The sequence below is a fragment of the Hippocampus zosterae genome, chromosome 4 (assembly GCF_025434085.1).
Source record: "Hippocampus zosterae strain Florida chromosome 4, ASM2543408v3, whole genome shotgun sequence".
NCBI classification, from domain to species: Eukaryota; Metazoa; Chordata; class Actinopteri; order Syngnathiformes; family Syngnathidae; genus Hippocampus; species Hippocampus zosterae.
The window spans coordinates 9,345,049-9,489,227 of record NC_067454.1 but is presented as its reverse complement, the minus strand read 5'-3'; the positions used below and the strand labels follow the sequence as shown (position 1 = coordinate 9,489,227).

The window sequence follows — 144,179 nt, the reverse complement described above, 5'->3', positions numbered from 1 at the left end:
ATGTGTTCTCAATCCTATTTGAGTTTGGCATTTATAGTCTTTATCTGGTGATTGCTTTGATATACTGATGATATGACACTGGAAAATCAAATTCTTTGTTTTATCGTTAGTCGCAAACATTGGTGATGTTCAATTTTTTTTTTCTTCTAACAAGGCATTCTACCTTTTCCGGCGCCTCCCCTCATTTATCCCGCCTCCCTTCTTTAGCCAGACATAGTGATGAATCTGATACGCCAGCGAGTCAGATTACATTATGCAGTTCTCACAGATAAGAGAAGAGCGAAACAACTATTTTCTTTGGCCTTATCTCCTCAGAGAGGCTGTGTTTCTAAAAGGGGAACCAGCCTCCCCGGCCAGATTTCATTAGTCATTCTGATGCGAGACCTTCAGTGCTGATTAGACTTTATGGGCTGAGAGATTTCACACCGCCGTACTTGCACTTTTTTTTTTGCTCCCTTCCCTCTTTACATTCTCTCTCAAGGTTATATATATATATATATATATATATATATATATATATATATATATATATATATATACACACACACACACACACACATGCATGCAGGTCTAGCACATACACAAAGAGCCTGCTAATTGTTTAGTTCAGGTGTCGCACATGTGGAGGTCACACTTTGAAAGGTTCGGATATTTTTGGTCGGGCTGCAAGCGTGAATTTAAGCCTCTTTGGTGCAGACCTTCAGTGCGCTGTGCAGCACGACACTACACTGCATAAGCTGACCCCAAAGGGGTTTCAGACCTTTCATGTTTATGACGACTGCAAAGAAGTCGTATTGCTCCCCAAAAGAGGCCATAATTCAAACTTTCCATGTGTCTGTAGAACATGTGGACTCCATCTGAAAGACCGGAGCTATATGACATGCTGTCTCCTTTTACAGTTACAATGGAACATTATCCTTTCTTGCATTTTATAGCAAAATGTATACAGAATCATGGAGACATCGTCACGTCTAGGCGATTCGCTTCATCAAAACGTTTACCAAAGCCAACTTTGAGGGATACATGTCTTTTGTTTCTGTATTCTTATTTTACTTAGCAGACAGAGCCACTCCTATGTCACAAAAATCTCAATTTATGCTTCTAAGATATCCTTTATTTGTCCCACAATGGGGAAATTTACAGCCTCCAGCAGCAAGAATGTATGTAGAAAGAAGAAGAGAAAAAAAACAACAACAACAAACATCTTTCAATTAAATACAATATGAACACAAATGGATAAATCGCAGTACTATTTACAATTTACCTTCACATCATTTAATTATTATTATTATTATGATTGTTATTTTTTATTCATCAGCCTGACAGCAGTCGGTAGGAACGAGCGTCGGTATCTCTCCTTCTTGCAGCGCGGGTGTAACAGTCTCTGGCTGAAGGAGCTACCAAGTGCTGTCAGGGCGGGCTGGAGGGGGTGGGAGGGACTGGCCATCATAGCTTTTAGCTTAGTTAGCATCCTTCTGTTGCCCAACTCCTCCAGAGTGTCAAGGGAGCAACCCAGGACAGAACTGGCCTTCCTGACCAGTCGCTCCAGTCTCTTTCTGTCCCGGGCTGAGATGCTGCCTGACCAGCAGACAATGCCATAATGGATGGCCGAGGCCACCACTATACGTAGAACGTCTTAAGGAGTGACCCCTGAACCCCAAAAGACCTCAGTTTCCTGAGTAGGAAGAGTCGGCTCTGTCCTTTCCTAATCAGGGTGTCCGTGTTTGTAGACCAGTCCAGTTTGTCGTTGAGAAGAACACCAAGGTACTTGTAGGAGGTCACCCTCTCTATGTCCATACCCTGGATGTTCATCGGTGCTGGTGAGGACTTTTTCCTGCAGAAATCCACAACCAACTCCTTAGTTTTCCTCGGGTTGATCTGGAGGAGATTCTGCTGGCACCAGTCCACAAAGTCCTTTGTCAGTCCCCTGTACTCCCGATCATCCCCTTCTGTAATGAGGCCAACAATCGCAGAGTCATCGGAGAACTTCTGAAGGTGGCAGTTTGGAGTGTCATGTCTGAAGTCCGAGGTGTAGAGGATGAACAGGAATGGAGCCAGAACAGTCCCCTGCGGCGCTCCAGTGCTGCAGAGAAGCCGGTCCGACTCACAGCTCTGCAATCTCACGTACTGCAGCCGATTTGTGAGGTAATCTATGATCCATGCTGTGAGATGGTGGTCCACTCCGGCGTTCTGCAGTTTGCCTCCCAGCAAATTGGGCTGGATGGTGTTGAAGGCACTGGAGAAATCAAAGAACATGATTCTCACAGTGCTCCCAGCCTTCTCCAAGTGTGACAGCACTGAGTGGAGGAGGTAGATAATGGCGTCTTCCACGCCGATGCCAGGCTGATAGGCAAACTGCAGCGGGTCCAGTGACGGGCTCACCAGCGGTCGAAGGTGGGCGAGGATGAGTCTCTATGGTGCCCTGCGGCTGACTGTGTACAGGTATACCGCTTCTCGCCCAAAGACAGCTGGAATAGAATTCAGCTCACCAGCAGCCATATTTTCCCCCAAAATTTGGTTGAACTCCAGAATGTGTCATTTGCTAAATGTATTATTTAATTGTGCGGAGTTGAAATGATCAAATATTATATAAATCATACAAATTATATTAATGTATAAACACACACACCCATATATATATATATATATATATATATATATATATATGAGGGAGAGAGAGAGAGAGAGAGAGAGAGAGAGAGAGAGAGAGAGAGAGAGAGAGAGAGAGGAAAGCCGTTGTAGTGGATGTAGCGGTCCCAAGTGATGGAAACATCAGGAAGAAGGACCATGAGAAACTCAAGAAATACCAAGGGCTCAGAGAGGAGCTGGAGAGAGCCTGGAAGGTAAAGGTGACAGTCGTGCCTGTGGTGGTCGGAGCACTCGGGGCAGTGACCCCCAAACTAGATGAGTGGTTGCAACAGATCCCGGGAACAACATCGGACATCTCAGTCCAGAAATGTGCAGTGCTGGGAACATCAAGGATACTGCGCAGAACCCTCAAGCTTCCTGGCCTCTGGTAGAGGACCCGAGCTGAATGAGGGACGGACACCACCCGAGGGGTGAGATGAGGATTTTTATATATATATATTATATATATAAACACACATTTGCACACGCACACACATTTTTCTCGTATGTGCAGGTTCACGGTCATATAGCATCAACGCTAAACACCTACAGCTGTACTGCAGCTGGAAGCTTCAATGCCTTGCACCAAAAGCACCGCAGTAGTCACGTGTCGTAAAAAACAATAATAAGAAGAAGAAATCCACAGTGCGCTGTCTCTCTGAAAATAATAATGGTGTGTGTTGAGACTGGCATATGCGAAGCTGAATTTCAGGTCCAAATTTTCAACTGAAAACACTAAATCTAAACTGACTGTCAACAAGTTGCTGCCCTCTTGTGGATTAGTGGGTCGACAAACTAGCACCCGACAATATATTACAAGGAGACAGGGATTACAATAATACCCAAACGCATGATTTTTCCTGATAGTGTCAGCTCAACCACTTATTCGGTTATTCAGTTTAAAATACATGCACCATGAATGACAGCCATTTTATGTAGAACTGGCTCTAAAGTGTTTTTGCTTAAAATAACATGTAAACATACTGTGGAGCATTTTAAGACTTTTGAAGGTAGTGAAATGTTGTATTGTTCGCTGGCCACGGCAGTGTCCTGACCTCTGTCCTAAATGCTTTTCATCAAAGATGAAAAGTAAAGGCAGTATGATGTGATCTGTCTTCAATTATTCTGCCTTTAAAAATCTTAATTACACAATAAACACAGCTTTTGTATGAGCATTATTCCAACCACCTTACAAAATCTGGAGTTAATTAAAACAATTTTAGCCTAATTATCCGTATACAATGTTAAAAAACCTCGATTAAAAATATATTGAGGATAAGCGCTACGGAAAATTGATGCGTATCATATATTGACTACATATATTCCGCATTTCATTTGGACTTTTGGGATCTGCTTTGCCAGGTTATTTATCTATTTTTTTCTGTGCCCCCACTTCTCTTCAAAATTCAATTTGGATGAAGGTGAGAATTTAAAAGCATTTTGGAAAGCACTAAAAACTGGGGTTAAACATGACCATATGGCATTTGAAACAGAGGCCTTTTACTGACCCACAGGCACTTCACCTACTTAAATATCGATTCGAGCTGAAAGGTATAAAAAAGCACGTTGACAAATCTTTTGTAGGAGGCTCAGTTTACAAAATGTGGCAATTAAAAGAAATGTTCTTTGAAGCTAAATTACCATTCCACCTGAGTTTCCCCATGTAAGAGACGGGAGATAAAACGTACAGGAATTCAAACTCGAAAAGGAATTCTCTTCCTTGTTTAAACTGTCACCATCACAATTTATTTTTTAAACTGTACGAGCTATATTTTTAAAGTGGATATTATCACACCCACTCAGAAGAGATTATCATGATGATAATCTTTCAGGTGATAGAATTACTGTCATTATTTCCACAATACAGCAAGTTAGTCTGGTGGTTAGCATGACAGTTCATATTGTACTGAGGAGCCAGAAGAGGAATGCATGCGTACTTTTTTGTCAACACACAGTTACAATCACGTTCAAACACGGCTTTATGAAAACAAAACAAAATCATGCTGGTCTATGTTGGTTTTCTGTTGTTGTTTTTTTAAAGTTTATTTTGTTTATGTATTTCAGCTGTGTTGACTTTGGTGAAACCACAGTATTGATGAATCAGGAACAACAGCCTTAATTCAGTATTCTAGTCAGGCATCAAGCACTCCTCACATTCTTTATCAGGGTTTCTCTCGTGCCACTTTCAGCCCCAAGTAGCTGGATTCTCTTTTTTTTCCTCCTGAAAGATAAGCAGACAGCTCTGAGTACTCCCCCACTAAAAATCTAAAAAACAATGAAAAAAAAACAAGGCTTTTCATGCCGATGTTGAAAATGTCACCCTGGCGTTGCAATAAATCACACAGGCTTAGCTTGTGATATGTTTGCTTATTACAGTGTGGCACATCACTGTATCCGTACACTCTTGTACGTACTTCAGTGGTCGCTTGTGCAATTCTTTGGCTGACATTTTCCCTCCCTGGCTTGCTCTCACCAAACATCTCGGAAAGCTGCATAGAATCTTCCCCCCAGTCCAGGCCAAGGATGCACTTTTCTGTCACAGAGGCAGTTGAAATGTCGATAGACTGTGAAGAGTGTGATACATTCACGATATGTATAAATATAATCCGATACAAAATGATTCAGTCTACTGTAGTTAGAGTCCATAAAGTAGCAATGGGACATACTGTGACAAGTCTAAAGCTTATTTAGTGCTAGTTTACTTAAAAAGCACCACGGCTGAATTATTTCTCTCGTATAGCTGTACACCGACTGGTCACACATATACGTTCAGTTGTTTAACTGCTAGGATAAAGCTCCATGTAGCAGTAATCAGATATATTTTTTTTATTTTTTCATTTAAGGCACCCGAAATCCTTGGCCATCATCCGATTCATCTTGCTCCGTGGAGGTACGGCATATCTATCATATCTATCTGGCTATCTAGCTCGATCGGGCTAGCTTGCTATCTAGCTAAGTAGATATATAGCTAGCTAGCGCGCTTTCTACTGATCTTGATTATTTTCTCACCAATTAAGTGAAATTTGATTTTTTTTTCCCACAGCGCACCGTTAGAGCTCTCATGCCACACTCATGTCCCCTGGCACATTGGTTGGTAATCACTGATCTAACTAACTCTGCCGCATGGTTCACAATTTGTTAACATAGCCGCCTCACAGTTCTTTTTCTTTGGATTGGAACTCATTCATTCATTCATCTTCCGTACCGCTTGATCCTCAGTAGGGTCGCGGGGGGTGCCGCAGCCCATCCCAGGCGTCTCCGGGCAGTAGGCGGGGGACACCCTGAATCGGTTGCCAGCCAATCGCAGGGCACACATAGATGAACAAGGATTGGAACTCACGAGACAGAAAATAAACAGACAAATAGGATAGGTATGAATAAATAAATTGTATTGCTAGTTTTTGGGGTTCATGTTTTGCAGATTTGGTGTTTGAAAATTCCAAATCCCATGGGATACATTTGGATTCACTCCGATTAAGATTAAATCAAATTGATGGTTTCAGTTCTTTCCCCAGCACATTTTCCTACAAGGCTAACAAATTAGCAGACGGAATCAAAGACAACACTCATCACTCTTCGCATCACGATTTGGAAATTTCAAATTGTGTAACCGAGACCAAGCGTGCCACAAAACAATATTCACCGCAAAAGAGCGCGTAGATTTTTGTTGCTCGTTGGAGTGTGAAATGATAGAACGTCAGGGGGTTTGTCAGATGTTTCCTGAATCAAAAACTGATCGCTAACTAACTCTGCTGCTGTGCTACACCGTCGGGACTTCTGCCATGATAATAAGTGAGGCAGTAATGTTTGGAAGACACCCCCTCGCCCTCCCTTCAAAAAAACACAGAACTGTTGGCGTGATTGGTGCTTACTCTGTAGAGGTTTCGCGGGCGATACAGTGGGGGGGGGCTGCGACAGGAAGTGACAGCAGTTTGATGAGAGCAACAGCAGGCAATTACAGTTCACCACCTTGGTGGGGATTGGAGCCTGTAACCTTGTTGTAAGGACAGAGCCATCTCAGGGAAAGTGATCGCGAAATTCTCACGCTCGTCTATATGTCGTGGGGTTTTTCCCCCCGTAATTTTGCTTCGGTTGCTGGCTAATTTGTACACTGAAGATATTAAAGCATTCAATTCATTCATTTTTTCAATTACAAGTCATATAGTCATAGCAGATGGATGAAGAAAACATCAGTTTTTCTGGAGCATTTTTTTCTATCCAAATAAATTATATAACTCCATATACTGTATTTGGAGGATTCATAGTGGGATATAACATACTCATCAACAGTACTACCATGCATTTGTGATTTTCAAATTGTTTATTACCATTATTATTATTAATCTTATTAATAATTATTACTATTAACACTGGACAGCTGGGATAGGCTCCAGCACCCCCCGCGACCCTCGTGAGGATCAAGCGGTTACGAAGATGAATGAATGAATGACTATTAACACTGGCCAATAATGTTTTACAATTTCTTTTTCATTTGAGGTACAAATATACTTTCTCAAGGAATTTTTTGCACTGATTCTGAAGCAGTCGTCTTGAACAAGTTTTCCATAATAATAATGATAATAACAAATGTAAATAATTTGTATTTTTTTCTGACATGTCAGATGTAAAAGACAACAAATGGTAAAATGTATATTGCGTAAGGTTAGGTATAAATATGTTTAAAAAAAATAATTTCTCAAAAACCAAATAAACCAGACAAAAAGTTTTTAAAAAAATACATCGGTATCAAAAAGCCGTCTTTGATCAAAATTTGATGTCAACCAGCATTTTAATTAAAATCATTTACATTTAATGTCATTTTATTTCATACATGGGTCACTATTTGATTTTGTTTTGTGCAACCATCATGATATAGATTTGAGTAAATTTAAGAAAACCTTTTTATATGCATATATTTTATTTTTGCATGAATAATATTTTTGTTAAATAGATGCTTATCTTATATTTTGTATTTTAGATTTTTTTGTATTTATTTTGTGCATGCAAGTACTTGTTTTCTACTTTCTTCCCTCCAAATTTTGCTGCTGTAAATTGCGAATTCCTCCATTGTGAGAAAATAAAGGTTTTCTTATCTTATCTTTTTTTTTTAAAGGAGTTTAAACAAATGACGAATCATTTTCCCACCCATTGAATTGATTTTTGTTTCTCTCATTGTTATTTCACAATCCATGGCCTTTATGCGGAGTATATTTCAAACAGTCAGCATTTTCAATTCATGCTCCCCCACGTGGACTCTTTCCACACTTTGAGATAAATGATGATGATATTGCAGGGCATGGATTTTTGCAAATATGCCTGTTGTGTGCTTGAGAGGAGCCTGGAAAAATGACAATAAAACAAAAGGGGGCCAAAGGCATCTTGTATTTGTTTTGCATGATGAATGGTTGCCGCCCGACAGCGGATCACTCACGTCATTATTACTTAAAAATAAGCCCTCAGTGTGACTCTCTGCCCTTGGATGGTCATTAGTAGTGACGCCCTCACCCCCACCAGTAGATGGCGTGGGCGTTCCTACTGCTCCACGCCCAAAGCCGGGGGGACACTCTCCCGCTGTCTTCATAATGATGACTTACATAAGAATGCAGTATCTGCCTCTCAGCAGGCTCTCCATGAGAAATGATGCGTTAGATCTCACAGCCCGCTTATGTCGTTCTTTTTTCCCCTCCTCTTTGGTTCCGGCAAACATTCTCTCCCTGCGATGTCCCGGCTTTGATCCTCGACCTAATTAAGTTGCAAATGATGAATGCAAACAGCACATCAGTTGTAGATTGTATTAGTAGGTTGTGAGGAAACATTGTGTTCGTAATCCGTTCATTACATACGTCAGAAAGTTGGAAATGAGGATGATGGGGTTCAGCTCACTAATCTAACTGATATTTTCGGCAAAAGCTGTTCTATTTTGCCGCAAGGAGAGAGACACATAGTTTTACACGGCCTTGCTTGGTTGTCAGGTAAGTAAATCAGAACATCACTCTATTTTGGTAATACTAATGGTAAAATATGAGGATCATAGAGACATTCCTCAATGTGTCCCACCCCTGTGCAATATTGTACACACCCCACAAAGAAGATAAAATTAGCTATGGTCGAAAGTCAAAATGTCCAGCAGCATTATTCTTTCTATGTGGTACAATTTGTTATATCCAAGTAAAAACCACATTGATTTTGCAGCATACCTGAACATGAGGTAACTGAGGTCAAGGGAGTACATGTTCGTCTTTGCAAACCAACTGTGTCCAGTATCCAGTACTGTTAATTTGAAAGGCCCTCAGACTCTAACTTTAAGGCATGAGGAATTAGCAACAAGTTGAGACAAGTGTACTGCTTTGCCACCTTCTTGTGGCATCTGTTGGCAACCTTACAACTTTTAGGGTTAATGTGTGTGTGTGTGTGTGTGTGTGTGTGTGTATGTGTGTAATGCCAGGGTGCTAATCTTATTGCAAATATACCTCATCATATATCTCATAAATTTGTAAAAATCTCACTCTCGTTTTCGTTTTTAACAGCACCAAAAAATAGCATCACAACTCCAGGTAAAGGTTGCTGCTGGCAACACAAGAACTAGAAGTGAAAAAATGAAAATAAAAAAAGTAGTCCTCCCCAACACATCGTAAAATCTAGGAGTTTCAGTGTTGATGTTTATTACATGTTTAGTACGTGCTTTTACATATGCCTTAAATTTGTGTCAATACCAGCATTAAGAAGTGAATAAAATTTTGAATTTTGTTCTTTTTGGTATGGGGGAGGGAGTACGACACACTCCATACAATCGCCTGTGAGGAAAACTGTCAGAAGATTTGCAACGTGTGACATTCTGAACGGCGCTAAACATTTGCGCCCTCCAAAGTCGTCAGATTACACGCTGTGTGAGCTCGTCGGCCTGATGCCTACTGACACATTCAGGCCGACCAGGTCACCTCTGAGAGAGCATGGAATTTTTGACCTGACACACTCCAAAGCTGAGAAGATTAACGCAAGTTGGCTGCTTCTTGAGGACATGTTGTAGAATGCACACGTTACACCAGCTTGCTTGTGAAGTCAAATGCTCTAAGAAGTTTTTAGCACAATAGTCACAATAACCTTCACTGTTAACACACAATACTGTTCTGATTATCTGAGAAGGTGTTTCATATCTCATCCGAGCAGGCTTCATCAGTACGAGTGCCGATTTAACTAAGCCTTGTTACTTTAGACTTATTGTAAATGAGGCATCAACCCGTCAAGTAAATGTACAAGAATAACTCTTCCTGCAACACCAGAACATCCAGAAATGTTGTGCGTGCTGGTACAAAATGGATCACTACTCAGTGGTTGCTACACAGTTATTACATGTTTATTATACCATACATTTCGTTTAGGTCTTTTCTCTGTACTAATACTCTGGTATGGATAGAATATGTTGTCTATTGATTGGTCAATAGAGAAATGTGACATTGGTGACACTGGAACAAATTGTGCAGGTGAGATCATAAAACCCATATAAGGTTCATAAAATCAATTTTACCTCATTATATGTCTTCATTTAGATTTAGATTTTTCAATTTTTAAAGTAGATTTATAGTTCACTTAAAAATGGATCTGGATCCAGATGATTTTATTTAATGCAACCACTTGACAAAATACAATTGAGCAAATTAAACATGATATTTTTCTGTGTATTAATTTTCAGAATACAAATAATAATAAAATTAAACTTTGTACATTGAGGGCATACAAGAAAAATCTCGGATCAGGCCGTCCTGTGTGGAGCACCACTTTTTTCTGTTGCACATCCCTTTGGCCAAGGGTGTGGCCGGATAGAATCACAATATAACAAGTGTTGGCAGGAATAAAAGCAGTTTGTGATTAAAAGAGTATCACAGTGTTTGGAAGCTGCTGCGAAGCGTGGGTGCTTTGGGATGGGATGGGGTGGCGGAGGTTGAGCATAGTTTCATCCAAGTTCTACAGTATTACCTCCAGCTTCCCTCATTAGTCTTTGTGCTTGTCTTTTTGTGCGTGCAGCGGGAGGCTTCACTTGAACAAAGCTTCCCTCAGCACGACTTGCCTGCAAGACCTTCTCTTGCAGAATTTTTTTTACTGCCCAACAGGCTAATTACTTCTCTGGCACGTGGCCTCCGCTCCGTTATGACCCTGCGAGATACAGAGCTGCGTCTTCGGCCCAAAAAATAAATTAAAATAAAGAATGGTATAAATTAAAAATAAACAACCTCTTAAAATGCGCAGCCAGCGTATATAGGTGGATTGATCACATGTGATCACACCCCCAGTGACCATGGCTGGGGCAGGAGTGGGGTGGTCCTTTAAAAATCCATTTGGTGCGCCTATGTTCAGTGTGAAAGAAGATACACTGGTAGCTGGACTGAACGCTAGCCAAAACAGAGTAGTGCTATTTTTATTGCCTGAAGGGGGATAACATGCAAACGGCACACATTTTGAACCAAGAATCTCAAAAACGTAGGGTACACATGCTAGTGCATATCATATTTTCAGTAAATCATTTTGTCCAGTCTTGGTTTTTGTCCTGCCCTTGTTGCTCAAAGTCAGCCGGGTCAGGCTCCGGCTTTCTGGAGTCAGCGGCATAGAGGATGAATACACGAATGACTGATTATTTAGTACCAAACATAAACCAAGTATGATATAAAGAAGCCTTTATCAACATAGCGCCATCTGTTGGATTGGATTTGCTGTACCTTCTGTCTGACTTCCTTGCAGCGCAGAATTGGGTCCACCGCGTTCCATATCCATGTGAAAATCATTCTCCTCTGCACAGAGGAGCAGAAACCAAGCTCAGACGTGACACGCATGCAGTGGAAGTTTGCAACAGAGAACGTTGTGAATTATTGAAAAGCAAACAAGACCTCGGCGAGGGGCCGGGATAACCGTTCATTTAGGTAATGCATGCCAAGGGCACTGTCAAGTTCCCCGTGAAAAGCGGCCACGGCGCCACCGAAGGAATTGAAATGGTAAAAAGCACATTGCGGCATATTTGTGTGCTTGCCAAGGACTTTTTGATTCGCTTGCATCCTATTAGAGCAAAACAATGGCAGATTTTTTTGACTTGAATTGCATTATGCCGGGATAATCTCATTTACAAGGCAGTGTGAAGTTATGCACTATTCCCCTTTCTTTTTTCCTTCTTCCCCAAAGACTTGCGGGCACCGAAATAGAAAATCTTGATGTCTGTGTAACAGACGATCACAGTTGCGACTAGTGGGCGAGATCATTATCTGTTTGGGGTGGGTGATTATTTGTTCGTTAAACATTTTGGAAGACTATTACACTCTATCAATGGCGTATTACGTTACACACATTTACGTCGAGTAGAAATTATGTTTAAAACTAAGTACAAAAGTGATACTGGCTGGAACTAATACATTTTACTCAGAACATTGTGGCCACAGGTGAGAGTTTCAATGAACTCAAGTTAGCATGAACTCATCTGAGAAAATGTAATATGGCCAGAAAACTTGAATAATTCTGTTGCTCTACATGACGATATATTTATGTTAATCAATTCAATTGAGGTTCAAAGTATGTATAAACAGGTCTCTGGATGTTTGCCACATTTCAAGACCTAGTCCATTTCATAGCGCATGTCTGTTCTTGTTCCTGTCCAGAGTTGTGAGCAGAGTTTTTTCTCTAACCATGTAAAATAAAGTCTCTCGGGATCCTTGTCAGAGCTAAAGGGGAAGTGACTTTGGTCATTTTCTCAGTATGTGTGGGTTTCCTGCCCTTGTCGCGGAATACGAACAGTATTTTGTGGGAGTTTTTCCCTAAAAATGTTCCGAGTGGCAGAACATACACATGACATGACCAGGAACAAGAACACGACAGGAACAACAACATGTGTAATTCTGCATGAGTGTATTTTTACGACGAAAAAGTCTGGTCAACTTCTACCAGTTCTTTTATCTTTATTGCTTGCAATATGAAAGATTAAAAGTAACTGCCGGAAGACTGTATGTATATTCTCAGTTTAAGTATTTTATGTATGCCGGAAGGCTCGAGACGTAGCCCTGAAGTCATTTTCTGCCAGATGCAGTAGAAGGTGTGTCTTCTCCAAAATGATCCCTACTCTTATATCGCCTTAGCCGCACCCACAGAGGAGCACAGCCTAATCGAAGCAACGTGTCGGTCTCTTTCTATGTGTGTTTCCACAGGCTTAACAGATTTAAACCGGTAAATGTGCAAGGGTGCAGATAGATAAGATGATGCAGAACCAGAACAAAGGTCACTGTGACACAGCAACCTAATTCAAGTCACCTTTCTACAGATGTTCCCAAAGAGGCCGAATCCAACACACGTATTGTCATTTAAACTGAGTGCCATTTAGATTTTTTGCCTGCCGCCTCGGCTGCACGAACGCAAAAACTTGCTTTTTATCGCTTCTGGCGCAAATTGGCAAGCATGAGTACTGTTATTTCCTCTCAACTAGCATTTTCCAAGTGTCACCAAACTAAATCAACTCATTAGGCTTTTCGAGTGTTATCAGTTGTTTATGGGATCACAACAAGTCCAATTTTATTGCCCCCCCCCCACCCCCCAGTCATCTTTTATCCGGGTTCTGGTATCTTTGTATTTTGTGTAAAGCTTTTTGTCATCAAGCAGCCCCTTTCTCTTTTCCATCCGCCAGAGTTTTAAGTGTCCCCCCATTAACGCAGTACAGGCGTGGAAAGGACCGGAAGGGGAAAAAAAAAAACACAACCGACAGCCTCTGAACTGATCTTATCGAGGTCATCCCCTGGATAGCAGTGTGGAAAATAAAACAGATAAGCCATCTTCTATAACTTAATTAGCTTTTTATCAGACGATGCAATTACAAAATTGTCAAGCTATTGGGTGTCGAGAGACCGCTGCGAATGCTTTGAAGGAGCGAACAATCACAAAGTGGTCAATGCCACTCAGAGAGTGATGGTTTCCCCAGCGAACGAGGGCTGTAAAGTCTATACTAAAAGGCGATGCCGCAGGGAGCAATGTGTTTATTTAGCATCCTTTGAGCAAAGCTACCTCAATGCAGAACACACAATTCAGGGGCCAAAGACACAGCAGTGATGGCGATAAGGGAGATTAATGGTGTTGTCCAAACCAGTCGCACGTGCACTACGAATGTGTCCACTATCGAAAAAGCGTTGCGGCGGCTGCATGAGGCAAAAGGACAACATGTCGCATGAATAAATAAAACGAGGAGACCAGGAGGGCCTGTTGCAACACATTCTGGTCAATGCACAAAAATGACATTAAGAAGGGAAAACACAGAGATGTCCACATTTATAAATAAATCATAAGGTTAAGAAGAGGAGTTTTTGCAGTCATGGCAAAAAAATAAAGAAATAAAAAAAAATGGATGTGTTGTTGTAAGTGTGCTTCAAAATTTGCATGGATATTACATTGCATTCGGGAAGCCATGATTTGTTTGTGTGTGTATGCATGAGGCCACGGAGCCGCAAGTCTATTATCACCTTTGTAATCTTGACGCCGTGGTGCACAATCACGCTTACGTCTGAATGTTTTTGTCACGGGAAAAGTGTTCATCAGTGTTTGTGTTGTTGTTGCATGGGGCAAACAGTCCCAAGCAATGAATGATCACTAAGGCTGATTTGTAGACAAAAAAAAAAGAACATTTCTCTTTGGTTTAGAATTCCGAAAGCTAGGCTTACACCAAACAATTTTCACAGACTCAGACCAAAAACTGAAAGTCAGAAGGACGTTTTACAGTTTTACTTTTGTCACAAGGCATCTCGATTGTTTAGTATAATGTGCTAGTCTGAGTTGTTTCGTGGATTTACGAAAATATCAAATATTTTTCGTGTTACGTCTTGCAGTCTTTGTGGGAACTTGACACAACCAACAAGCAATAGAGGAGCTCAAACAAAACTAGAAATGGGAAACATTTGTAAAAAAATCACAAGAGCAGAATGGACAAAGGAGATGAAAACACAATGAGAAAAGAATTGCTGCCTCAAGAATCTAGTTGTAGTTTTGTAAACGGAGAACCTAGAAAATTCACAGTCTTTAAAATCTCAATCTGAGACTGAGACACAAACACTATAAATTGTCTTGAAATGTGTGCAGATTTTCCAAGAGTCTTTTCGAAATCTTCGCATAGTTTGCTGATAATTTTGCTCCTTTTTGTTTTCTTCTTCCAATTTGAGTCTGAATTCAGTCCTGGTAACACACCCAAATTGGATACCACCTCTATTAACCACGTCCAAGGGTTAAGACGTTCCGTGCAAATTTATTTGAATGATGTAAGATAGTTTGGAGGTTTATAAGTAACAAGGGCTTGACCTTGTTCACCACAACCCATTCAGTTTTCCCAAAAGTGTTGCTTGTAACCTACAGGGTGTCACAGGTGGCAAACTCCAGTCCTGGAGTGCTTCTCCCCTGCATGTTTTATATGTTTCACTCCTCCGAAAGGCCTCGAGTGCTTCGCAAAACGACCACCATCCACTTTAAAGCAGTTGGACTCAAATACATGACACCCAGCAGTCGCAAAAGAGCCTAATTAGTCGCTCTGTAACAAAAGATGATCAAAAACAAGAGTGCTATCAATAAAATAGTTAAATTTGAATCAGGTGAATGAGCCCCTGCAGTAGTGCTTGTCATGTTTTAAGTTTAATGCAAGCCGTATCCAAGACATCAATCAATAGGGCCATCCACTGAGGAGCCTTGATTAACCCGATGCATAATTCATAGTCAGCGCATGACGGTCTCAGCATGTGCAGGAGCGGCGCTTTTGATTTAAAGGTTCGGCCGATCTTTGAGTGCAGCCTAAGAAAAAGCATGTTGAAATGAAACACCCCCCTCTTTTGTGTGTGTGTGTGTGTAATCTACAAGGCATTTATCAACAGGATTGCTCTAATGGAGATGTCACTGGCGGGTGGGAATGGGGGCTGGAGATTGGTGGGGCATCTCCCTCGGGCTTCAGAGGAGAGGCCATGATGTAGATGGAGAGCCGTGTAAAGATTAGCCATATCTCCAAACAAGACCTTCAGTCATATTAGAGACGCCAAATTGTGCTCCTTAATCTACGTGCTATTTATCACGTTGCAATGATGTCAGCATGCGACCAGTCGTATAGACTGAGCTAGTGCTAGCTTTGCACTGGAAGTGAGTGAGGCTAACATGATGAATGAAGCTTCAAAAAAGGAAGCAAAAATGTTTTTCAGAAAATGGCAGATCATAAAATGGCCCTCTTTCATCCAAAGGCATTGACTAAAAAGTTTCAAAGCATCGTGTGGGTCTTAGAGACTCAAAGCATCCGGAAAGTATTCACTGCACTTTGTTTTTTGTTCTTGTTTTCATGTTACAGTCTTATTTCAAAATAGAATCAATTGCAAAAGCAAGGAGAGCGTTGAACTTCACAGATGCAAATGGAACTTCACAGATGCCTCTGGACTTCAAAACACATCATAAAGGTGTATGCAGTCTACAGACTGACAAACAACCAGTTTCAATAGTGAAAAAGAAACTGAAATGGTATAAAATAGCATCCAATATCTTCATGGAGTAGATGATTTAACTTTTGATGAATTCATTCAGTTTTTGGTAGGTCTTGATGCAAAAAGCAATCGTCCCTTTTAAACCTGACTAAAACAGCTGAACATCCCATTTTCCGCTTGGCTGAGCTGGCTCTAATGATCTCTTGATAATGGAATTGACTCGAATCTCACTGCCGTGACCATGCCTCCTCTTGCCTTTTTTTGTGTTAGGACTTTTTGGTGAAGCGAAATGTTGAAATGTTGCTTCTGTCAAGAGAATTTCCTCACCTTAGATGACAAGTACCACTTAAAAAAATAATAATGTATGGGTTTGTTGGCTCATTTCAAAAACAAGAAAATAAAATTGGCCTTATAACCAAAGAACAATTGTGTACTATACATGGAATACTGTATCTTTTATTGTCTCACATTTTCTCTGTGTTGGGAACAAAATGGTTGGTGTCGATTTACTTTTCGTTTTGGAGTTCTGAGAATATGATTCACATTTAGGATACATCAGGATTTTGTAGTGCTGCACTTGCTCTGTAACCATGACAACACAGATCTAAGCATTATATTCCTTGCCATATTCTGGAACACTGTCCTTAAATTAGGTTTACTGAAGGAAGTAGTGATTTGAAGCCAGCAGTGGTGACGGCCCCTGTGGTCCGTGACATTGCTCGCAATGTTTAATTAAACTGCATCCACTCTTGATGGTGCAACTTGCGAGTCACGAGCCCCCCGAGGACTGGCGAATGGCTGAGTGAAGCACATTCATGTTGTTCTGGAGATTGTTTTCTGCCATTAAAGCAACAGTACAACCCGAAGAAGTTAAGTCAAAGACAGCACTTGTCGCCGTGGAGGATTATACTGCCATGATACTGTCGACGCTAACACAGTAGAAATTAGAGACTCTTGGCGCGGCGCACTCTCTCTCAACTCTTGACTCTTTTGTCTGAAACAAATCCTTCCAGAATTTTCTCTCAGCTCACTTTAGATTTGTGTTGGCTATGTTACTTCAAAACCTTTGTTTTGCCTCTTCATGTTGTTTCACAATTGCATTTGTAATCTGTAGTCCCGATCGGAAATATTAAGAGAAATGACTGTGGCCATTGCATTTTTCATGTTTTGAAGAGTGCTGTGTTTTTTTTTTTCACCCCCTTTATCTGCCATTGAAGCTCTCTCCCCTCTTTGTCTCTCAACGTCTGTCTTGACTTTGCTGAATAGTCATTGTAGGGGTGCAGGTTTAATTGGCTGAATAAGGTGATGTGGGATGTCTTAGCATGAATATATTCATCTGCAGTTTTTCGCCATCAACTAAAGCACTACTGTAAATCCTTCAATGGCAGTGCCGCCTAAATTTGAAGTGCCCGGTCAGTTTGTTTTTTTTCCCTGGACCTATCGTTACAATGTGCATTTACGTCACCGTGCATTGCATCATTCAAGTGTAGCATTAATAAACACAAAACAGCAATGAAAACCCAAATATTTCAGATGGAATAGCTATTCTTATTGATAAACTTCTTTAGGCATTGTATATAGCATTGATGCTTGTCTTTCGGTAAAAGACATGTTCCAAACATGTAGTGAATGTATAACAGACATAACTGAATAGCACCAACTACTGTATCATGAAACTATAGCGGCGAGTGTACATTAAATAACTTGAAAACCAATGTTAAAAGTTCCTTGTCACGTTGCAAGGTGGTGGTGGACCCCAAAAAGCAGGCAGGAGAGAGGAGCAGGGTGTATTTGAAGAATTGTATTTAAAACAAGAAAACTAAATACTAAACAAAGTCCAAAGTAACAAACAAAAACCATGGCAGAAACTACAAACTCTCAATAACAAAAACATGACCAAAATGGGATTGAAGCTAAAACATAACAATGAACTAAACATGACCGAAACAAACATGAAAGTAGCAAGAAGCAACAATGACCCGACACCAAGTGTTCGGGCTGGGAGTCCTTTTAAAGCCATTTAGTTATGACCAACAGGTGTGCAGCTGCCAGGGGAGCCCTACAGTGCCACCTGTTGGTCCCTAAAACGAATCATGACACGCCTACTCTGCACTGAGCATGACAAGGCCCCTCACCACCGCGATGCTAATCTGAAAATTTTGATCCCTTCAATATTTTAAATCGGATTTGTCCTACCTATAAATTAACATACAGCGCCTGGAAAATATTCCGTTGTAGTATAAGCTGGTCTTCAAAAACACTGCCTGTATTAGTGTAAATGACTTTGCGCTAAGATCAAAATACAAAGTCAGACATAAAAAAGTTTGTATGATTAGTTATGTACAAAGTGTTTTTTGATATACGGTCATGCAGAAACTAATAATAGGAACGAGGGATTTGTTTTACGCACTAACTTTTTAATGATTTGTAAGTCTCATATCCTGGTTTACCCTAAAAAATAATAATCACAGTAATATATGATAAAGCCATAAACATGTCTCTCGATCCAATTTTATGACCAATAAGTCATTGCTTGATTACTTTCTGCCAAACAACACACACACACACACACACACACACACACACACACACACACACACACACACACACACACACACACACACACACACACACGCACACACACACACACACTGTAAAGTGTTATGTCTGCAGGAAGCTAAAATAATATATATAATGACTTTCATTTCCTGAAGGGCCAGCATCTCGGCTTTTTCATGAATTATCGTTAAACATTTCAGCTAGCACTCTGTGTGTGCAATATTCGTGGCTCGGAATACTTCTAAAACCCACACATATTCCAACAGTGGCTGGCGCTTCAGGAAATACGACATTTGTAGTCGCATCATTAGTTATCGCCACTGTGAGTATTGAAAACTTTCTCCGTAAATCAATTTTCGATACCGCTTGTCGTCACAGAGGTGACGAGTGAGTTTGGAGCCTATCCCAGCTGATTTTGGGTGAAAAGCTGGGTCACACTCTCGGCTGGTCACCAGCCAAATGTACACACCAGACATGTTGATGGGATTGTTATCTCCATTGGCATCTGCTTAATGCCAGAACACTCTCTCGGATGTGATTGTCTTTTGCTTTATAGAGCCGCAGCCATCACAATCAGTGTAAATATCGTCCGTGAATGTAACCGCTTGACATTAGCAGTTAAAGTCGGCTTTCCATATTATTGCCATTAATGTGACTACTGAATGCGTGATGTGATGCTCTTCTTGGGGTTTAATCCGCTCGTTAAAAAGCGTTTTTAATTCTTTGAAAGTGACACGCCACTTCAAGAATGAATTTGCGATGAGATGTTTTTGTGGGGAGGTTTTTGCTTAAGCTCCTTGGATGGCAGTAATATATAGCGATGTGATGCTAATTTGCCTGGAAAAAAAAGGCAACACTGCAGAATGAGCTGTGAGACATTTAGGGCAACTCACCACCAGGAAACATTAAAAATGAAGCTTATTGACTGCTTCAGGCATGGCGATCGGGAGAGTCATGGATACTGATCAATGATGAATGATCTGCTTTTCTGGGAATACAGTCGTATTTCAAAACATATTCACATTTGCAAAGCAGAACTCGACCACACTCTTTATGATGTTTCTTTCTGCTTGTCGGCTTAGGTTTTATTTTGAGATTTGCCTCCATGTCAGTGACTCCAACTTCAAATTTCTCCAAAACGTCACTCGTGCTATTTTTTAGCTTTTTGTTTCGTCAGAAAATTGAGTTCATTCTGCGTAATACGGCGAATTATATTTGAATTACCTGAAAGCCTTTTTTTTCAATACCTATAAATTTTCCTCAAGGACAAAAAATATGTTTTTTCACTGTTTTCTGACGAACGACTTTATAATAACTCAGAGGACAGCACGCTGAAGGATTCTATGATTTATTCCTCATTGTGAGGACATTGGATGCCTTTATTTATTTATTTTTTCACCCTTACAATGTTAAAAATGAGATGAATGGTTGCATTAAAAGATAAAGCTTTGAGCGCAAGAATAGAATACAAAGGAGAACACAAGCTTAGTTCCACAGATATGAACTATAATTCATTTCATTAGGCAAACGCTGACCTGCGATATCATTCTCTCTCTCTTCTGCTCTCTCGCCATTGTGAAAAAAGGATTGTGGGATTTTTTTCGACGAGATCTCAGACTGCCACACAGTGTAGGAATTGCATGAACGGTGGAAAACACTCCCTCCCATTTCAAGTACATCACGTCCAGACGGTCATTGTTAGGCTGTAGTTTGTGCATCACTGTGTTTTCTTGGTCCCCATCCTCATAAAAAAATACTATGGTGGTGCAATTAGAGCCACAAAATAAAAAAAAGTAAAATAAATGATGCAAGTTTCAGCAATTCTTCTGTGGTTTATTGATATCTTGTGAAGAGGATTATTTAAAAAGACTTTGACTGAATCAGTTGTCAGATCTTTTTAATCTCTGACTCAACATTGTGTCACATCAAGTGCCTTCATTTGGAAATTTGTCATGTGTTGATCACTGCCAGTGACAGGCTCTTTTCTTGCATCGTTGCCATTTTTTTTTTCTTTGTAAAAACGATCCGTATCTTGTCTGCGTCACCCCTGTAATTCCAAAACACCTCAGATTTAATTAGAGTACATGGAAGATAAAGTCACAGATGAGAGGAAGCGGGGCCATTTTAACGTACCGTCATCATTATGTTGTCACTGCGTTGCATTGCGATAATCATCGTTAGAAGATTCACTTATCTTTTTCCCCGTCTTCACGCAGATTAGCAACATTGACTGCTTGATCGCTAGCATCCTCATCACTGCTGATGGGTGTGAAATATAACTCGTGTATGACAGTCATTTCAAGTCTGCATCTGTAAACTCTGCAACCCTCACAATTCTAAACCGATATAGCCAAAAACTATGTCACACTTTCGTGTTTAAAAAAAAAGAAAAATGTCCAAGTCACTTGTATATCCTACCATGCATTTTCTATTGTGCTTGACATTGAATATGCATCGCATGTGAGCTGGACCGATCCTGAGAGCGGTCATTTTGTGACGTGACAGCTGTTAAATGCTTAAATTTCACGCTCGATGGGTTGGCGAGCACTCCACAGAGCTGACTATTTGTATAGGAGCCATTAAAAAGTCAATTTTCTATCATGTGTCCTCTTTATAACATTGCTTGTATTGTTAATTGTGAGTTAATTGTGTTTATGAGGGCAAGTGTTGTGTAATCAATCTCAATCCAAAATTCAGCTTTGAAAGTTTCTGGAAAGTATTGTGGTCAAACGTTGATCTACCACTCCATATGATCCACCCACCGACTTTCTATTTTCTTCATCACGGTTGCAGTCGCAAGTGGCTTTGAGCGAGAGGCTCGTTCCGCCATGGACTGCTCACCAAGAGACAAGCAACCATTCACATTCACATTCACACCTATAGGCAGACTTTAAAAGTCTCTTCAATGAGGCAAAATTTTCGATATCAATCACGCAATAATTATTGCATTGTAAAATTGCTTATTGGCCGAGTATCAATTGATAATATAAAATCGTGAGTCACGCTGCGATTGCTGCCCCATGCAGAGTCCGTACCGTCTCTCGGTTTGTCCACCTTCTCGTTGAGTTCCGTTACAGAGCACCATATTAAACAAATGGCTGTGTGCCCCCATGCTATCAATATGCCTGTATTGATCTTGACAGTACTGTAACTCTTTGCCTTTGTGGCGGCGCCGTCACCTTGAGTCATGCCTGGAGATGGGCCAGGCTACTTGTAGCCAATTTACGTCACACTAACAGCACACAGTGTTTTCTTAATAGGATTGTCACGGCGCTCGAATAAGGTCTGTGGAAACACTGTGCTTTCCCAAACTGCTTATTACTCTTAGAAAGTAGCTCCTAATGTCTTCACTTATCAGCAGTAAAGTAGAAGCCACAGCACGCGGAGCGAAACACGCTCATTAGTCTCCCCGGTTGCCTGCAACACACACCCCTCCGCAACACCAGCGACGGCCATATGACGCAATGAAAAATTCAATGCCTTTGCGTGAGGGGAGACATACTGTAAATTTGAATTTTTTAAAATGTTTTTTTATTTTGGGCAATCTGGGTCATGTGCACGCCTTCCATTCACACTTTCACGCATCACGGTCCATGACCAAGGGGGTTTCCTTTTGTTCCTGCAGCAAGACGTGGATAAACAAACATTATCACTTGCTATGATTTGGGTCATTTTCATAAAGCACATTGAACGCGATTGAAGTGATGTCAGCACAGAATGCAGAGTAGAGAATGGCGTCAGTTCGGAATGAAATTGGGAAAAGGCCCAGGACATATCTGCTCTTATCACAACATTACACAGTGCATAAGAAAATTATGCTGAACATGTGATGAGCGGATGCAGAGATGGGTATGAACACAATAGTTTTCCCCTCTGTTTTTGTTTCAGTTTGTACACAGCAAATTGTTTATTTATACGGCTAGGGAAATCTGTCTCAAAATGCAATTTCTATGCATAGGCTCAACCCAAGCTTTAAATTCCCCATGCACACAAAAGCTGCGTTGGGCATCCGGTGGCATTTTGACTGTGAGTGGAAGCTTGCACGCTTATCTGCACTGTCACCAAAGCGCATCACTTATTTATGCTATGCATGCAAAAACGGGAAATAAGCAGCGGGCTTTCAATCGCAGCCACAAGTTGTCCAGCAGAGTCAAGACCCCAAGTTATCATGTGCACTTATTACTTTTTGTAAAAAGTCAAAGCAATGATCAACAGGACAAAATGAAAGCGAGTGGTTGGGTTATATTGGAACAAAGAACCCCCCCCCCCCGATCCATTATTAGTGAAAGGCGTTATTTATGTTCCATGATGTACTTTGCTCGCGAGTTAAAAGTAGCACCTGGTGTTGCTATGTGTCCCATGTGGTGACGTGGGCTGCCGCACGAACTGTAAAAAGCATTCGCAAGCTAGAATGGTGCCCAGAAGATAGTATACATTAACTTTTTTTTTTTCACAAAACCTAAAAATGTGAAGATTTTACTTTGTTTTTTTTCTTGTTGTTGTTGGTAAAAGACAAAAAGAAAATGTAGTAGTACAGTGAACCCTTACTATAATGCGGTTCCCTTTCCACGGCTTCACTGTTCCACTGACTTTTGTTTTTGTTTTTCTTTTTTTTTTTAAATCAATGCGTTGTGTTCTGCATCCTGATTGGCTATGTCAACAGTTTCCACGCACGCCTTGTCTCTGCTTGCCAAATTTACATTCGCAACAAAAACAGGTTTGGAGCTTTGGTTTCATTCTAGAGTACAGTATTTTATAATAATTTTAAAAAATCAAGCTGACGACTTTTGGATTGGATTTTACTGGATTTTACTCATCGCGAGTTCTTTTTGAAACCTGACCACCGTGATAAATGAGGGTTCACTGTATTCACACCTGTGACCTCACTAGTATTTGGTGTTTCGTAAATACTGTGTAAATGTGCACCAGCTCTCTGTGCTTTGTCTTACCCAAATGTTTTATTGGTCTATGTATTGTATAGGTTTAAAATGTGACATTTACAAATGGTGGACTGCTGACCAGTACAGTATGTTTTTTTTTGTTGTTGTTATTGTTTTTTGCCAAGTAGCTTATATTTGTGGCAGCAAGAGTCCAGAGTATAAAGAATGGAGCGAGTGCCCATCAAAGCGTTGATTGTATTTTCACTCATGGAGGCAGCACTTCACTAATCTGATGAATTACGGTACAATCATCAATGTGTGTGCCGATTCTTGTATGTGGCTCATACAGATGACATAATGTCAACCACAAGTATTTCCCCACCTCCACTGTTCCCTGTCAATTCATTTCCATTGAAATGAAATCTTTCTCTGGTTGTTTGTGCACGAAGGCTGGGGGCGATATTCTAACCACTCGTTCATTGTGCTGCCTACCTGGAATCTATACTTTTTGTAGATTTTTATCCCCCTCTTCATTCAGCACTACACCTGAAAAAATAGCAGAGGTGATAGATAAAGTAACACTTGAACCAAGCATGTAAATGGGTCATTCCGTTTTTATTTTATTTTTTTCAAGAGTGTAATGTTTCGAGATGCGTGGGTGTGCGTCAGCTCACCCTTTTATTGTGGCGTAAGTGATGTGACGAGCTTCACAATGGGGTATGCTGCAAAAGTCCTGTATATACTATAAATGTATAACTGTATCTCCAATCTCATAGTGGAAGCGGGGTACCTGATAAAATCATTTATCACAAAATTCAATTCATTTGGTTGCTCACAGCGCACGCTGTCTTGTTGTTTCATCTCATATTTGGAGCTTCGTGTATAGATGAATTTAGCAAAGCAATAAAGAACCGCGCTCCGTAAATGACGTGTCTATATCCCCTGGAGATCCTGCGTGGACCATCCTTCCTACCCTGTTACATTGGTGACATTTGTAGGAACAACTACTTTTTCGCAAAGTACAGCAGACCATTGGGAGTCCCCGACTCCCGAGGGCCATCAAAACATATCCTACCACTCTTTAATATATGATGAAGCACCCGCAGAATTTGTTTCATGGGCCACCAATTCTCAAGTCATGACCCTATTGTATCAAACAATATGAACCTGTTCCCAGCTAAAACAAATGCTGAGTGTATTTTCAGTATATTACCTCTACCACAGAGGGCATTTTATTAATTTTTTTGGTCCGGTTAACCAGGCATCCACTTTTGTCCCGAAACATCACTTTTTGGGACTCTCAAACTGAGTCTGCACGTCTTCTTTCACAGCACTAGTGTCACTTCTTTCTCATATTCATCATACAGATGTTGGCTACCCATACTGTACATACTGTTACTGTTAACCATTATTGGCTATACCACAGATTGTTGAAGCAATCTGAAAGTCCCTGGTGGGTCAACGTTAAAGGTCACTTGAAGACTAACTTGGAGGGGAAAGTTGGTTATGTGACAGCTTCCAGCCTGAGATTGTATTTGGGGTTGTCACTTTGCATGTCGATCATTTATTTGCAGCACCACATAATGATCGGTTTTGTCTCACAGGCTTTATGCTAGCACTAGCTGGTTCGCCGTCCTCCGGGCGGCTCATCAGCTAGTTCCTGCGGAAGGCTGGTAAGGTGGCCCTTCGGCCAACAAAAGTGTTGTTGCTTGGTTCAACTTTTTGTTCATCTTCATTGCTTATAGCGAAAATAAAGAGATGTTTAGCTCTACTAAATAACTAACAATTTCATTGCAATGCTTGTGGGTAGACAACATTTTTTCGCTAAGATGCCCGCGCGATCGTAGTGAGCCACTGCCTGAGCGGCGCAGTGGCGGCACGCAACGGCGCGGTGAAGTAGGTACGTTTTGAAAAGGGACAGACGGAAGGACAGACCGCGTGCGGGATGACGCGCAATATATATATAGATTAGTTGATCCCATATGTCAAGCATGGCTGTCAGTAACCCTTTTTTCCCCTTCACCCAGTCTTCCTGCGGTCATTGGTTAATCTACATGTCTATCATGATGCATATGGTCAGTGATTCGATTGTAAAAGATGCTAGAAGGTTAGCCTCCCTATCCCAGATCAGGGTTTCCTAAAGTCCCGGGGTTTGGGAACCCTGACCTAGCTTAAAAAGTGCGATCCATTTTGATGTAAGGCTACAAGATGAAAGGGCCAACCTATTAGATAAACATTCATCTCAAAGACAGATCAGTTTTAAGACTCCAGCCACTCTGACATGATGTGTAAAGGGATCTGGGATTTATATTTTCCTCTATCAAGTGACGGTTGGATTTATGTCACGGGGAAGCATAATTCATCGCGCACATAATCAGTTTTGTCGTCCACTGACACGTCCTCTACGACGGCGTCACAACACAAAAGCGGTAGCTCTTCACTCCGCTACTTTGTAAATACTGCGGAAAGGGAGAATGGGACTATCGTGTGCGGGAAAGCGTGATTCCGCTCGGCTGTATTAAAATAATCAATCTCATTACAAGCCTTCCATTCGCACCGACGGAGAGAGAATGAGAGCAGGAGAGGAGGGCAAAAAAAAAAAAAAAAGACACAAACATCAATGGGATTTTGAAAATATATTTACAGAGAGCGAGGCAGGGAGCGTATCGCCAATATTGGATTTAGCAGCGAGCAGAGCAAATGGGTCAGGGCAACACTGAGGGGAAACAATGACACAGTGAGAGCAAAGAAAAACATCTGATAAATAAGAAGTGAAATAAGTCACATGTCGCTGGAGCAAGTAACACGGAGAACACGGCGCATACTGTGCACAAAAATAGGCCATCCTCCAACTTCCTCTCGGCTGCCAGGCTTTGCTCGATGCGCCACAAATGAAAATACTGTCAATTGAACATGTAGTTGCCCTTTATTCAGTCATAATTGACTCAAACCTGAGAGAAAATCTCTAGTTGGCTACGCACACACAGTCAACTGGGCCAAATTGGAGCATTTTCCCTTTCCCTTGTGATCAGTCAGCAAAAGTCCTGATTATCCTGAGCTACTATTGTATTGTCATGTGGGGGCTATTTTTTTCTTCCCAATCACCTGCTGAAAATTGAAAACGTTAAAACCGGTTTTAATGTTTAAAATCATTTTGTGTGCTATTAGCTGAGTATTTGTATCATGTCATTGGCCACAATACCAATGACAAGAAGTGTTTGGACGTAACTACAATGCAATGAAATAAGGTAAAAATTTGCCTATTCTTTGGATTTTTCCGGCGGTTTGGATGTCCCTTCGGCAGGATTTGGTTTCTTATAAATCTTGATTTTCCAAAACAGCCATCTGGTTCGATGGAGGCGACTCTTGATTTTGGGTGTAAACAGTTATGTGAGTCACTTCACACCTATGCCATGAAAACCCATCTGAGGGTTGTTATTTTGCTCAAAACATCCAAACGTGTGAAAAAGCAAATATATTCAAAGAAGAATTGACTACCGATCTGCAATTTATTGAATTGAGAATTGTGGATTTCTGTCAATTCTGCATCCACGTTGATCGCTGCAGCACTTTGAAAGTAGGTCAGTGTAGAAAGCTGTAACATACACAAAAGCATGCCTCGAAACTTGGAAGTAGGACAATAGCAATTAGTGGCACAGCGGCAGGTAAAGGAGTCCTTTCGCCCACAAATTTAAGGCTGTAATTATGTGTAGTTGTACATTTTTTTTAATCGCTTTTGTTGGTGGCCTCCGAGCTGCTCCAAGCACCTTATTCCTCTCAAACGTGTCCTGGGGGACTCGCCTTCATTTTCCCCGCTCAGCGATTTCACACCCTCTGATGGAGCCCTCCGACTCATTATTATCTGGTGTGTGCACTTCATTATTTGCAGACTCCGCTGCTGCTCTCCACGCCGTCACTTCACTTTGATTATTATTTACAAGATGCATGGATACACATACTGCACCTTTCTTTGGCCTTTCTACATGCTTTTTTTCAGCAGGGGGCGGCAAAGTTGACTGACTTTGAACATGGTATCAAAGCCGTAACAGAGGCAGAACAAAACATACTCTATCTGTCAAGATAGGCCTTAATGAGTGTGACATTTTTCTTTCAGTCATCTCCCCGACATCTAGTTATCTGGTTGTAGTACGCCATGCTGGAGATGGTGCAATTCAGAACTTCAATTGCGTGAAAAAGAAATCACAAAAATCTTCCAAAATATTCGGGTTGCAGCCAACGTCATGCGTGATGTTACGAGACATCGTTCTGCAAGCATAAAAAAAAAATATCTGTGTTTTCGGCTTTTTCTTTGGCTTTTCTCGTTAACTAATTGTATTCGAATGAACAATAGAGTATTGGCTTTGCTGTGTTAACGTCTGCGGCCCGTTGGTCCAGTGGTTAGTGTGTCGACCTCAAAATGCAAAGGCTCCGGCCTTCCTGCGTGGAATTTGCATGTTCTCGCTGTGCCTGTGTGGGTTTTCTCTCGGTACTCCAGTTTCCTCCCACATTCCACAAACATGCATGGGTGATTGAACACTCTAAATCACGGGTGTCAAACTCAAGGGCGGGGGCCAGATTTAGCTTGCCACATAATTTTATTTGGCCCACGAAAGCAAATCAAAGATGTCAAATTTCATGATGCTTGCTAAAACCTCTACCAAACTTTAAAAATTGTCATTTGTAATAAATAAGAGTGATAATGTAAGCATTTTCTTGTGAACAAACCCCTCATTTCAGTAATGCAAACAATAGGGGAATAAACCGTTATTCTTGACTTCCGTATATGGTTTCAGTCAAAACGGCCCTCTAAGAAAAACTGCAACTAAAATCTGGCCAGAGACAAATGAATTTGACACCCCTGCTCTAAATTGTCCCTAGGCGTGAGTGTGAGTGCGGATATTCGTGTCTGTGTGCCCTGCGATTAGCTGGCAAGCGGTTCAGGGTGTCCCCCGCCTACTGCCCGAAGACGACTGGGATAATCTCCAGCACCCCGACGACCCTTGTGAGAATAAAGTGGATTGGAACATCGATGGATGGATGGGTAACTTCTATTACATCGATTAATCAAACAAACAAACAAAAAAAATGAAGATTCACCTTTCAATTACACCTTACATGCTACCCGTTCTGTTTTGGAAAGAAGCCGTGATGTCCAAACATGTCATCCTAACAACGCGTTTTAGTCAAAATAGTCTGTGACGCCTAATGAGAGACTGCCACTTGCACTGCACTTCATCCCCCTCTCATGTCGCATACACTCGTGTTTCCGGGTGCTTGCTTCGAGGCAGAGTTACGCACCTGGGACAAGTCGTCTCCACCTAATAGGATTGATATGTCACCTGAGACTTGTAGCAATTTGCTGAGTAAATGCTTTTCCAGATTGTCTATTTGTTGCTTTACTCTCCCATTTCGCTTCCCTGAGGTGATGTCTCACATGCCGAGAAGTTGAATTTCAAATGAGTTTGTTTCCGTGACATACCTGCTGGAGACGAGCAAGCATCCATTTTGCTGAATGTCATGAAACGCCGAGATGGAAAGACTGTCATTTTTCACTCACCGCTGGTACTTTTAAAGAGATTTTCAAAAGCCTTTCTACATGCGCTTTGTAAAACCGCATGTTGCCCATTTGAATTGGAATTATAATTCACCTAACCTCAGAGTATGAGGCAATGGATGCAAAAGAGCTCAAATATCTCATAATTTTCAACATTGTGCACGGTTCCACTGAAAAGGGAACTCAAATAAATTTAGAGGGCAGAACTTCAACCGATCCATCAGGGAACACAACATGTGGTTTGGGATTGGCATGTTCTGCGTGCAACCTTTCCACTAAAAAAAACAGGCTCAACTCACGTTCTGATCGACAAACAACTTTCCACTGACAGTCGAGATCTATCACTTCAACGTACTTCTTTGACACCAATTGCTGCTTTTCTCCAGGCCATTCAAGCCACGTCCACTTTTGTGTTGTGCGCTGGCAACAGACAATGTCATTTCAGATGTTTTCATTGTTTGTTTAGCCGCTCTTTGTAGTAGGGGATTTTAGAAGCGCACATTTCAGCATGGGCATAAAGTTGACTCACAGGAGTTGCCGTAGGCGAGTGACAGCATGCCACTCGATGTCCCTTCCAGCAAAGAAAGTAGAGCAGAGTCTAGTTGATTTGAGAAAGTCCAAAGGCATCCCGGTTGCGGCAGAGCTGGATCCCCGTGGTGTGAACATTGAGTTTGTTCCACATTGCTGCCACCTCGTGAGCCTCGAGGTGGACGCCTCCATTTTTTTTCTCCCTCTCAATGGTTCATGCTTTTTTTTTCATGCCATCTGTGCCTGGATACTGGACATGGCTGTCAAGCAGGGCACAGAGAAGACACGGCGCTGATAGCCGCCTTCAAAAGGATTAAAAGCTTTCTTCTTTTTTTTCCATGAGCAAACCTTGGGCAACAGCACAAACAGATGTGACCTCAGCACCGAGAGTCAAGCTGGTCATGGATTTGCCTTTTTTTGTTGTTGTTGCTATAGCCAGAAAAAAAGTCATAAAACTAAATAAAAAAAGCTGAATATTTCTGGAATCAACTGGCAGCGTTTCTCTAAAGGGTCCAGTGTCTTAATTTGAAATTGCTTCCATTCAACAAATTGATTGTAGTGGTACGCCACTGGTGGATGACAACCGTAAATGTCAGATTTTAATTTTTGTTTTTCTGAAGGGTTAGAAAAAAACATTATCACACAAACTTTGCTACTACTTATGACTACTACTGCATAAGTACAACGTTTTTTTAAAAATACAAAAGTAAATATTCATTCATTCATTCATTCATTCATTCATTCATTCATTCATTCATCTTCCGAGCCGCTTGATCCTCACTAGGGTCGCGGGGGGTGCTGGAGCCTATCCCAGCTGTCTTCGGGCAGTAGGCGGGGGACACCCTGAATCGGTTGCCAGCCAATCGCAGGGCACACAGAAACGAGATGATTAAAAGAACATAAAGCACAAGAAAAATCTTTTTTTTTTTAAATCTACTTAAAAACTGCTTTAAAAGAGTCCAATAAGGCGTATGGGTTAATTTTTTTTCTTCACCTGAACATGAAAGCATTCACACTTCACTTCTCGTGGCACCTTATTTTTTTTACTTACAGCATAACAGCGAAATGCTGCTTTACCATGTTTGCTTTGACCTAAAGAGGGGTCCTCGAATTTCAGTGTCCTATTGAGTTTATATACCATTCGCATTCCTATAACGTATCCTTGACCTGTCATGGTTTAGCTTTCATCAAGGGAACTTGGTTTACTAAAACCAAATAAAGGCAATCTTGTCTTGACCCCCTTGGTCATGCACGCAGACCTTAGAGTGTGACTAAATGCTCTACTGTACGACACCGCTGTGGGAATGTACATTTCTGAAAATAAAGGGAATTTTTAACAAACGGGGGTCATTTAGCTTCAAACCTGTCATGGTACTTCACAGAGATTTCCCTGTGTTAAATATCCAAAACCATGATTGAAGTGGAGATACAAGGTTTTCATCAGAAGACATGTAAATAGAAACCAAAACCAACGCTGTTACAAAAGAAGAGGCAAAATCTCTCCTTTGGCAACGTCATCCACCGCTGTCATTTTCTTTAATCCAACAATAAAAAGTATGCGGCCTCAAGGTTCCTTTTCATCTCGTGTTCAGGCAAAATAGGATGGCCGCCAGCTACGTGTGTTTCTTGCATCCCGAGATCAGCTTGCGTCTCACTAATCTGGAAGAAATCAAAGATTAGCATTTTGGAGAGATTCGCGTTTGCCTCATGAGAGACCGCTGACTCAGATATTCCCCCAGCCCTCCAGAGACAAATCTGTCTGGCACATTTCATATTCCACACTGTAAAGATAAAAAAAATAATTAAAAAAACCCACACAAAAACATTTTAACCGAGTACGGTATGTACATTTGTGCTGACGTATGCCGAAATGGAATTGATGGGGACAGCACCTCGGTAGGAAAAGGGCCATGACAGATGAAACAATTGACTGTGCAGTGACTATTTCAAAGTCATGAAAATCCTTCTTTATGGCAGAGTGTTTCAACAAGACTTACTCAACCAAAACAAATCCTTCTGCGCCCGCTATTTCCGGGGCAAAATAAGATGAATCACGCCTCAATAGATGTTTGAAAAAAAAGTGGTACCTCCAAAGCCACACTTTGGAAAGGATGTCAAATTTGGCGTTCCCAATTATCTGGGAAATTATGTCTAAAATATGTATTTTATTTTTCAAACAGCAATGAGTTAATTGTGAAACACATGCAACTTTATTTAACCGTTTCGGGGACAGCGGTTACTACAGTGGACAGTTTATTATGTTATCAGGTTACAGGATGCACGAAAGGGTTAACCAATCAAATACCGGGAGCATATTGCTTGAAAGCATAATTGTTTATCCTGGCATTGTTTTTCACAGGAGAGCGGCAATATTTTTCTTTCCATATTGGCCTTTCTTGCACAAAACAATGTCTTTTTTCGCATTATAAACTGCGATTTTGGAAAATCTGCATCCACACATGGTGAACCCTTTGAGTGCCAATATCGCAAATTTGCACCAAGCGACATTTACAATATCATTTTTTTCTCTAACCATTTTCAAACTACAACCTCAAAATAGTGATACCAGAAATGAATATGTACTGTAGTTGAAAAAAAACTGAGCCTCAAGGATCAAAACAAATCAACTAGCTGGCGTTGGCTCGACCAGTTTAAGTCATAGCCTCCTTTGACCCATATTGCAATATTTCCAAATTCTCCTGATTTCCTAACATTATGTAATTAAGTAGGATTCTCCCACCTCGCTCATCAGCCCTCCCTAAGGGTTCCAAAATGGTTGCTGAGTCCGATTGGGGTGGCCCTGGACGGCTAGTGAACATCGAGCAGCACAATTTCGGCGCCGCCATTTTCAGTGGATGTGCCAGTTTCCTGCCAGAGGCTCGACCTCGTTAGCCGTATTACTGAGATCAAACAGAGAGGCCGAGCAGTGGGAGAAAGCGAATCTCCTGTCCCCTTTCCAAGAGGAAGTGATGAAAGGGAGAACTTTAACGAAGTGGGGGTGGCAGAAGACATTGTGCAACAGTTTTGAGTTTGAAGGACATATGCTTTGATACTGTGTCTATTTAAAAAACAAAAAGAAACGTGTAGCGCTTTGATGGAACTCATGAGGCCCCGTCAAGCACAACCCCGCCCCCAAAAACAAAACAATACAAAAAAAAAAAAAAAAAGACAACACGGTTCATCAAGTTTCCGCACCTCCTGTGAGGTCGGTTATTTGGGTTGGGTGCATCGTCACAAGGCCAGGCGGTGGCGGGTGACTTTGGACTGCTGAGCCCTGGGATGGCAAATTGGTTGTCAGGATGTGGAACCCCACCTTGTTGTTGGCAACAGGAAGTGTGGAAAGATGGAACGGCAGCAGCGTGATTGAACTGGACTCACCTCTATGCGCATCAATGAGTACAATTCTCAGGAGCAACTTTGCGGGGTAAAAGGCAGTGGGCAGACAGGGGAGGACCATCGTGATGAGTTTCCACCTTGAAATTACATGTTACTCGGAGGACCCTCTGACTGTGTAAAAATGCCAAACAATATTAAAGGTCTCATTTGGCTATTAACCGGCTTAAAAAAAAGTATATATATATATATATATTCTGCTAACAATTCAGGCTAAATGTACATCTTCCCAGTCATAGAAAGATGTGAGAATAGTCCAGGTGTATCACTTTAGCACCCTCCCCTCTGATGGCACCTGCCCCTTTGGGCCCCACACTATGCACGCCCCTGTGAAAGTGTTTCTCGATTTTTATTTATATATATATATATATATATATATATATATATATAAAAAAACACTGATGTCTTATTTGCCTTCATGGGTGCTTGCATTTTTCTCAATACTTTGGGCTTATAAGAATCACGCGTAGGTATGGATGATATATCAATTTTATTGATTATCCAGCCATTATCTTCCACTTACACTACAGTCAATTTCTCAGCACATTTTAATTTTTTTTATTAGACTTGTTTTGCTGCTTCTGTAGTTCAAAACATGTGACCACTGATGTGCACTGCTTGTCACAACAACATGGGTGCAAACATAGAGGAGTTTACAAAAGCAAAGTTTGTGCTGCCAAATTAGCGTTAGGTTCTGACCAAACCGAATAATGTTTTAGGTTTCCAAAAATGCAGGCTGAGACAAAGTGAGATGACAACAATTTTTATTCAAGAAAATTGCACCAGCAAATTTTGAACTGAAATCACTGGTCACAAGGAGCCAGGAAAAACCAATGCATGAAACCTAAAGTGCTTGTAAAAGGGAAAGTTCAATAAAACACTGAGAATACTCAAACAAAATATCCCAAAGTCCAATAACATAAAAACAAAGAGCAAAACAAGAATAACAAAAACACTTATGAATCAACGAACAAAACAAGAGCAACTATGAATGGTATCAAGAGGTATAGACTTGTGGCACACTGACAAGCTGAAGTCGGAGTCCTTAAATACAAGGCGAGGCTTGATGGGGAGAAGAGGCACAGGTGCGCCTGCTGCAGGGAAACGCCCTTCATCCCAGCTGGAGCTGGAACACAATCAAGACAATGAGTGGCTTTGTTTTGGGCAGTGGTTCTAAACTCAACTTACAGGTAGGTGGCAGCCGCTTGAGAGTCTGGGTGTGTCTGGGCTTTTGGGGATTCAAAAAAAAGCACATCAAATCCAATCTCCTGAATCTTAATTCATAACACTCGGGAACATTAATGGTTCTTCAGAACGTGAACAAGATTGGTGACCCCTTCCTTTCTCCTGGTACTTTGCATACCCCTTAGCATGTCCAGGTTGAATAATCATGTCTGATTTGTTGAGCACTGCAGATTTCCCTGTTTTGTGTGTTTTCCGATCTGTGTAGCGATTATTTATCAAAGTAGCGACTTGTGACTTTAATTCCCGCTCAGGAACAGATGACATGAGCACAATCATTTATATGCTGTGTTACATACGACACTTTAAACGATAAAGGATCGTGTTTACATTCATGTTTTGACAAAGGAGACATTTCTTTCAAGTCATTTTTGCATTCTCTGTAAGGAATTCATACAAAAGAAAGAACATTGTGTGTGTGGGCGGGAGGGGTGTGTGTGTGTTTTCAAGCTTGGTTTTATCCAGAAAAATCATGTAAAAGCTTTTCATACTGGTCAATGCTTTGTCACGGCACTGCATATTTTTATTGTTTCATTTATCAGCTTTTATGTCGGCATGTTATCCCAAATGTTGTTTTTCAACATTGTGTTTCATATCTGTAAAGCATTCACCATGTGTATGAATGGTGCTGCACATGCAACAGGCTTTCCCTTCCCACACTCTTTTATCAGTACACAAGAAAGTGGCCTCAGAAAGTTTTCAGACCACGATTTTGCTTAACAATCTTTCACAACTTTTTAGGGGTTATATCACATATTTTGATCAATATCTTGCCCAAATATCCATGCTTGCTGTGACACATGGGTGCGTCTGAAGTGATACTGTATTTCATCCATTCGCTAACTAGTTTGGATTTCTCAGCCTTGCAGTGAGCCTGGACACTCCCTCTAAGCTCGCAGCAAAAGTCCAGTTGAAAAATTGTGAAAAGATTTCCAGAGCATCATCAGCATTGATAGAGGGGCTTTGGTTGAGCAGCGGGGTGGACAGCAGTGGTTTTGAAGTAGGATTTCATTAGGGCAATATGGTGACGCAGACCTCTGGGATGGGGTTGAAGAGCACATTGGACAGCATCATCACTTGTAGCCGTGACAGCTTTGGACTAGAGCATCTTACCATTATAGACACTCGTTTAATTTAGTCCTGCCTTGCTTTCAGAAACTCAATTGATGAGATAATTGGCTAGTAGATGAGGTCTCTGGGCTAAATGACTCCTTTTTAAATCCAACCCCCGCACCCCAACAGAATGTTTGAAACGATAGCAATTATGGAGTCTGTGATGCGTATAAACCATAAAATCAATTCACACGTGTTTTCAAGGGGAATGTGCAAACTCATCATAGTGAAACGGAACCAAAGTGGCTTTGCAGAAATGCCCATTAAAACGCAGCATTAAGGAAATGTGCAGAGTCGTCGATGGAGCTGAAGTTTATGACTCACCTTTTTTATGTAGATAACATTGAAATAACGATTATTTTCAGCCTTAATTGCAATATCGATAGTCGATTTTCCTTCTGCTTGCTGAAGTGAAGTACTGTCCCGTATCTGGACTTATTGAGACAATTCTCACGTTGTGCTAATAAGTAAAGTGCAAACCTCGACAAATCAAAGTATTGTCAGAGCAAACATTTAACCTAAAACATGTACCGGTATCCTTGTCTCAAACTACCTCTACGATCAATTTGCACTGAAGTCAAGAAGAGGTCAAAGATGTTGAAGACAAGAGCAATTGAAGTTAATGATTTTGATGTGAACTATAAATCCAATATCAATCAGTCGTTCTGAAACTGGGGTCCCCAAACCTTCGAGGGTCCACAACTCACTCATCGAGTTGAAAATAATTGAGCATGTCCTATCATTTAAAAACATGCAAATAGTGAGGGGAAAATGAAGCTTTAAATTTGCTTTATGAACCAGTCGTATTTTCATTTTTTTTAATCCTGTAGATGGCAATCTGTTCAACACTGGGATTAAAGTAAACTGACTTGCAATTTCTTAAACATTTATTTAAATCAACAATGTTACGGACCTTTACAATAATAATAATACTGATTAAGTATTATTATTGAGAATAAAGGTATCATTTCTCGAATAAACACAGCAACATTACAAGAAGAATTTTAATCGCAACATGACAACTTTTTGTTGCTTGAAGTGTGGTAGTGAACTAGTTTGATTGGCGATTGTCTTATGTGGTGGTCCTTTCAACCCTGTAAGGCAGTGGTACCTAAGTCCGGTCGTCGGGAGCCCCTTTCCAGCATGTTTTAGATATCTCCCGAACCCAACGCATCTGATTTCAATGATCTGCATCACTCTCGAGCTTCTGCAAAGCTTGCTGATGAGCTGATCAAGCTTGATAGTGATGTTGACGATTTGATCAGGTGGTTTTAGAGACATCAAAAACTGGCTAGATAAGGCCTTTGAGGACCGGTCTTGGGCACCCCTGCTGCAAGGGGTCCCTGGACGAAAAACAGTTTGAGGACCCCTCCAATAAGCAATTGTTTGATGATGTTGTGAGCTTTTCTGCTTCTGTGAAAACTTTCAGCAGGCATGTATGAGTATTTATGCCCTTGCCCACTTTCCTACTGTAGGTCTTTATTTGGCTCCAGTTCAATTGCTTGCTCCGATCATTGTGTTAGGCTGAGCAAAATTTCCCACTTTGCCGCTTTTGTTTAAGAACTATGAATTAGTAATATGCTTGTCATTTAATAGAAACTTCTGTGGATCTTCAGCTTTAGTTTCGTTCATAGTTAAACAATATTAATATCAGAGCATATTCATTTCTTTGTTTCTTATATTGGCAAATAGTGATACGACAAAGACCTTTTGTGTGATGAGCAGCGCTCTTGTCTCGTGTGTTTCAGGTCCTCACATTAAGATGAGTTAAAGAAGCTCTTAGAGGAGAGACGGACGGTCTTTCTGAAAAATCCAGATCTCATGAGCTGAAAAAGGCAGCAAAATGTAGTTGTGGAGTGTCAAATTGTAAATCCTGCGCAGCCCTGCTCGTGACTGTAAATCCAGATGAATTTCACACATAACTAGGTCACGCATCAGAGCTGCAAACTCGGCGCACTGAGTCAGCATCCCTTAAAATTGCCTGAAACTTCCCAACCGATCACTGCGTAGCAAATCAATCGAGACATACACGGAGCAAAAATTATATACAGTATAGTATATACTGTATATTCAGTCTCTATTCATCTTACAGCGAGATTCTTATGACTGTTATTAAGCCTAGCACACAATTTTAATACAGGCTTTTAACCCCACTCTGATTACTCAAACACGCCTTTTGCTTATTTCAAAGAGCCATGCATAGTTATTCGAAGGCAGATACTCTGGGAACGGAAACGCACCACCATGCTTCTGCATCTAAGGTGACAAAGCCTTACTCTGTTTCAACAAAGCAGAACGGTTCTAGCGCCCTTGTATATGATTGCAGCAGTGGAAATGTACAAAGATCCAAATACTATAATACACAACACAGCATGGCGACAATAGTGTTTGTCGCTTTGCTGTTGACACTGCGTTAGCTTTCCATCACAAATGGAAAAATATTTGAATGAAAAACGTATAGCTCGTATGGATTATCGGTAGGTACAATATATATAGAGTCCTTTTAACCGTTTCATGCACAAATAATGATAACTCGTAACCTGATAACCTGAGGAGCTGTCCACTGTAGTAACCACTGTCCCTGGAAAGGTTAAAACAAATCATTTAAAAAAAAAAAAAGATTTGATCGTATAAGTGTTGTGCTGGTGTAGTGGTACACTCGCCTGACTTGTGATGGTATGAATGTGGGTGTGTGTGGTTGTTCGTCTCTATATGTGCCCTGTGGCTGATTGGCGACCAGTTCAGGGGTTGTTTCACCCAAAAGTCAGCTAGATCAGGCTCCAGCAATTCCCGCGACTCTCTTTAGGATAAGCAGTGTTGAAAATGGATGGATGCCAGTGTTTGCCAGGCTCATGGGCAAAATTGTTGGTGGCTCTTTTCAATGATGATTGAAATGAGGATTGTGCAACTGTCAATGTAGATTTGGTTGGGTGAGAATATAGAGAAACTTGTGAATGTGCATTTTAGCAAATTCCAATGTCATCAAATTTTATTTTAGTGGCCTTTATGGATTTTTCTTTCTTTTGCAAATCAAACATGAAATGCTGCGCTGCATATGAAGCACTTTTACTGTGTATTTATACAACAATAGTTAATGAATTTCTTCATTTTGCACCAGTGGATTGTGCTGTTTCTGCATTTTCACAAAAAGAGCCAATCACGTTCTTGCATTGGGAAATGAGCCCACTTTAAACATCAGACCAGTATTTAATTTTTTTTCCCCCTCAACTCACCAACCCTTCTTTTCAGACTTCACTGATTTAATAAGTCGTCTAACTTACTTGTCACCAGAAATTCCCCTTTTCCATGTCAATGCTGACCTTTTTGCTGAGCATTTGCCATTCACGGAGGGAATCTCATCAGCGCCCACAAATGCATCTCCCCCTGAGAGGTTCTTCTGACTGGAAATATAAAAAAGCTTGACTTTTTAATTATTTAAAATAAATCAATAAATATACAAATAGAATTTCACCTTGCAATAAAAGACGAGCAGTAAGACATACAGGCACATACACAAATGAGAAATGAGCATACATATGGTAAAGCATACACTACTGAGCCATAATGTCAACAATATGAAAATGCCAAATGAACAATGTACAGGGTGCGAAGAGATGTTAGCTGCTAAACCGAAGACTGACAGCATGAATGATCACCACCATTATGCTCCTCAAGTAAGGTTTGGGTATATTAGTATGACTTGTCTTAACTGTCATATACTTATTTATGTGCTTATTTATGTGCTTTTTTTATCATGGACTTAAATTATGCTTGGAAGAGGATAGTTCGAGCGTGGTTTTTTTTCCCCTCTCCCTACCCAGCGTTTTCCTTTCTGAATTCTGATTGTAATTTCCCCATTGTGGGACAAATAAAGGATATCTTAATCTTAATTAGTAAAGGGCCTCAAACAGCTGCAGCTCTTTCAGAAAGCAGCAGCTCGTGTTCTGAAGAAACACACACACAAAGAAAAAAAAAGAGATCAGAACATATTACTAGGCTTAAAGGTTTTATGCTGGCTCCAAATTAGCTGTAGAGTGGATTTAAAAATTCTGTCATTGGTCAATAAATCACTGATTTGTTTGGGTCCTGAATACATGAAAATGTTGATTGAATATAAAAACAACAATGCTGGCGACTTGTTGATTGAATATAAAAACAACAAGGCTGGCGACTTGCGTTGGTTGGTGGAGCTCAGAGTTGAAACCAAAAATGGTGAAGCTCCATTTAGTTGTTCTGCAGCACAAAAATGAAATAAGCTGCCAACAGAAGTGCGGCCAGCCCCGAGTGAAAAAAAGCTTTTAAACCCAGGTGTAAAACCTTACAAATAATAAACCTGTATTCTATTTTGAGATTAGGGTCTGCAATGATTTTTTTTAAAATATCATCTTTGTACTGTGAAAAACAGGTATGTCCATTCTTGTCATTTAAAAAAAAAAAGTTTAATGTTCATTGTATTAATGTTAAATGAAAAATGGACATATGTGGTTTTCACAGGACATCGATGATATTTGAGTGATGGCAAACTAAAACAAGAAGGGAAACTATTGGATTTCTTTCTGAAACACAAAAGAGTTGACTGTTGCATATACATCTAGATTTCTTTCATTTACCGTATATAGGTGCTATCTTATGTTCCATTTATTTATTTATTTGAAGTCTGACCCTCCAATACTAAATAAATGTTGACCACCAAAGATGGGACAGATGAAGCAGTTCCGATTTACAAGCCTTGATGGCACCGCTCAGGAATATGTAAATATCATTTCCTGTGCTTGGTGAAATGTATGCATGGTTCAATGACTGTGGAAAACATGATTAATGGTATCCTCCCTAGAACATTTCCATCCCAGCTGAGATTGTATCTTGCCATGAATTATTATTGTTTTTTTTAAACCTGCATTTGTACGTTACATACTAATCAGGTGGCGTTCAGTGTATGCCATAGCACCATATTTTTACTTTGTATTGACTTCAACAATGGAGGATAGAGCAGAATGCAGATTATTCGACATAGCTTTATTAAAATGAAAAATGAACCTATATGTAAAATAGGTTATTGATCATTGCGCCAAGGAAAGCGACAAGGTATCATTTGTAATAAAACGAGCACAGTTCCAAAGTTACCAACTTGCAACAAAACAATCAACAAACAGTCAAATGAATTCTGGCTTCGCCATTGTTTTGTAACATTTCTCCCCTATACAACAGATGTGGCATGGCTCAACTTTGGACAGTCTTGTATTCATTGCTACTTTCGCGTACATGGTCAGCTGTGGGTTCAAGAATGCTGAATCGATACTGTGAATGATTGCTGGTCACTCATTTTTCGAGCATACTCGTTCTCATTTTCGTAACTTTGAAGACTGTAAACGAGCAGCAACATTGCCAAGTGAAAGGTATAAGTTATATTTTGTACCATATTTTCTGCACTATAAGTCCTTTTGGAATATAAGGTGCACCTTCAATGAATAGCCCACTTTAAAACTGTTTTTATTTGTAGGGTGCATCGAATAGAAGCTACATTAATGGCTGCAGTTGCATTATGCATCCACCAAATGGAGCTACGCTAAAGTAATACAATACAATTTAGGTTTTGAGAAAATTAAATGCTTTTGGGTGCGGTTTATAGTGCGGAAAATACGGTATTTGATTGTTTATTTTCTCACTTGATTAACTGGCAGGCATTACAGAGACCCATCTATTTCTAAACAAACAATTAAAAAGTCAACTTTCCATAATACGTCCCCTGGAGCTGTTTTCTTGAAAGCATTTGTGGTTTGCGTTGCTATTGTAACATTCCTGCATTTGATCTTTTTAATATGGCATATAGTAGCATAGCTAAAAAACACAACGATTCCTCAATATAATGTATTTAGCTTTAAGTCAATCTGTCTGTTGCCATCATCAGCATTCAGTACAGTGTCTGGCGTACATGTGTGTTATTTGCTGTATTAGAGCCCAGGTAGAGCAGAGCAATTGCTGTCCTTTCAGACTTAATCCTTTTGATCCGGGGAAGGAGAGTTGATGGGATGTCAGGGGGGATGAACAGAGCTGTGACAGGTGAAAGAGAAAAGAGGGAGGGGCAAGAGAGAATGAGCTGCTCTGCCAATCAAAGTTAGTCGGAGCAAAACTCATTCTCTGCGTTTTATTGAACGACCCGGTGTCCCAATTTAGAGGACGAGCGTGTGAACCGCACTTGGCATTTGTCTGGTTGCACGAAAGTGAGACGAGTGTAAGTAGAAGATGGAGAGGGAATGTTTGTCCCTGCGTTTCATTGTCGGGGGGCCTGTGTGCCCTGGTCCAAATCCAAGAAAGGTGATGAAATAATGAATAACGTTGCTTCAGATAATCATGTTCCTTTTGGTGACGAAACACTGTGTTGCCATTAACATTTGCAAAGCAGCTTTAAAATAACATGACTATTGGTGATGTTACAGCATTTACATAAGATTCGTAGACTGTCTTCGGAGTCTTTTTGAAGTAGTTTTAAATTCTCCTGGTGTGTTACCTGGCAATTTGAGGTGCTTTTGGGAGCTCATTTCAGGCCAAAGAACCAGCATAGCTAAATACCCTTTTTCTCTAATTCTCAATCTGGGGACAATCAGTTGAAGGGTGTCTTGGGATCGAAGGGCATGATGGTTGCGGCTCATGCACAAAACTATGCTTCAATTAAATTGGAGCAGCCCAATCAGAGCTTTGTGCGAGAGAGTGGGAATCTGCGCTATGGGAAGAGATGAACAACGGTAACGGGCAGAATTATTCTGCCATGATTACTGCCGTGTGGAATTTACATATTCTTTGCATGCTTGTGTGTGTGTGTGTTTTTTTATATTAGAAATTTTAAAAAAACAACAGCAAAAAAACACCTCTTCCCGAAACTCAACTGGGATAAGCTCCAGTTGACCCGTGCTCCTAATTTGGACAACCAGAATGGATGGATAAGATCAAATAAGATGTCAAAATTGATGTGCCAATACTCAGGATTTTCCATACGGACCATAAATGCTGTGTGAATATCATGTTCAGGGTCTGGCCTGCATTGCGTTGTAACACTGATGTCCATGTAAGAGCCATCACCTTTATGTGGAAACATTGCTTTAAGCGTTGAGCTGTTCGGATGATCCTAATATGTCATTGGCAGAGTCAAGTCACTTCCATAATGTGGGTCCTTTATGACTGTATCTCACTCGCCATACATGCTATGTTCTGAAAGTGCCCGTGGTGATCGATCATCTGACCATCCTCCAGGGCCTTTCCCGCAAAGGGATTAGAGTGAGCTTCACTTCTAGATAATGAACAGAGGCCACAGCTTGATGGTTCAGCCTGGCTTCACTCCGTCACCTTTCCCCTTAAACTGCAAAAGTCACTTCCCGTGGGCACCGCAGCGCTCCGCTGATTGTGCCTTTAAAACTTTTGCCTTTTTGCCAAAATGAGCACGTGGACAGGAGGATGGGATGGATACACATTCGACTGGTGCACGTTAGTCATGTAATATTACACCCGATTTGCCATGGGGCAAGGAATAATAAATGACACCATTTGAATAGCGTATGGCGACCAGAGGCACGTCAAATTTTCAATCTCCTCTAGTGGGAGGATAAATCGCCTGAGAGGTTGGATTAGGCTTGTGAGTCACATCTGGATAAAAAAAAATTAAAAAAAAATCCTGTTGTTGCTTTTGTAATTGTCTCAGCAATATTTACATGAAAAAAAATGGAAATCTTTTGTTGGGTTTTGGCGCCAGTGTTGCACTCCTTTGAGTCAGTGCAAGTGTTAAATATTCATGATTTTTTATTATTTTTTTGGCACGGGGAGAACTGCATCTAGGTCCAATAGGAAGTAAACAAAAAGACACGGATTAGCAGAGGTGACAGGCTTGATGAATACAAACATTTAGGAGATTATGTTTCTGATTGGAAGAATGCTTTGCAGGCAGATTTATTCAATTCATCTCCACCCCCACCTCATCATCCACATGGAATTCTGACTTGTGCCTTATGCACCGGCTCCCTAGAGTAGGAGTCTCGCTCAGTTTTTCTATGGCCGAGAGGGAATTGATCCACCCAGTGTAAGGACTATCAATAGAAGGTCAGGCTCTTTCAGAGTGTACGCTCAGGCTCCAGTATCCCCATGCTACGTCGATCAATCTCATATGAGAAGGTTGTCAACATTGGGATGAACCCCCTCCCCTGCCCACGTCGCTGCTTTCCCATCCATCCATCCATTTTCCGATCCGCTTCATCCTCATAAGGGTTCACTGTTTTCCCATTTCTCAAAAACAACACCCACAAAGCACGAGTTGTTTGTTGACTGTTTGGGGAAAAAAATAGACAGTGATACGTAGAAAGCCCTAATGCGATATCTTGTGTGTATTTTTTTTTTAAATTCAGCGAGTTTTAATTTGTAGAGCAGGTTTTTTTCATTTTAGTTTTTTTTTCCAAAATGCTCATTTTTGTTTTTTTATTATTAGTTTTAACGTTTGAAATATATGGGATAATTGTCTCGTGCAGGACTTAAAAAAAACAACAAAAAAAGTCACAAAGTAATGTCTAATAAAGTCAGGCAAACTACCCTTCTCAGACTCAAGATAGAAAAGTAGAAATGCATTTCAAATGAAACTCATGATATTAATGTACAAAAAAAAAGAAAACAAAGAACCTTCGCTAGAGTAAATGCTATTTGTTTTTTTAACATAAGATGGCTTTGCACTTGGATTTTTTTTTTAAAGCAATTTTGTTTTGATTTTATTTTGTTAAGGAAACAGGTTTTTTCAATTGAAGTTGCAGATATTAGTTTTTGTTGACTGTAATAACGTTGCAGTGGGCAAGTCAAATGTTAATTTTAACAACAAACTAGTTGTACCTTTACTTAAGAAATTTTAATGTCTTGTTATTGCTCCTGACAAGTGCTTTTTTTTTGGTATTTTTGTTTGGTCCACGTAAAAGACTGACTCTGCATGCAAATATTTTCTGGCATTGCTTGTAACTTGACAAATTCATCCACTGGGGTATTCCGAAGACAATGTACCTCTGTAGATCTTTTGTTTCCTTTCTGAAAATATGTTTTCAACCATTCAGCGTTTCCCCGCCACCGTGCCAAAGGTTTGCTACAGTATAATATTTAGTGACTGAGCTCTATGAATTGTCACTCCTGGACTAATTGCCAGTCAATCGCACATAACCCCTCCACCCCACCCAAATGTAATTAATCTCGAATCAGAACTGTTGTTTTGGAAATCACCCAAATGTTATCCTGACTAGAAAAGAGGTTAACGCTTTCATGTGACAGGAATATCTTCTAGAAATAACTTCAGTTCTGCCTCTGACAAGGAAATGTGACAAAGAAACACACATCGGTACACAGACGGGTGATACACACCCGCCTGCCGACAGAAAGGGAAAAACTTCAAGAGATGGATTTCTGTTCTTAGTGTTTAACTTTGATCTGCCTTATTTGATGTGCACTTCAGAAGGAATATGTTGCTTCACTTTCCATCACTTTTTCTTATTCTTCATCTGCTTCCTTTTACCTGACATCAAATGCATCCTGTTGTGTCGAGCAGAATGAAAGTTCGACAAGTTCTATGAGGTCGCAATTCTCGTAAAATACCCTGCGTCTGTTTCGAGAATAGACAAATTCGGGCTTGTGCTGAATTTGTTTTGGTAACGTGGAAGGCAATATGAATTTCTTGATTAGGATGTGAATAAAACCATTGAGACGTAAGGTAACTTGGTGTTGCCCCGCATTTGAGGCAAACTGGAAAAGAGGAAACCTGCCACTTTCAAAAGTGGTTTAAATGCATGAGATGGGGTTGCCACATGAACGCAACTGAGATCAGCGGGGCTGAAAAGAGGGCGCGCTCAAAATACCTTTAGCCACATTATCTAGAATATTCAAGTACACTTTACAGCCTCTTTATTTTGGTTAGAGACATCTGAGAATGTCTTCAGCACCATTTTTCGAGAACAACCCTGGATCGACATCAGGTGGTTCAGGTGTGGTATCTGCATGCCAACTCGGGGGGGTTCTTTTTGGAGTTTTTCCCAATCAGAGCTGGAGTCTGGTTTCCTCCTGAGATGTGGTTAAAGGTCGGAAAATCCTGAGAGAGCTCCTTCCTGACTTCAATTGTTGTGTCGGCGTTTGACATCCTTGGAGATTGCTGAGGCCTTTGTCTTCTCAGCTTGGCTCACAACTTCTCGTCGGATGTTGGGAGGGTCAAGATCAACAAGGATATGCAAATTGTTTGTGTTGGTGGGATTATTGCTTTGGGTGGAAGTTGTATATGTGGAGAAATTTTGAAAGCTTTGGGGTAAGAGAACCGTTCAGACGTACTGTGTGGTGTTGGTACGAGTATACTGGAGAAAGTAGTATTTTTTGCTTGTGGTAGTAATATTGACATCCTTAAATATGGGGCAGGTGTTAAATTTAGCCTTGGTTGATGGAGGAAGTTAGGCGAGTTTGCTTTCGGTGCATTTTGCAAAATAAAATCATCTGTAGGCTTACTGTTTTCGGACTAATGATATAAGATGAATTTGAAATGATACTTGACTGTTATGGGATCAGAAATGGTGTTATGTTTGTGGTTAGAACTATTCGCAGGGGCAGTTATAATCAAGCCATGCGATTGGCTGGCAACCAAAGACGGCTGGGATAGGCTGCAGCACCCCCCGCCCTCCTTGAGAGGATTAAGCGGTTTGGAGAATGAATGAATGAATGAATGATGAATAAAAAATACTCTTTGTAAATAGGACTAAATAATAGCGTCATGGGGTGGTAATTTTATGTCACAGTATCTTGACGTGGAACAAGTACTTGTTTGTCATGAGATTGGTTCACAATCCGTACTGAAATACATTATACAGGCATCTTATCGAAATCAAGATTTGGATCTGGTAACAACACTAATCCAAAGTCTGAATCCTTAGTAATATTCTTCAGAGCTTGACGTACAAACGGAGAGCTGAAACAAACGCAAACTCATCCGGATGCTCGTTTTCCCGGAGATAGAGTGATGGCCTCTCATACAAATGGCATGTGACAGTCTCCGGACCTCTCGCGCCACCAATAAGACGGCGGCAGTGACGGAGATGAGCACATAATCACATTCAGCCGGCCCCGTTGCCCAAAGTTGCATCTCCTTTCCGTGTCAAAGCTGCGACTTTGTCGCGGATGAAGTGGAAGAATCCTTCTGGTCATTAACTCCTCCAACTTGGATGCCAGCAAATAATGTCATCCACTCTGTTGGGTCAGCTATGACTACACTAGTTATTATTTCTTGGGACACTGAGACATTTCATCGCTGTTTTATCACTTTGTTTTGGTGTCTTGTCACACAATTTAAATGTCAGTGAGTCCTCGCCGTGATTAAACAACAGCAAACTAATAACGCATGCAGTTATTGTCACGATTATTTGTCATTGGCAGCATCACTGTTTTGTATTTGTATAGGTCAGCGAAAGGGACCGTTTATACCTTTATTGTCTTTGCTCTTGTATTATTTAGAACCCCGAGGAGCTTCTTTGCCCTTTTTATATAGCTCACCTAATGAAATTACTTTGACACTCTTTGCCCCGTGAGCGGCTTTTGATGTAGTGCAAATATATATATACAGTATATATATTTTTATTTTGACGTGAGCATCGCCCCACCGATTGGTGAAGTGCTCGTTAATTGGTTTAATCTTTGCTCTCATCGCTCGGGGATCAGCATGCTTAATTTCGGCGAAAGGTCAGTATCAATATAAATCCGATGGCTCGCTTAGGTGAGCGAGGCAAAGGGGTGGAAATAAAAACGGCGGGTAGTGACCACCGGGAGGGAGGATGGCGGTGACCTTGCCAACACCGAAGCAAGGGAGAAGATTCGATATTGAAGCCGGGCCTCTTGTCAGGTGTTTATTGCATGTGATCTCTGCTAGATGAGGTCAGATTTTCATATTATGGCAAAGCAACTGCTTAACCACAAATGATTGCTGTACATTAAACAAGAGATCAATGAAATGACCATAAGGGAAAACATGGTTAAGGATCTCCGAGCGTACTTTCATACTTTAAGTAACCTTCTGAGTTTCTACTTTGTTTCCTTGTTGCTTCAGTTTCAACGTGCAATTACTGTCTTGCGGTTTGGTATCAGCGAATGACGGGCATAATACCTGATTATTCGAGCATTTTTAAATCTGATGATTATGGGGAGTCAATTGTTGGTTAATTGTATGTTGAAACAATTCACGGCACCACCTGTCCACAGCAGAGGTGCTGTAGACAGGTCAAGACAGGCTTGACTCCGTGATAGTGTCTCGAGACAGCGGTTCATCAATTGCGTTTTTTGCCAACATCCTGTATCAGCGTATGTGAATGAAATCCCCACCATATTGCAAACATCCCTGGCTTACAGTGATGGTAGTTTTGAGGTGTTTACAGCGCATTTACTGTAATGTGGAAACGGAAAGCAATAGTCACAGATGCACTTTTAAGCAGCTTTTGTAACACCAGGAGAAGAGCAAGGCATAAAGACAATGAGCTGCTGTTAGCCATGGCTCACGCATCGATCGACCCATGACATAACACGTTGCCCTACAAGGACCAGCCTCGAAAAGGCACCAGCGATCAAGAAAACATTATAATATCAGGATAGTGAAAAATGTAACCAAATACAATACAAATGGTGAGACTCACAGGGCAGTAATTGCTGATTCCAGACATGAAAAAAAAAGGCAAAGGGATGAATTTGTGACAAGCAAATGTCAAAGGGGCAGCGGTTCAATGTATTTTAATACACAGAATTTAAAACACTGTTTTCCATCGCACATCCCATTTCAGAACAGGAAACCATCGAAAAACATGGAATTTCCATCTGAAAGTGATGATGTGGAAAATCATGCATCATGCACCAAATAATTGTTGAGAAAATGAGTGTACTACCTGATTTGTTTGTTTTCTAATGGGATCAGCTCGAGGTCAGATCACTTTTCTTTTTTTTTTTCATTGATTCGATCCACAGACAAGTTGAACAACCGTGTTCGCTCCTGACTAAAAGGAACCAGGAAACTGAAAAGAGTTCAATCAAAACAGGGTAAAAAGTGCTTGTGCAAAAGCAGCCGTTAAGTGAAGAGAGCACTGGAGCAAAGTGGAAGAGACTGCGGAAGATTGCAGTCCGGAGCGCATGCGGTGAGGAGACATTTGACAGAGACTCTCCTCTGTGGGGGGACGTCCTTATTTCATCAGACGCTCTTTCTTTTTCTGGCACAAGCGTTATTCGGCTCTGCACAAGCTGGCATGAGAGGCTTTGGTACTCTGGACCCTCGGGGGGTCATCCGCAGCCCACACTTGCCCCAGGGGACTTCACTCACTCAAATGGAGATATGAACAGCATCACTGATTACATGTCTAATACGTTCTATGGCTCATCACTCTCTCATGTCCACATGGAGTACTCAGACACATAGACGCTGACGCACAAGCTTGCAGTCATTCTGTCTCTCTCTCGCTCTCTCTCTCTCTCTCTCTCTCTCTCTCACACACACACACACACACGGCATAGTGACCCAGAAGCGTTGGATCCATCAAGGGATTATGATGACTGTCAATCAGATTTGAGAGTGACGCTCAATGAGACGGTGTGTGGATCTGAAATTAGAATACATCACTAAAAATTACGATTGTGCATTATTCCTCCCGTGAATTTTATGACTGGATATAATTTAGGCAACGTACAATACGTATGATTATTTATTCCTCTGAATTGTTCTCCCAGTACCGGCCCGGTAGTCCAGTGGTTAGCACAGTGCAGAGGTACCGGGTTCAATTCCAGCTCCGGCCTCCCTGTGTGGAGTTTGCATGTTCTCCCCGTGCCTGCGTGGGTTTTCTCCGGGTACTCCGGTTTCCTCCCACATTCCAAAAACATGCATGGCAGGCTGATTGAACAATCTAAATTGTCCCTGAGTGTGAATGTGGGCGTTGATGGTTGTTCGTCTCTGCGTGCCCTGCAATTGGCTGGCAACCGATTCAGGGTGTCCCTCGCCTACTGCCCGAAGACAGCTAGGGATAAAGCGGTTGGGAAAATGGATGGATGAATGTTCTCCCAGTTAGGATATACATGGTAGTGTCAACCCCATGAAGTGAACATCCTTACATAGTGAAAGTGCATGTAAAACAGTCATCAGCACGATGCACAGTGCAGAGGTACGGTGTGTGTTTTCTCCGGGTACTCCGGTTTCCTCCCGCATTCCAAAATCATGCATGGCAGGCTGATTGAACATAGATTGTCGCTAGGTGTGAGTGTGATCGCTGCGTGCGCTGCGATTGGCTGGCAATCGGTTCAGGGTGTCCCCCGCCTAATGCTTGAAGACAGCTGGGATGGGCTCCAGGATAAAGCGGTTCAGAAAATGGATGGATGGTTAATCAAATTTCAAAAAGATGACTGGAGAAGCCATGCAACCACAACCACAAATCCACAAACAGCATCAGTCTCCGCTATTTATAAAAAGTTTTCAACACAAAATTTGATGCGGGATTGCCTCAGACATCTCCCGAATCTACTTTGCATTACTCCGTGCTTGAAGAAGCTCACTGTAAACGTGTCCTTTGCCTGATTATAATTGCTTTGTCGATTATCCAAGCTAGGGATCTCCGATAACTTTTGCTAGGTTTCAGATGTTACAAATTTTAAACACAAGGTATATTGTTGCTGCCCGATAATAACGCTGAATGTTTGAGTCATGACCAAGAGATCTGAAGGTGATAAAATTATGCACAGAAAAAGGCCGGTTTTCTCCCGTCATGTATTTAGCGAGTTAGTCCACTGGGGAAACAAGGAAAGACTCAAAGCCACAAAAGAGTCGAATCCTGTCACTGTGTTACTTTTGTTTTTCATTCAACAACTAGAATTTTGAGCAATTTTAAGTTAGAAGTGAGTCTGATTCATTGGTCAATATATTGATGAGAGGAGTACAAATTGAGCCAGTTGCATAATGGCTTTCTTCATGGAATTCAATGATATTGTCTTGTCATGTATTTTCCTCTCCATTTCATGGCATGGTTAACTGTTGGCTGTTCTGCCATTGTGTTCAATGAATGACGCATTTTAAAGACAAACAATCAATATTTTCATAATGAGGGACGGATCATAAAGGTACACCGTGTCATTCTAGTCAGGCACTTAGTGCTGGGTATTTAGCAATGGTGACTGTAGATTAGACCGTGTTTGTTGCAGTGGTTATTTTAACCATTTGAAATGCCATAAAGTCATTTGTGCTCTTTTGTCGTCTACACTTGGAACACAAATTTTCTTTGTCGAGATGGATAACCATAATAATCCGGTACTATGGTCGCCACATTTCTGGCTGAATCTCCTTGTGATATACCGCACAGCAGAGTGATTTTTAGTTTTCTATGTTTTGTAAAAGGCTCTTCTTTGTTTCTCGTCTTCTTCTTTTTTTCTTTTTTTTTTTGTAGTTTTAAATAATTAACAGACACTGATCTCATTTCAGCCCTGAGCATCTTTTGTCATTTTAATGAGCCTTGCCACGCAAAATGAAGTGTCGAGGCCAATGCTGTACTTTTGTTGCCTTTTTGGGATGAAATTGTATCTGAGGCTAATGATTTTGTAATGTTTCTGCAATAACAAGCTCGGAGCAGAAAATATTGCCATTATTCTCTTCGGACCGCCTGCTGCGTTTATTTAGTTCACAGCTCTCAATGAACAGGCCCTGTGTGCGTGTGTGTGTGGTGTGTGTGTGCGTGTGCGTGTGCGTGTGTGTGTGCGTGTGTGTGTGCGCGCATGAGTCCAAACCCCAGAGAGTTGAAATATGAAAAAAAAAAACTGTGCTGCACGCCACCAAGCTGTTTTTTTTTTTTGTGTGTTTTTACTGTGAATAAATGTTCGACAACAAGAAAAATGCAGCACTGGTCTTAAGAAATATTGAATCAAATCTAGTTGACCTTACAGAAAAATAGGCCCATTTAACATCCTATCTGTGGGATAAAATTGTGGATGAGATCATTTTTATTTGTTCAATGAGTGAATAAAGAAAGTAGAGAGGGGCACTCGATGAATCCACTTTTTCACCTGGAGTGCCAACTTGAAAATGTTGGTCTCCTAAAACCAAACTAAAATATCATATTATGACCATAACCCATACAGATCATAAAAGAATGGGAAGGAAAATAACTGGGATATGAATTTACATGAAACTATTTGAATCAAAAGCCCCATTGACAAAAACGTAAACCTGATTGATGATCTATAGAATAAATGACAACTCTGATGATGAACGGCCCATGTATTGATCATTTTAATTATCTTAAATGTGTAAAACTGAATTAATCAGTTAATGGAACGTACCAAATTTGGTCACGTGTTATTGATTGTTGACTCTTTGAGCCTTTGAGGCAAACTGGCTAGCGGCTAGCGGCATGCTTTTGGCAGTACGTCAAACTTATTTAATCAAACGTTTTAAGCAGAACCACATTCACATGAATATTACTCAAATGACATAATGCCATGTTATTGTCAGGAATTCCTGTTCATTTCAAGGAAGAGGGTCTGTGGCAACACGTCACACTGTGCCCTGAAATGAAAACCATTCTTGGAATACTGTTACCACGCGAGTCACAACCAGCTTACTGTCTAAAAAAGAAACTTGGACTACTGACTATCTAAGCATACCTCTACTACGGCACAACCCTTCTGATCTTAATCCTGCTTCATATTAGACGCGTGTTAAAAAGGAGTTCAAAACATCAGAGGGTGAGTCATTTAAGAAACAACGTCAACTCTCACCATACGACCTCTGAATTTACCACTATAAGTGCAGCATTATAAAACATCTGGGCACAAATGGAATGATTCAAAGCCGGCAAAGACCTACAGAAAAATGTGACCTTTCAACATCCAGGCGTCAAGAATCTTCTTTGAGCAGTCTCGCGCCAACGATTTAATGCAGCCGGTCAGCCCGTGAGACAGCTGCGTTATGTTCCGTTTTCTCCAGCTGCCTGGACGTTAGCCTTCAACTATCAGCAGCAGTTATTCCAAACTAATGGACGCAGAAGAAATTAGCCTATCACCCAGCACTTGCCTCTTGGTACATCACTTGATGAGCGCTTCATGAAGGCATGAAGGAGACTCGGGGGGGGGGGGGGGGGGAGAGTGGTGGGGTATGATGTCAAGAGAGGCGAGAGTAGCGACTTTTGTAGAAAGCTTGCTCATAAACAGAGTGGTGCACAGACCCGTTTGCATAAGCGGGAAGGATTTGGCATCAAGCTGGTAATCCGCATTTACCTTTTCAATATCTATTCAAAAGCCATTTCATTTACGTTAGCCGTTCAATTAGGTTAGTTGATACTGCTGAAAGCTCAGGGTTAAAACCTCCGGCATTTGGAGGCATATATGCTGCTGCACTTTATTTACTCCCAGTGCACCACTTGGCAGCGACCACAAGTGTCACTGTTCAGTTCCGTCAAGAGTCTGACTGTACTCATTTATATTCTACTGTTGAATAAACCTCTGCAAAGTGCATCTGTGACTGTAGCTCTCCTTTACCACATACAAAGCATTACAAAAAGTAAAATTGAAAAATAAATAATAGCTGTAAACCACAGATTTCCGCGATATAGCACAGGTTTGATTTTTAGGGGAACCCCGCCCCCCCCTCCTCAAAAACAATTGTGTTGTTTATTGAGGGGACAAAAAAAACATACATTTTTCCATTTACAGGTAAAAGGGCGATTGTGAAGCCTATTCTATGTTAAGTGTCCTTTTGATGGCGGCGCGGGCACCCGCAGCGGCTCCGCTTGTTGTCTGTTGTTTGTTTCAGAGGGAGGAAATTTCATTTGTGCTGTATGTGCACATTTGACAATAAAGATGTACTTGATACTTGAAGGACGTTTTTCCAAAAAGCCAAATTCAATCTTCTGAAAGCGACTCATCTATAAATCGGTCATCCACAAATGAAAACGCATCCTGAGAATCTAACTAAATATTGAAAATCTGCCCATTTTGTATCATTTTAACAAGTTGAAGATGGAGTCCATATGTAAAATGTTGAACGCTGTGGTAACCCCCGGCAATGGGAACACCCCTAAAAAAGCTTTAACAAAATAGGAGACTTGACCGGTGGGGCGTGACATGCAAATTGTTTTCCTCCAACCGAGAATCTGATTGAAGTCGGCGAGGAGGTGGCCGAGCTGAACGCAGACCTCACAAGCTCATCATCCCGGCCTTGGGCTCCATGGCTCGTAGCGAGATCAACTCCCCGTGTCCAAGCAAACACAGATGTGTCCGTCTCATTTAAATGCCTTCCTCTGGGGCCGCGGAATGCGGCGATGGCCGCGTTCCTCTTCAGCTGGCAATGGAAATCTCCTGAGGAAAGCACTTTTTTTAGTAAGAAGAGAAATTGCCTTACGTACGTTGCTCAACCTGGCTTGACTGACCGGCAAGACATTCAATCTCAGTGGCCTCGGTGCGTAGGAGTGTTTGTTCTTTCTATAAGATTCTGCCAGATGGATTCTTGTGTCAAAGACAATGCGCTGTTCCAAGCTCCAGAGGAACTTCAGCAATGCGTTTTAAACAGCTCGCTGGAGTTGTGCCCCTTTTCTTTTTGTTGACCGTGCACTCCACTCATTATGTGTATTATTTCCCAGGGCTTTAAAACTCCAACCGTAATAAGATGATGGGCATAATGCACCGCTGAATGGGCAATTGGTGGCACCGCAACAAAACACTATTACTCTCACAAAAAGACAACATTTGCTGTTGACAGCTACATCACCTTAAAGGTATCCTACGTGCCTGAATCCTCAACAAGCAGGCGCTACACTGTATCTATCATACATGATTAGTTATCCAAATTCTAAATCATCTAATCAATCATCTTGCCAAAACAAAATTAAAAACAAACCAAAACAGATACATAATCTTAATAGGCCTACTTTTTAACTCTTTCATTCCACAAGACGTCCTTGTACGTCTTTTTACATTTAGGCCCCGCCTACCAAGGACGTACTTGTATGTCTGTCTTTTTTTTGCGTCATAGAGAGGAGAAGGGTCTGTTCCTATTTGTGAACGAGAATAAGCCGTTTGCATTGTAAATCATGTAAAAAAGCCACCAGTAGGTGGTAATTGAAGTGGTGTCTCATGTAATTGAAATGTATGCTTTTACAAAAAGCTCTTTTTCTCCGTTTTTTGCCCAGAAATCGCCATTTTCATGCAACTTAGCCATTTTGTAATGCCAATTGCTGAAGAATGGAAAAAGATAGAAACCAAATTTTCTTTTTCTGCTAAAGGAAGAGAGTCCAAACTTTATTTTGGTAGGCTCCATGTTTCTGTTGGCCTTGCAAGATCAGTCAAAATCCAGTAAAACGCTGGGATTGAGGAGGTTGTTGCTTCAGTGAAAATGGCTGGGATTCAATGAGTTAATAGCTGCAGATTAACAAAATGGTAGAAGGTGACGACTGCTCAAATAAGATTTATTTTAATTCGGTTTGGCCTAAAAATAACAACAACAAAAAAACAACACACCATCCATCCCATGTTGCGAATCACGCACCTGCTGCCTTATGGTCTGCAGCTCATGTGCCGCTTCAGTAGGACCAATCCCTGATGCTGTTTGGAGAGATTTGCATGTAAACACTGTATGACATCAAAACTAATAACTGGGGGCTTATAACGATTCATGTAGCGGTCGCCCAATGAATGCAATACGCAGTGGCTTGAAAAAAAAAGACTGCCAGTGCATCAATGCAAATAGAAACATGACCTGCAGTGCAGCGAAAAAATACACACATCATTAATTATACGGCGGCTGATTGATGGATGGAAATCCCAAATGAAATGCCAAACATTACGGCAACATGTCTCACAAGAAATGAACACATCTGTGTTCTCTGTGCCACAAACTATAAAACAGTACAAGGAATATTTAAGGTGCAATTAAATGGCATGTAGAGGATGCTAGTTTGTTGGAATTGTCTAGGACAATTTAGGGCCTCTGCAAGGGATCAAATATACATCGAAATGAGTTTTACTCAAAAGTGGCTACAACTCTGTCAGGCGAGCGATGTCATTTTTGAGTCCGTATTAGCGTTGACCCTTTCCTCAGCACCTGGCCACTCGACATTTACTGTCACAACTGGTTCTATAGTGGCCGCGCTGAGAACTTATAGACAGCATCTCATCACAGCCTGTGGTTCAAGGGACTGGATGGGCAACATGGCTGGAGGGCATTTATGTCAAGAACAAGCCAAGATTTCTTGGAGGAAAGCACGGCTGTTGAATGGCTTTCACACAGGAGAATTTAATTGACGTGTATTTCACTGCAATATGGAGAGAACCGAGTCCATGACTGTTTTTGCCTTTTTAGAAGCATCTTTTGAAAACATGCAGCTATACAACCAATTATTTTACCTCTTTTTAACATAAGAAGATAATCAAACGCAAATTGGGACACTCGTGCCTTTTTGGATCTCCAAAAAGTTTTTTTTTCTATATTCTATGTTGGATGCACATATGCACCAAGCCTTTTGTCTCCCCACTGCATTTTTTTTGGGGTTTTTTTGTCCAAATATTACAGCGCCAATGAAAATCACAGGGCAAGTCGTAGACATTAGTGGAAGTATTGTAAGAGGCATTTGTCATCATCTGAAGAAAAGAAAAAAAATCACCACAAACGGAGATCAAATTGCTTCTATTTTTGCCTTCTTTTCAAAAAGAATGTTATGGGTATCACTTTTGCCATTGTCGTTTTTATTCTCAACAAATATACGCTTTGCCTTCTTGCTGATTAAGCGCCAAGCGCTCACTCCCACGCAATGGAAGTCGATGCGCAAGGACTTCAGCTATTTTCATTTCGAATAGTGGAGCGTAACTGAGCCACAAGAAGACAAAAATACAAAGGATCTCACGTCCCTCACCTTTTCAAATTTCACTTGGTATTTTCAGATGGCTACTGTACATTGAGCAGACAAATGAGATAAACAAACAGACAGTGAGACAATCAGTTCGACAGATTCGCTCAGCAGAAGCTACAGCCTGGCGGGCAGAATGAACAGGCGGAGAGCATTTGTGGCTATTTCCACATCCGCTTTTGTTTGAGGCATCTGTGAGTGACAGTCGACTTGAGGTGTCAGTGAAAAATCACTCCATCCTACTCAAATATAAAACTAGGCTATTACCTCAGTTGCGATTCTCTTGATTGTGCACATTTGTCATTTTGTCTGACAAGGACTTGAATAACTTTCCGCTTCCTGCTGACAATTTGACCCAAAAACGACACCGCTTGTGCTTTTTGTTGGAACCATTTTTACATGTCAATATATGGACTGATTGATCGAGGCAATAAAGCAACCCCCGCCCCCCCGCCACCGGCCCCTCGAAGGTTAACCGCTCTATACGGCAGCAAAGTTGCCCAATGTGCGCCTGGTGTAATTTTAGCAGCATCGCTCTGAGCTCTGTCACTTTGTGTTTGGAGGCCTGGCTGAGAAAATCTGTCTCCACATGGACAGGGATGATATAGTTAGTCCTCCTAGGCCTACCCGCGTACTCTAATCGGCTTTGAGAATAGCGATGGTTAAAGGACATCATTGTCTCCTGCTTGGTGTTTTAGCCCTGGAGGTCTCAGCGCCTCAACCGAGGCCAAGCATCCCTAGCCCTCATGCTTTTGTTTTGGGTTTTTTTCTTCTTTTTTTGTACCTCGGGGGGCTAGCAACTGCCAGGTGCTCACCAAAGTTTATGAAGTCCTCCCAAACATGCAACATTGTCTGGAAGTATCCCAGCCTCTGAGATATGTCAACAATGAGGCGACTGTGGAGGGTCGCCTGAGGATGCCTCACATTTACTACGGCCCCCCCACTGTACTCCATTCCAACTATTCTATCGCTGCGCAGTTCTATCCTTCTCGCTTTAAATTCCGCATGGCTCCAATTAAGTGTCGCATAAAACGTCCGCTTAAATTGTCCTGAAAGCAAATGCAAATGTTTGCGGATTGAGCCATTTAACTCTGCATCATCAATTCTCCTGCATCCCAGTGAGTGCCGGCTTAAAAGTAACAATCTCACTCTATTGAGCAAGTGCAAATTCAACGCCAAATCCTATTAGGGCACAGGGAAACAAACAAACGTCTGTGTCCTTATCCGTGTAATTTATTGCGTTCTCACTCTCAGATTGTCTGTTATGTCACCTCCGATTGGGCATCCGCATTAAATTGTCTCCGTTTGAGGTCTGATTCTCCCCCTTGATTACATTTGTGACCTGTTGTTTTTCATTTTTAAATCCAAGTGCAAGTTTAATCTTTTCACCAATCCATCATGCTTCTGCATCGGCGGGGTTCTAAATTGAATGAGTGTCACTGGAATGCACGTGCACATTTAACAGCGGCAAACTCAGGCTCCAGCCTTTCACTTGTTTAGAAGTGTTTATTGACTTCGGATGTCAGTTTATAGCAAACAATGCAAATGTGTGCCGTTGGTTGCCACCGTGTTGCCATTCCTTGAGGTGTTTGCGTGGATCGATGCATCCGCTTCATTCACCACATGCACAGATCTGCACAGAAATTAACACATTTAATTCGGCAGCTTGATAATAAAGTGCTGTCTCCACGAGGAAAAGTACAATACCTAATTTTCCGGTGAGGCCGGCTTTTGTTACCATGACTACTAGGAGCAGTACGCTACACAGTGTGTATGTGCCACATGTACACGTCCCACACACAACTAGCCCCCGACCGCTAACACGTCGTATACTTGCCTCAGCAATCAAGTATGTGCTTATTACACTGGGCAACAGGAAATTTTAATCAGAAATTGCTTTATGTGTCCCTAAAGGTATTTTTGACACATATTTTTAAAAATGTCTTAACTTTCAACTAGCACATAATTTTTTGAAAGATATTTTTTTGTTTGTTCATTTTTTTTTTTATTTGACCCATAAATGCTTGCGCTATACAGATTTTACCATACGTCACTAATCGCCATGGTGTTCTCCCCCCCAAAAATTCACCTTTGTGCTGTACCGAATTCAGAAGTATTACTGAATATATGCATATACAAATTGTTAATAATATATAAACTTGATGTATTAGAGCAAAAAAAAAAAACATGAAACAAAAGTTTGTGTCTCTTATTAAAAAAAATGCTGAACATTGACATGTTGATGCTAATCTGTTCTTGACCCACTTCAGCTCTGCTTACCATTTAACTTCGACATGCCAGCGGGGTTGTCGCGCCTGTTGGGTATGTGGGCATTTTTACATGACGGTCCCTCTGCGAGGAGCAGCTTATTCACGGGCATGTTTATTAATCGGCAGATTTTGACTACTTGGTTGTTTAATTTCACACTGGATGGGTCAGCAGGCACTCTTGAAGCTCAACTATTTGTCTGAAAAATGAATTTCCCATATGTCACCTTCTTTTAAATTGTGAAAATTCTTGACTTAGTCTGCTGCTTTTCATGTCACATCTGAAAAGTTGACCGTAACTGAACCAGTCACATTTCCTCTTCATGTTTTTTTTAGCCTGACTCCCTCATTAAATCTAACCATCACAGTGAGGTTTGTGTTCCCATAATACAGAAACTGATTTAGCCCGAAATGCATTTATTGCCACGTGCCTGGGTGTGAGCAGACAGACACTGATGAAGTTGTCCTTTTTCCTTGTGGCTTTGCAGCTACTTTGCATGGTGACTGAATTCCGAGGCTGTTAGAGCACTGGGCCGTCCTTGGCTGTCACATCTCATCATTGGCCGTTCAGTGAGACAGCTGGGCAGGAGGTGTGGGTGGTAGGGAGCCGTTCCAGGGGATCGGGGTGGGAGCAGAGTTTTTTTGCAATGCAACAGGCCTGGACTGATTGACGGATGATGGCGAATATTAGTGTTAGGCTGGAGATTTTACGGAAGGGGAGGGAGGCGGGGGGTGGGGGGTGGAGGGGTGTCCACAAGAGGGTTAATAAAGGGCGAGGTATGAGCTGGGGTTATATGGTATCACGGACGTAGGTGTGTTGGAGTGTACCCATGTGCGATAGGCGTCGGAAATCAACTTCTCCACAACGCATCCACCCACATAAAAACCGGCTGAGACTGTCGAACAATCACCCTGTTGTCTCCCTATTGATATTCCTTGCAGCTGTGGCCTTCATGCACTTCCAAGTCATCACGGGCTGCCTGCAGCAACCATGCATAATGGAACTCTGTACCACTTCTGTCCTCACTCTTTCTTCCTTCCTCCGCTTCTTCATCCCCCACAGAAAAGAAAATGAGTCTTTCTTAATGTTTGGGTTGCACATTTAAAAATACAAAGTTCAGTCCCACAAAGGAAGTTAGGTCTGAGTATTCAACTAAGCAATCCATCTGGATGTGACAGATTTTTTTAAATTTCTTTTAAAATACTGCCTGCCGAAAGAACTCGACCAATGAGTTCAATTTTTTTCATTTTTGTTGTAAATTGAAAGCATATGAGTCTGTCATCAAACGATGACTACAGAGAGGTCTTTGGTTAATGACAGTTCCATCGCTATTCTCACACAGTAGGAAAGTCATACTTGGATCAGTCAGTGTTTCAAGACCATCTATGCGTGACCTTAAATAAATAAAGCCAAGCGATCATAGTTACAATCCAATTCCTGAATTCATTGTCCAATAAAAAACATGCTGTGATTTTTTTTTTAGACGCAGACAAAAAGACACAAAAAAAATGAAAATAATTTAAAAAATCGTTCAACTTCTGAAAATACATTTCTTTTGAAGATGGATAGATAGACAGTTATTTATTGTGGAGAGTGGTCATGGTATGTACTTTATCATACACTGTTAGCACAAGAAATTACATTTGTTCAAATAAAGGCCCCCTCGTGAAATCCTTCTCGTATTAGACCACCATATAAGTTTCCAAAGGAATGCATTTCAGCCATTGTGACCTAGTCAGCAGTTTTCCCCTGACATACTCCTTTGCACTTTTATCATTCTTTGCATTATTTACACTGTCATTAGCACCACGCAGGGAGACCCTCATGTCTACCCCATGCGTTCAGGTAGTGTACACACCTCATCTGAAACGACAACACACCGTGAGGCACTCTTGGCAACCCGCCGAGCTTGTTAGCTTTGTCGACATGTGACGAAGAGCAAGCGAGACGAAGTGGATGTTAGGCTGCCTGCAAAGAATGGCATGAAAGCTATGTTTCATTTTTTAAAAAAATGCCTGCCATGCAGTTCTTCAAAGTGCGTTAAAGGCAAATCCAACAACCTTTCTGTAACTTTGGCGCTATGTAAATGAACTCATGTTTGACCAACCCCACCTCCCCGTCCCCATTTTGCCAATTCCCTTGCTGACTTATCAACCGTAGTCTCTAATGCCGTCGTTTGAGCGACACACTGTAAATGTGCAGTCTGTTTTGTTATGCCTGCCAACGCGGACACTTTGTCACCGCCGCCGCTGCATCAAGCTCGAACAATCACAAAAGCTTGTCCTCCATACTGTCACCAAAGCTAGCAGTGCAAAACAAACACTCGAGGGTAATACTTAGATGTGTTGATCTATTCTTTTTTTTAATTATTATTATTTTTTTTACGAACATGACACACAGGATGAATGGTTCAAAATACAACATGCAACATTTTACCCATTTTTCTCGATTCCTCTGCAGTGAGTTCTCCAATAGACGTGAACAGATTAGATTTTTTTTTAAAACAATCATATCATTGCTACAAGCAGTAGCTCTCTCTTTGCATAAGAGACCAAGTAAGGGCTTACATTGTTGTGGGGAAATGTGTGTGTGTGTGTGGGGGTGGGGGGGGGGGTAGGGGGGGATCCTCAATAATATACATACTGTAACTCAATTATACATAGCAATGTAGTCATATCAGACCAGGCTGATTGAGTAGTCATCAAATGGGGGCGGGGTGATAATACAAGAGGTCCTATTGCACCCCAAAAAAAGGGCGCTCCACTCCATTTTTCCTTTTTCAATATTTGTTTTTGTACTTAGCAGCCAGGACAGATGCACAATTCTGTTACTACTCCACTGCTCTGATGCAATAAGCTCCATTTTCAGTTTCATGGTTGAAAAACATTTGCGTTGTCCGCCATGTCAAATATCCTTTTGTAGAAGGAACATGCAAAACAAGTCTCGTGTTACATCATGCATTGTCTCTGCAGCGTAATCATTGTATGTATTGTCTTGAGGCGTATTTAGATTCCTTGCTATACATGGAAAACGTAATTTATTCATGCTAATGTGCTTATTGCGCCTACATGTGTGATATTTATATGCACATAAAGCATGCAAACACAACTGTGTGCTTGGGGTGTTTTTTTTTTGTTTTTTGTTTTTAATCATACTTGATTAACAAGGCCAACGCGGAGCAGAAATCTAACAAGGTCTTCACCCACACAGCTATGTACTCCATGGTCATATTTCCCGGGAATTTAGATGACTCCCATTCCCCAAATGAAGTCCTCATTTGCAGCTGGAGAGGCCACATGTCATAACGTACTTCGTCCCGAGAATGATTTCATCCCCCCGCTGGACAGGGTTTGACTGGATCTGGTGGGGCAAAAAAAAGAAAAGAAAAAGTTGCAGGCTACTAACTACCTCGACACGGTAAAAGACCATAATGAGTCAATGACAAGCAATGGGCGGAAATAATGTAATTGCCCAAAGCGCTCTCGGCGAAAAATCAACAGGAAAATGTTTGTCTCCTCCAAAGTAAGCAAGGCAATTGTTTTATCCAATAAATAATGCAATGTTTTTGTTCGCTCGTTAATCAGAACACTGTTATGCTACGAGCACAAGGCTTACGCCACAAAGTCAAAGACGTTAAGGGGATTTAATTATTTGTTGTTGGTTTTTTTTACGATTGTTCCATTTCCAAAATTCAGAACTACCTTTAATGAATCCATGCTCCCATTAAAGTCATTTCAAATAGCCCCAGAAGTCGACAGGCACACGCTTGTCTGTTTGTTGATAAGCAATGTGTTATTATGAACTGCAAAATAATACTATGCTGTCCTTAGCTTAAGAAGCACAATGAAAGTGTGATGCCAATGGTGCCAGACGTATTCCACATGGATTTTGTTGAAGTGATTTCTTTCTCTTTTTTTTCAACATTGTTTTTAAATTGTTCTTATGCACGATGCCCCTTTTTCTCTTCAGCATTCACCTTTAATCCTTTCAAATTGCTCTTTTTCTATTCATTCATTCAGTCATTCATTTTCCAAATTGCTTGATCCTCACTAGGGTCGTGGGGGTTGCTGGAGCCTATCCCAGCTGTTTTCGGGCAGTAGGCAAGGACACCCTGAACCGGTTGCCAGCCAATCACAGGGCACACAGAAACGAACAATCATTCACGCTCACACTCACACCTAGTACGCTCAAAATTGTCCCTATCAGCCTGCCATGTATGTTTTCGGAATGTGCGAGGAAACCGGAGGGCCCAGAGAAAACCCACGCAAGCACGGGGAGAACATGCAAACTCCGCACAGGAAGGCTTTTTTTTCTAGTAATCTTTTATTTTCTACGTATAACTGCAGTGAGTCAGAAATTCCAGTGCGTTATCTGTTTCCTCTGCAAATGACAACCATCTTGAATCTTTCAACCAAATTATGGTACAACTCCTTCTTGCATCATTATTCCGCCTAGTAGGACACTGACTTGGGAAGTTTGGCAGTAAATTCTTCCAACCGGTAGCCTTTAACTAAAAATACATCCTCATTAATGATCATTAATACTCCCAATTTTCAAGCAAGGAAAGTTTAGTCGAGAGCATCAAGACACCCACATATCTCCAATCTGGGTGATATAGCCAAAATCTAATGCCCAAAGCAACGAAACGAGTGGCAACTAGGCATCGGGATCAAGTTGAATAATTCAGCCTCAGATCAGAGGACATTTTCAAACTTGCACTGGCACTTTTTATCCAAGCAATCTTCCATCTTTCGCCTTTGCCCGAAATTCAGCCTCCCGTCTCCAGTCCTCCATAAATATCTGAAGCCACTAATGACTTCTCTTGAGGAATTTGACCAAAAACACATCCTCAGACGGAATCTTCTCTCTGTTCGTGGTGTTGAGAATGCATCAGTGTGTTAACAATTCTTTGCGATACCGTTAAATGTGAACAGTTTCCTTTCTTAACGTCTATCGTCTGTATAAGAAATGAAACCAATGTACCATCATTCACTCTTCATAGACATCCATGAGTCATTACGATTCAACGACACGTAAATACACTGAAAGATCCCCCTGTCATGTTTTTTAATTAATTGGCCTGATGTGCTATTTGCATAATGGGCATGAAGATGCAGTCTGCCGCGTGGTCTTTAATGCCAATATCAGGCCTCTTTGCTGGACAGGAATCTGTTGGAAAAAGCCACCGTGAAAGATTTCTCTGGACACTTACGAATTAAGTTGTGAGTCATTCAGTTGTGGTGATGAAATTCTGGGATTCTTATGGAGGAGAAAGCGTGAACACATTTCTCGCAAAGATTCCAATGCCGGCGCCGCAGAAATGTAATTTTTTCTTTGCGAAAATGTATTTTTCCTTTGTTTCTATATGTCTTTTCATCCACTTCTCTCGATCTTTCTAAAAATGGAAGATTCCGACTATTTCTCCAAAGGGTTTTTTGAGGTTCTGCTTCAAAAGAATGTCTGCCCATACCAATTATTTTGTTCCAATTCACGTTGCTTTGAAAGCACAAGTCAAACTCAAGGCCCAGGGGTCCATTCTGGCATTTTATGTGGCCAACGAAAGCAAATGATGTGCATGGACTTTATATTTCTTTGCTAAAATACCCAAAGTTGCATTTTCTTCACTCCCGATCTAACATTTGAACAGTTTTTACCAACGCCTAAATTCCAAAATAGTTATTCGCCACTTTTCTTGTGTGTTTGTAACATGAGGCGATCCTACATTTAATAGCCCTCCGAAGCACACTTTTATGGTGGAAGTCGCTAACAGCATGTATGCTAAGAACAGCGAGCTACGTCATTGCTTTCATCTGTGAATTTCCTATAGTTCCAGTTTGGTGTCGAACCCGGATTGCTTCCTCACCATAAGTGAACTGTGGCAGGTTTCCCTTTAATTTAGCTTTCCCTGTGTTAGTTTGGGTTACAACCAGGCTCCATGACCTTATTTATACATGACCAGAGAAACCACAAACGATTGGGAAATTGAGCTCCCCATTAAAATAGATGAGAGCGTGATACTGTCAGAGCACTTCGACGGGAATCTCATTTTCTCCTCAAATCAACTGTAACCTTTTTTCCCCACGTCCTGAAGTCTCCAAGGTGGCTCGGTAACACACGTGGCCTGTCCAAAATATTAATTTTGTAAAGAAAAGAATTGGAAAGGAGGTGTGTTGAGACACAGCAGAGATGACCCATATCGGTGCGACTCGTTATGAATTCACAAAGACACTGCTGAGCTTGTTAGTGCTCGGCTGAGGGGTGGGGGTGGTGGGGGGGCGCTGGGGGATGCAGCTAGCTGTCGCAGCTCAACCCCTCTGCAATTCTATTAGGCTTGTTTATAGGGCTTGGCAAAGGGCACGCTTAAAGGTACTCTAGCTTCTTAGAGAGGTTGAAGTGGGTGGAGGGCGGGGGGTCGGGGGGGGGGGGGGAGAATTTAGAGGACATCGTGAGCAAAGTGAAGGGGAAGGGGAAGTGAAAAGAGATTGGAAGTTGGAGATTAAACACACATGCGTGTCAAGCTACAAGTGCATGTGAACAGTATGAAAACACCATAGGATTAAATGTTCTGATAGATTCTTTTATAATCTGTCGGAATTTTAACCCTCACACAATTTCACAGAGTGTTTTACACTTTCTGTAAAAGTAACTCGCACGGAGTTGACCTGACGATTTTCTGTCTTTTGACAAAGGTCAAGGAGACGCTTGCGCAGAGGTTTTGAAGTTGAACATGAGACAGTCACTTCTGGGAAGGGTGGGCAAGTCACCAAACAATTTTCTGCTTTCACACATACTGCCTTATCAGTAACCTAACAGACGTGGGACAACATTTGTGTTGATGGGCAATTCCTCAATGCTTCGACAAAAATCAGAAGGGGGGCCAAAGTTGACAAGGCAATTTTCCACCTCCAGTGGTCGTATCGGGGCCGCAACCTGCTGTTGCTGTCTGACACGCATCTCAACAGATTTTGGGGATGTTGCGTTGCTGTGTGAAAGTGCATCTTGTTGTACAAATAAAGGCATGCCCTCTTTGCGGAAAATACGGTCATTATTGGCATCAGAAGTGGTTCCACTTTGAGAGATATGCAACGTGTTGCTGCTAATGTACATTCTGAGCTGGTTACGAGCTCCGATGTGTTTTGCTCAGCAAAGCGGAGAAGATGGCTGCGCTTGTAAATCTCAGTGTGCGCGGGTGTTCGGTTTAAATGCAATTGCTATGGATGTTTTCCGTTTACCTCAACCTTTCTGTTGCAGGATTCACCAAAGATGCCAACTGGTATGCTATATACGCGGGTGTTTATCGCTGATTCTATAACCTGTACAAACAGAACACTGATAACTTCATCACAGAGAGAAAATTGTGTTTACTGCAGGACAAAAACAAAGCTTGCCCAATTTTAATGTTATAGCCACCCGCTGAATAATTGACATACATGAATGACCTTTGAATTCCCTATCTCCTACATCTTTGAATTTCTCGGTGATGCCAACCCCCCGTTCTTTATGTTTCCGATTAAAGCTTTGACATCACACACTGCACATGATCACGGCCTATACTTCAACATGACGCCATCGCCTGCTTTCCACATTTCCTCCGCGGCTCATTGCGGAAGTATAATTAAGGCTAATGACTCAATAAATTCAACAACATAAATCTGCCGCAGAGGGTTTGAATTGAACAGAACACAAACATGGATTTTCAGTGCTTTGAGAAATAAAATAAATGAATGAACAGCACCAGCCAATGAATTAATGGTAATACATTGATGCAGCCGCAATTCCTACTCGCTCTGTTTTTACAGCGCAGCCTCCAAATTTGGAACAGTCCTTGTCAAAATCAGTGCCCACTGTCAAAATGTAACCCGCCACGCCATATAATATGACACACTCTTTGACTTTGGAGAGGCCATTGTATTCATTTGCTACCCAATGAATGACCCTTCACTTGCACTTTGTTGAGATCCAGTAAAATAGCCCACATTAGAAGCCCCGTCACGCAACATGACACTTATCCGTCAAGACGGATGCGCGGCAGCTTCATGGTTGCCCAAGTGCGCCCTAAGTGTTTCCCACATTGGATGTTTTTAATGAGCCACCGCCACGAATTCCAAATGAAAAAGTACAGATGGAGCAATTCAGCAGGGGATTGGTTGCGGCGATATATCACACGAGCGTATAAGACAGGCAGCCTCCAGCCTTTAGTATTGAACAGGGTGTTTGTCATTGAGGCCCGTGGCCATTTCATTACCCTACATTTCCGACCCGTTTTAATGTAAAATGGTGTTATCGCTCGATATTTATGCCAGAATACACTTTCAAAGCATGGGCGACCAACCATTGCACCATGTGTTCATACAAATATACAATTGCTCAGTGCCTAGAAGAGTGGTCTATATTCAGCATGTAGTCATGTTCAAAATTCTTGGACACCCAATTTCTTATCTGTTGCTTCTAGGAAACGCTTTACTCATCATAATTGCAGCTGAATTGGCCAAATGAAACACCCTGAGTTCAAACAACCCGGAGATTGACCAATGCAAACATTTTGAGGATGAACTAACGTCATACTGGACGTCAAAGGGGACCTTTAACATTTCTGTTAATTCATCATTGAGACTCACCACAATCGCGTGGAATGGTAGCTTCATTGTATCTGATTTCCCATCTGTTGTGTCTGCAGTCACAAGTACGACCAAATCTGTAAGGTTGGAAACCCTCGACTCTGAACAAATACAGTAAAACATAAATAAGAATACGAATAAAATACTCTCAAGTCAGATAAAAATTCAAACTTCTGTCGGTTGTTTCATGTCACTCAAGATCTGCGCGTAGCAATCCATGAACGGATTCGGAATTCTCTCAATCACATGGAATTGTCGAAGTTAATGTCCTACGCTACTTGGCGGATGCAATTCCTCCAGGTCAGAACGAAAATAGGAGTTCACAAAATTCAGACAAAGATTTCCCCCGTCCCAATAAATCATTCATGGGTTTTTTTCTCTGTTGAATTTTCAGATGAATATTGTAGAAAGCTAATGTTCGGCTGTACATTATGAAACCAAAAATCATCTTTATTTTGAATGATATCCAACACAAGATCTCAACGGCAAAACCAAAAAAATATCCTCACCGTTATCACTTCATCCTCTTCAGACCTTTAGCGTTTGTTCTTCCTGCGGTCTCCATCTTATTAAAGGTGACCCAAGGTGCTTGAAGGAGTTCGGGTGAAATGTCAATGTAGTCATTGCTTTTTTTTTTTCCGTCCCTGCCAATAAGCAACCGTTGTGCCTAATGGCCGTTTTGCGCTCAGCTCATCAAAAATGCATTGTGTTGTCCATACTTCCAAGTTATCTCAGCGGGTCAATACAAAATGGCCTCATGAAGACTCTCAATGACCTCTCACTGCAATTACAATTGAGGAAGAAACCCCATTAATACCCTTCCGTTAGACACGGTGACATTTTTCCAGTGGAGACGGTGTCATTTGGGTCTCACCCTCTTGACTTTTTCTTCTTACATTTCGTCTCACTCTTTAAACCCAACCCAAGGTCCATCCAATGGCTTGCAAGACATATCATGCAGTTCAATACAATACAATACATGCTGATTTATATAGCGTTTTCACAACAGCGGCAGCTGTAACAAAGCGCTTAACAAAACAGTTCACATAAAGTAAAATAAATAAACACAACACATAACATAAAACACGGACAGTCGTGCAGTCCTAAGGATGTTTTAAATAAAAGATCTTTGTGCACATTATACTACGCACTATTACTTCCATATATGACCTACTGTGTGGAAATATGGGGAAACGCTTGCAAAACAAACACACTCCCTGTTTTAAAACTACAAAAAAAAGCAATCCGAATAATCAATAGATCTAAATATACAGTACCCACGAATCCACTTTTCATCAAATCAAACACAATGAAATTCTATGACCTGGTTGACTTTAAAATCATACAATTAATGTACAAAGTACATAACAACCTCCTTTGCCAGAACATCCAGAAGCATTTTGAAAATATTCAAGAATGCAGTTGATGAAATGGAAGCAAAGGCCAAAAATTCGATTCATTGTCGTACAGCTGTACCGTGACTCACAAGTTTGATTTGTTTGTCTGACCAAGCTTGGAAGTCAATCTCCTATCGTATACACTCAATCTTCCCCATTGAAAAAAAAATCAATTGAAATGCCATTCATCATTTCCAGCTCTCTAAAATACACGAGCATAATTTGTCAAGTTTTTAATCAGTACAAAAAAGCAATGTATTGGTGTAAACATCATAAAACATACAGGAAAAAAGACTCTATAAATAAATAAACCGGTTTCATCCATATCTAGTTGGTGACAAGCTGAGTCATAACAACAACTTTAGTGTTTGATGTGTGCCTTTTAGGGGCGTGGCTTTGTGACGACAGGAACCTAGCTGAATAGACTTCATGTGAGTGTCAGGAAGTGAGTTCCACCCCACTGTCGTTACAAAATGAGTGTTCTCATTTTGTATTTGTGAAGTCTGGCTCTGAGTATCTTTTGTATAATTGGCTGAAAAGTGATCGCTGTGACTATCGCTCTTTGTTTTCAACTTCACTCGACTGGCAGCCGATCTGAAGTTTACTCATCACCATTATTTTGTCTCAAAGCAACAAATCAGTTAAGATGTTAAAAGCCGGTATGTGTGTACCCCATTTAAGACCAATCACTATGGTTGAAACTTTACATACATGGCATTCGAAAGCCAAAATAAATTGCAGAGGCCCATATTGATCCACAATCAGACAAGGAGACTGTGAATTGATCTCAGATGGAAAAATATGACACAAACCCCCACTCGTCATGATAAAGCCGCGAAGCCGTGACACGGATGTTCTCCGGGACCATCATTGGCCGTCGTTGTGGAGAAAAAGTAAATGAGAAATCAATCAAACACTTCAACCGCATTTCATTGTGCAAGAGAGCTGATCCATCACAGGGGGTGTTACAGTTGGAGGCAGTTTGCGGCTCAAGCGTCACTCAAAAAAGGCAAACATGCGGGATTCCGGGTTGAAGTGTTCAAAGGTCAGCAGAAAGGCGGTCACGATCTGCCCATCCCTTCCTTCCTGTTTGACCACATGAGACATTGGCAGCTACATCTGCCCGTGTAACATGGTGATGCCAGCTGCGCCTTAGCCTCGTAAATCACGACTCTCAGCGAGCCAAAATTTGTAAAAAAAAAAAAAAAAAAAGATTACCATGACAATGAGAATAAAAACTGTCATTGTGAGCATGCTCTCAGTGGAAATTAGACACATTTAGTCATGAACTGCATATGCATTCAAAATGGAAATGAATCCTTCTTTGATCATTCATCATGTTATCTTGGGGGTTCCTCAAACAATAATCTTGTCACAATAAACATTTCGGAACCATGCTTGAATACTAAGGAACATCCCTTCATCCATTTTCGTTTGCTCTTAAACGAGAGCAGGGTGCACCCGGGCCTGGTCGCTAGCCGGTCCCAGGTCACTACGCTAATAACGTAACTTCCGTTCACACTTACCGTACATTTATATCTATTTTTTATGTGTGCCATAGAGGACTAGCATGACAAGGCAAAATCTGATATGATTATGGGATTGAAATGATTCATTGAAACTAGTGTACGCACAAGAACTTGGTCGAGAGAGCGGTAATGGACGCTAACAAATCATCTAACATCTAAATAACTGAACTAAAATTTCCATCGATTTTAACCCGGCAATACGACATCCCATTCATTCTTCTAAAGGCACATCCTGAGCTTTTGGGGGGAATTGAAATGCTTTTTTTCCTTTGGGCACATCGACAGAAACCAGTACTGATTTCCACCATTTTGGTTTGTGGCTCTGAAAGCAACCACAATCTGATCCTCAATCACATTCTCATAGACTAAGATACTGAACAGTGATTAACTTATTTTGACACTTGGGTAGTATTGTTAAAAATATCATGTACAGTGAAACCATTTTATGCAACTAATAGGAAAAAGGCACAGTAGCTATGCTGGCACGTTTCAATATTGTTTTCATTCATTCATTCATTCATTCATTCATTCATTCATTCATTCATTCATTCATTCATTCATTCATCTTCCTAACCGCTTGATCCTCACTAGGGTCGCGGGGGGTGCTGGAGCCTATCCCAGCTGTCTCCGGGCAGTAGGCGGGGGACACCCTGAATCGGTTGCCAGCCAATCGCAGCGCACACAGAGACGAACAACCATTCGCACTCACACTCACACCTAGGGACAATTTAGAGTGTTCAATCAGCCAGCCATGCATATTTTTGGAGTGTGGGAGGAAACCGGAGCACCCGGAGAAAACCCACGCAGGCCTGGGGTGAACATGCAAACTCCACACAGGAAGGCTGGATCTGGAACCGAACCCGGTACCTCTGCACTGTGAAGCCGATGTGCTAACCACTGGACTACCGGGCCGCCAATATTGTTTTCCTGATAGCGATTGTTTGACACATGCAGGAAAATTTTCTATTTCCACGATTGCCTTTGTTTTGACATCACTGAAACAAGATCTGGAGCAGATTATGGTCGACTCTGGAGTTTCTGCTGTAATGCAGTTCTACTTAGAAAAACAACAACAAAATAAGAATACATCAAATTATTTTTCATTCTTGATGGAAACTGGAGGCGTAAAGCCTGTCTGTGCATGTAATCAAAGGCTGCATCTTGGATGAAGAACATCAATATTGATTGTTGGCACTCTCTCTCTCTGTCCCCATTATAATACAAAATAAATCCTCTGGACATTTTGTAACAGTGACTGCCAACCCAGTGACTTCAGTGAAGTGAAAGAACAATCATGTGAATATACTGTAGATCCTCGGTTCATTATTTATCCAATTATTGATTTAAAAAGTGGAGATTAGTGCTATTTGAAGTTATCCACTGCAAGCCCGAATGTGTTAAAGAAATGCTAATTGAATATAAAATAAAGCCCAACAGGGCTCAAATGTCTATGGACTTGGGTCTATTAGTGAAATCCAGAGTTCAAAGTAAACATGGTGAAGTGGGTTTTAGGTGTTATGCTGCACACAAGTGGTCAGCTTGGAGTGTCAGTGCTTTTACTTGTAGTTTTGTTTTGTTTTTACTCCCTATACCTTTAAGCAATTAAATTCCATTTCACTGTCAGTAATTTTAGAAAGCTACTTTTAATTTCTTTACTTTGATTATGAATGCCTTTAAATCTTTTGGTTGTAAATGTGTTTAAATGTTGTCGATGTTCTTTGAAACTGAACCTGCGGTGGTCATAAGGAAAAATGGAAAATGTTTATCAAGGAAAACTGCATCCAAACATGTTTTTGGTGACACTGGTTCTATTAAAGCAAGCCTATCGAAGCATATTGAGTCGCCTTGTGAAAACCTTCCTGTGTGATTTGACTTAAGCTACACATTCGACAAAAATGAAATCATTTCCCCCTCTTGAGGTCAATGTCGGCAAAGGCCTGACTCTCGGATGTCCCTGAAAGATTATCCTAAACGTTTATCCTGCGGTGCGAGGTGTGCTAAGACTGAATTGGCTTTTGCTTCAAATGCTTCGACAACTACGGTACCGGTGCTCTTCTTTTCTGTGTACTTTCCAGGACCCTGAATGCCGTGTGGCACCATGCTGCCTCTCAAAGGTCAGTTTTGGCCCAATGACATAAACTGTATGGTTAAATGTTTGGTGTGCTTGTGTTCGTCATCGCCACTTTTACTGAGAGGGTTCGTCAACCCGCCGACAGCAAACCTTACCAAAAAAACGACAACCAAAAAAAACCTCAACTCAACTGTATTTATAGAGCACTTTCAAACGGCCATCGCTGCACACAAAGTGCTGTACATGGAGCGACTAACATATACAACAGTAAAGCAACAAATCAGTAACAAAGACAGTAGAGAGCACCAAACAGAAAACTAAGATCATAGTTTGGGTCTTGCTGAGTTAAATGCCAAAGAATACAAGTGAGTTTTGAGACGGGTTTTAGTGGGAGGGCATTTAAGAGAGAAGGACCAGCAATGGAAAAGGCTCGATCCCCTCTGAGCCTCAATTTAGTTCTTGGTACTTCTAATAATGTCTGTTCCACAGACCTGAGGCGCCGGGCAGGTGTGCAGCGGCGGATGAGTTCAGAGGGGTAAGGTGTCGCGAGGTCATTTAGAAATTTGAAAACAAATAATAGGATCTTGAAAATAACTATAAAATGCCTAGGGAGCCAGTGAAGGGATGCCATAGTAGGAGTTATGTGCTCCCTCTTACGAGTACCAGTCAAGACGCCAGCAGCGGCATTCTGGACCAGCTGGATGCTCTTAATGGAGGATTGGCTGACCCTAAAGTACATTGCAGTCATCGGGCCGGGATGTGACGAAGGCATGAGTGACTGTCTCAAAGTGTTCTTGAGAGAGGAGAGGTTTTATTTTGGCCAGCTGTCTAAGATGAAAGAAGCTCGATTTAACAACGGCACCAATTTACCGGTCAAGTTTAAAATCACTGTCCAGTTTGAGACTGTTGACTTAAGATAAGGAGACAGGGGGATCACTCAAGCATCAATAGCCTGTTAAAATCAATGTTATCCACCGACTGGGTTGCTGAAATGTGGTCCATTGCTCTCCATTGTGTCTTGTCTATCATTCACAACGAAGAGAGAGGAGGACATTATATCCTATTTTTGTATCATCAAGACGAATAACAATGAGGCAGACGTTGAGACCGAGCCAGATGATGGTGTTGAGAGAGCTGAGGAGAGGCGAGTCAATGGCGCCATATAGAGTCAGATGACTTGGTAGACTGCTTTTCAGGGAGAGTCGCAGAGCAGTAAAGAGAAACAGATAATGATCGTTCGAGTGAGATACCAGCGGAGTGTGAGATATTGACAGAAAATATACCGATATGTGGATCCACAAGTAATGCACCAAGATGTTGAGGGGAAAAAATATATATTTGACTGCTTGGCATTTGTGTGCATGCGAGTGTGTGTATTACTTTTTCGATTTAATGACATTGCAATTAACATTATAGTTATGTTTATTGATAGTGATGGCCCGATCACATTTTTTTTTTTGCACTCCGAGTCCGAGTAACTTGACTTTGAATATCTGCTGATTCCAGAGTTCCTCTGCAATGCAATGATGACAGTAAAATGAGAATTCATCCAAATTGTTTCAATTATCTTAGTTTAAAAACAAAAAAAATCTTAATAATGGTATACTAAGTTGATACCCTTTTTATGGCTGAAAATCAGCAGTGGTTGAAATCAAGTGAAGAACTAAAATATCTTATTCTTGTCTTGAGAAATCCAAAAAGTTTCAAAAGACAACCATAATTAGTGATGCGGAGAAAACACTTAAAAGAACTGCAAGACCTCACATTATTATTATTATTATGTTATTCCCTGTCATGTGCAGGGTGTCACGTTTGAAAAATCGGCTCGGATGTTAAAAATTATATGTGGCTAAACCCGCTTTATATGGGTTCCCAATAAAGTAGTTCCCAGTGTTTGGGCACTAATGTCTTTTTCAACACTTTTGTCTATTTATGAGCCTCGTATCCAACAACGACAACAAAAAAATTACATTCCATTTAAAAAAGGAATGGCACAAATATTCCAAGGAAATATTAAGTGGAAGCCATATTATTCTGGACCCACTCCAGATTCCTTGCAAAAATAAACAAACAAAAAAAAAACCCACCAGACTGTATGACCTTAACATAAAAAGATTTTACGTGGGGGAAATAATCAATTTCCCTTCCCCCATGAAGCCGTCACTGGCGTGAAGCTATCTGTGCTGTGCACCTGGGTCTTTTCCACGGGGATGTCTTTAGTCATAAACGCCCTCTAATAGGGGTTGCTCCGCTCAACACACATTGCAAGAAAAGAGAAAAAAAAAAGGTTTTGCAATGTGGAGCAAAAAAGAAAAAGGTTGTCATAAAAGCGACAAAGAACGCAGCCTCCTCTGTGGGTGTCGTGAAGGTGCGGAGGAAAAAATGCTCAAGGACACCTGTTTCTCTCACAGAGTCACACAAGCAGCCTGTCTGCAATGTTACGCTGCTCTCGTGTAGAGTGGGGGGGAAAAAAACAGGAAACTTTGTCGACAACCAATTGAATTCGATCGATCACATGCTGTATGCATTTGACAAACATAACCTTGAATCTGAGTTTTGTTTGTGTGAGGATGCCTTGATTATTTATTCATCAAAGAAAACCAAGGTAGGGATTTGATTGAGTGCAAAATATGAAATCCCCCTCCAATTAGCCTGACAGCATCGGCATCACATCTGCGATTCTAGGACACCAGACCAAACTAATCTGCATGGAAAATCCACATAACCTGAATCCCACTTTGCAATTATGCTAAGGAATGCACAGAGCCTCTGGCTGTTCTGCTCGGTTATCTAACAAACAAACCCAAAGACTGCTGGAAAGTAGAGTGTATTGCTCTGGAATTTATTATTGGGTGTCCCAGCCATCCCTTTTCAAACTGTTAACCCTTCCGAGTTCACACATGTTCTTGAAAATACTTGCTGATTTTGGGTGAGAAGTGGGGCGCACCCTTGGACTGGTCAATTTCCAGGCTTCAGTGAATGCTTGGAGGGTAAAAGATAAGAAAAACATAAGCATGGGGAGAACTTGCTCACCTGAGATTTAAACCCAGAACCAACTTTGACAATGAGGCAGGCATACAAGATGTGCTTACATGTCCACACCGCCACTTCTTTCCGAGTTGATGTTAGAAAATAATTAATAGACCGAATAGCAGTTTACCCAGTTCAGATTTAGTGCCAAATGGGTCCATTTCTTCGGATGAGTTCTTTTAGGGCCCCAATTGGCCCAAATCTCTTCAAATGGCACGTTCAAGCTAAATTGGTTGCCTACTTGTATGTTTCTTTTAACCCCCCGATCTCCCCTACAGATATCCGGTCATGGGCACCGTAATCTTTAAATCAGATTTTGCGGTGGGTCATTTCCAAGTCCACAAACATTTTCTCAAAGGTACTAAAAACTAAAAGTTTTCATCAATGACAGGTCCAGCCCTGAGTGTTGGCCAGAATGAAACGTCCTAATCCAGAGGAAGTTTTCTAGCCTCCCGAATGGTGTAATCAAACACCAACCTGTCTTGCACAGCAATAATTCTGTGCATGTCACGTTGAGCTCAAAGCGACAGAGTAATCGCTTTGTGCGCAACAAACTGGGGATAAAGTGGATCACCGAAATAGCAGACACAGAAAGTAACTTTGTCACGAAAATGATATTTATTACAACACAAAACCCCCCGTCTAAACGGATAACAGAAAACACTGATCAAAAAGAGAACCAGGAAATAATTATAACAAGGCAACAGAAAACGCTTGCGAAAAAACGGCAAGGAGAAAGTTTAGGCAAAATACTATAATTACACACGAGAGGATGTCTAAGAACGCAACAATTATCAATAGTCTTTAAGGCAGTGTTTAACCGAGAAGGAATAGGCAATAGCAATGGCACGGCGTGGAATACTCCGGCAGTGAGTCGACTGCCGGAGCGCCAAAACATAGCAGGTGCAATCAGAGAGAACACCTGCCCCCTACTGTCAAATACGGAACGTGACAGTGCACCCTGCACCTCGAAAACCACTTTACTGGCCGATGAGAGATAACCCGCTCAAACTTCCACGACAGACAGCGAACGAGAACGTGTTGAATGGCAGAAGGAAAGTCTTCAATTAGACAAGCGTGCACGTTTTGGGAATGTGGCAGTTGCTATCCACCAGTAGTAATAGAAACAACAACCTGTTTTGTCTAGCAATACATTTGAGAAATCCTTCTCCTCGAGATTCTCTAGCCTGGCAGTAAAGGAAATCCAGCTAAGCAAGAAGCCACTCTTTGGAACAGGGGTAGGAAACTCTGATTCCTCAAGAGCAATTTCCTGCCTGTTTTGGATCGCTCCCTACTCCACCACAACTGATTCAATTGATCATGACCGTTTAAGTCTGCTCCAGAGCTTGCTGTTGAGCTGATCGGTTGAGGAACCAGAGTTCCCAACCCCTGCTTTTGAACTTCCAAAACGGCTGGCTAGGAGGAGGATGGTTAAACCTCTGAATCAAGGGGCCATTTTCTGCCTCCCACTACTCCAAGGTCCGAAGTACTCGAACCTTCGTGCGGGGAGATTTTGCGCACCCTACATCTTGCGACCGCGTGCCCGGCGGCGTGACTTCCTCCCGATTTATTGAGGACACAACACACTTGATAAAACTTCACGACGATTTGCAAGCGAGAGAGAGCGTTCGATGCCGGCATAAGAGGAGCGATGGTGGAGAAGCTGCACCTTTAAAAGCGCCAGACTCCTCCTCTGCCGAGTGGAAGCGAAGAGCCGAGTGGTGCTGGCAGGAGTCTGAGCCACACGATAAACTCTGGCATCAGCTTGCCTCCATCCGGCAGTCAGGGGGGACACGGCGAGGGTGCAGAGAGACGAGAGAAAGACCAAGCGTGTCAGAAGGCGGGGGAGAGAGTGAGTGAAAGAGAAAGAGAGCGAGAGAGGTAGCGAGAGAGAGACTTCGAGAGAGACAGAAAGAGAGAGAGAGAGAGAGAGAGAGGAGGTGGCTCGGGGAGATTGTGGTCAGTACTATGAGACGAAGCGAATAGACGAGTGAGGAGAAGCTGTCATCTGAGCCCAGCTTCCCTTTTTTTCACAGCTTTGCCCGTCTGTCGGCTGCCTCGCGACGGGCAGGCGAACGCCAGCGGGGGATGACTGGTGGCTCGTTTTCAGCGGCACGGTTATTGGAGTGACGCTCGCGGCGGCACTGACAGGATCGGAGGCGGCGGCATCTTCTCCAGCCACTTCGGGCTCATCCGACAGACTGCCGGTTGCTCTTTCTCACCTCCTCCTGCCTGTCCTCCCCATAGCTTCATCTTCTTCTTCCTGATGAGCCCGCGAGTGAAAGACCCCTGCAGATAGAGGCTTCTCTCTGTCAAGACAGTAAGTAGGTGAAGGGAGGAAACTGTGTGTGTGTGTGCGCGTGTGTGTGTGTGTGTGTGACACTGAGAGAGTGGTAGAGAAAGTGTAAAAGACAAGACGTTGTCTGTGGCTGGCTCCGAATGCCAAGGATGTGCATAGACAATTTACTCGGGGCACAGCAACAGTAACGTGATGCACAGAAAAGGTAAATCAGTGTGTGTGTGTGTGTGTGTGTGTGTGTGTGTGTGGTGATGCTTTCTGACACCAGCGCCGAGTTAATCCCTTCCGCTCTCCGTCGCATGTTGAAGGTGCAGAGAGAGAGAGAGAGAGAGAGCGGGAGAATAAGTGATTGCTTTCCTTTCCGCCCTCCTTCCCTGTCTGTCCAGGTGCCATGTGCGGTTGTCCGGTGCGCCCCGTGGCAGCGGCGTTGCCCCGGATCTGGAGGGAAACGCATCGCCTTTCTCATTCTCGGGGGCTCCAACGGGAATCTTTGCTTGGATTTATCTCATCCTGTTGGATGGCTCTCTGAAAGAAGAGTCCGCAGAGGAAACCACATACAGCACGGATAAGAAGTAAAATAATTATCCAATCATGGCAAGGAGAGGCAGACCTGGTTCCCTTAGCAACAACTGAGGGAGATAGAGGAGAGTCACTTTCTCTTTTGTGTGTGTGTGTGTGTGTGTGTGAGTAGAGAGAGGGGGGGGGGTCACACCCCTCTGGACTGTTGTGGGCATCGAGTAACACCCAGATTCTGGGAGCAGTCGCTCATTTGACTAAGAGTCCACTGTAACTGTCTCTCATCCGTTGTGATTTTTTTTTAACTCGTTCAATCAACGAGCAATTTCATAGGTTTAGGATTTAATTCATCCAGATCCTACGCCACCTGGAATAAATCCTTCTATTGGGAAGGGAGATTGAATTCTCCAGGAAAAGACCCGCATCGGTCCATTTATCCTCTCCCTGACAACAACTGAAAGATGTCACGATTAAGTTGTCATCCGCAAACAAACGGGGATCTGAAGTTTATTTTGACACAACTTCTGACGTCAACCGGAATATCCACGTTTTTTCCATAACCATCGGCAAGTCAACATATTTAATCCAAAAAAAGTTGTGCTCATCTTTCTCTAGGAAAGTGGGTGTGTGGACTGTTACAGCATGCTACAATGTTGCTGTTTTTCAAGTGCAAAAGGGTAAAGTATAGAACTGTGTTTTAAATAGCATCTCCTCCAGAACCATTTGAGTTGTACACACTGACACATGAGATGAGTTGGCTCAGTGTGATTATGTAAGATTTTTTTTTTTTATTACAGCTTAGGCACTTTTTTTTGCCTCTTCTATTTTCCATGGATTTATCGTGTTTGACTTCTCCTGCACTCACTTTCTCCCCGGTTTTGGACGGACGCCATCGCTGCCAGAGAGTGACCCTGTGCCGGGTGTGCGGAGCGAGGAAAGGTGTTTTGGTCGTCCAGGTGCTTTTAAGATGTTGAGGTCTCCCTGCGTGGCCGGGCCCCCTGTTCGGATCAGTAGCACTGAGGCTCCTCGTAGCCAAAGACATGGACCCCGACTCGGCTCCCCCACGCCCTCAGCCTGTTGGCCACTGGCCCCACGTCACCTTGTGAAGGATGTCCCTCAGCAGAGCTCCGGCCCGGGACACCTCTGAGACCCCCAGCCCGAGAGAACGCATCCGCAGCCACATGAAGATGGTGATTGACCAGCTGGAAGGAATTCTCAGAGAGCTGAAAGATGTGGCCAAGGAACTTCGGGAGGTGAGCTTGATAATTACACACACATCCGGCTTTGGGGCTTTGAGAGCTTGTGGCAGAAAGTGGGTTCTAAGTGGGTGTGCTACCGAGGAAGAGTTCATTTAATTAAGCGTAACGTGCTCCTCACCGTGTGGAGATTGTGATTAAGATTTGAACGCGGGAGCTGACTTTTTTTTGTTGTGCAGCAGGAGGATATTGTTGATTAGTACCACCGTGAGGGTGCCTTTTCTCCTCATCAACGATGAGGCAATTACAAAACACTGTTCGTGTGTTCAAGTTAACAGAGGGTGGGTAAACTTGGTGCCAAAACTCGACGAGATGCACTAAAGCCTGGCTGTGAAGGAAAAAAAAAGGTCTTAGATAAGATCCAACACTTAGCACCGCAATGGTTATGTAAGCATTTTGTTCAGGATCAACGAGATTCATGTAGTTTTGCAAATGCAGCGTGTCAAGGATGTTTGAAAGGGAAGCGGCAAAAGAGAGATTGTGTGGCATTTATCAGGATCTGTCACTTGAAATAATGGCGCGAGGTGGAAGAAAAGAAAAAAAGTCTCGTGTCTGATAATCTAAGTGAGAGAGTACACAATGCCCCTCGTTCGTCATCTCTTCGGGATCTTCCCCCAGCTAGGAACTCGTCTCGTTCGGCTCCTCCTAAAGAGAGCGATAACAGCAGCCGGGCAGACGGAGACGAATGGAAGCTCCTCTAAACCCATCCCGTGTCCTTCCAGTTATTAACCTCTCACCTGTCTCCAAGGAAGAAGAAGGAAGGGAAACATGCTTTAAACGTGCTCTAAAGCTCCACGGCGCTGCAGGCAATGTCCAAAAGAAAAGCCGGGGAGATTGTGAAAGAGATGTTTCCAAGCTGCCAGGCCATCGCGTCACAATCCCTTTGCACACATTCTTTCAGACTCCCACCTCTTATGTAGTCGGAGGCGTAAGGGCACGGCGCACAGCGAGCCTGCTCTAAAGTGGGACGGAGAGGCCGTGATTGATGATAATGGTGCTACAGCAAGCAGAGTAATGCCGGCCGGAGATATTTATGAACAAACACGCGCCTTGTGCTACTGCCAGCCCCTGACGCCGATTACCATTCTCGTCTCAACGCCCATTAAGGGAGTACGATGACGCTAACCTAACTTTGCTGGAATGTCTCAATCACGCTTAGACAGCAGGGCTTCATGTGAACCATGATAGTGGGGAAAAATATTATAAATTATGGTATCTTTTTCTCTGAAACTGCATTTATGCTCTACTTGTGTACCAACCCCCCCCCCCCCCCCACCCTACCCCGGAAGCTTACGGGCAAAGTGGAGCAGTACCAACTGTAAAAAGTGGTACGCTCACAACTGCCGCTTGTTACGCTGCTTCCAATTTTGCCTTCTTAATAATAACATTATTGCCACCTCCTCCACCATTTGTTTTTCTTCATGTTCGGGGAACACTGTGATTCAAAGCGGCCTGCGCATCCATGTCTGTACATATCGTGAGGATCGCTTTGACTTTCAGTCGAGTATCGAGATGCAGGTGTCAGAGATGTGAATGTGAATGTATGCGCAGTTGGTTGTTTCTGGACTGGGTCCACAGAAGCTCACCGACGGACTGACGATGCCCACCTCTGTTAGTCTGTAAACATTTGAGAATATCAAGTGATGACTTCATCATTTCTGATATTATAACCAGCATTTGTGGTGCGTGTTTTAAACACTGAGCTTGCTCCTGAAAGATTGCTGATGACAGACTAGATTTATATTGCCGGCCGAAATAGTTTTGTATACAGTTTCATGTTGGATAATATTTTATGTTTACGATGCCAGCCATTAGCCACCGTGTTATCGGTATCAATATCTTCCAATTAACCGCCCGTGCAATTGCAGATTGGCGGAGGAAACACAGTCACAGTCAGATGCCGGATGGCTAATGTTGCGTAAAATCGCCCATTCTTGGTCATGTGAAGGGAACAACATAATAGATAACAACTGTCACATAAATAAATGATGAATCGCGCGAATGCAGCAAAATAAATAATTCGGCGAGGGAGCAGTAATGACTGATTATCACCCACAAGGTCTTCAGGGAGCTGGTGTGGGACTGCCACGTTCTCGGGAAGTCAAAAGATGACACTGTAGAAATGTGGCCTTTCCAGTTTCTTATTTTGCCTTCCTGACTGTGTCAGTTTTAGAAGCTCAATTTAACACGTAGAGCAAAGCAAAAAAAAAAAAAAGATCTTCATTCTAACATCAATATTCAATTCAGCAAATTATTCTGCCTGTGAAACCTACTTTGCTTTTTTCAAGTTTTATCAATGTGCACTCATTTCTTTTTCCAGCCTTCAATCAAACCATTTAGTTGAAGCCTCAACTCGAATAAAAATATGAGGTTTCAGTTTTATTTTATTTTTTTAATAACTTATAGCTGTAATAGCCTTGCATATCGACTCTGAGAAATCATAATGTTCAGTAGCCATTTAAGACGCCAGTTCCAAATGTACGCTCTACTCCTCTCTTCTCCTTTTATTGCATTTCAAGCTTTAGTAAAGTCCAGGTCATTTTTTTATTTCAGTTTTAACATGACATGGTCCAAGGTAAATCTTTTCATCACATTGAATAAGAGTTCAGAGAAAACAGTTTGGTTCAGTCTGCCAAGGTGGAAAATATTGTGGTCTACTTATGAGCTCAAGGACTTTCTGGCAGCAGACAAATCATGTAATTTATGTTATTAATGGTAGAAATGTGTATTCATTTGCTAAAATCATATGCCAAGTCTCGGGTGGAGGGAGCTGGGGGGGTTATGAATTCATCAAACATGATTCAAAGCAAAAATATGGATAATGTATCACAATCAGAAAATACCAGGAACGTACCTCTTTGCTCTAGAGGGGACTGTACCAACTTTTGGGTAGGGGTGAAGGCTCATAATCCATTGTGATATTTTAAAAAGCTGTCAAAAGTGAAACTATCCTCACCTTTCTCGTCGAGTTCCTAACCAAAATGTTATCGTAACAATGCAAGCAATTTTAATAACCAGATTCATTTAAAAAAAAAATCAGACCTGAATTGTGAATGTTTAAATAACATTTTAACATACATGCATTATATACAGCACACACGTAAAAAGAGCGTTGCTCAACAAATAACTTCTCCTGGCTGTAGTTAACATTCAAGCATGATGCGGTTTCGCCAGACCTTGACCTCACCCATTCTTTTCCCTTTAGGGCCTTGCTGTCCTCATCGTCTGAAAGGAGGTCATGCACAGGGTCTTGCTTTCTTGTTTGCCAGAATCCATCAGCCTCATTAATAAGCAACCCGTGCCAAATGTGCAGCTCCTAAATTCTTCCAAAATTCAAAGCACAAAGTTGAATTTTCATCCGTGCCGAACCTACGGAATGATCTGCTATGAAACATTAATCATTGGTGCACCCCCACTAGCCCGTTGATGGGAAATGTAGCACGTATCCGCAACATTCTTGGCTCACGTCCTTTCGTTGGATTTCCACTCCTGCAATCACAGTTTTCACCCATAAAAACCACCCATAAAAACTGTCATGCATTTAATTTCCTCGATTGTGACACAAACATTCATTCGAATGCGCTGGCACAACTGCGCAATGCCTGACTGGGCTTTGACTGTTGAATCCATCCTGCATAAAGGCACAATCCACAAGCCAATAACATAATAGCCTCTTGCTGAACAGAACACAAAAGGACGCAGGCCGGATAAAGACCAAAAATCAGTGATTGGCAGGAGAATATCAACTATAATTCCATCCTTCCTATTGAATTAGATGGCCGTTGAAAACTAAAATCTGCCTCTCGGCAATCAGCATGGACTCCAAAGATTTCTCGAGTTAAATGGAAAATAAAGAAGCCGACTGTACAAAAGTTAGTGTGGAATTGTAGATAATGTTCCATTAGGAATGCGGTCGATTGTGTTGAATTGCTTGTTGATTAGTCACATTCTGATTTAATTGGGTCCAAAATAGAGTGCAGAGTACAAGTTTCCTGTCTAAAGAAGGAAAAGTGACGTTAGCGATTGCAAGTTAAACCACAGCTTATTCACGCAGTGGCAAAACTCATTTGGGCAGCATTCTCTTTGATCTCTCTACGACACTAGCAACAGAAATTGTCAATATTCATACCAAAGCCCACATAAAGAAACAATGTCGGATTCATGATCCGTAAGGTAGATTTGCCACCCCTTTGCTGGTTTCAGTTTTCAAGATAGCAGGAATGGTGGATAATTCTATTTTTGTGCCAATGTTTGATCACTATGAATATTTTCTGATAACCATTGTCAGGGTTGATTTGTTTGGGACCAACAGGTGGCTCTGTAGGGCTCCTCCTACATCAGCACACCTGTTGGTCATCATGTCATTAGTAGGTTTTCTGTTAAAAGGACTCCCGGCCCGACCACTCGGTGTCGGGTCGTTGTTGCTGTTTTGTTGCTTTCGCTGCTTCTGTTGGTTTGTGTTTATCATGTGATATTTTTTGCTTATGCCATGGTTTTTATTGTTACTTTGAATTCTTGTTGTTTGTTGGACTTTGCTTGTTTTGGATTTGGTTTTCTCAGTGTTTGATTAATACATTTTGTCAAGCTCATCCTCTGTCCTGCCTGCTTTTTGGCGTCCTCCACCGCCCCCACATTACAACCATTATTGTTTTATTTTATTTAAAAAAAAAATGTCATTGCTGTATCTGTAATAACTGATTCCCATCAATGCTATCAAACAGTGGTATGTATAAATCACAGTTGAACTGTGAAAGTTTCCACCATCCAATTAGTGCAATATAGGCTAATCTTTTAGTTTGGGCTCCTATTTTTAAAACCGGCTCCAAAGCAGTAGTGCCTCATCAGACACGAACGTCACCGCACGTGACTGCTCTAACGCTTACTTTTTGCACTTTCTGCCCGACATTATTATTCACTACCATGTGTTGTCCTATCCCCGCTGCTGCGCGAGTAAATCTCACGCCTTGTGCAAATTTTTCTGCCGTGGCTGTCATTGAAAGTCAATTCGAGTGACATACGGTACCCTCGCACTCGTGAATCGCATGACGGTCTTTGTGACGAGTCCAATAAGAAGGACATAAAGGAAGGACATTTGACGGTAATACCCCACGATAAAGCGATCCATTTGTAATAATCATGCTGGCAGGAGAGGCGACTCCGCTGGAGAAATCACTCATTGAGTTGCAGCATCAACCTTGGCTGGAGGATAAACAACAAACATATGAACATTGTGTGACATTCAGATATTCGCTTCAACTAACTTCAGCAGAATAGATGGAAAACATCCGATGGAAGACACTACTCTTTATCGGACCCTTCCAGGCTGGCAAATTGAAATAATGTCATAAACCCCAAGTCAAGATACGCAAGACAAAGCATTTAAAAAGAAAAAAAGAATGTAAATCGAGGGGTGGGGGGCAGGATGATGGACTGTTATGACGGCCATTATGCGTACGCATTCGATGGAGCACATCTGTATTCGGCGCAAGACAAATGAACACGGGGCAGGCAATCAGGACTCCTCAAATACAATAAAGCTCCAAATGAGATGAGGTCAAAAGACGATAAAGAAAGAGCAATTATCACTGGCTGAATGCAGCGCATTGGAGGACATTGCCCCCTGACAGGAAGCCTCAGGATAGATTGAGGCTAGCTTTCTCAATAGTTGTCATTACGCTCGACCCTGCTGCTTTATTAATGAGAATGGCCAGCGTGCAGGGCGGGGATTATTTAATTATTCATCGGAAGTCTGTCGTGAATCAAAAACTATCCATAGTTACTCATTTGCGAGTGGCAGCATTTGCGGCCATTTTACCCGCCCTCCGTGTTCCGTAGATCGACGGTGTATAACCTTTTTTTTAACAGTTCAGAGTAAGTGAAAAGTACAAACACTATTGATCTCAAGACACTAGTCCACGTCTGATTTGGCCGCATTTCAAAGCTTTTTTTTTTTAATCTGTCCATTTTCTATGGGGCTTGTCTTCATTTGAGTAGCGACTGAACTGGAGCCTATCTCAGCTGACCTGACTGACGCTTAGGGTAAACCCTGGACTCGTTGCCAGCAGTGTTGGGCATAACGTGTTACTTTTATTTTTACATTTCAACGTAATAAGTAGCAGGGTAATATAGCGCGATACATTTCTCTAATGTTATTACAGTTAGTCTGGGAACGTGTTCCCATCCCAGCTGTCACCAGTGATGATGGGTTACTCTAAGAATGAATAATTAACAGTCACATTGAATCTAACATTTATTTATCTCGGGGAAATAATCCCGTTTCATCAGCTCTCCGTGTCGGGAAGTGATATCACGTTATGAGCGATGTCACCTTTCGACGGCATCAAAGATAACAATGAAGGAAGCAGAGAGATTTCTGTTTTCAAGTTGGAAATCCAGTCAGGATTTTGAATTTGTGTCAGCTAAAGAAAACATGAAATTAATCACTATATACGGACGATAAAAACGTATCACTTTCAAATGCAGGTAACGAATAATATGTAATGTATTACATATTGGAAGCAGCCAATCTTTTTGTTTTTGTTTTGGGCAGTCTGACAAAAAAAAATTATTTCCATGAACCCAAATCGAGCATCCTGTTATTGTTCTTATTAATCACAGTTGAATAGCATATCATCTTACTGGCAGCTGTTACCAGAAATCAAATGATTTACACCAAAAAAATGGTAGTTAATCAAATGACTTGATCTGCGAATGATCTCCTCATTACTCTAAATGCCAGCATTGTTTGAAGGCCCAGCGTTGACGCTTTTGAAAACAGCTGGCCGAGGATCAGTCGTCCTGTTTGCCAAAAAGCCAGCCAGCCAGCCAGCTCGCTAGCTAACACCTTGAGTTTGAGACTGACACCAGTTACCACACGTTTCCACGTTTAACAGCTCCCTGCTGAAACGAACACGCTCGGCCCTAAACCAAATTTGTTCCAAACCTAGAAATAGCCCCGGGGAGACCAAAATCAAAGAGCCAATTTCTATCTTCAGGGACCTCTTCTTCTCCTTCTCAAACTCTCACCACCCTCAAGCTGAGCCCCCCTGCCCGCACTCCACAATCCACCCTCACCCAATATGCAGGGCAGAGCTGAACACTGACTCACTGTGAGAGACATTCTCGTGGCTAAATTCAACATTATTAATAAGGACAATGCAAAAGCACCCCGCTATGTAGTTGGTCATCTTCGGAAGATTTTAACCAGTGATGCATGCTGCGGGCGGCCCGGTAGTCCAGTGGTTAGCACGTCGGCTTCACAGTGCAGAGGTACCGGGTTCGATTCCAGCTCCGGCCTTCCTGTGTGGAGTTTGCATGTTCTCCCCGGGCCTGCGTGGGTTTTCTCCGGGTGCTCCGGTTTCCTCCCACATTCCAAAAATATGCATGGCAGGCTGATTGAACACTCTAAGTTGTCCCTAGGTGTGAGTGTGCGTGCGAATGGTTGTTCGTCTCTGTGTGCCCTGCGATTGGCTGGCAACCGATTCAGGGTGTCCCCCGCCTACTGCCCGGAGACAGCTGGGATAGGCTCCAGCACCCCCCGCGACCCTAGTGAGGATCAAGCGGTTAGGAAGATGAATGAATGAATGAATGAATGCATGCTGCTTACTTTGTTTCAAAGTTCATGTTGAGACAGATTTTATTGATCGAAACATATTTTGCGAAAAAAAAGTCCTGATTTTGCAAAGTAATAGTACCTACTGTATTGAAATGCTGTTGTCTCAGTTTGAATGGGTATGCAGTTGTGAGTGTGGTTGCCTAATGCTAACAAGATTGATTAGTTTATTCCATATATATATACATATATATACTAAGGGTGTGGAAAATAATCGATATTAATCGATACATCGATGCGCACGTCCGCGATCCGAGTGCATCGGCTCATTCACTGGGTACGACGCGATTGACGGGTGAAATCGCGATTCATCACGATGCATTGATGGGTATCGGTGAAATCGCGATTCATCACGATGCATTGATGGGTATCGGTAAAATCCGATTCAATCGCCGTTTTATTCATGTTAAACGTCACATATCTGCCCTTTCCTAGGCGCAATGAATGCACCATCATTGCTTTGCGTTTTGTGTTGAATACGGACGGTAGCCGTGCGTCACATACAGTCCAGTACACAACGAGCGAAACATTATGGAAGTTAGCGCACGCAGCAGCAAGGAAACTACTATATTTAATGCAGCCGCAACATTCAAATCTTATGTTTGGAAATACTACGGCTTCGAAAAGAAAGACGGAAAGCTTGATAAAACCTCCGTAATTTGCAAGGAATGTCGCACTAAGAAGCCATACAACGGCAGCACCACAAATATGCAGACCCATTTAAACCGATGGCACCAGATCACCGACAAGTTTCCCTCCCGCTTCCCCGCCCAGTTCCTCGTCGGACACCGGAGAAACTCTTGGTAAACCAGGTCAGGATCAGAAAAAAAATCGCCTCTTATTTTGGGAGTCCCCTTGCAACTCACTGTGACCGCGCAATGGCTATAACTAAGGCCACTGCTTATTTCATATGCAAAGACCTTAGCGTGGTGGACAACGAGGGTTTCAGACAGCTCGTGCACGTTTTGGAACCCAGGTATAAAATGCCAGACAGGTCTGTGTTCACTTACAAACACATTCCCGATGTGTACAACAAAGTGAGAAGTGAGATTACTGTATCGCTGAACAGTGCGCAAAGTGGATGGGTGGACATCTTGCGCTAGAGATTCATATACATATATATATTATTATTATATTTCATATAAGACACTCAGTGAGAATAGTCTGTTTGTGTTTACACTATAGCAACAGCTGTGAGTCTCAGGTGCCAAATTGTTTACATTTTCTTTGCACAAAACCCAATTGTGAAAGGGCTTAAATAAGTTGTTTTACAAGTTCTACTCTTTATAAGGAATAAAGTGGTATCCTTTTTGTAATACCATACTGAATTCCATCTTTTTAAAAGCTTTTTTTCTTTGCTTATTTGCATCATGTTTAATTGCACAATATCGCAACAAATTGCATTGTATCGTATCGGATCGCATTGATTTGAACTTAATGTGTATCGAATCGTATCGCATCGTGACGACGGTGAAACGTATCGTATCGCCAGAAAATTCCATGTATCGTTTAAGTATCGCATCGCTGGCAGTGGATCGTGATGTGTATCGAATCATCCTCAGTGCTGAGATTCACATCCCTAATATATATATATATATATATATATAATATATATATATATATATATATATATATATATATATAATGTATAATATATATATGTATAACATGGCTGTCACCCGTATTCGTTAAAATACCGCAGACATCAAGAATTAGAGAACAATTGTCAACAGTCTCTGTTCATACTATCCACACTCCTGCAGGGTGTGCCAATGCAAGGACGTCTTTCATTATCATGATGACATGAGTTCGGGTATTTCGACATGTTTATCCCAACAGCTCAAAAAAATCTTGTGCAAATTGTGAAGACCATAAGAATATGAGTTATCATAATGACAATAAAAGCATCAATTGCATTTTCACTTGCACAAACAGCACTTCATCGCCAAGCCGGTGGGTTCCAGATCAGTGCATGTGGTGTATGCAGAGGACACATAGCCAAACAAAACAACACTCCTCAGCCCCATCAGCTCAAAAAACTTCACCCAACAGCCAATTATGTCCCGGGCTAAACCCAAGTCAATTCAGTCTTTTTACATTCTGCACTCACAACAAACAATTGGGAGAATGGGACTTACACAGCTGATATTGTTTTGTTTTTTTCCGCCTTAGCGTGGCTCGGAACTTCATTGCCTTGCGAGTATGGAACCTATGACTTGAGTACTGTTCCATCTCCCCCGTCCCCCGTTAAAACTCAACAGCGTATAGGTCAGAGATCATTAACTGCATGCATATAAATGCTTAGATGCCATATGCACTCCTGGTCAAACATTGCCTTGGAAGCTTGTTTAAGGCAGCTAGCCATTTGGAGCAGTATACATGAGCATCCTCCAGCATACTCCAGCTAAGAACAATACAAATGGTCCTCGGTTTAAATGAGAGTTCCGTTCTTGTGGTAGCAACATAACCTGAATTTCTGAATGTGCTGTTTTCTATCACAGATCTATTCTACTGCAGTGGTAAAGTCATAATTTTTTTCAGTAAAAAAACATTTCCAAACCACAAATATGCAGCAATGACAACAGTCAGTACTGTGGTAGCTGAGTGGCGTCTTCTTGTGCCATGTGAGACGGATACTTGCACCAGAAAATGACACACTGGCTGAAATGAGGGGCTACCAAGGTGTGATGATGGTTCGCAATGTGACGGATGTCCAAATTTGTACATTGAGTCACACATTCTCCCCGTGTGCTCAAGTCAAATGCTATCCACATCCACGTCAACCAATAATCCACCCTGTTGCTCCAGGGAAACCTTTGGAGAAGGTTTTTCACACGCTCATGTTATCACCGTCCTTCAAGAAAAAGTTCTCCAAAAAGGCAAGGTTCAAACTTTGATACTGGCTGAAATGAGGTCGACGAGTGTGTGGTGATGGCTCATATTCTAACAGATGTGCAAAATATGTGCACCCATTTTTTTTTTAAATTGTGCTTGTTCTCATTAAGGTCACGAGTGAACTAGAGCCTATCCTAGCTGACTAAACGCATGTTATTTTGTTGAAGTTCACACTTTAAGATCTCCAGGACATTAAGAAGGATCCGCTGATTTTGCACTTTTTGTTACAATGACTCAGTATCTTAAGGAACACTTGTTATCTTGCTTCGAAGTAAACCATTTTCCTCACCCATTTGATGAGAAACATTCATGCTTGCCATGGCTGTGTGTTTTTTTTCTTCCTGCATTTGCTAACATCTGCAGAGAATTGCTCTTTGCTTTTGTCATTTGGTGTTAAGATCTCAAAGGCCTGGAAGCACAAGGCGGTCGGCGAGGCGGTCGCCGCACAAACGGCAGCAACGCACCGATCAAAGTGCTTTTTCAGCCAAAACGCAAAAAAACTGGGCCAAAGGGCTGTTCCTCATTAAAAGTCATTTGAGGATAAAAAATGACAAGTACCTGCCAGCTGTGTCTTGTCAATTCGCTTTTCATCGCCTGACCCCATTTTGTGTATGGAAATTTAATTCCTAAATTTAAGCTTGGTGTCGCGCTTCCAGCGCAGTGCTCTTTTCAACGCAGAGAAAAGAAGACAACAAGAACAAGTCACCTTAAGCCTTAAATGTTTTCCGAGCTGAATACAAAACAAGCCTGCCATCTCATAAGCCTCGATTCATACGTTCTGTAAGGGATTTAATTCAAACTAGTGGTTGAAGTCATGACTTCAGACAAAGAGTTATTTTTGCTGTACTTTTGTCTGTTTGTGTCAACAGAAGTACAGAAATAACCAAGGTTGAATGTGCCCAACGTCGTAGGATTCGTAAATCCACCAAAATTTTAGAAAGACAAACATTTAAAGTTGCAGAATCCACCCGTATTTCACTTGTTATTGTTCACGCTATCAGCAGATTGCAAAAGACCTCACTAAGTATCAAACGTTCATTCTTTTGCTTTTAGATGTTCTTCAGATTTTTTTGCTTCATTATTTTTTTTAAGAAATCCTCATCCATCCATCCATCCATCCATCCATCCATCTTCTACCGTTTATCCGGGGCTGGGTCGCGGGGCAGCAGCTTTAGCAGGGAAACCCAGACTTCCCTCTCCCTAGCTACTTCTTCCAGCTCTCCCCGGGGGATCCCGAGGCGTTCCCAGGCCAGCGAGGTGACATAGTCTCTCCAGCGTGTCCAGGGTTGTCCTCTGGGTCTCCTCCCGGTGGGCATCCAGGAGGCATCCGAATCAAATGCCCAAGCCACCTCATCCGGCTCCTCTCGATGTGGAGGAGAAGCGGCTCGACGCCCCTTCTCTAAGTAGCCCAGACACCCTGCGGAGAAATCTCATTTCGGCCGCTTGTATCGGGGATCTCGTTCTTTTGGTCACGACCCATAGCTCGTGACCATAGATGAGGGTCAGAACGAAGATCGAATACTCATCCACTTGAATTAAAAAAAAAAAATATATATATATATATATATATATATGATGTCACACCTCAAATAGATGCCTCCATTTACTCCATCCCATGAAAAATCAGCTTGAATTAACACCGCACCGCAAATACAAAATGTACCCCTTTCATCGCCGGAAAAATAATATGTGTCATTCACTTTAATAAACATCCAACCGCTCTTTTTCTCTGAAAGCTAAACGTGCGGGTGTTTTACACTTGAACAATTTCAGGGCAGATCACTTTAAGCTAACAATAGCCTGAACACCAACACCCATGCTCAGCGTGGGCCTTGCTGTTGCAAATTGATTCAGGGATGGACACAGCTTATGTTTTCTCGTGCAAATCCATCGCAGTGATGCGATCGACTAGTAGATAAGCAGATATAAAAACACCTCGTGTGCCTGAGTGTCTGCGTGCAGTATCATCACTCATGTAGTGTTTTGAAACGAGACGAGCAGAAAGCAGTCTATATGCCTGGGGAATGTTGAGCTGTGCAGAAAGTAAGAGTGTGATGCTTTCCCGTGAGACTCTCGCTCTTGCCGCCGAGCTTCTTTTAGGATGTGGCTCCAACATATTGACCAGCCCATCATGCTCGGAAGACCCACTGGTTCTCCCTCCAGGAACTCTGCACTCAGCATAGACTGTAATCAGGCCTCTGTTTTTGACCTCTGCTGAGATCAACACCCACCTACCCACCCTATCATTAAAAACAGTGCTTATAGGCTTTACAATAAGGTTGCTTACAGTCCATATACAGTGATCCCTCGCTACTTCGCGTTTCGTTTATCGTGGGTTCAGTGCATCGCAAATTTTTTCAAACACTAAAAAATATATATACAGTATATATTTATTTTTTACATATACATGGAGTATGGTGCTGTATATGTTGCTCTATGTGACTCCCTGTTGTTTTGCAGCTACTTACGGACCGTTTGCGGAAAAAAATATATGATCTATCTATCTATCTATCTATCTATCTATCTATCTATCTATCTATCTATCTATCTATCTATCTATCTATCTATCTATCTATCTATCTATCTGTCTGTCTGTCTGTCTGTCTGTCTGTCTGTCTGTCTGTCTGTCTGTCTGTCTGTCTGTCTGTCTGTCTGTCTGTCTGTCTGTCTGTCTGTCTGTCTGTCTGTCTGTCTGTCTGTCTGTCTGTCTGTCTGTCTGTCTGTCTGTCTGTCTGTCTGTCTGTCTGTCTGTCTGTCTGTCTGTCTGTCTGTGTCCGTCTGTCTATATATTTTTTTAACCTGGTTATGTTAATTGGACGCTACTTCGCGGATTTTCATTTATCAGGCGTGGTTTTGGTCCCCATTAACCGCGATAAACGAAGGATTACCGTATGTTCATTAATGGTGCTATAAACACGTAGATGCTCACTAACCAGCTATTGACATCTTACTTTGATTTTCAGCATTCGGTTTTGACTCACTATTTTGTTTGTCAGCACTTATAGCAATGTAAGATGTCTTTATAAAGATAAAAAAAGAAAATAAGCATTTGTGATTTAAAACACGTTCCAGGTATCTTAATAAGGCTGTGGCATAGTTTCCCCAAAAATATCCAAAGGATGTAGAATCATCACATTGCACAAGTGGTTTCTATTTGAAAAGTGAATGCAGCTCTGCTTATCTTGTGCACAGTTACCAGTGGCAAACCCATTGCAGTTAGAATACAGCTCAGTGGCACATGGTATCATGGTCTCTATAGCTCATAAATGCTCCACTCTCCATTTAGTGCTGTAAGATACTTTAAACAGGTGCGGGATAGTTGCCTGCGCAAATACAAATACAAATGCAAATGTGAGCTGATTTGCAATGTTTCCCATGTACAGAGCAGTGCTCAGGGCATCGTGGGGCCCCAGGCCGACTCTTTCGTGGAGAAGCTCAGTTATGCTACGATCCTCATCTGCCTCTTTCTGAGGGATCATCTTGAGAATGAGTTTTGTCTTTTCGTTTATTTTTAGCTCCATTCTGCGATGCGTCATAAATCAACCCCGTATTGGAAAAAAGTTTGGAGACATTTAACGAGGAGAATTACATAATCCAGATGAGTACAAAGTCCTAAAACAAGCCAATTAAAAAATTTCATGCATTGCAAATCCAGCCTTTAAATGTAACACTAAGCAATCCGCATTCCATTCCATCTGGCTGTCTTTCGAGTGTAAAGTGGCCTCCGCTGGTAAACGACACACTTAAATTAATCAGCTTGTATGCCATCGACCTGAAGAAGTGTACAGTATGTAATGCCTCGACAGATGCCTCCTGTTTTTCCCACAAGGCTAAAGTATTCGTGTTAGCCACGTTGACAAATAATTGCCACACTTCAAATCAAAGCCAGCCCCCTCACACACACACACACACACACACACACAGTCTGGGGACACAGATCGCCGGTCATTCAATTGAAAAAATGCTTCACCTCAAATGATTCCTTACCATGAAAAAAAATAACATTCTATATTCCACCTCACCTTTTGCCCCCAACAACAGCCATCAACCTGAGAAATTAAATACCAGACCTCAAACATAAGTTGTGCCACCCTGGGTGCTGTAATTATCGGAACTTTGACTGACAGCACCATGTCGCAGTATATACCGCAAGACAGATAGTCCACAGAGCAGACGTGGCATCTGCAAAATGCGCTTTTCATAGAAATGTGATGCTTTCAGTGACTGATGCTGGCTATTAATTTTTTTTTTTCATAAAGTTGTACCAAAAATACAAATAAAAAATTAACAAGGATCAAGGCTTACTTTGGAGTGTGCGCTGTGGAGCATACGAATGTTTAAGAGCGTCGGTGGGGAAAGGAGATAAACCACCAAAATGGCGGTAATTGTGTTTTTCGTGTCGCTGAACATTGTGCCAGTTTCATAATAAAGAATGACTCTCGCTTTATGTTGGATGATTAACGCTGATCTTATCCCAGCAAAGGTAAATACGCAATGATTCTTTAAAGAAGTTGTCAGGAGTATTGATTAGCCTTCACTCTGGAAATGAGTCCCCCCCCCCCCCCCCCCCCACAACCCAGAAAACCCCTCGACCGTCTCAAGTATACTTTTGTTGTATATCAACACACAAAAAAAAGATGAATTGCAATGGAATGGAAAGGTCTTTTTTTTTTCTTTTCCTAACGTATAATCAATTTCGGCACAACTGCTCAGGTTGGGCTATCTTCATTAAGTCTCAGCTTATTGATTGTGTCGGGGATCCATATGGTTAAAAAAAGTGCCAATTAAAACTGATCATTTATTCAACTTTGAGTGATGTGAGGGCTGCTTATGAACCTTTTGAATGGCTATCAGGACTTTGTTTTATTTTGAATAACAGGGTGAGAGTAAGAGGCCGAGGCAAACCATGTTTCAAAGCTTCTAAACGATGTATTTTGCAAGCAGATATCAGAGCAGCTGCGGTGTTATTGAGGCCGCTGTAAAGTATCAATTTGCGACAGATGCTCTCTCCAAAATAATTCACTTCTTAATTCAAACAACGCGAGTGAATCGGCTCATCAAATGTGCTTGTGCACAACATCCATGCATTCAACTGTCGGCATAAACGAGTCTCTTTTTCCGTCTCCGAGTATTGAGAAAAGTTTCGAGAAGACATGCCAGTCAACTCAAATCGTGATAGTTCCACACCATATTCCCTTGACTTGTGGCCATCCGTAAAATAAATTCTGGGCCTGCAATAAATCTCTGTCACCCACTAAAGACACGTTAAGGCCTCCCTTTCACAAAAAAAAAAAATGAATGGTTGCAATCTGTAATTATCTCATAAATGCTATCATTCACACAGAGGCCCTAATTGTGTGACTGGCTTAAATTTGGCTTTGCAACAGATGTGGGTAAAACCGCTGTTGGCAATTTCGCGGACAAGCGCAGCTCTGCGGATCTGCAGGTGGGCGGCTGTTCCACTGCGGGAGAGTTTTAAGCCGACTTAAGTCGTTGCCGAAGCGGCTTACCTCTGTGAACGTTTGAGCCCGTTTGAACTTATTACTGACCAAAACAGCAGCAAGGTGTGCAAAAACATCACACATGTCACATTCTTGATTATGATTCCAGAAATCAAAGCCTCCCCTCTAATATACAGGCAATTGATTTGAATAGACCACCCCCATATGTTTACAATGCACCAACGTGAAGAGCGCTTGTTATACTTTGAATGGGTTGAGCTTTTTTGAACGACTGAATAAACTGACCTGAAATAGACCAATAGATTTTTTTTCTTTAAAGACATTTAGACCAGCATTATGGCGGCGGCTCGCAAAATGCATCAAACAGCGCAAGCTGCAGCGTTTAAGCGCCCTGGCAAACACGGGGACAGTTATTCGGGGTGTCAAATTTGCAATTATCCCATTATTGTGACTGAAGAGATTACGCTGGTGTGTCAAGAGTAATGGGCTAATGCAGGACTAATGCACCTCAGTCTGATTTGCGAGACCTCTAGAAATGCCAAAAACATTGGATTCTCCTCCTGATATTTGCCTCTAATCCGCCTAATTAATGCCAATAAGACAGAGATGTATTTAACATTTAAATGTCATTCATTACTTGCCTCCGTTAGGAGCCTTTCAGGCTGAATATCTGAGTGGGGTGTCTGCGACAGTTCAAGGCTAATCATCATTCTCCCGTATTATTGAATTCCTATTTGAGTTTTTCCTTCACCTGTTGTTTTCGATGCCAGCGAAGAGGATGCCAGTAGTCGGAATAAACCAAAACGTTGGCTTTGGGTATGTTTATCCATGAGCTCTTAATGAGTAAAATAGAAACAAAAATGATATTATTAACAATTATTTGTGAACACCCATCCCGCTCCCGGCAAGGCTTTAATGGATTTTAAAACATCTGGTATCAACAATAGTAAATTTCCATCTGAATATTTAATAACCAGCGACCCGGTGGACGAGTGGTTAGCACATTGACCTCACGGTGCAGAGGTCGTGGGTTCGATCCCGGCTCCGGCGGTGGAGTTCCTCCGGGTACTCCGGTGTCCTCCCAGGGTCCTAAAACCAAACTGTCCCTAGGTGTGGGTGTGAGTGCGGATGGTTGTTCATCTCTGTGTGCCCTACGATTGGCTGGCAACCGGTTCAGGGTGACCCCCGCCTACTGTCCAAAGACAGCTGGGATGGGCTCGGGCACCTCCTGCGACCCTTGTGAGGATAAAGCGGAACGGAAAATGGATGGATAGCCTGACTTTTCCCACTTGAATAAATCAATGCCTCCCCTCCAAAAATAAATGACAGCCCTTTGAATGAATATTTTTTTAAAAGTGAGTGTGTTTACAGTAACTTCAATAAATAAATGCCTCACCTCAAACAGACACCTCCAAAAATAATTGGAATGAATGTTTTAAGTGTGTGTCTTTACAGTAACTTCAATAAATAAAACATTGAAAAGACAACTTCCATTCATATCATCAGAAGAACAAAGCAGTGTCTTCTAGTTGAATAAATAAAAGTTAAAAAAAAATAAACGTCTGTGATCAATTGAATACAGAAATGTCTCACCTAGAATGTATACCTTTTTTCCTTCGTGAAAATAATGCGTATCATTCACTTGAATAATACTCTAACCTAAAGTGAACTAAAATAAGTACTGTACCTCAAATTTATCCCTCCTCGTTCCACTTGAGATTAAAAAATATGCGTGTGGTTCACGTGAATAAATATGTTTTTTTCTTGTGCCTTTAACACTTGCGAACTTGTTTACGAAAGTCTTTCACACCTCGACTAAGGGCATTGAAAAATGGTTTGCGTGCCAAGTTTGCCATTGCAAGATAATGCAAAACGCAAATTACAGCATCTTTTTTGCAGATTCACTTTGGTGCGAATGTTGTCCACGCAGCAAATGTTGATTGAAACGTGGCAGTTCAAATGACAGTTTTGTATAGCTCCCATTAATATTGATCCATTTCCTCAGCGTCACTCACAATGTTCACAAAGTAGGCGCTAACGTGCCTCACGTGGCCAGAAGTGCGTTGTCACCGAGTGGCAATTTCCGCTTTTGACTCACAGGAGGCTGTGGAGGGAAGAGTATCATCTCCTCCCCAGCTGCAGACGCAATGAAATCACAAAAAGTATCCCATGCATTATTGACACTTTAGCGTGTACATGCTGAGGGGAATGTTGATCTGCAAGAAATACATTTGTGTCATCTTATCATCATGATGCCACTTTTTTGTCCTTCTAAAGCTTCCAAATGTTGGAACTCATTCAAACCACTCCGATGTCAAAAGAATCAGACCGTTCGGAATTTTTGTTTTACGCCCCCCCCAGCCCCCCATCTCACCCCACCCGACATTTCTACATTTTCTACGAATTCTCAAATTAAAATACTACTTATAGGGCGAGATGTAAAATTTTCATTGGTCGCTCATATTAGCAGTCTTCATCATATTACGATTATAATTCAATGATTTATGTTCATTTTGATTTTTTGTCACATTCTTCATTTCCTACATTTCACTTATTTCTATGGCACTTCAGTTCAGCATCAGCTCTTCAGCATTCACACTCAGTTTCTACAGAAACTGCATTCCCTAGGTGTGTGTGGGTTTTTTTTTTTCATAACTGGTTTTCAAACACAAAAATACTACATATTTCTATTCAGTTTATAGTATGATCCCAAAACAACTATTATTGTCAGGATGGTGGAATAACTTTATTCAGTAGTGCTTGTGTTTGCTCAGTTCAGTTTATGGGGCCATACATTTGATGCACTGCATGGATTATTTCACAAAAAAAGGACCCCCCCCCCAAAAAAAAAAAAATGCTGCACAACTGTGGGAAGGCTGCGAACGTCGCCTGCATTCGTAGCCAATCAGACCAACGTGTCAGCCTCATAGCGGTAGTTTGACAAACGTCTCTTTTTGAAGCCAGTCAGGAGTCAAAAGTGAAAGCGTAACCTGTCATTCTTTATTTGTCTTTTAATAAGCAAATATCGCCGTAATGCAATAAAAGTCCGGCAATAGCAGTGCAGCTGTCATCAGTGCATCGGAGCTGACGCTTCCATCCAGGGATGCCGCCTTGATGTACTCGGAAGACTCTTGTCAATGTGTATACATTTGAAACTATTTTTTGAGATGGCATACTGGGGCATCGCAAGGTTACAGTCACATTACCTCATTTCCACAAGTAGTTTATTCCCTTTTCATCTAAATTAATTACACACATCACTGACACTTGGGCTTTGGAGCCAGAAAGTCACGGATTAGAGTCCAGCTGTGGGCATGGAAAAAAAAAGTAAAAATGGCAACTATTTGTTGGAGAAATGCTTGTCTGTTTGCTGGTTCCTGTCAAGGTACCCTTGAGCAAGGCACTTGACCCCTGGCCCCAACAACTCAAGTGGGGTGGTTTGCACACCTCATTTACCGGTACTTTTACTTTGAATGACTCTCTGCACGTGCTTGCATGTGTGTGATCTGGTTCTCCATGTTGCATGGAACAAAAAATACACAGCCGAATGTAAGTTTCTTCGCCAGAGGGTCAGCAACACAAATGCCATCTCACCTCTGGTGGCAGTTTGTGTCACATGGGAGACATCGTGAAAGAGGGGAGATGAAAAGAGAGACATTTATGATCTTCTATACAGTGGAGAAAACTTCACCTAGTGTGCTATGGGTACAACCCGTAGCCCCCCTCCTCTAGGACACAAAAGAATCACAATTCTCTTCTTGTATTTAAGTACAACAACACATTTGTCACAGTGCTTTGAAACAATATTCAACATTGTAGGAATAAAACCTGTCACTCATTTTTGATTTGGCCTACAACTGAGTTTTAATGTTGCCCATGATTTTGGAGAGCTCAGTGTTTTGTTTTTTTAGGTGACCGTTGCTGTAAAAAAAAAAAGCAAACCACTGGTTTATTCTGTTGTTAAAGCATCCATTTTGAGCATTTGAGGGAAAGAAAAACTTTTGAGGAAAGCTTCCTCTGCCTCATTTGTTTCCCCTTTTTTAGTTCTTTGGCCACGGCCCGGCATGTGCACTTAGCATCAGTCATTGGAAAATACAGCATCTAATGAAAGGCTGTTGGCGGGGAAAGGATGAAAGGCAGGATAATTATTGTTATGACTTGCAGCAAAGAGCAGACGAGGACAGTCGGTGTCAACAAAATGTTTGGTGATTAATATTTTCCACCCTATCACCTGTGCGTACTTCATGGTCATAAAAATGAGACTCACGAAAACTATGCAAAATAGATTATACAGCAAGGGCCGCAGTAGTGAAAAATGTAATTACACTTTTTTATTTTTTTCTGGTCTTTCCCAAGGATATTAACCCAGGATGGCACTCAAGGTTGATATGGGTTGCGGCAGTCTACAGTATGTTCTGCAGTTTCTGACTGATGTGGAGAAAAATGAATCCAAAATATAATTATACAAGGACCAGATTTGAAAATTATATTTTATTATGAAGCACAAGTTTGCAAAGTCAGTAACTGCACTGGACTATCATCACCAACATTGCTCCAATTATTTTGTGTATTTTATCCCAAATGACCTTGACGGATTGCCTTTTAGTCTTTTATATTATTATTTATTTATTTATTTTTGACAAGGGTTGACAGATTAAACACCTCCCTGAATTAAACACCTGTAAAAAAAAATGCTACTTTTCACACATGGCTATTACAAAGTGAACGGTTGCTTTCTAAACAAAGCGGCAACAACAAAATAGCCTCTTCAGCGCAAAGTTTGTTCTTCGTAATCTTTTACTTTTTTGCGGCATTTCTCCATAATAGTCAATTGGGATTTATATTGTTTTAAACTTAGCTTTCTCCTGACATAAATTGCGACATGGTTGAATATTGTTCCCATCCATTGCAATGTGTTACACATAAAGGCCTCCCTTTTAAAAGACGTCTCTAAACATCCCGGGCCACTCGACGCATAAATATTGTGTCTGATATATAATAGTGTCTGCGGGCAAATCATGTCCACGATTAATGGCCACTAGTTTAGGGTTGAACACGGACCCAAGCGAATGCATGTGGGAGGTCCGCGTCAAGTTGTTCCTCGTCAGATGAATGTACGGGCATTAAAAAAAAAAAGGATTTGATGGAGGGCCGAATATTGCTCGCAGCTGACGAATAACCGCCGGCCTCTTAGCTGCTTGTTTTATGTGCCTCTATTTCAACCATTGTGCATGCAACATTAAGGTGCAGACAATAACTGTGAGAAGTGCACTATATTAAAAGCCAGAGGAATCACAGGCAGCCAGGGGAAGATGCAGACGCATCTCAATCTGTGCAGTTTTGTAATCGGAGCGCATATTCATGCATTGAGCATGGAATGAAGTTAATGGGGTTGAGGATGAACATGTTTTTTTTCCTTGGTCTCCACCCACCCGGCTATCCATTTTCGATACTGTTTGTATTCATTTGGGGTGAAGGAAACCGTAACAGAGATATGTAGCTAGACATGAACTAGAAACTAGAGGGGAAAAAATGAGGATTAATCCTTTCATGCACCCTGTGCGTTTCATGCAACTGATAACAGAATAACCTGTCCACTGTAGTAACCGCTGCCCTCGAAATGGTTGACTAAATTGTTTATAGTTAGAGATCTAATGTCTGTGATTGATCATGGCTTTCTATTTCATAGGTGTCAAACTCAAGGCCCGAGTGCCAGATCTGGCCTGCCACATCATTTTATGTAAATAAACTCCAACATGTCAATTTTCATGATCATTTCTAGAATTCATTCATCTTCTGAGCCGCTTGATCCTCACTAGGGTCGCGGGGGGTGCTGGAGCCTATCCCAGCTGTCTTTGGGCAGTAGGCGGGGGACACCCTGAATCGGTTGCCCGCCAATCGCAGGGCACACAGAAACGAACAACCATTCACACTCACACTAACACCTAGGGACAATTTAGAGCGTCCAATCAGCCTGCCACGCATGTTTTTGGAATGTGGGAGGAAACCGGAGCACCCGGAGAAAACCCACGCAGGCCCGGGGAGAACATGCAAACTCCACACAGGGAGGCCGGAGCTGGAATCGAACCCGGTACCTCTGCACTGTGAAGCCGACGTGCTAACCACTGGACTACCTGGCCGTCATTTCTATAATGTCTACCAACATTGTAAATTCTCATATATAATAAATTCCGGAAACAGATATATATATATAAGCATTTTATTGTGACCAAACCCCTCATGATAGTACCTTAAATCAACAGTTATTCCTGACTTCTTTATATGGTTTCAGTCGTAACGGCCCTCCAAGTGAAACGGTCACTAAAACGTGGCCCACGCCAAAAATGAGTTTGACACCCCTGCTCTATTTGAATACTGTACAGTCCACAATTTCATAGTCAAAAAGTCTGGTTCCTGTTCAAGTCCATGGGTGCAGTCTAACTTCACTTTACCTTGCACAATTCCTTTCTTATTGAGTAGACTTATAAATGTGATTATCCTAGCAACTATTCCATCAATTAAGTAATCATATGGATTTGTTGAACAATGTATCTTAGGTTCCCGAAAGAATTGCAGCAGTTTCCCACAGAGACACTTAAAATGTGTGTGACTAACCCTTTAAGACTTGATATATTGTTGTTGTTGTTTTTAATTTCTTAACAGTGCGTTATGGCAGCCCAGTATACATGTGATTAGCATGTCTGCCTGACACCTTCTGAAAATTGGGAATTGCGAATCTCAGCTCTGTTCTTACTGTTTGGAGTTTCCTTACGTGGGTACTCCGACTTCCTCTCATATTTCACAATCATGCATGTTAACCTTTTCAGAGACAGCGGTTACTAAAGTGGACAGTTTATCGGGTTACCAGGTTACAGGTTATCATTATTTGTGCATGAAAGGGTTAAGTTCCTTAATGTCTCTAAATTGTCCATAAGTGCAAATGTGAGTGCCAATGCTGATGTGTACTGTGTATACCCATGTAATTGACCAAACCACATTGTACCCTTACATCTCACTTAAAGTCATCTGGGAGCGGCACTAGTGGCCCTAATGAGGAGAAGCGTTATAGAACATCAATGCCCAACCTTATTAATGATTGTTACGGTACATACGCAGTATCATAAACATTTGAAGCGCGATACAGCCATGTGGCCATCTACGATCGTGCATTTCACCCAAACCGTATTGTCAGAGTGAGTCAAGTTGTGGTTTCAAAGTAGAAACGGAAGGTCATGAACTAATTCAAATTCTCAAACGAAACCATTATACGAGCCAGAGAAAGTTTAAGTTCCGGGGGTCAGTGAGTAATGTGCTGCTCAATATTAAAAAAGGGTGATCTGATGAAAGGAGATCAATACCACAGTGTGTATCGACCCGACATTCACAGGTTTATCGGGACTACAATGACCCAGACCGAGCTGTATTTTGCAGTGTGGCCTGGAAGCAGAAATAATAGCGTGCCAGATTGCAGTTTGGCTTGATTACCAATTCTGAGTACATCTGTGGCTTGCCATGAGTCGACCTACATGACGAGACAAATTATCTGCCGTGTCCTTGTTTGGGTTTGTTGCTGGTGACTGAGATTAGAAAAAGGGAGGAAACCGAGGTGTTTGTCGCCGAGCTGTTGACCTGCCGATTGCTCATCAAAGTCACCACGATCACGAGTCCTTGAATCAGCTCTTCTTCTTGGCATTGGCAAAGAGGCCAGCGTGATGGAATGCTCTGCACACTGTCATGACTTTGCGAGGCAGGCGAGGGTGAAGCTTCCCCCGGTCATTCACTGTCAGGTTTTAGAGGGGCGCCTACTTTAGTAAGCATCAAAGCAAATAGTATATAGGGGGGCGGGGGGGGGGGGGGGGGGGGGATACTGACTCAGTACGACGACAGTATTCAAAATTGAGTGAAACCGCTAATACACATCTGGTCATTCGTCTAACCATTTTGTACAATATAACACTTTATCCTCATTCGACTCGCACTGAACTGGAGCCTGTCCCAGCTGACTTTGTGCGAGAGGCCAGGTCCACTCTGGCCTGGTAGCAGTCAACCGCGGAACCATTTATGGACAATTTAGTGTACGCTGAACCTCAAGCACATTTTGGGGGAAATTTGGGAGGAAGCCGGAGTACTCACAAGTGCACTGTGATGGTGTTCTATGAAATGTATGTACATTGATAAAAAGAAAGGTAAAAGTTTGATAATGTTAATGGTAATTTTTTTGTCATTCCAGAGGTACAAGAACCCTTATCGTTCTTCATTTTAAAGTCTGTGATTGTCACGGTCTCTGTGGTCATTTTTGTCCTTCCCAGACTAACGATCGCATTATGTGGTGCGTGAAGCCAACAAACAACCAAACATGAGATAATGATCGGCTAATAATTGGCTCATTGCACATTAATTTCCCACCCTTGCTAAACATTTGCATTTTGTGTGAATGTAATTGGACTGATGCACAAAGCCATAAGTAAACATGCTGTTGCTTTTTAACCGCATGGACGTGGACTGGTTTTTACCCACTTGCGAGCAGGAGAAAGAAATAGCGTGGCCTTCAAGGGTCAAAAAGTGTAAATACAGGACTGGTGGAAAAAAACTACAGGTCCTCCGGTTAGCGGGCGCAGGCAAGCCTTGCAACACCACCGAATTACTGTATCAGGAACTCTATTTGCCATCTGTCAAGTTTGTAAGAACGTTCTCCCGCGATCTGGTGAATGGACTTGACTGGTTCTATTTAGAGGAAAATCCTGGAGAATGGGAGAATGTAGCCATTTTCGAAATATGAGTAGATGTAATTCCATGATGTAAAAAAAGCATTCTAGGATACTATTTTAATAGAATCAAAGCTGATTTTTTTTTTTTTGCTTTTGAGCCAGTGTCGTTGCACGGCATTCATAAACTCAAAAAATGATTCGTCCTTTATTTTTTTTTAATGAAAACCACGTCAAGGCCCTAGTGTTCTTCTGCAGAATTGTTTCTTCTGTTGATCCCTACAAAAATATATAGATAAAATTAAATATATATATTCACTGTTTTTTGTGCTCAGCCCAAAATTCTGTATAATTTATTGGCATTGTTTGGGCACCTTTTGGCATTTTGGTGCCAAGAAACTAGGTCGAAGTCAGCCGAGGAGCTCCATGAAAGGCAAACCAAGCCATGTTGTGCCATGTCTTCAGGCATGTGACAACGTATTCTTGTGTTACGCACCTTTCGCATCCTCAAAATTCTCTATCGGGACCTCGTAAACCAAGCACAGCCCCATCCTCATTGTGAGCATGTTGTAAAATGCAACATTTTTGTGTTTTGGTGTTGAAAGCAAACCCTACATTAACCCCACTGTAGCCGTATAATCAAATTACTTTTGCAACACTGATTCATAACGGCAGTGCTTAATATCGTCCCAGAGGGTCGGAACGGACGACTTTTCCGCTCATTTGGACTGGACGATTTGTTCCTCAATGGGGGCTTGGGAATAAAATGTAAGCAACAGAAGGAAAGAGAGGACTTACCTGCAGGCTAGCATAGTAGCGTTGTTTTTCAGGTGCCGGGGCTTCCTGAGTGCAGAGTGCCCGAGGGAAGCGCACTTCTCTATGGGGTGAGCGAGTCACGGGGGTCAACAGTTCATCCTTGTCAGTCTTTATAGCTGTGAGCCGATCGCAGATGCACGATGATCCAGAAGCGCGTTTGGCTATTTACCACCTGTCACTTTGGTGTTCATGTAGGGGGGACTGATGAGAGCCGTCCCGCTCGCCAGAGCGTAGATACGCAACGGGGTCACGTCTGAGCCACGTCCGTCTATCTGCATGCGGTCATTCACGACAATGTGTGCTCTTTGTCCTCGACAAAAGGCCACTTTCATCTGTCTCGTGTCAATATTGCTTTGCAGAGTCATTTGTATTGGTTAAATAGAAAATAAAAAAGAAACAGCTTTTCCCAGGTTGGAGTTGATGACCACAATGGCCAAAAGTGAGGCATCATTAAGTGAGCTATCAGCTGTAGAAATGCAACCGGTTTCCTCAATGGCAACACCTCATACTGTGTGAAGATTGCAGTTGAAGACCTTGATAATCTATTATTTGATTTTGATTAAAGTTAATTTTGAATATGCTGTCATAAAACAAGACCCGGAAAGAAAAACTTCAACAACATTACAAATATCCCAAAATGAAAACAAAATGTAATGCTACCCCGAAAAGAAAGAGGTCATATGTAATTGGTTATTATTATTTGTAGTATGTCTTATTTTGTATATTAGATATTGAGCAAGTAGTTTGGATGCAAAAGTCGGTCTACAGTCATAAAAATGCGAAAACACGTACTGTACTTATTCCATTTACTATACAAAATATTACAAATACATTCATCATACTGTTGATGTCACTAATTTCATTGATGTGATACAATTGGATGCTTAATTTTGCACCCTTTGTATAATTAATGGCGATGAAAAAAATTGAACAGATTCAGATTTTTAAAAAGGTTTAATTTCATCATTTACTGTGTATTATATTACATAATAGTAATATAGCATTCCAAAATCATGAATATAATGTATCATTTTTTGTGTTAGTATAATAATGACATAATTAATAATAAGAAGAAGAAGAACATATGTGTAGATTATTACGTTGTCATCCTGTAAAAAGCACACACCGCTATGTCCATTTTTTTGTCCATCCATCCATTTTCTAATCCGTTAATACCCATGAGGGTCACAGGTGTGCTGGAGCATTTCCCAGCTGTCTTCGGGCAATAGGCGAGGTAGATCCTGAACTGGGTTCCAGCCAATCGTAGGGCACACATGGACGAACAACCATTTTCACATCTATGAACAATTTAGAGCGTTCCATTAACCTGACGTGCATGTTTTTGGAATGAATATGCAAACTCCACACAGGAAGGCCGGAGCCAGAATCGAATTATGCACCCCTGCACTGTGAGGTGGATGTGCTATCCAGTCAACTACCGTGCTGCCCCACTTTTTGCTATTTTAAAAATTATTACATTAATCGGGCGTTTCGGACATGCTATTAACATAAAAATAGGAAAATGACGATAATGGACATCTGCGATTTTCACAGGACAACGACAATATGGTATCTTATAGTAATGTAGACTATGTCACCGGTCACCGACGTGGTGCTCACGGGCACCGGATATGTTTTGAGATACAGTATATTGATGTAGTGTGTTAGTCACAGGCAGAATCTTGCACCATGCATTATCTTTCATACTAAGATATTCATTTATTCATATTTTTACATTATCAAGTCCATATTTTCTGATTTCCTCAACATACCAATGCCTAGTTATTGAGGTACTTTTCCTGTAAAAAAGAATAGATGTCTATGGAGGGTGACATTTACGCTTCTTATGCCCATTATTCAAATGTTGCAACGTGGAAACATCCCAGAGCCTGTGAATATATTTCTGGACATGTGTTACATAAATGAAATCCTCCTATTAAAAAGCCTTTTCTCAGATCAGGCCGCTCTCCCTCTCTTTCCCTGTCATGTCCCACAGTGCTTTGTATGCATAGTGAAGTTTCCATTATGCTGGTCCACTTTGATTCCTCAACAAAAAAAGAAGTTGGCGAGTTGGCTTCATTTCCTTGTGAGCTGTGGTGACTGGGAGTTTAATACCACGGATCAACTCTTTGTGCTGGCTACTCTTTCCAGAGGTTCGCTAAATTGGTGTGTTCATTAGGGGATGTGTCATTCATCAAAACACCGCGACATGTCATTTACTGCCTCTGGGCTACGAAACTCAGTTTTGGGTCTTAGACTTTGACATAAGCAGCAGATCGTTGAACCCGTTTCAGGTTTGAATAATACATGCTGTTTTGTACCCTACCGTTTCTACTTTGCTACAGCACTGCATTTTCAGATGTCATATTGAGGACGCCATTGCAGCATTTTTGTACCACTTGAGGATGTACTACTAGAGATGATTAAAAACAGCCATGAAAGTTATGATGATTTAAAACGGTGAAAACACACCAATTTAAGGCCAGTTTCTTAAGACGAAGTCCATTGGGGTCTCAAATTTAGCTGTGACCTCACTTTAAGCCTTTGCTCTGCGCACTGCAGTATTTGACTCCACGGCCTCCACTTTTCTGCAGTGATCCATTTCCGTGCTGCCCACATTTTCCCGTCGAATTAAATTAATCTCCTTAGAGAAGTACATAAAGGAAGACTTTGCTTTCCTTGACTATTGTCTGTTACTCAAGTGTTTAACATGGTGCGGTTTTTGTGTTTTAGCTCAGGGTCATTCCAATTTAGAGGTTTCACTTCGACTCCGTTTTTACATCTACGGATTAAAGACTACACTGACCGACTCTAAAAAATCCTGTCCTCAAATGGAAGATACGCAATAGAGTTTATTTAAATTTCAACAAGGGATGGCTGAGTACAGATAGCAGTTATCAATATCGGGATGATGCAGGGTTTATTATACGGTATCGGGATACCAGCCACTGATACAAAAGACAAAACAACAAATCTGACACAGATTAAATACTCCGCTATCCGACAGCAATTTGGCAAATTGGCAAATCATTTTTCCCAACTGATGCATTCGATGCAACGTGTTTTTTTGTAGATTCCATCAGTACTTGATTATCAAGTAGAAGATTGAGAAGCTGAATTTTGTTGGACATGACGAAAATTTCAGAAGTTGCATGCTTTACCAACACACAATACCTGAACTACCTGCAAGCCTTGCCTTAGGTTGCCCTGATGTTAATGTTGACTCTGGCCTTCCTCCAGGGTCATTGCCATGATTGCAGAAATGAGGAGGACACATTATAGGAATACACCAACTTTGTATGAGCAAATTATCATCTCGCAAATGCCATTCCCCTGGGTGGTCAAAGAACTACTAAAAATGGCAAACTCCAGTTACGTTGAAACAAAATGACAGGCAAGCATAAGTACCGGTCGTCAGATAATTAATTGGCGACACTGTACACAAAAATTCAGTAAAACGTCACTCCTGCCAGAAAGATTATTGAACACAAATTGGAATAGAAGTTTTTTTGTTTGTTTTGTTTTTTAACCATTTTAATTCTTTTTTAAGTCCAATTTTGACTTCAATGAGGCTGCTGGTGGTCCAGCGTCAAACAGCACAAAGCCTACAGAAGCCATTTTTCCATTTGGGTCATTGTAATGAATTACAATGCACGGCCATTTTACATCATTTGCCGGCTTATGTGCCCTTAAACTAACATGTGACATACTGTATTAATTGCCCTCATTAGTACTCAAGTTTATTGGCTTGGTAGCGCAGTCTGTTGCCCTCAAGGGGGTTGTTCGACTGGGGGACAGGTTACAGCGACTGCCTGTGTTTTATGTATTTTTCGTCTATGCTATAATAAAGGTAGGGCTTAGGTAGATATAGACAGACAAGGACCTCCTCAGAATTCAAATTACCTGTTTGTTGAGTGACTCTTTGTTGTCTAAAAAGCTGCACATAACGCCAGCTGTAGGAAATTGAAAGACATCGACGCGGTCTTTGAGCATAGACGTCCATCATGTTGGACTGTGAAAAGCGCTTCTAACAATGCAAAAACGAGGTCACAACATTTGTGACTCAGCTCACCCCTACCCTTCGTCTTCATATTCTCCAGTCTTGACTTTCACGCTGCATTTTCAAAATAAGTGGCTCGTTACTACATGCCTCAGAAATCGCCTGAATAATTGTCGGACTTTGTGGGAGGTGTTGCGCGCTCACAGTCTTAGGAAACTAAAGAAAGACACAATTTGGCAGAGCCGTTTAATTTAGAAATCTCATTTATTTGACGCAGAAGCACTTCGGCGAGCTGCCCGCCGAGTGCACCGCCACACAGCAGGCCTCCGAAGCCCTTGATAGGAGAAACGTTTGCATGATAAACTCACTGTGAACTTTTGGTGACAGCCACTGGCAGTATTTTTTTAAAATCCATTTTAGACATTATTGGATTTTTCTTTCTTTCATCTACCATTGCCATATTTAGCGATGATTTGCAGCAAGAGACGAGAAATGGGCTGTCGGATTCTTTTAAATGGCTGCACACTGTCAGTGTTGTCAGGAAGATATATGCGGATCATTTGAGATCACTCGTAAGGATTGGAGACGATTGGGTTAATTTGGGCAGCACGGTGAACTAGTGTAGTGAAAGGTCATCAGGTGTGCTGCTGGTAGTTATACCATAATGTGCTACGGTACTTTTTTGAGGTACCTGTGGCAAAGCTGAGTCGAAGGGTGACATAAGCGGAGTGCTCTGGCGTCAACCCTTCCCCCATTCACAATTTTCAACCAATCTTCCCCGGAATTTCCAGGATGAATGTTTTATAACAGGACAATAATCTTGGCTGCTGATGGTTGAGTTAGTCAAGGTCACTGTGACATAATGCCAGAATGATCTTCCTTTTGTGCACAATCTTCACATATACAGAGATTTTTTTCGGTTTCCAGTCAAGCATGGATGGATATCGATTCATACAACAACACAGCACTGGATACATTTGTATGACGGTAGATCACGGTGTCACAGCTCATCGCAATGTTTCTGCCAAACTTTCCAAGATTATTTGTCATCGTTGGCGAGAACACTCATTTTTCTCCCGACTATTGAGTGATTGTTTCTCCGCAGCCCCTTTATCATTGCCTGTAAAAGCAGTGACACTGTTCTGAGTTAACGCAGACACTGAAATGGAGCACAACGTCAACTTTCGCCATGTTCCTGCTTTGGAAGCAATATCCAAACAGGATCAAAGTAAAGATGCAACAGTGCCTATGTAGTTTGAGAGTCGAGAATTAATTTTCCCGGTCTTAATTTTGTTTGGGATATGCTTTCATCAAAATATCTGAAGGATCAATTGATGCAGATTATTATTATTATTATTATTATTGTAGTTGTAATTGTAATAATAAAGTGAAAATCTTTTTTGACTTAAAAATGTGTTTACAGAGCATTTATTTAAATTATATTAATTAGTAACTAAATGCTATTTTTTACAGTACAGTACAATACAGTATATTTTTAAATGCATGTACTAATATTTACTTCTCTGTTTTTTTTCTGCCAAATCTTGAAGCTTAAGGAGTTATTTACATGCAATTTGGGCAGCAGGGCTGTTTTATGTATTGGATCAGTGTAAACACAGCTAGATGGGATACAGTGTTCCTTCACTATTCTTAGTCACTCTTGCCGTAACCTTAAAAAAAAAAAGGATTTGAATTGTCGATAAGAATGGTGGCACAACATGGTGGCGAAGCATTATTTAAGTTCAGCGAACTTTAGTATAGGACTTTGGGATCAGGATGCCACAAGATGGTGCAAAATAATACTTACATTTGTTTGGCCTGACTACAAAAACATCAAATGAGTTTTTCAGCAAATAGCAGATGATAAATTCCCCAAAAATATGACATGTCCATTAGTGAATATGTGAATATTTGGGTGTATTTCTTGGATCTAGTTTTTTTAAATGTTCTGCAAATCGCTTTGTTACAGCTGCAGCGGTTGTGAAAGCGCTAAAGCTCTATTGTATTGTATTCCCTTTAATGGAGCTCCATCTAGTGGATACATTACAAAACCGCAGCCATTACCTTATCTTCAAATCTACGTCCCTTATGTAGTGCACCCTATATATGAAAACTGTTTGAAAACAGGCCTTTCATTGAAGGTGCGCCTTCTACTCCGAAGTGCCATATGTTGCGGAAAATATGGTAATTAAAAAAAAAAAAAAAGCTAAAAGCTTCTTACGACTTACCCGATTGACCACTGATCCATCCATCCCGACATAAGTGGGCAACTAATGACAGTAACAACAAGTAACAACAGAGACATTTTAAACTTTTCACACGAGGGCTCTTGAGATTTGCGCTTGTTTCCATGTTTCTTCAAGTGCCTGATGAAAGTGCCCCTGGCACGACACACACTGTATCACTCATGTGGCATCCAAGAAGCGCATCTTTGCCAGCCTCTCCATGGCACGTCATTAGAAGCCAGGACAGGACTTTGACTCAAGTGCCAGAATCACAACACGAGGCCAAAATGAAAAGCCACATATTTCCATCTCTCTATCAGAAGCACTCTGGGTCTCCTCCGCTCTGTTTTCAAGTTGGAAGGGCAACCCTTTTTTTCCTTTTTACCCCCCCGCCCCCTCTTCCGCTGGATAAATTTAAAACTGCGTCCTCTGTGCTGTAAATAGAATATTAATCAGGCCAGACCTCGCTCCCCCGTCCCTCTTCTACCGCATTACAGCGTCCGGAATCTCCCCTGCCATTCTAAGTTGCGTTTTACGCACCCAAGGCATTTTGTGGCAGATTGAAGTCCGTTAATGCCAGGCAGGTTTTCACCAAGCGTGACCAGTAAATTAATACAACATGCCTTTTAACTATAGGCCCTGCAAGTATTACTTAGAATTCATTGCCCTGCATTCCCCTCTGTTCTACATTGGAGCTGGGGAATACATTTAGGGCCCAATCCATCATTTGTTTGGCTACATATAATAAATTATTGAGCAAAGGCACTGTTCACATACATAATTAAGGACTTTTTGCCTTTCAGATGGAAAATCAGCATTTTGTGTCTCTCAATCAATCATATTCGGGAACATTTTGAGTCATTATTTATAAAGATTGCTCATGTAGAAGAACCTTACGGAATGAGTAAACAGCATATTAATAAATATTGCAGTGGAGTATTACAGTGGAGTTGTTACCAGAGACTTTTTCCTTGTTTCTATGACAAAATACCATATTCCTCAAATAAAATGGCCATCACTCAAATAGAGAACTCTTGTTTCCCCTCAGGAAGAAATCAGCGAGTAGCCATGAAGGGGTCAAATTACGGAAATTGACTTTTTAATTGCTTGTATAAAAGTTGGGTCTTTAGAGTGCCTGCCCAACCATCAACTGCAATTACACAACCAAGTAAATCAATTGTTACCTCCCTTTTTCTGAAAATATGTGTGGGTGCAATGTTTGGAATTTTGTCTGATTGTGACACAACAGTGAGGCTCATTTACTATACAAATTGAAAAACAGCCACTTCACCGCGTTTAGCTGACCGTGACATGGCAAATAGGCTGTGTTTCGATTTCAAAGAACAATACAGAAACACTATCATAACCAAAAGGTCAGCAGGGCTGTTGCGCTAGTCCAGAGTTAGCAGAAGCAACAACGTTATCAGCATCAGCCTCTGTAAGCTAGCATCGAATTGATTCGCACTGATTTACTTTTTGGTTTGATTGTTTTATATCTGTTGCCTACAAAGTTATTTTTAAACCCAAATATTTCCTGTAATTATGATTTTACTACTGTATTAGCGTCAGTTAATGATAGAATCGGACATCTTCCAACTTCCAGGGGAATGTCTTAAACTGATGATCTGTTGTAGTCATTTTACAGTACTACTGACTCCGAATTGTATTATATTTCTTTTGAACTGACTTTTTTAGTTCGTTTGTTGTACACATTGGGGTTACGTCGACCTAAGGACACTGTGTGACAATCAAATGTTGATCAAATATGTTGGTAAAAACCATGCTATACGGTGACTCAAAGTGACTTGCATTTCTCCAAGAACCCTTTGAGAATGTTTTTTTTTTCTGTTCAAAGAGAAGTATTTAAAAATAAATAAATACATAAAAATTACAATAATCTAATGAGGCTTTCACCGGCATCTCATTTTTTTGTTTAGGTGGTCTCCTTTTGAGTGAATGTGTGATAAGGTTCAAGTCTGCAGAATGAATTGGGAGCAAAAGTTTAGCGATTTCAACGGGTCACAGACTGGATGTTGTAATTGTCAGTGATTGATCCTAAGCAAAACTGTTTTGGTCGTAAATGTAGTCAATGTAAAGGGGTCCTTTGTTTTTCACCATATTGCCATAGGAGGTTTTGACATTTGGAACGGCGTGCAATGAACGACTGTAGTTGTGAGAACACCTCGCTGTGGGCATAAGTGCACACAAACATGCTGAGCCATACTTCCTGTGTTTCATTTGATTGATTTATATTAGTGACCCAGACATATTTCTCATACAAATAGCTGAATATGACGTCGTTACTCCATTAGCTTCTGTGAGTGATAAACTACTTACAAATTCCGGCGAGGTCACTGTAGAGGAACGGCACTTCATCGTAAACTGAGGATGCCCTGTATTCCTTCTTTTTTTTTTTCTTTGGATGACTGAGGGTCAATGTCTTGTCTAAAAAGCAGGACTGAAACGAGTGAAAGCCAAATCTAAAATAAGAAGAAGCTCTAACCGGGGCACTGCGTATATTTAGGGCAATGGGCAATGTGCTGCATATGTTTTAGTGTGCTCAGTCATTCCAGGTCAGAATCATATCTGTGCCTGTGAGGTGATTCAAATTGAAGTCAAGCATCACGGTACAGGCGGCCTCGTGTTTTTTTTTGTTTTTTTGTGTGTTTTTTTCCCCCAGAGATTGTGTTTCTGTCTTCGATCGCTGGAGCCCCCCTGAGTCAATAGAGACGCTTCACTCGGCTCGAGAGTCTGCCAAATCCACCCCCCCCCCCCCCCACCGCCCAACACCACCACTGCCGCCACCACATGTCAGCACTGTACTTGTTTTGGCCTTGGTCGACGGCGAGGAAGGTTAGGATAAAGGAGGAGGGAGGAGAGAGTCAAGGTGTTTTATCATCTCCCGTGACAACTACACAGCCCACGAAAGAGAAGTGCATGTACGCTTACGATGGGTAACCTTATCCCAGCCGGTTGACAGCCTAGCGGTCACCTCGCAGACGTCTGGCCAAACCCCATCTATTAACCCGCAGCAGCTGGCTGATTTCCAGACCCATCCGCCGGATTCTTAATTGCGTTCTTCTTCTTATGGGGCAACAGGAAAAAGGGATTTTTCACAATTACTCTTACAACGTGTTTATTAGCGCATGGGATCATTCTTCATGAGACAGCAGGTTGACAACTCGAAGTCATTAAGATGGTCACATTGCGGAAACCTAGCGACCTTTCAAAATGTGCCTTAATTGTTTTGTCATCCGCACCTCATTGGACATCACTTACCTCTTACATACTACCTCTGTATGTTAACCATTCTCCATAAATTACCGGACTCATTTAAAAGAGTGGCGACTCCAGTGGTGTCCAAGACCTTTTTGTGTGTCCAGCTTTTGCGAGCATTTCACTGCCAGGTGAGTTGGAAACGGTTACTGCTGTTTTTAGCACTTCAAAAGTATTTTCTTTTCCCCCTCTGATTATGACTTCCCAATTTGGGCTTCACAAGAGGTTTGTCAGAGCAACTCTTTGTAAACAAAGACTTTGATCTTCTATAACTGGTGTCCTGAATGTGAGTACATCTGTTTGTTTCTGACACAAGCTGGCGACTGGCCTGCTGCTACAAAAATGCATGTGAGGGTCACCAAAAATTCAGAATCAGAATCATCTTTATTGGCCAAGTATGTAGAACACACAAGGAATCTGTCTCCGGTATAACACGCTGCACTAGTATCATCGTAAACAACAAAATCATTGAACCATTTTAGAGTATACCAGTAGTTTTGTAGTACCATTTTGTGGTGCAAGAAGAGTGACTATGTCAGTGACTGTTTAAGGAGTTAATGGCTAGAGGGAAGAAGCTGTTTAAGTGTCTACTGGATTTGGTGCACATGGATCTGTAGCGTCTACCTGAGGGGAGTGGCTGAAAAAGGTGGTGGGCAGGGTGCGGGGGATCCAGGAGGATTTTCCGTGCCCTTGTCTTGATTCTTGCAGTGTGCAAGTCCTCAAGAGTGGGTAGGGCGGTGCCAACGATTTTTTCTGCCGTCCTAACTGTCCGTTGAAGTCGGATTTTGTCCTTTTTTGTGGCGGCCCCAAACCAAACCGTGATGGAAGAACACAGGATTGATTCGATGACTGCCGTGTAGAACTGTCGTAGCACCTCCTGTGGCAGGCCATGCTTCCTCAGCAGCCTCAGGAAGTACATCCGCTGCCGGGCCCTTTTCAGGATGGAGATGGTGTTGACTTCCCACTTCATGTCCTGGGAGACTGTGATTCCCAGGAACTTGAAGGCCTCGACGGTTGACACAGGGCAGTTGGATAGTGTGAGGGGCAACTGAGGAGAAGAATGTTTCCTGAAGTCCACGATCATCTCTACAGTCTTGAGCGTGTTCAGCCCGAGGTTGTGTCGGCCGCACCAGAGCTCCAGCTGCTCCACTTGTTGCCGGTACGCAGACTCGTCGCCGTCTTTGATGAGACCGATGACCGTGGTGTCGTCTGCGAACTTTATGAGTTTGACAGCTGGATCTGTTGAGGTGCAATCGTTTGTGTATAGAGAGAAGAGCAGTGGCAAGAGGACACATCCCTGTGGGGCTCCAGTGCTGGTGGTGCGTATTGATGATGTTGTTGCTCCCAGTCTCACCTGTTGTGTCCGTCCCGTCAGGAAGCTGAGGATCCACTGGCAGATCGCAGGGGACACACCGAGGTGGAGTAGTTTGGGGGCGAGGAGTTCCGGGATGATGGTGTTGAACGCAGAGCTGAAATCCACAAACAGAATCCTTGCGTAGGTCCCTGTGCTGTCGAGGTGCTTGAGGATGTACTGCAAACCTATGTTGACTGCGTCTTCCACAGACCTGTTTGCCCGGTAGGCAAACTGGAGAGGGTCCAGCAGGGGTCCAGTGACGTTCTTTAGGTGGTTCAGCACAAGGCGTTCAAAGGACTTCATGACCACAGACGTCAGGGCGACAGGCCTATAGTCGTTCAGTTCCGATGTTTTCTTAATCAAATGAAATATAAAGAAACCCCTCGTCTGGGACAAATCGCTTGTGTGTTCCCAGAACCAGGAACAAACAAAGTGAAGCAGCATTTAAGAATGTAAATTTAAGAGTATTAAGAATGTTAAAATGTCATTTAAAACCATGTCTGTACAATTACGGTTAGCTTTTATGATGTTGACACTTTGGATGAAATGGATTATTCCAAATAAAACTGATTTTAAAAGATATACAGGTATATATATATTTTTTTCAAAGTCAATCAAATGGAGGAAGAGGATGTTTTTTTTTTACTTTCATAACCTTGACCCATTCAAAGGCTGACTGCTGAATGCTGTCTATGCGGCAGAATGCGTCACATCTACATAATACAACAAAACTAATTTCCCTTCGTCTATTTTTTTTACCCCTCTAGTCCGGGGAAGATGGAAATAGTCACACAAGCCTTTTGTCCTGAACACGGCATAATCATCCAGGATTTATGTTGGGGGGGAGATGGAGCACTTGTATCAAATTAATTGTGCACGGAGCGCGAGGGTATCTCATCGGAATGGATGCCGTCATGTCAATCGCGTAGTTGCACAAAGTCTGCTGAATTCTGAATAGAGCACGTCGATGTTGAGCGGCGTTACATAGTAGCTCATTTCCGAGCTTGTCAAAGAACACAGAGTTTATATTCAAGCCCACGTGCGGGACCACCACCGCCTAACGAGATTTGGGTATAAGTGCATGTAATCACTTACTTGCTTCCTATTCGGCCCGATAGAACTGTTTTCTTGAGAATCTCCAAAATGGAACACTATCTCTTCCGGCAAATTGTTCTCATTTCAAAGCAATATTTCCCATCGGAAATCATTGTCAAGTCTTTTAATTTGTTCCAACTGTTAGCATCATAAACCTTTATTGACTGTACAATTAACGTTTGAAAGTGGCATTCTTAACTGTGATATGCAAATGTATCATTTTCATACCTGCACCCTCTCAAGGGATTCATGCGCTACAAGTTTTGGAAGTACCCCTTTAGCTATTTTCTGAGCTGAAGCCTGATGATATAGGATGTTGTACGGTTCCAGCGGAATAATATCGAACGCGGGTCAAGATGCGCTTGAAGCTCCTCTGCAAAGGGCTTGACAGAGAACAGCCATTGGAGAACAGTGACCAGGTCAGCATTGACGAATGGCTCACGTCGGAATGAAAAACGAGGAGCAGGTTGATGGTAAACCTTGTGTAAATCCATTTTAGTATTTTTCTTTTTTTTCCGAACATGGGAGGCGAGCTGAACTGACAATAGCTGGAGGGTTCAGAGCACTACGGAGTAAATAGCAAAGAGGAGGAGAGCAGAAATAAATAAAGAATGTGTCACCTAGCAGTAGGAGCAAGCCAGGTCGTATCTGTCAGATCTCTGCTGTTGTCTGGAGATGAGATGGAGAGAATGAGCTAAACACCCGACCCCGATGTCATTATCCAATACAGATGCATACAGTTTTGACATTCTGGTGAGGGTCAATGGGAGGGAAGTTTTTAATAGCCAGTGATAACTGCTCTTTTATAGTTGATTTTAATGTGTCAAGATTTGAGGTTGTTATAGCTAACAAAATTGAACAAAATAACAAAAACAAAAAGAATGTAATAAAATAAAAGTGAACACGGTTTAAAAAAACTAACTGCAACTGCGCTTTGTCTGAAGAAAAGTTTGGATGCTACTATTTTGAGGAAATGTGTGTGTTGTGTGTACCACACTTTGTTTATATTTGAGTCAGGGAGGGAAAAAAAGAGCAAGAGATTGATGCATGCACAGGCTAAGTGAGAACGAGCCAGATGATATGAGATTGAAGACACAATGTGTTTGAGTGTCTCCGTGCGTCTGTGGGTGATTACTGTGGGTGCGTGCGCTCTTGCCCGAGCGCGCATTTTGTTTGCGCACGCCTCCCACGTCGCATTGATTTGATGGAGCGAGGCCCTGTCCAGGTTTTCGTTCACATTGCTCTTGCCTGTCAGCTGTGTCATGCTTGTAAATGAAATGACATTAGCATGTTCCTATTTGCCTCCCCGGCATAACAAGACCTCCCACCGTTGCATAATGTAAGGGGTTTTCTATCAAGGAGTACAAGAAAGCTCCTGAAAACAAACCCACATATATTTTGGAATATAGAGTAAACCACAGCATATTTGCAGTTTGGCATTTGCAAATTGGCCTATTTGTGGAATTTGTAGGGAAACAGTGACAGGAGGAGCTTCATTTAATCAGGTCATAGCCTTGTCCAATCGGAAAAAGTGCTTTGCCACCATCTTGTGGCATCGCGAGGAGATTACAAATTTCATAAACCTGTCACGAATAACAAAAAAAGTGCAGTTCGTATTTGTTTTTGGGGTTTTTTCCAAGAAAAACAATGTTCTAGATTTATTTTCTAATTGTAACTTGTTTGTCATGTCATATAATTACATTTATTATGGAAAGAAAGTATTTGTATTTGTCCTGAAAATCACTCAGGATTATCTTTCGGAGATTTCTGAAAATGGAGCCTTAGCCATCTTTGAGCCAAGGGAGGGAAAATGAATTTTATTGTCATACTACGGCACATTTCCACATTCTATGCGCTTATTTGCGGTTTAAATGTGTGCCAAGATGCAAAAGTTGTGCGGTGTGGGTTCAGCAGAAATGAAAATGCAAGATGTTTGAATTGCATATTATATATGCACGGTATGTGTACTTGGGTGGGGGGGGCAGTATTCAACGTGCAGAGATAAATCGGCTTGAGGTGGGCCTGATGAGGACTCTTTGAGTTATACAATGGAACACCTTCATAAAAATAAAAAAAACCTGTGCAACCAACTGCAAGTCCAAAAAGAATCAACCTTGCCACCCACCACAACAATGATGAAGACTGGTACAATTTTACTTGCACTGACGTATTGACATGTATCATAACAGACCCGTTTCTGTGGGATGAGCCCAGTATTTCAATTCTCTCTCACACCATATAAATATACTGACTGTTATATTACCCAACACTGTCCTCCCTCGCTCTCTTCCTTCGGGCGAACAGCAGAACTCTCCCGGCCCAGGCACGTTATCTCCCCATCCAGCCCTTGTATCATCAATCACAGCTTAGCCCTAAAAAAAAAAAAAATCTCAGGGAAAAAAAAGCAGTGGCCAACCGAGGACACGCACTTACAGCGCTGCGTCGCATTTAAGCGTGGACATGTATCGCATGGATTATTAATGCCGTGCCTGTTCAAATGTTTCCAGGAAAAGTGCAGCGACTGCCTCTGTAAACATTGCATCATCCGGACAGAGGAAGTAATGTGTTGGCAGGCTCTGCATATAAAGAGTAATACCCAATAAGAAATGAAACTTGGTATGATACGCACTTTAAACATTTTAGAGTCGGGTTGGAGAACCTACAGTCTGTGGAAATCGTAAAAATTGACCCCCCAACATAATCATCCCGCAGATTGACCTCCATCTAGCGGAAGAGTGTTTAATTGTTCTGCCTGGGGCTGAGCACGAATTGGCGGGGCCTCGAATAAAAATGTGAATGGGCCAGCAGTGAATCTAAACGCCTTTGTCTTGTAACGCCTTTTAAGATCCCATTATTTATTTTCAAATCTTTAAATGGCCTCACTCCACCTTACCTCTCTGAGCTCCTCCGCCCTTACACCCCGGCACGGCACCACAGGTCTGCGGACCAGACATTATTAGAAGTACCGAGAACTAAGCGGAGACTCAGAGGGGATCGAGCCTTTTCCGTTGCTGGTCCTTGGCTTTGGAATGACGACCCACTGAACATTCGACAAGCCCCCTCGCTTCCCATTCTTAAAACTCTTTCAAAACTAATTTGTGTTCTTTCGCATTTGAATCAGCATGACTCAGACTTGATCTTAGTTGTACTGTTTTGTGCGTTCTACTCTCTTTATTAATTTATTGTTTTACTGTTGTATATATGATATTTGCTCCATGTACGGCACTTTTTATATAGCGATGGCTGTTTTAGAGTGCTCTATAAATACAATTGAATTGAGTCGAGTTGAGTTGTCTTTGTGACGTCACGCGCTTAAAGACGTACAGGTACTTCCGAAGAGAGTGTTTAGCAAAACTGGCTAAATTTTCTGTGAAGCGAGGTTGTTGAGAACTACAGTGATCCCTCGCTATTTCGCAGTTCGTTTATCGCGGCCTCAGTGCATCGTGGAATTTTTCAAACATATTCATATATTTTTTTTAATGTGAAAATGCCGCAAAAAGGCCGCGAGAGGCAGTGAAAGTCAGCAAAACAAGAGCAAGTCACATAGAGCAACACATACAGCACCACATACATGTGTTCACTGTATTTCGTTATTCATACACTAACGTAACCTAACTTATACATGTTTAAATATATTAGTATATTATAGTATAATATATTATACTATATTTAATATAGTATAGATAATATTTAATATATTATAGTTTAATATATTAAATACATTAGTATATAGCACGTAACTACAAACATGCATGTACACCATTAAATTTGGCCTTATAAATATGATTTATACTCGTACACATGTACATATACCTATAAGGGGGGGGCGCTACTTCGCGGGTTTTTGTCTATCACGGGTGGTTTCGGTCCCCATTAACCGTGATAAACGAGGGATTACTGTAATAAAGTAATGTTTAATGTGACTTTGTTACTTTTAATATTAAGTCATTAGTATCTTAACCAAGTTACTTTTAAATAATCAGTCAATTAACAAAACCAGTTTTTTTTTTCAAGGAAACAACTTGGTTCACAAACCCGCAGCAGTACCATTAGCATATTGCACCAGCAAATGTGGCTCATTGCTGTTAGTGGTTGAAAGAGAATCCTTATAGTGGAAAGCTTTCAAACCCGTGCCCACGGTTCTTCCCCTGCTAATGTTACATTTTATCTAAAAGATGAATACACTCTACATAGAACCATACGTCTTCATTGTTCCGCCGCTTCTATTGTATCAACGACACCATTCATTTTGCCCCCTGTTTAACCGCCAAAGATTTAGGGGGCCAGAAAGTAAGGAAATGGAGGAAGCGTAGATAAGGCTGGGGTTAAAAAAAAGTGTTCTTGTCGGCGTTCACTATACGGTGCTCATTTGTCTGCAGTAATTAAACCTTTAATTCCCATAGAGGATGTTGGTAGAGAACCTCATGGTTTGGTTTGTAACAAGGCGGCCGAGCTGAGTGTCGATAATGGGTTGCTTTTGTAACAGCTACCATTTTTCAGGGTTGATTATGCACTTTGGATTTCGAATAATAGACAAACCAAGAGTCTTAGCAGCTCATATTGGAACTTTTAATGGACAATCCTCACCGCAAATCATATTCATTTTTCTATCCGTGCATCCATTTTCCGGAGCACTTGTCCTCATTCTCGTCTAAAGTCAGCCGGGATAGTCTCCAGCTCACCCTCAAAGCTGATAGGACCCAATCCTTCGATCTAGCCATTTTGTTTCTCTTAATCAAGGTCTGGTTACAGGAGTGGTAGCTCTAGCAGGAAAGCCCAGACTTCCCTCTCCCCAGCCACTTCGTCCAGATCTTCCAGCAGGCATTCCTAAGCCAACAGGGAGACGTAATATCTCCAGCATGTGCTGAGTCGTCCCCGTGCACAGAACACCTCACCAGGGAAGCGTTCAAGGTGTTTCCTAACCAGATCCCCCAGCCACTTCAACAGGTTTCTCTCAATGTGGCAGAGCAGCAGCTCAACTCTGAGTGCCTCCTTTATGACTGAGTTTATAAGATATCCTTTATTCATCCCACACTGGGGAAATGTAATTTTTTTTATCACACTCCCTGACAAGATAAGCATAAAACACAGATGGATAGATTGCCTTCATACGGTTAGTCAGATTCAACTGAGCAGAGATGATTTTACCGAACGAAAAGTAGTGGAACAATTCGCATTAAAAATCAAGCCAACTTTGTACAGTGTTGCTTCACTGTGGGAACTCACGGTGGGGGGCCGTTTTTGTAATTATGTAGAAAGTGGTTTTATATGAGATGTACCTTCTGGTTTTCTGTTGTACTGAGCAGTCAGGGGGCAGCATGAATCCGTTGGCAGAGTGGTCGCCTCTCAACCTGAAGGTTGTGGGTTTGTTCCTCAACCCCTGTGCCCACGTCCACATGCCCAATTGTAAGATTCTGAATCCTCAGTTGTTCCCGATTGCTCTGCTTTGGGTACCTCGAAGTTGTAGAAAGGATGCACAATGTGACGAATGAAATGAGATGTTTTTCTCCTTTTAGACTATTCAACTAACACCACCGATAATCCCAGATGAGTAGGCGATGTGTATCTACAGTATACACGTCTATATAACGGTTAGCCAGGCGGAGATGCGTCACGATAATAACACACCTGCCCACCACATTGGCATGCTAATGGTTATCTTCGGTTCTGGAGGAGCATTTTAAGGAACGAATTTACTCTTGGGTACAGTGTTTTTTTTTTTTTTTTTTGCTTTAGTAAGCTTGCTCATTTTTGTTGCAAGGTTTATTTATGGGAGGGAGGTCTCACCTCTTCACACATATCGTTGTGTTTCCCTGCCAACACTGTGCACACTCCATAATCACGCCACACAAACACACACCACATACAAATCAAGAGATTTGTCAGGAGCGAAAAACGTGCACAGAGGGGCCAAAGAGGGGAAACATGCGTTTTCTGCACATTTCAGGGAATATGCAAGCAATCAATATGTTTATGAGCTTTTGAGTAATAACTCAAGCTGTAATTATTGAGGTGCTGATCCATGCACATTGACTAATTGTTCCCACGTCGGGATGACTGGCGAAATCCATCCTAAAAGAGAGCAAGAGGCTTTTACAGCACCTAAATAGAGAAGTGTGCCGAGCACATCTGCTTGCTGATGATTTCACTTCATCAAAAGCTGTATTTTTAAATTGGACACAACCTTGGAATGTTTATAAAAGGAGCCGAGTATTTAGTTTTCATTTGTTGCAAATATTCTTTTGAACAAATGAAATGATTATGTCATGAATTTGTGACATCATCAGCCATCAGCTATGGCCAGTGTGTGATTTGCATTTGAAAGGTGTAGACCGGCTTTGTTCTGTTGGTGATGTACTTTATTAAGATGTGAGTGTGCTAGGGTGTTCAGATAAGACACCTGCATTGGGATTGCATGTGACAATCTCAATTCCAATGTAAAGGGTTTCAGATAAATGAAATAAAGATTCTAAGGGATTATGTGAGGTGTGCGCACTATCCAGTCGCCCACTTTGGGAAAAAAAAAATATCTTCGCTGTCCTGTGACAAACATTTAGGCCCATTTTTTTGTCATTGTTCCGCTATTCCGAAACGCGGACACCATTCTCATATTAAGTTTGTTGTCATATTGTGACTAAGAAAGACCATCTTGCCATATCGGAATGCTAAACGACACACTTATTGTTCAAATCTATTATATTAATGATAAGTCTTTATTTAATAGTAGCAGATGGGCTCACTGATAAGGTATTCATTATTTTTACTGATTAACGTGCGCTAAGAGCTGTCAGCATCTGTTATGGGTAGCAAAGATAAATTTTGCGATTTATTTATATATTTATTTATTTGCATGACATCATCCTTTGAAGACCTCAGTTAAGCGGGGATCCACTCTGAATGCCTTTTTTTTCACTTCCAATTTTGAACTGCAGTTAGTCATGATGCGAGAAGTCTGCATATCATGCAAGACTGCACTCCATTCAAGGTTCTGCGTGTGATTTTGCTTTTTGTTTTGCTTTTTGGCAACACTTATTCCCAGTGACAGACCAGACTCCAAAAAAGTATAGAACAAAATAATTCAATAGTTTACACTCTAGGCTACACTTTTCTCCAAATCAGTTAGTTGATATTCAAGTTCAAGTTCAAATCAACTTTATTGTCAAATGTGCTCTATGTGCAACATAAAGCACAGATGAAATTTCTCTCCTCTCAACCACAGGAGAGAGACCAGCTGCTGCGGGTGCCCGCGCCGCCATCAACAGAATAGTGAACATAAAATGACAAAATAATCCAAATTAATGATGTGGCGTTTTTGTCGGAAAAAAAACACCACATTTTTGAAGCGTCTTTTCAGTAGTCTCACGGCCCCTCTATCACCTACGCACCCAAACACGTCAGTTCATATTTGCATGTACGGCTACTTTTTCCGTTCAATAATCTGAAAGTGCAACATTGAGCGTTTCACTTCAACTTGAGCAGCGATGTGTCTGAAGCCCGCTCCCAAGTCAAATTCTGGCTCGTAACACAAAAGCAACCAAGCTACAGCTCGTGATGCAAAAAAAAGGTGTAAGTCGGGGCAAGGCACCGCGCTCTATAACATATTGCATTGTCGTTCAAGTTGGATTTCGCCAACAAGGCAAATGTAGCCGTTGTGGACCTGATCAAAATGCAGCAAATGGCTAACAAGCTTGCAAGTGCACATCTCTATTTGGGCCTTTCAATATCATTCCCCCCGGCTGGGGAGTGCTTGTTCAATAGCATAATACGAGTGATGAGTATTCAGTCAGCACCTCTCTGAGATGAGACTCTAATCACTTTATTGATAACCCCAATAGCCCGCCGCGGCTCAGCTCACACTCTGCGGGTGTTGGTGTGAAATGTTGCCGCCCTCCTGTGTCGATACAAGTTGGGAGGGGTGGAGTGGGGGTGGCGTGATGGGGCAGGAGGTTGTTGACTTTCATAACCAAAGCTCAAAAATAGTAATCAAATGATGACAAACAATATAATTGGCGACCTTTCTCCGGAAAGGAACACGCTCGTTCTGGTTGTCCAAAGAAGCATTGATCGATAGACTGCGATTCTTTGGCATTTGTAGCAAGATGTATCACGCAAACACTGTTGTATGTAAATATTTTGTAAAATAAGAAATTTGTATCATGATATATTCCTCACACTCCTTGTGTGTAGTTATTTTGTAGAATCAGAAAAAAAAAACTGATTCAGGTTGCCAAAAATGACGAGGTTTGTTGTCAGCGTTGTCGACTAGTTCAACATACAATCTTTGGTGATGGTAATGGTACCACTGTACGAGGTTTCAACCTATTTCATAATTTGATATCGAAAGATGCGTTGAAGGATCACCTGTCAGCAGAGCCTTCAGGTAGATTTGGGTTGTTTTATTTATCAATTTTTTTTTACAGGAAGCAGCATGGGGGTGGCGGACATGAGAGCGTCTTTAAATAGAAGCACTGGTACGCGCAGGCGGCAGCCAGATGGTGCCTTGTGGGGGAATATCTCCTGATGATTTTGTTTGCAAATAGGTCTCTGCGTTAAGAAAAACGCAGCCCGGCATGTCTCCATCAGACTCACCCATTTTAGCCTTGACTGATGCTGAGACGGCGCTGGTAAGTCCAAAACGCCAGCCGGGAAGAGAGTGAAAGTGACTCAGGGTGGCAGATTTTGTCACTCACTGAGGCAAGCGGCCTACAGGTTGTCACAGATAGAAACAGCAGAAGCAGTGACAAATTGTTTTGGGAAGGAAAAAGAGGGAAGAGTGAGTCTTGGCAATTTCCGTGGTCTTGTTTTGCAGTCTGCAGAGGGAGGTATTGTAGTTCCCAGTTAGAAGGTCAGTCACCCAAAAGTTTTGGAAAGACTTTTGTAAGGGATGGCAATGCAGTTTTGGTTCAGCTCAGGCCAAGAGTTGCTGCCTATTGACTAAATTTGAAATTTCAACAAGAGTCCGGTTTCCTTATTCATCCTCTGCGGATCTCAAAATGTGTCTGGATTTAAAATTGTCAGCCCCATGAAACCTTTACACAAACAATGGTTGCAGTCCCATTTTAACATCACAGTTGACCGTTTTAACATTGCGTTGCAAAAAAAATTGTAATCCTTTAAAGACACTCTCAAACATTAATATAGGCAATGCACATCAAACACCTCGAAATTGTAAGGCATACATGTCAACCACAAATCCGAAGTGTGCATTCACCATCACATTACATTACAGTAAATTACCGTAAATGTAATGGTTGATTGATATATATAGTCCTTCTGTGTGGCCCTGTATCCCACAGGGTACTGTCCTCGAACCCATGATTTTTAAAAATTGTTCTTACAGATAGAACTTAATGTGTTATTGGCATTACAGAAACAGTCATAAATTGGTTTCAGTCCTCCATTTGGATTGGCAATAATGAATTTGTGCATCTCTAATGGTTAAGGCAACCCACAAGAATCTATCCATGCACCACTTCTGTTCAGCTCTATGCATGATTCCCATTTAAGGACACTATATTCATTACCAGTGATATGGGAACTTTATCAATGCAACCCAATCTGTTATCCAAATTCTGGTGACCAAATAAATTAAGTTCCACTCTAAAGAGCACAGACCAAAGATCATTGTAAACAGCACTCTCTTTCACTCTCTTTCACTTGCCTTGGCTTAAAAGGTGTTGGTGACAGGTTGAAGCAGACCAAAGTCACAAGTATGCGCAAGGTGCTGAAACTTTGTGAGTCTTGACAATAGCAATAAACCATACTAGCTTCGGGTACACTTGTCAGAATCCAATTCTGCCTTATATTTGATCGCCACAGACTGTGCAAGTGTGTCTAATGCAGCGACAGTGAGCGCTGATATTTGGCCGACACTGCAGCCCCGCGCCAGACGTACTTTTATTTGAAATGCCAAAACGCATCATGGAATCATCGTTGCCGAGCGGATGCGCCATTGCTTTTGTCTTTGTGCCCGCCAACGCATCGCATATCATTTCAAGAAATCTGTCGACATAAATCTCGGTCTCTGCCCACATCTTCTGCTTATGCTACGCTTCATGAGGATTATCAATGCTGAAAACAATATGTGACAGCCACCAGTAATCGGAAACAGGAGAAGAAGCAGAGTGTTCGTGAAGCACAAAAAGTCTGATGTTTTATTCTCTTTATTTTTTTAAGGTATTCCATACATTATTACATTATTACAAAATCATCTAACAAAAAATAAAATGTACCTCCAAAGCTTTATCTGCTACATACACTGGTTAACGCATGCAATGACTCATACATACACACTCAAATCAATCGGGCTGTTGTCCCTTGTCCCATGAGGCACCTGCAGTAACTGGCCAGATGCCAAAGTCGAACAACAGGAAGATGGGTCTTACGCAGAAACCCAAGTCACTGTTAGAGGAACCACATATTTTTCTGCCAGCAGGGCTTGCTTGATATGAAGAGCTCTTTTCCAAAATGAGATTAAAAAGCTCAATTTTCAAAAAGGGGATCATGCCTCATCCTTCGGTGTGTACAGACTCTATTGTCTTTTGTTGCAAAGGTTCAAACTGAGCTGGTGAATCAGTGGCATGATAGAAATGGAAAAAGTAGCAGTTCTTTCTTTTACACACGTAAATTTAAACAGTTTTTTTCCCAGCTGCCCTAACCGTCCTCATGACTGCTTCTATTCCGTTATACAGTGATCACAGCGGTTTTGTGTGAGTGGTCAGGAACTTTGATAATTCCAATCTCTGCATCAAACTGCAGCTCTGCTTAGCTTCTGGCTTTAACATTAAAGTGGTTCTGTGTGAAAGGAAAATTACAGCTCTCCCGAGTCATGGATGTGGATAAACGGTTGATGAAAAGGTGTGTGTGTGTGTGTGTGTGTGTGTGTGTGTGTGTGTGTGTGTGTGTATAATATATATATATCTTGTTCTTCATCTTCCGAGCCGCTTGATTCTCACTAGGGTCGCGGGGGGTGCTGGAGCCTATCCCAGCTGTCTTCGGGCAGTAGGCGGGGGACACCCTGAATCGGTTGCCAGCCAATCGCAGGGCACACAGAAACCAACAACCATTCGCACTCACACTCACAACTAGGGACAATTTGGAGTGTTCAATCAGCCTCCAACGCATGTTTTTGGAATGTGGGAGGAAACCGGAGCAACCGGAGAAAACCCACGCAGGCCCGGGGAGAACATGCAATCTCCACACAGGGAGGCCGGAGCTGGAATCGAACCCCGTACCTCTGCACTGTGAAGCCGACGTGCTAACCACTGGACTACCTGGACTACCGGGCCGCCCTATATATATATATATATATATATGTGTTGCAACTTATTTATGCAGTCACATTTGAAGCAGTGCAGTGACCACTGCATATATATATATATATATATATATATATATATATATATATATATATATATATATATATATAAAATACACACACACACATGACAGGGCCAAAGACATTACACTGGGGAAATCAATGTATTATATATTGTTAGTATTGGGAGGTGCAGACACCTCTCACTGCACTGCTTCAAATGTGACTGCATAAATAAGTTGCAACACAGCTGTAGATGAGCCTGATCGTATTACCCTCTTCTTACTATAGTCTACAGTTAATCAAGAGGAATTTTTGTTTGAATCAATATAAAAATCTAAGGCAACTCATTTTTTTTTTCAAATTTTTCCCTTGTGTTATCTGATATAGACAGCTAGTTAAAAAAATGGTTGTGTAACTTGACACTTAATGGGAGGGCAGGCATTCCTGAAACCAAAATATGTGTACACCAGCAATTGAAAAGTCCCCTATAAATGTGCTGATACCCTGAGAAAGCTGGTCCTGAGATAATGCAGCAGTACTTACTGTCCTACTCAGGGTTAAAAGTAAAAATATTTATCTTTTACTTAGTTGCAATATCTCCAATTCATTTAAAATCAGGTTTTATATATATTTTTTGTAAGCAATGATAAATAGGTCCACACAAGAAAAGAAAATTGGAGCACACTGCCATTAAGATAAGCTCCACAGCCCAGAGGAAGCCCAGAAATGCCAGTGGCATATTGATTGCGTGGCCTGTATTAATCGAAGGGGGCCAGCCGCTGCTCTCCCAGCCTGGACCTCTTATCCCAAAGTCACGGCCCAGCACCGATACTAATGAAAACTAAGCCCAAAGCAAAGAAAAATTAAAAGAAAGTGAGAGTCCATTTTCTGTGGATTGCCGTGAAGTTGTAAGTGAATGTTGCCAGGTCGCATAAGAACCCCCCACAATCAGAACGGCACTGGAGCAGGTGCGGTGATTATTTATTAACTTTAACTACTGCTCAGTCATCACACCGGGACATCAATAGTGGTTAATTACCATCATCAGCTCTGAGTTACTGCAAGGTAGGGAGTGATAACTACTTTGCCCAACTTGCATTTGAAACCAAATCCAAGAGTTGAAAGCATTGTTGCACTGAATCGGATTGGATATGTTCCAGACCCAATCGCAATAGGTGATGATCCGTAATACTGCAATGCCGGATAAAAATAAATAAATAAATAAAATAAAGAAATCTGATTTGCACACACACTAAAGCAGCAATGGGCAACTTAAATTTTGAAGGTGGTGGAACATAGGAAAACACATTTACTGACCAAATGTCTGCAAAAATGCTTTTTTTTTTTCAAAAATATGGACAAAGTAACATATTTGCACCTAATTTGTTTCATTTTTTATTTACATTTACATTTTTCAATGCATGTACAAAAGATCAACTATACTAACCCACCAACAAAGGGACTGAACAATAACACAATAACCACGTTCTGGTTTAGGTTTTTTTTTAGAGCGAAGGGCTTTTTTGCTTAATATTTACCATTAAAAAATAGCACAAAACCTTTGAACAAGAAAACAACAATTCGAGCAAGCACTTATATTGTGAATATACAGTATATTTACACAGAAATCAACTCACTCCAAAAAGTTACAATAATGAGGTAGAATGATTGTCCTGCATATCATTCCAAATTCACAAAAAAACATGAGGCCTAGTCATGTTTTAGTCTAGAGCCGTATAAGGCTTGTATAAGCAAAAACTAAGACAGGCTATCTAGTGATGATTGGTGATATTACAACTTAAAACTACAGTTATTCGCAGTGCGGCGCCCAGAGATTCGGTGCTTCCCTGGATTTTTTTCAATGTTTTTTTTCCATATTTGGGATTTTTCCCATTTTTCTGGTATTTTTGTCTGCCTAATGTTTCCCAAATTTCATGGGAAAAATACACTGAAGGCTTATCTCTGTTTTTGGGAGATGGGGGGGGGGGGATGTCTTCTCCAGGGAAACCAAGACAACAAAAGTATTTATAAAAAATGATGAGATTTATTTAATAAAGAAGAAAAAGATGGAATGACACTGTCAAATGACATGTCAAATTCCCATTACAGTAATAAATAGATAAATAAATGTTTTGGGGAGGATTAATCAAGGGGCAATCTGCCTGAATAGGCACTGGAGGGAGCGTCAATGAATTATTTGTGATACACAAAGTTTAATTCTTTACATTCTATTTAATTATATAATTACTGAATGTTTTTGCAAAATACTATATTATTGTATTTTTGTTTTGTTGTTTTTTGAGGTGTGAGAGGCAAGAACGGATGAATGGCATTTCCATTCAAATCTGTGAAGAAAGATTGATTTGCGATACAATTGCTCTGTGTTACAAACATCATCACGAAAGAAACTGAACGCCGATCAATATCCCACACCAAACCTGCAATGTAGTAGGGGAACACTGTTGCTTGAATTAATAATTGATGCATATTGTGGGATAAATTGTATTTATGATTTTTGCTGAGGGTCTTGCAAGGTACGCTGAGGTCTTGCTTGATGCCATGCAAATCCAAGCGTCTGCGACTTTACACGTGGTTTTCCCCGGTTGCTTGCATTATCATAACATTTAGTCGTGGTTCATTTAGCAAATTAGATCAGTAGCGATTTGGAATCTGATCTTCTCTGTCCTCAATGTCTCCTCCTTTTCTCGTTATAACCACATTGGCTCCGGGGGCATCTGTCCCATGAGGGTAAATGGCCACGTTCATCCTTCATTCTGTCATTCATCTCTAAATGACTTGGAATGACAGTGTGCCGCACGGACGTATCATGTTCACAGACCAGGATGGACGCTATTAGAAGCCATAGCTTGAATCCGGATTAGTGACTTAAAAAAAAAAAAGAACCTTCTCTATGGTAACACCAGCCTTGGATAATGTCTATAAATAGAAGTGTATTTTGGCTTTTGGCTGGAGAGGGGTGGGCTAATGGAAATGTTTTGCTGAGTTTTGCACTTCCCTTCCTCAGTCATAAAAGTTGCCGCCAATCTCTCTGTCTGCCCGGGCTGTCCTCCTCCTTCTTGCTATCTGCACATAATCCTTCCCTCTGGAAGAAAGGGAATTCAAATTAAAGCTCCGAGCAGTGATGAACAGCCCAGACGGAGGAGTCGATGCGAGTTTACAGAGCTGGGAAGGAGTCATTGCATCATCAAACTTTGCTGCCATGCTTTGGACACATGTGATGAAGAAATTTCATGTTGCTAAGGGAAACTGCCGTTGGGGACTATGCCCCCCCCCTCCACTTGTTTTTTTATATGAGCAAAATGTTGTCACATGGATATATAGGACTACGGCAAAACCAAGATGACACTCAAATATGTCGTATTTCATACTCTGCCCACACACAATGACGAAAAACATGTGCAACTTAGCAAGCGTTCATGAGAATCTTTTTTTTTTTGTGTGCGAGTCTGTCACCAGTCTTTTTTGTGGGTCATTTTGTGTCATTTTATTTTTTAACTACAGGAGAAAAATATTTTAACCAAGGATGAACATACCTGTGAAGTTTTGTACGCTTACCTCTGCGAAAGCGCTCAAAAGGGCGATTCGAACGCTACGAATGCTAAACATTTAAGTGCGTTAAAACGTCATCGTCATTCTTTTTGATATGCTCGTGAGTGTTAAGGACTAGCACAATCCCTCAAGGGTGTCCTTCGTTTCACTCCTTACTTTAACGACAGCTGTGCATCACGGCTGTGACATTCATGAGCGCCCAGCATTCTCTAAAGTGTAATATTGGGAACTAAACAGCAGCCCTGCCTCCCTCAAAAAAAAAAAACAAAAAAAAAATGGAAAAAAACAAATGTTCATATTATGGGTCAGTACACACACACACACACACACACACACACACACACACACACACACACACACACACACACACACACACACACACACACACACACACACACACAAACAAAACAGAATGAATGTGGCTGGTGTTATCGGTGTCTCTCTGGTTGTATGGCAAACAATCAGTCACCCTCAGCAGACCTGAATGTAATTAAAGCAGCTTTACTGCGCCACTAAATCACTCGACCTTTAGTGACGACCTGGAAGCACACACACGTTATCTGGTGTCGTCGAGTCAGCTAGCCAAACCGCACTAATGTTTCACTTACTGCGGGCTTTCCCAAACTGAATAAATAGCTCACGCTGATACACAAAATGCTTTCGCTGGCTCATTCCGACACTTTGCCGGCACTGCGACAAAGGGCCTCTGATTCCGTCGGAAAGTAATGGAATGAATCCATGGACATCATAAAATCCTTCTGAGTTGTTTTTTTTTTCCTAAAGAAAAAGAACAAAAAAAACTCGGAGTTTCCATTTTGAGCGTATAGCACAGAAGTTGCCGGAGGCTACCTTGCATCCAATGTTTGTACTTTATTTGATCTGGACTGGACCTCAGCCTCACAACCTCTGATCCCACAGGCAAGAACTGAAATAGAATTATTTGTTCCGTAGAAGACCATGATTAAATACAGACAAACTGTTCCAGCAATATTCTTTTTCAATTTTTAATTATAATTCATTTTTGTCACGGGCCACTTTGGAGTTACGTCTTCCCTCGGAGCGCCATTACGGCAGTGAAACCGAATAAATGTTTTATCATCACATCGTATGATTACTTGTACACAACAAATCAAATTGATCGATTACTAGTTTTGAAATCAGTCACCTGTTTTATGTTTGTTCAATTATTGTCCAGGTGAGTTGAAACGGGGTAAAAATAAAATGATTGCAAAATCTCAACGTTATTTACTATACGTGACAAGTTGACATTTCGGTCCAGATTTGAGCAAGGATCATCGACATTGACACACATGATTTGCTTTCGTGGGCCACATAAAATTACCTGGCCCCCGGGCCTTGAATTTGACACCTGGGATCTACAGTATATGGCCTACAAGTGGTTTTCATTGTAATTGTAAAACTTTAGGAATAGGGAAGGCCAAATTCCGACTCATGTAAAAAGTCATGTTTTAGTCATGAGTAACCTCAGCCTGTTTCAGTTGTTGTCGGTGGTATCTCCCTTAGCAGGAAAAATGCTGAACTATCGGGCTTGAGTCTGTAGATGAACTTGGATGTAAAAGTCAGAGAACGTCAAAGCGTTTCCGTGTGATGTAGTTATTGCAGGGCAAGTCTAACGTACTGTAGCTTCCTTAACATAATCCTGGACAAATCATTTTAGACTTACAGCCACTGAGTGTTTTTCATACGAATGATGACTTTACTACGGCATTCGCTTATAGACTATGGTGTATTACAGCTAAGCGACTGAGAAACAGGACAGTGTCATATACTGAGAACTACCTGTATATGGATTTCGGATTTTTCCCCTACTTCCTGAAAAATTATTCCCAGTACAGGTCGGCTACACGTTGCTCACCAAGCGCAATTAATCACTTGAGCATTTTCTGCTGTGGTTTCAGACTCAGCTGGCTTTATTAGAAAACATCCGGTCGTTAAAGGAGCCTCGGTAAGGCCACTAAGACCAGTCTTTTTCCTTCCGGCATGTGACCTTACAAGACTCAGGTGTTAATCTCGTAGATATGTGGAGAAAGCAGCCCTCTAGCGTGACAGTATCATCATTTTTTTTTTCTTTCTGGTCATTCCTGGATAGAAGCAATGAAGAAGAACCTCAATAAATGATCATCTCACATCCAGAAGACCAATTCCATTCCCTCTGCGATTGCGGCAACATCTCGGAAAAAAATGCTATTAAAAAGTTGCAACTTTAATGACTCCAGAATCCCACCTTCCCTTCCTATATAGCCCCTAGAGGGATAAATGAGGCCCATTCCGCAGCGAGATTCCCTAATGATGCTTTTGATCAGCGACTTGTCCTCACGGGCATCACGTCGCAGTTTAACACTTTGAGTCTGAGACAAGCTTTTGGGAGATGAAAAGGGCATCATGCGCAAGTCCTAATGAAGTTTAAGGCTTATAAAAGATGCTCATGACAGGATCATTACAGTCGTCAGCACTTCAAAGGGACACCTCGTCCGCATGCTCAAACCCTTCTTCTGCATCTTACGCATCAAGATGACCTAAATCACGTCCCAGGCTTATTAGCTCAAACTCAATGATGTCAACGACAACAAAACATTGGATTCCAGGCTTCTGCCATTTTTTTTTTAATAAAAAATGAAAAGTCTAGTTATTGTTGGCAATAAGACCAAACTTGAACTTGTGTACTGGACAAATTGGCTAATTGGCGAAAGTTTTGAGTCATCATCATGATGTGCGGCTGGAACATGAAAATTGCTCTAATCCTAAACAAATGCGGCACAGTTTTGGCATTGGTAAAATAATTTTGAAAATAGTGATGTTTATGCATCTGCATCCCTGAGGCAACTGCTTCCATCTTCCCAGCCACTTCATCCGGTTCTTCCAGGGGGGATCCCAATGCCAGCCAAGATACAGTTTCTCCAGCGTTTCTTGGGTCCTCCGTGGGGCCTCTTTCCGGCAGGAGTCCACAGAACACCTCAATATGCAGGCGTTCACGAGGCATCCTGACGACTTTTCTCTGAGCCTTTCCCAGATGAGCAAGCATCACACCATATCCGAACAAATCACGGAGGAATCTCATTTCATCAGCTTGGAACCACAATCTTGTTCTTTCAATCATGACCAACAACTTTTGACCATAGATCGACCGGTAACTCCAGAGCGTCGCTTTTTGTCTCTACCCCCCGTTACCAAAGCAGACGCTGCACCAATCAGTCTGTCGATCTCTTTATCAATTCTTCCCTCAGTAGAGAACAAGCCCCGAAGATAAATTGCCTCCCCTTGGGTAAGGATCTCACCCCCAACCCGGCGAGGACACTTCACCCTTTTCCCGAAGACCGCGGTTTCCGATTTAGAGGTGCTGATTTCATCCCGACCCTCTTCGCACTCAGCAGTTAACCACTCCAGAGAGAGTTGAAGATCGCAGCTTGATAAAGCCAACAAAAGCACATCACCTGCAAAAAGCGAAAATGCAATATTCAAGCCACCAAACAATGTCTCCGCCACACCTATAAATTCTTCCCATAAAGATTCTAAACAGAATCAGTTACCGTCAAACCGTCACTTGATAATAATCTGACATACAATTGAAACTTTGACTCCAGTTGTACAGGGACCAAAAGCGTGTTTCAGGAGATTTGGTCCTTCATAATCCAGGAGCACCCCAACCCACGACGGTCTTGGTGAAATGCCTTTCAACGCTTTGTTGTCGTAATGTACTATGATAATGATTCTCAATGTGTTGTGCATGGACTCCCTCTGTAGTGGAACATGTAAGAATCACTGAATAAAATGTTCAAACAGTGCATCATCCTATTCTTTTTATTATTGCTATTCCAGCCGTATTATATTGAGCAGCAATGGAGTTGATATTTAGGTTCTGTTGTTTTGGTTCGCAATTGAGAAACTTAAAAAAAAGAACAAACTGAATCTAGTTTGTCTTTTTCTCTTCGGTGTCTTTCATTTTGCTTTCGGTCCCCGCAACAGAACAGAATGCAATAAGATCCAATGACGTCATCTGTCGCTCAAAACGCTCCCAAAATGCAATTGGAAAGAAAGGTGTTCAAAAACGTGGACTTTTTGTGTGGCGAACAAGTCAAGGATGATGAATGAGATGCCGGGAGATGAAATAAATCACAACAGCACAATGTGAGCGCTCAATTCACATGTCAAGAATGTGAATGAGGAACGGCAAGACCTTACGGTTGTGTTGAGAATACAGCGATGCGTTTTCAAAAAGCGTCACTGCACATTGTCCTCCTAAATTCCAAAACATGCATATTAAGTTCACTAAAGACTTTAAATTGTCTTTAGGTTTGAATGTGAACTGCTGTTTATTGAAATTGCAGATGACCTTGGGCTATTGACTGGTGACCAGTCCGGGTGTACCCCAGCTGTCAGCCAAAGTCAGCTGGGTGAAGCTTACCTTGGGGTGCTCGAGGTGACAAGCGGTAAAGAAAATAGTTACGTTGGTACATTTTCGGAATATTCAAAAAATAGGAGTGTCAGCATTTTTTTCGGAAATTTACTGTACGCAAAACCCTTCTGACCCCTCCCCTTTAAAATGGAACATTAAAATCGGAAAGCTTTATCCATCCTTTCATCCGTCCATTTTCTAAACCGCTTATCCTCATATCAGGATCAGGGGTGAGCTCAAGCCTATCCCAACTAAAGTTTGGGCAAGAAGCATGTGTACACCCTGGACTGATCGCCGCCCAATCTGCAGGTACATTGCAAACAAACCAGACTCATACTCTGATATATGGGAATTTTTGTGTTTTTGATTGACTTAGAACCCATGTTATGGGAAAGTGGGTGAGAGCCAGAGTACCTGAAGAAAACTGGAGAGATCATGAAAACTCAACAAAACCTGAGCCCAGATTCGAAGCCCAAGCTGCCTCAAAACCAGTAAGATTATCAAAACCAAGGGAAGGAAAACACTGGCACGAAGCTGAAGTCTGAGTGGAATTTCAAACATAAAAATCACATCACATATTGAATGCCCAAATTGAACGGCAGTGTTCTGGCTCCATACTATTCCAGCCCAGGATGATTGGACTACACTCTTATTTTCTTGTTTTCACCTCAGAAATAGCTTCTATACAACGGTAAACCGATATTTGCTCAAATATTTTTACAAGTGTAGGCAATCATGGTGGAGATAAGCTGCATCCAGCGCAGGTGCATCGCTGCACCCTTCGACACAACAAGAGAGAATGATGGCGATGTGTTCGAATGGCTTCCAGCAAATGCATTTCCTCCTATATTTTCTTCCACAGGAACCAAACAAAGAAGGCACGAGGCGCCGGATGCTTTATAATTAACAAGCGAGCGCGACAGAATCTGTGAAAACGACACGTGGCGCCCGAACAGATGGCGCGGGGCCACACGAACACAGTAATGAAGTTCAGTGGGGTTTTTTTTTTGACGGTGGGGGTCGGGGGGATTCAACGAAGGCATTACATTTAATTTACCCTGGCAACTCACACCTGATTTATTTGCACTTGTACTGACTGTGCTGCCGGCAGAGCCCATTTCATTTGCCGATAAATACTCTGATATTCAACACTAAGCCCTCACTTGTGTATTGTGTAATTGTGTAATATTCTCTTCACAAGGATCATCTACAGCATGTCGATGATTGTTTTTTGGGTTTTTTTTTCCGTCAAGGGGGTAACACAAGCCATATGTTGAACTGGCAAATATGAACACATAACTCTGCAGGCAAACAAGCTGTGCCTGTGTAAAAAGCAACCGAAATCAAGACATATCTTGTTTTTCATGGAACTTTACATTGCTTGGGGGGGTAGCCGAGAGGCTGTAACTTGGATTGTTCACTCCAGGGCTCTTCCTACTGTTGTGAAGGTCTCCAACTCGAGGCCTGGGTCCCACACCACTTTCTGGGTGTCATGTTTCGGTTTGTCACCAACAGGTGGCACTGTGGGGCTTTTCCCTGCAGCTGCACACCTGTTTGTCGTAATTATGTAATGTAATTAGTGCTTTAAAAGGACTCCCAGCCCGAGCACTCATTGTCGGGTCATTGTTACTGTTGGTGTGTTCGCTCCTGTCATGTTTGTTCCGGTCTTGTTTCGGTTATTTGGTCGTTTTTTTGCTTCAGTCATGGTTTTGTTTGATACTTTGAATGGTTTTGTTTTCAGGACTTTGTTTGTTTAGGATTTAGTTTTCTCTGTTTTAATACAATTCATCAAGTACAACCTACTCCTCTCTCGTGCCTGCTTTTTGGGGTCCACCACCACCACGCATCGTGACACTGGGGATGACAAAAAAGGTGGAAATACACTGTACTACAGTGCCCCCTCCCCCGCACAAAATCGCAATTCACACACAATGTCACAATTCACACACAAAATCTCACATTGCATTGTAGCCAACAATAGAATCTGGCTCTCCAAGTGATGTGCATGTTTGAATTAAGTCGGACATTTGTTTTTTAGATGTACCGCCATTGAATCCAGTCCGGTATGCAAAAACAAATACTGATGACATAAAAACCTGTAAAACATTGAAGCTGCACATTCACAATGTATAACAATAAACACATTTCTAGATGCTTTTGACACCACAGGCAGGCTTTAACAAAAGCAAGGATTTGCTTTTTTTAGTTGCTCAAAGATCTTCGTTTGCTTTTCCATCACACCACTAAATCCATGAATCCTTCATGGGGGGTTTTTTTTTTTGAAGCTCTTTTAAAAGAAGCCCCTAGCAAAACTCATATTGGACGTTGCTGCTCCTTTGTTGGGCTGCCAGGGAAGCGTATGATGTCAAAGCATTTCGAATAAGACTTAACCTCTGCCTTTGTCATCAGCAGCTATTAGATGTTTGAGGACGATAGAGCACTTCAGCTGGAATCACACCGCTTTGCCACAACACGCACTTGACATTTTGGCACCTACAATAAGCCTTGCACTCTCAGTCACAATCCATTGGCAAATGAAAACACTCAACTTTCATATGGTTGTGTAAATTAGACCTGTCTGTTCAGCAATTAAAGTGTTTAAAGTCGTCCGTGCCCCAAAAAAGTGCACAACCGGTTCCCTTTCACATTGGATCAGACTGGGGGAGAAACACGTTTTCTGACAAATGATTGATGGAGAATAAATGTCACGCATTTCCTTTTTTTATGGTGAACTGTCAAACGATGGGGAAAAAAAAGAAGCAATCAATGTCTACTTTTTTATTACGATTTCAAGTGGCAAGCAAAGCAACCTAGCTAGTTAGCAGCTAACTAACAAGCATGGTAAGCTAACTAAACAGTTCAAATCCTCAATGAGTGCTCCTTTTTTTTTCATTCTTAGAATTATTTGAGTCATTGGTGCAACTTGGATGATAGGTGGCCCCAACCCAGAGGGGGGACTACCTGACACTTGGATGAGAAACACTGACTCATTGCAATGTGTCAAATAAAATCAACCAGCGTCTACCTTATGATCACGAGCGCTAGCCGGTCTGTCTCGCGAGAGAGGCAGATATGGTGTTTCTTTTTCTTTGTTTTTTTTTTTGTAATTGAGTATCTCCTAGGCGGCGCGGTGATTGACTGGTTGGCACGTCTGCCTCACAGTACTGAGGTGCGCGCTTCGTTTCTGGCTCCAGCCTCCTTAGGTGTGATTGTGAGCGCGAATGTTAGTTCATCTATGTGTGTCCTGGCAACGAGTTCAGGGTGTACCCTGCCTACTGTCCGAAGACAGTTTGGATAGTCTCCGGCATGCCCTTGTGAGGATAAGCGATTTGGAAAATGGATGGATGGAGGAAATATCTCCTGGAATTAAGGCACATGGTCACCATAGCAATGTGTTGCACCTGCTTCTGACCTGACTTGATCTTTGATTTGTGAAACCAACCGGACACGCCCCTTGCATCTCAACCGTAATGCCCACAGTTCCCAGTGGAACGAAAGGGGTACGAAACGTCGACAAGGGGTTAAAATGTCTCCTACTGCTAAGAAGAGACATCATTCATTTTGTTTAGCTCTCAATGCTACATCTGTGACATGCAGCTGGAGGCTAGAGTTCAGCGTATATTCCCCCGCGGGCTTTATGAAGCCGTTACTCTATAAAGTTTATGAAGCATTGACAGCATTTCCTGGTGACTGAAGTGACTTCATTTGCAACACAGTTAAGCAAAATAGTAAAAGAATGGTAGTCAATAATCTTTTATGACTTTCTCTTTTTGCTGTAAATGGTGGCTTTGCGGAAGCCGGCGAGAGCGATATTATCCATGATTGTGCTCGAGAATTACCATTGCAATTATGGAAAGGTAGATCAAGTTGCCTTGCCGTCTAGCACATCCAATGTTAAGAGAAACATTTTGATTCCCCCTCTTGTTTTTTTTTAACCCCCCCCCAATGACAACTGTCAAAAGTCAACTATGTTCAGTGCACCTTGCAACTCAGAGTCAGGTCACTCCGCCACTTTTAGAGAGTCGCTTTAATGGGGAGGCAGGGCGGGCAAACGTCAGCTGAAGGTTTATTACTGTACCTGGCCACCTGTCAGAGATGATTCGGCTGTGTAATTGAGGGTCAGAATGAAAGAGGCCATTCGCAGCTGCCTCGTCTCTGACATGATGGTGTGACGCGCAGCAACGGTCAGTAATGTAAGAAGTCTCCGGAGATCTTCTTCTGCTCGGCTCGAGTGGTGATTCGAGAAATGGATTCCACGCGGTCCGTCATTACAAGAGTGCTTCCCTCTAATATTCAGCTCCACCTGCTATTATGATTTATTTATCACGAGTGGGAACCCGTTCCTGTTCATGCCATTTGGAAATGTGCTGGGACATTAGTGAAGGAATAAATCATTGTAGCTGTACATACAGAGCATAGCACACTTTTACCACACCAGATTTTTGGTGGGCCAAGCTGTGATGCTATGTGGGGCAAAACACAGATTGACCACAGTGGGGGCCCGAAGGGTTGCGACATCACCACGGACAACGGTTAAAAAAAGGCATCTGACCTTCTTCTCATAAATTCCGTGGTTTTATAGTTGTCTCAAACAACATTCAGAGCCTGTTACCAAACTTACCCTGTGGTGTGCTTTAGCTCTGGGCCGCTTTATTTGATGCCAGAGTCTCTATTAATAATTCCATTAATCTTGCATTCCTTGGTTTGTCTTCCAATACAGAGAATAATTTATTATTATTATGAACAATTTGAGTTACTGACTGTAGTGGTCGACTTTTTGGTTATTTTTGTGTGACGACCGCCATCACTGACTATCAATGGGGCAAATTATGTTGCCAGTACATCACTGACCAACATGTACTTTAACGTATCTTGGGAACCTCCGCTCAACACCAAGAAAAAGAGCAGGACATACAGTACAATGCAAATAACATTAATGGCACAATACATTTGCATGACTTGTCTTAAGACTTAACTTGACGCGACTTGCAGGTGCTTTAGTCGCCTGAATTGAATCATTTTTGTCACTGAAGACTTGAAGGTAAAGACTCAAACTTTCTGTTGGCTTAATGCCTGCTCTGCTTTTTCCTGCCAGGTGGTGGGCCAGATCGATAAACTGACGTCAGACTTTGACTTTGACCTGGATCCAGATGACTGGACGGTGGCAACGGCGAGCAGCACGTCCAGCAGCGAGCGCGGCCTCGGGGAAGCCTTCCGCCTCGACTTCCTCAACGCCGACGTGCTGTCCGACAGCTGGGAGTTTTGCGGCTACCTGGAGTCGGCCAGTGGGGCGTGTGCGCGAACGCCCAGCGAGCTACCGATGGGGTGTTACCCCAGAGCGCCCACGGGCCGCGGGACCATACCCACGCAGACGCCCAACCTTCCCGCTGCCGCCATGGCTTCAGTTTACTCGCAAATGAACGGCGGGCTGCCCATCCCCAACGGACCACGCATCATCACTCCAGATTCATCCAGCGAGGAGGCCAGCAGCTCCACACACAGCCACAAGACGAGGGAGCGGGTCCGATTCAGTGACAAGATCCTCTACCATGCACTGTGCTGCGATGACGATGACGAAGAGGAGCAGGAGGAACTACCAGATGACAAGAGCGGCCGGGCCACACCTGACAGCGACAGCGAGCAGAGCCTCCTCGCCGAACCTCTCACACCCAAACGTTCTTCCTCCGAGCACTCGCTCCTTCACAACTGCCTCGACCCCTCTTACGTGCCCCCGTCGGCAAGAAGCATGACGGGAGCGCACACGTTACCCAGGAAAGGCCTCCTGAACCCCAGCTGCCGTAAAAAACTGCTCAGAAACAGCAGCACGCAAACTGTGTCGGATAAGAGCACCCAAACTGTACTGCCCTATATTCCAAACAAACAGAAAACAAAGGAGCACTGAGCCAGCCAGAATTTTCCTCTGTTTATCATACAGCTCACCATAAGAACTGTGCATTGTTTAATATTAAATACATAGCTAATAGATTAATACACAAATAAATGAATTACTAAATAAAGAAATGCTATATGGGGAAAAAAATCACTGGGCTCCCTAAATTCATTCCAAAATTCAGGTTAGGAACATGCATTGAATCTTGGAAACAAAAGTGAAAACTGTAACTGTAACTCAAACCTTTAACTTTAAAATGATATGAAACCCCCCATTTTAACCCTACCTTAACCCTTTCCCCTAAACCTGATCCCTGTCCCCAAACCCAAACTATAAACTTACTATACCCCTGATCTCAAACACGGAACGATGTACTTCCCCCTTTTTTTTCGTTGTTGTTGTTTTTTGCCCCCCTTTTTCTGATCTCTTTCTATATTTTCGAGACAGAGGGAAGACATTTTAATATATAAAACAGTATATGTAAGAGATGACTTTTTGGGGGGTTTTTTTGTTTTTTTTAACAAAAATCACTGCCTGTGTTTACTCTACCTCTAACCAATAACTCCCATTTTTAACCTTACCTGGAACATCTAACCTAAACTCCAACCCTTTATCCCCTAGCTGCAAACTATAAAATAAACCGCCATTCCATGACCTAACCCCAAAATTAAACCCTCTCTAACCACACACCCTAATTTTAACGATAACTGCAAAATAAAACCTAAAGCATCACTCTTATCCCAGCCCCTGATTCTAACAGCATCAATGCGTCTTTGTTTTTCCATTTCAGGTTGTTGTCATGGCAACGTTGAGAACAAAATTTCACACTTGCCAATGTGATATCGAGTCAGGTTGATTTATATAGCCCTATTCACAATAGAAGCCAACTCAAGGCACTCAAGGTCAAGAAAAGTACTCCTCGCAGAAAATTGCCTGAACCCCTTTGTGAGCAAGCACTACTGCAAGGTACACCGAACCAAGACTCAATGCAAGGCGGCAGTCTGCCTCGACTGGTCGGGTTATTTATGGAGAAGAATTTGGAGAAAAGTGAGTTTGAGGTGAGTCATGTTGTTTATGCTAGTGTTCATACTCGGTTAGCATTAGCCAGCTAGGTTGCACACCTGAGTAGCTGTAACTGGCACAATTATCTTCACATCATTTCAGGTCGGTTTGCGGACGGATTGCTGATGCTTTTTACATTAGTTACTAGAAGAAAATTCCAAGCATTACCAGTTAATGTGTTGTAGAAGCAATTTCTGGGCTTTTACTGTTTTGGTATGTCTTGTAGAAGCTATTTCTGCGCTTGTCCTGTTTTGCTATGCCTTAGCTCTGAACATTGCGAAACGGTTGAACGCGGGTGAAGTGAACCATCGTCAAAAAATTTGAATGGGCAACACTTCGCCGCACACCACACAAGTGAGCGCTGCATATTTGTTTCCACTTTTTTTATTTTATTTTGTTTTGCTGTGTAACTGTCATGTTTTGCGTGATGGCCATAGACCCAAACAGCAGAGAGGCTAAAGTGGAGCAGGGTGGACTGAGCAAAATATATTAACAAAAAAACTAACTCAAATACACAAGCAAAGTGCTGAAAACCCTATGAAGTCAAAGTAATAAACAAACAAAACCTATGACAGAAACAAAACAGAGCTGACAGAACCCAGGGAAATAAATACAAGCAAATTGACGAGACAAGAAACACAGAGACAAGGCACAAAGGGTTGAGGGACCCGGATGACAAGAACAGGTGGAGACAAAAAATGTGGTTTCTGCAGTTGCTCAAGACTACAGATGCAAATGTCAGTGAAAATTACATCATACGTCTCAATCTCATGTGAACAGAAGCAGTTGAAAATCCCTTATACAATGCCTAACATTTACGGGTTTCGCCCTCCTGTACGCCCAGCGGAGGTGTCCTTCAAGGCATCGGCTCAGAGCTAAATGGATTTCTTTTTTTAAAAAGCCGCTAAGGATTTTGTCTCTCCATTGAGCGACTCAGTGGAGAATAGCAGTCGGTAGGAGAGTTTTTATTCAGAGTGCTAATGCCAGTAGCCATTTCCGATCGATATGTTCGAGGGAGGGTGCTGCCAGACTGAACGGCGAACAAAAAAGTCACAGTCGGACCCGTTTACTTAAACTAAAAGGCGTTGTGGTCCTATAGAAGTGACATTTAGACAAAAAATAAGCATCCAAGAGTGAGAACTGAAGGGTGAATGTTACTGTTGAAAGATTTTTTTTATTTCTGTCCGCAGGCAGTAATCCACCCTGCGGATCAGCTTTGTTCGCCCGGTTCCATGCCGGCAA

General features: G+C 41.8%; 1 protein-coding gene across 3 annotated transcripts; it reads left to right on the top strand.

Annotated features, from left to right (window-relative positions):
- The first annotated feature begins 76,855 nt into the window (after positions 1-76,855).
- On the top strand, positions 76,856-143,824 carry insyn1 (inhibitory synaptic factor 1). Of its 3 annotated transcripts, none has more exons than XM_052062926.1 (4): positions 76,856-77,051; positions 77,104-77,490; positions 77,856-79,238; positions 141,081-143,824. In XM_052062926.1, exons 3-4 carry the CDS (start codon positions 79,095-79,097, stop codon positions 141,885-141,887), a joined length of 951 nt encoding a protein of 316 aa, XP_051918886.1. In that variant the 5' UTR covers positions 76,856-77,051; positions 77,104-77,490; positions 77,856-79,094; the 3' UTR covers positions 141,888-143,824. The 3 variants fall into 3 exon arrangements, with proteins under 3 accessions (XP_051918886.1, XP_051918885.1, XP_051918887.1); XM_052062925.1 differs by having other exon boundaries at positions 77,096-77,490; XM_052062927.1 differs by lacking the exons at positions 76,856-77,051; positions 77,104-77,490 and adding an exon at positions 77,554-77,674.
- The last annotated feature ends 355 nt before the right edge of the window (positions 143,825-144,179 follow it).

Excerpts from the sequence above, each read along its gene's own strand:
- insyn1 (XM_052062926.1), top strand. The coding sequence starts at position 79,095 with ATGTCCCTCAGCAGAGCTCCGGCCCGGGACACCTCTGAGACCCCCAGC. Across the intron at positions 79,239-141,080 it reads TGGCCAAGGAACTTCGGGAG|GTGGTGGGCCAGATCGATAA; the intron begins GTGAGCTTGATA and ends TTTTCCTGCCAG.